Here is a 121,896-nt window from a genome sequence, read left to right as displayed (position 1 = left end):
AAAGGTCTGACGACCAAACTGAAAACACCATAAGTGATGCATGAGGTCAGGACGACCATGCCGAGGATGTGATGAGTGACTGAGGTCGTGATGACCCGACCTGAATGTTCTATCTATCCCTGACAATGGTGTTTTCGTTCAAGTGTGATTTTGTGAGTAGTATTGAAGTCAGCACTGATGAATAGCAGGACCACTACCAGTTATATGCACAACTTTCCAGGAAATAAGTGCATCAGAGATTTTTGGTTTTGCAAGTACAGCATTGATGTTGGGGTGAATGTAGGAGGTTTAGGGTAGAGGATGACCATCACCCACAAGGAGGAAGATGAAATATTGCAGAAGCAGTAGCAGCTTTCCTAAAAGAACACGCTGACTGAATGATGCTTTTGATGAGGACTTGTTAAATCAAGGTTTGTTCCCTGGGATGAGAAATAACAGAAAGAAGGAGCTGGTAGTTGGTCTAATTTTGCTTGAAACTTCTGGACAGATGAAAGTGAATCAGCTCCTGTGTTGTGGCATGTAACAGGCTGTGAAGATAAAATTGTGCGTTGGAAGACAGACAACGTGATGCCTGTGAGTTTTTTTGTTTGTTTGTTTTTTTGCATTTTAACACTCAATGCCAATATTTCTTAAAATTCTTGCTCTCTACAAGACCTGTGCATGATTGTGGTTACAGTAAATGAGGTAGTTAGACTTGTACTACATAAGACTTTCTTAGCATGTGTGGATTTAGCCAATATGAATTTTATTCCAAGGATTTTGGGCTGGGATGCATGTATTCAGTATTCCAGTTTCATTTGGCAGAAGCGCCTTGCTGTGCACATTTTTGGGTACTTGTCTATAGTGTCTCCCTGAGGGTGACAGCAAAGGGTGCAACAAGTCCTCCAGACTACATGATGAAATACATTGTTTTTTGCAAAAAATGGCCAGAATGAGTGCTTCAGTGTTTTCTGATGTGACTGGATGTGACATAATGTCAGCACAGCAAAGTTTGGCCCTTATTAGAAAGGCTGAGTTCAGACCTGGCATTATCATCCTTCTCAATCACAGGTACACAGCTCAGAGTACAGGTGCAAAGTGATGTGCTCAGAGCTGTGCACCTGTCTCCAGATCACATGTTAATGTCAGGTCTGAACAGAACCAGAATCACAGTCACACAAGTGTCAAAGTTGTACCTTTTTCACAGACGTTACACACACAGTGGAGCTCTAGTAACCAGTAAACTGACCTCAGGTGTAAAATTGGTAGAGTGCTCCTTTACTTAATTCATCTTTCTGTCTTCTGGGAACTGTCTTGTAATTGAATTAGTTGTATTTACCTCTCTCTGTGGTTTTGCTTTATTCCTGATACTCAATTTACCGTTTCATAAGCATTTTAAAACACTGCCGGTGTTTATGTCCTTATGAGAAACTCTCTCTCTGTTGATTTACTGAAAGCATAATCAGTATTCTGTGAAATGAAAGTTGAAGTGGTTAGACAGATATGTTTGATAAGAGTCCTGGCCTGAAATCGTCTACATGCCCATATTTATTCAATTTCCTTTTTTACAATTTCATGTACTCCTCCTGGCAGGTTGACCACGCCCACCTCAAACTTACTTCACGCTGTGATGATGCTTTAGCTGTGTGGTCAATTTCACAACAGATTGTCCAATCTGCCCAAAACTTGGTCAGAAAATGTTTAACACCTTGATGATGCTTCACTTTTAAAATTGTGCATTGTCATTGAATGGACTGTCTGTGGCGGTGCTGTGAATTTTGCAACAGGAAGTATTTTGATGTTTCACCATTAAACAGGAAGTTGTCATAACCGTAATATACTGTACATTGTCCAATCTGCACCAAACTTCACAAACTCCTGCTCTCATTACACACATATCCTCTTGAATTGGACTTCACAGCACACACACACACTGCAGGATTCAGCCTTGACTGTATTCAAACACACACAAACTCATACACATACTGCAGGTAAACAATATCTGACAAATGTAGTTTCATGAGTTTCCACCTGCTGTGCTGATTGCTCGTTTAGTTTTACTTTTCCCAGAAAGGCTTTTGAAAGTTTGGAACTTTGAGATGTTGCAGAAATAATTGGTGGTGTTTTAAACAACACTGCTCACATACACCAATCAGCCACCACACTGAAACCTGGCAACTTGCTTTAATGTGGCGGCTGATCGGTGGATGTACACTGAAATTGACTCTGGGTGCTAGAATCATTCCTGCTGTTCAATCTGGACTTTAAAAGTTTCCCTATTATTGTGCTTCAAATGAATGAGACAGGGGATGAAATCCACAGTCTTCATTCCTTTCAAAAGTACATGTTTATAGAGAGAGACAGTAGAATAAATGTATGTGAGAGGTCCAGAATGAATTCTGTTTTCCATGACCCCTCATATATCTCTGCAGGTAATGTATGACATATCTTAAAAAGCATTTAAAAGAGTTAAGTCTATAACACAGGTCACTCAATAATTTCCTTCACATCATTATTCATTAGAGAGTTTCCTCAGAGTTTTCTCTGTAAGTGAGAAGTAATAACTCCAGTGTCAAGAGCCTCTGATAAGAGAACAAACAACAGGGATGGAAAGCAGCTATGCATAGCTAATCAATCACTTCACACACACACACACACACACACACACACACACACCAGCACTGTGTGTATAGCATCACAACATGATAAAACAACAATTCAGACACCGAGCTGTAATAGTGTCGCAGCAGGATGTCAGTGGGTTTGACTGATTATTGGGAACAGAAAGTTTGACTTTCACACATTTTGATACTGAAGTTGGAAATCGTTTTTTTTTTTTTTTTATCAGATTTTACATCATTTCAGAAAAGAAGTAAAAATCGTGACTAAGAAGTAAAAATTGTGAATTTATAAAGACAGAGCCATTTACTGGAACACTAAACCTGTGCTTTGTGTATATGATAGAAATAGCTGGAGATTTGCAGTGTGGATTCCAGTTTCTCAGGCAGCCATATAACTGATGAAGCACTTTGTTGAATAATGGAACAGGCCCCTTAAAGATGTCAGGGATGAACTGTTTTATATCAATTGTCAAAAAGGTCCAAATTGGCTCATTGTGTCAAAACTCTGCACACAAGCCAAATGAGACACTTGGAGCTGGACTTCTCACTTTTGTGTCAAAATGAAACTCTGCAATCACAACCTGACAATACTTTTTCTAAACCATACACACATGCACCATCTAAATGACTCTTTCAAAGCAGCAGCAACACACTGATGAACTTAACACCAAACACTGCTGTCTTTACAACTGTGTGTGTTGTTAATTTTGTCATACAGGCTTCACACAACACAGAAAACAGATCATTTTTTTTATAACAGTAGATGTACAGCTGCTGCTGCTGCCTCAACGTCAGGACTCTGTAACAGAACATGTTTATACTGAACTACAAACATGGTGAAAGTAAGTCTACATTTTCACACATGGGCTGAGGTGGGTTGGGACAGATACTCCCATTAATCTGTTACTCTATAGTTCAGTGATACTGTCGATAGATAGATAGATAGATAGATAGATAGATAGATAGATAGATAGATAGATAGATAGATAGATAGATAGATACTTTATTTATCCCCTAGGGGAAATTCTTGTGTCCATTAGCGCATTGTTGATAATAATAATAATAATAATAATAATAACTAGAAAATTCCAGGGAAATTTTGAGTGCCACGGGGGCTACTGCCGGGATGAGTACATGATTTATTTCCAGTGTTCAAAAGTCACCCTGATCATATTCTGGTTTTGAGAAATGTCTTGATATAAAAGACTCTGATATAAAACAATGTCACATCCCTGCATCATGTATTATGTGGGAAATATCTCATATTCTGTGTTGTGTTTTTTTTAATAAAACAAGAGGCGACATGTCTTCAAACTGGCATTTAAAGGCTTGAAATCCTGAAAACTAATAATCATTTGGTAGGTTTGAGCAGAACTGAAGTGGTTTAAGAGATTTATGCAAAAAAAGCAGAAAAAAATATTGATATATGATGATTTTATAGCATTTTCTTTGTGTGTCCTTTTTTGGAAGCGAGGAACCCCAGAGGGTACAAAACATGTTACCAGTGTATAATAGACCTGTAACAGTAACTGACATTAGATTTTAAAAATATTCAAAAAAGACACTTTCTTGCAGAAATCCATACCTTCAGCTGTAACACAGCCAAAATGATCAGCAAATCAAAAAAGAAAAGTAAAGAAAATGTCCAAAAAAGGACAGAGGGACCCCTGAGGGTTAATAAATCCCATGAACCGCTATTTAAATTACCACTATTATGTTTTTTAAGAAATTTTATGCCATACTATACTGTGATGTTTTTTGACATTTTCACACCATACAGTATGATGATGTTTTTTTTTTTTTTAATTTCATGCCATAGTGGACTATGACATTTTTTGACAATTTTATGCCTTACTATACTATTAAGTTTTTTTGAAATTTTTGTGCAATACTATACTATGAGTTTTTTTTTACATTTTGACATCATACTATCCAATGAATTTTTTGGGCATTTTTATGATTCACTATATCATGACGTTTTATGCCTTACTATACTAAAACTTTTTTTTGACATTTTTATACCTTAGTATATTATGACGTTTTTTAGAATTTTTATGCCTTATTATAGTATGATGTTTTTTGAAATTTTATGCCATACTATACTATGAGGTTTTTTTTACATTTTCACACAATACAGTATGATGACATTTTTTGACATTTCTATGCCTTATTATACTATGACCTTTTTTGAAATTTTATGCCATACTATACTATGATTTTTTTTTACATTTTAACGCCATATTATACAATGAAGTTTTTTGGCATTTTAATGCCTTAATATACTATGACATTTTATTTCTTAATATACCATTCTTCTGATATTTTTTTGCCTTGCTATGCTATGGCGTTTTATACCTGACCATACTATGATGTTATTTGACATTTTTATATCTTAGTATGATATGACGTTTCTTTACATTTTCATGCCAGACTATATGATGAGGTTTTTTTTGGCATTTTTATGCATTACTATACTATGATGTGCTATGATATTTCAAGGAGTAGTATACTGATATTTCATATATCTTGCTATAAAATTACTTTGCAATGCAACAGCATCGTGGTGCGATGGTTAGGACTATTCCCTCACACTGAGAAGGTCAAGGGTTCAAACCCTGGTTTCAGACTTTATAATCCTGTGATGTTTTTGGATGGTTTCACGCTACAGTACGCAATTAAGTTTTTTGGCATTTTTATATGCCTTACTATACTTTGACGTTTTATGCCTTACAATACTATGACGTTTTATGATATTTCACGGAGTAGTATACTGATATTTTATATACCTTTCTATACAAGGCGTTCATAATGCAGCAGCATGGTGGTAGAATGGTTAGGACTATTCCCTCACACTGAGAAGGTCAAGGGTTCAAGCCCTGGTTTCAGACTTTATAATCCTGTGATGTTATTTGATAGTTTCACGCTACAGTACGCAATTAAGTTTTTTATGCCTTACAATACTATGACGTTTTATGATATTTCACGGAGTAGTATACTGATATTTTATATACCTTGCTATACAATGAGTTAGGGATCCAGCAGCATGGTGGTACGATGGTTAGGAATATAGCCTCACACTGAGAAGGGCAAGGGTTCAAACCCTGTTTTTAGGCTTTTATATACTGTGACATTTTTGCGCCATCCTATACTATGATGTTTTTTGATATTTATATGTCTTACTATACAATTATGTTTTCAAGACATTTTATGCCTAATGGACAATGATATATCATGGATTAGTATGCTAAAATATCCTTAATATCATGCTATACCATCAGCTTGTGATGCCGAGGTATTGTTGTACAATGGTCAGGACTGCTGCCTCACACTGGCAAGGTCATGGGTTCAATCCCTGGTTTGGGGCTTTACTGTCCTATGGTCCTTTTTGCCATTTTTATACCTTATGATACTATGATGTTTTTTGGCGTTTAATGCCTTACCATACTGTGACGTTTTTATGACCTTTCATGCCTTTATATACTATTATGTTTTTGTGACATTTTATGCCATACTATACAATGACATTTTTTGACATATTCAAGTCACGCTATATGATTACGTTTTTTGACATTTTTTTGCATTACTATACTTTGATTTTTTCATGACATTTTATGCCTAATGGACAATCTTTTGTGATATCTCATGGATTAGTATACTAATATATCCTTAATACCTTGCTATACTATGAGCTTGTGATGTAGAAGTATTGTGGTACTATGGTCAGGACTACTGCCTAACACTGACAAGGTCATGCGTTCAATCCCTGTTTTGGGGCTTTACTGTCCTATGATGCTTTTTGGCATTTTTATGCCTTACTATACTATGACGTTTTTTTACATTTTCACGCAATAGCACACAATGAAGTTTTTTGGCATTTTTATGCCTTACTATACTGTGACGTTTTGTGCCATTTTTATACTTTATTATACTATGATGTTTTTTTGAAATTTTATGCCATACAATACTATGACGTTTTTTGACATTTTTATGCTCTACTATAATATGACTTTTTTTGGCATTTTTTTTGCCTTACTATACTGTGACGTTTTGTGCCATTTTTATGCCTTATTATACTATGACGTTTTTTGACATTTTTATGCTCTACTATAATATGACTTTTTTTGTCATTTTTATTCCTTAGTATACTATGACATTTTTTGAAATTTTATGCCATACTATACTATGACGTTTTTGCCATTTTTATGCTCTACTAGAATATGACTTTTTTTGGCATTTTTATGCCTTACTATACTATAATATTTTATGCCTTACAATACTATGACGTTTTATGATATTTCACGGAGTAGTGTACTGATATTTTATATACCTTGCATTACAATGAGTTAGTGATCCAGCAGCATGGTGGTATGATGGTTAGGACTATAGCCTCACACTGAGAAGGGCAAGGGTTCAAACCCTGTTTTTAGGCTTTTATATACTGTGACATTTTTGCGCCATCCTAAACTATGATGTTTTTTGACATTTATATGTCTTACTATACAATTATGTTTTCATGACATTTTATGCCTAATGGACAATCTTTTGTGATATATCATGGATTAGTATGCTAACATATCCTTAATATCATGCTATACCATGAGCTTGTGATGCAGAGGTACAATGGTCAGGACTGCTGCCTCACACTGGCAAGGTCATGGGTTCAATCCCTGGTTTGGGGCTTTACTCTCCTATGATACTTTTTGATATATTTTTTGCCTTACTATACTATGATGTTTTTTGCCATTTTTATACCTTATGATACTGTGATGTTTTTTGGCGTTTAATGCCTTACCATACTGTGACGTTTTTATGACATTTTATGGCATACTATACTATGACGTTTTTTGACATTTTCACGCAATAGTACACAATGATGTTTTTTGGCATTTTTATGACTTAATATACTATGACATTTTTTAAAATTTTATGCCATACTATACTATGACGTTTTGTGCCTGACTATACTATGAAGTTTTTTTGTCATTTTTATGCCTTATTATACTATGACGTTTTTTGAAATTTTATGCCATACTGTACTATGACGTTTTTTGCCATTTTTATGCTCTACTAGAATATGTATTTTTTTGGCATTTGTTTGCCTTACTATACTGTGATGTTTTGTGCCTGACTGTACTATGACGTCTTTTGAAATTTTATGCCATACTATATACTATGACGTTTTTTGACATTTTTATGCTCTACTAGAATATGCTGCTCATCCCTGACCTTCCTGCCTCGTCTGTGCCCCGGTAAACACCTCAGCCTTCTGTCCCTGACCACGACTTCTGCGTGTGCACTTCCTTGTCCCCATCTGCCTGTCCCTGTGGCTTTTTGGCGCTCTCCAGCTCCGACGTCGCAACGTGGGTGCTTCCCTGCTCGTTTCCCGATCCTTCATCTGACTCCGATTACCCGCCTGCCTGCTCCTTCTTGGTCTGTCTGCCCCACTGACTGCTCACCTGGTTCTGATCCTCCTGCTCCCTCGACGACATCTCCAGCCTGTTCCCTAATGCTCGGCACCGCCAGCCCCAGCCTTCGTGTCCACAAACTTCCCCCTGTGTGTGAGCTCAGTCACCTCGCTCCACTCACCTAACCCACGGCTCTCCAGCCCTGGAGCCCTTCCTCTATCCCCAATACCCACCTGTGTGCAATATCTCTGCTGGTTCTTTAATAAAGGTCATTATCAATCGTAATTGTGGTGTGTGGTGCTGCAATTGGGTCCTACCAACAATTGTTACCAGTCTTTAAGACCGGGGGGTTGGATGGTCCAAAGGCACTTGAGAAATCAAAGAATGTAATCCTCATGTAACCACCTGGCTCATCCAAGTAAGAATGGTGCTTGTTGGAGCATTTAAAGTGATGTCTAAAAATTACAGCTAACAAAAAGACTGCAAGTCCTTGTCAGCAAGAAATGCTGTACTTGCCAAAGAAACTGGGCTAGTCCACTGCCCTGAACAGGAAACACCGGACCAGGCGCTAAGAACCAGTTCAAGCTGAGTTGGCCTGTGGAGGTAAAGCTGTTTCTTTAACCTAAATCCAACAGCTCATTTGTTGTTATGTATGTCTGACCAGCTGCACAGGAATTCCTGTAAGCCCATTATTCAATCTAACTCTCTTCCTATGCCTATTTTAAGTATGTATGTATATTAAGTATGGACCATACAACGTTAGACACAGATCAGAGAGAAGCAACACTCAGGTGGGCTGGTTGAAAGCAGTAGTCTGGGTTTTAGAAACACAAAGATCTAAAGTCAAACTTTCAATACAACCCATAAACCTTACTATGTTTGTAAGGGGTCACTGCTGAAGCCTTAAAAACACACTGTGACAATTTCTCAGAGACACTGATGAAATACTGAAGTCATGAGCCTCCCGTTGTAAGCGGTGCTGCCCACGAACGCTTAGTATATCTGATATTATGTGTATATATAAGTGGAGGTGAGCTGAGGATGTAAAACAACTGGTTCACAGTTTGTCCAGAAAAAAATCTGAAATAAATGATTGCAAATGTTTCCAAGCTTCTGACTCTTAAATACACAGTATAACTTCTGCCTCTAGGGGTCTCTCAATCAAAACAGTAACAAAAGATGGTGTTGTGTGACATCAGCGTATAGTGTATAATAGCATGGGGTCATGGGAGTTGTTGTCTTCACCACCATTACTGTAAGCTCCTCCCGGTTTGGATTCCTTCAGTGTCAGTGTTTCAGGAAATCAAACAGAAACGGTGATTGTAACCGTTAAAAACACTGAATAAAGAAGTTTACCTTTAAAAATCAGAGATTCACTGACGCTCTTCAGTGACACAGGACAGGACGTCTCCAGCAGCTGGGAGCTGAGCTGTCTAACATTTCCTCAGCTTGTTTCTCTGATAACTTCAGATCCAGACGTCCGACGACTAAAATCCTTCATCTGGTTCAAATATAGAGCTGAAAACCACCAAGGTGTAAAAAGTGTATGTGACTTAAAACTAGATAAAAGTCAATGTTGAGTTTCTGTCAGACAAACACACTGTGACACATGACCATAGAGGATATGATGTCAGTGATGTGAGAATTCATGGAAACATTTGGGATAATGTAAGAACACAACTATACAACATAAAGAATACAGGTCTACTTGTTTTTAGACATTTTCATGTGGAAAAGTTATTGATTAGAACCTTAAAGTAGGAGAATTAAAAAAAAAAAGACACTGGAAACTCCTCTGTCTACATCTGCTGCAATGAGTCACCAATCCTCATACATTTGCGCCTCCTAGTGGTTGAGAGATTAAACCCACCAGTATTCATTATTTTTCTACCCCACAGCATCATGTTTAGAGGAAAAATATAAACCACAAGTGAATTAAAAACCACTGTCACTAATTTGACGATGCAAATGCAGCATAAAAGAAACAACAGAACATTTCTGGCTCAGGGTGAACTGCAGTGACTGAACTGAATCATGCTACTGCTACAAGATGTGGTCATGTGCCCAGAATATCTCAAAATGTAGCTACCATGAAATATGAATGAGCACTTTAATGCTTCTCAGATAAAGGCCCAGTGTATTTTGTTCAGTATTACATTTCCTCTAACCCTACAGACTCACAGGGACCTCATTGTGGTTATAGACCTGATTCCCTAAGTTCAGGCCTTAACTAATGTCTCTTCTGATCTTCTTCTTCGTAGCAGCTTCGAGCATCCTTGTTCCATTAAGGAGATACAGAGACTTAAAGAGAAACATGTTTTGTTCAGCGCCATCCTTCAGCTCCACTCAGGCGTCCTCACCCTTACCAAATATGAGATCTTCTTCACTCCAGATAGAAAAAACCATGGGCTTTTAATTCCTTTTGATTCCCTTGAGAAACCTGTGGATGACATCACAAATGCCACATCTGTTTCTCCACGGATACAACACAACAGAAAAAGCACGTGTCAGTATGTGCAGTTTATTTCACATTTGAAAGGAAAATATTAGGAAACAATCATTTTGCAACAATATTGCTCATTAATGTTGAAGCATCTCTTCTTCACAGAGTCACTTTATATGAAGTACAGAGCAGTGACATCCTGACAGTTCAGCACAGTATTATGAGATCATAGAAATTCAAGCCTCCATCTGCATTCTCAGAGACAAAGTGGGACTAATGCAGTGCTGCAGTGTTTGGTAAAGTCATGAGTTGAGTAAACTGCCTCCTCACATCTGCCCTGTGGAAGAATCCACTCATTATTAGTCTGATCACAGCTTAATAACCCTGATTGGAGCCTGAGGAGTTCAGGACCTGAAGTAAAGTTCACTGAGGTGACTGCTAGTCCTTTTCAAATGATCCACATTATTTTATTCCCCAGACTCCATCTCATGTCCAGTTGAGTCCTGTTGGCTTCAGCGTCCGTCAGTCAATCAGCATCTGTGGATTGACAAGCCTGACTGTTTTCACTCAATCTGAAGCTGAGCTCTGTCAACGAAACAAAGCGGACATGTAGATGACTGATACACTGTCGGCAGCTTTTTGATGCTAACATCACACAACAGGTTTTGGAATGCGTTGCTTCAATTTGTGCTTCTCTCTTTTTTAGTGGTGAAGAGGCAGGTTTTATGTGTCGGAATAAAACATGTAAATCACCTCCTCGTGGTCGTCTGCCTCCTCCACTCAGACTAGTTTCAGGTTACATCCCTGTTTATCCACAGTCATAGAAAATATGAACCATTTGTGTGAAATTTTGTCATAGTTGCTGTGAAGTCTTGAGTAATGGCCAAAAAGTGTTTTATGAGGTCACACTGACCTTGACCTTTGACCTTTGACCACTAAAATCTACCCAGTTGAATTTTTGAGTTTATAGTGAATGTTTGTGCCAAATTTGAAGATGTTCTTTCTGTCGTTACTGGGATAGCATGTCTATGCGAGTGGGAGTGACGCACAAACTACGTATGAATGTGTGGACAAATTAATAGAGTGTAATGTTTTAAAATGCTGTAATCTCAAAGCACTGAAAGCTAAAACATATACACTGGCACATACTTCATGAAATACACGTAGTTGTATGGTGCCACAGAAATACACATTTTGGGACTCCAAACCAAATGTTTACACATGCACACACACACACACACACAGAGAGAGAGAGAGAGAGAGAGAGAGAGAGAGAGAGAGACATACTTGATTAATGTGGTTTTGATGATTCAAAAGACTGAATGAATGAATATATGGATAAATAGGTGCTGGGGTTCTGGCCCTGTCAGTAGGTTCATATGTCACAGTGTCACTTCTCCAAAGCATGTAAGTGTGAGCCAGGCACTCCTCGTGGGATGGTTTATTTACTAGTGGCCAAAGTCCTCTGGAGAAAATGTTTGGGGAGTCACAGAGACAGATGACCATGGAGGTGGGGTGCGGCAAGCCAGACAGGAGGCACTCACGGCAGGGCGTCTGCTGTGCGGACCATGGGACAGTGATCCAAGAGAGTCGACACACTGCTGCTGAGAACAAAAGGTAGAGATCATGGTTGAGTAACGATGTGAAACATAGGCGTCCAGTGGCTTTACATAGACCATAATGCATTGCAGCCACCTGCTGAGTAGCATGGCAGGGTTTGGTGTGCGCATATAACAAAGGAATGCTGCGAGTTTATGGTTAAAAAATGAGAAGAAAAGTAAACTTGATCATGTAAACACATTTCTTTCAGCATATCTGCTTTTTAGAGACAGTAGAGAATGACAGGAAATGACCCAGGCTGGAGTCAAGCCCAGGTCATTACGATGAGGACACAGCCTTGTAAGATACCACCACTAAAACACATATTCCTTTGTAGTTTGTGAACATATACAAGTCTCATTTCCCTCAGTGCTTTTGTCATCAATACTGTTACAGCGGCATGTGTTCCTTTTCCTGTCCTATCCGCCCTGTAGCTCTGCCCAGGCTGTTCCTCATTACTCCATGAGACGCCCCTGGCCTGGGAAGGAAGGGTTTAAAAGCTGTGGTGCCAGCATCAGACAGGACAGAGGCTTCCAGCATGGGGACAGCTGGTCTTGCTGCCTGTCAGCCTGGAGTTTTGTTTTGTGTCTTAATTTAGTGTCCTGGTTGTTTTTCATATTCATGTTAAATAAACCCTTTGTTATTTTAGAGGTGTCTTGTGAGTCTGATTTGGGTCACTGGTGGAGTGTTGTGTGACCCTTAGGATCAGCCAAGGGTTGGGCGTTACAATACACATCCATATGTTTCAGTCATTCATTCAACAAAAAAGTTGCCTCTGAACATAATCCAGCCAGCGATCATGTTTCAGTAGTATATGAATGTAACTCTGCTCAGGGCAGGCAGGGCATGAACCAACCAAACTCACAACGAATCCACTGTGACCCATCCCCACATCATGGTCTGATTTTGACATTCGATGGTACAGTGGTTAGCATTGTCGCCTCACAGCAGCAGTGTTCCTGGGTTTGAATCTGCCAGGCCAGTGGGGTCCTCTCTGAGTTTTCATGTTAGCCCCTTGCCTGCATCCAGTTTCCTCCAACAGTTCAAAGACATGCAGGTTCAACCAGTCCTCCAACCTGAACAACAACCTGCCATTTTTTTAAACCCTCTGATACAACCCCTAAGATTGTCTCCTGAAATAGCGCACCTTTGGCTGCAGGCGTACTGGACCTTGGTTGTCATGGTTACAATAATAAACACGCCAACTGTATAGAGAGCGGCGTACTTACCCTCGTCACCATGGTTACTACAATAATGGTCATGGCTTGGTTAGGGTTAAGCACTAGAACTACCTGGTTAGGTTTAGGTTCTAGAACTACCTGGTTAGGGTTAGGCACTAGAACTACCTGGTTAGGTCTAGGCACTAGAACTACCTGGTTAGGGTTAGGCACTAGAACTACCTGGTTAGGTCTAGGCACTAGAACTACCTGGTTAGGTCTAGGCACTAGAACTACCTGGTTAGGTCTAGGCACTAGAACTACCTGGTTAGGGTTAGGCACTAGAACTACCTGGTTAGGTCTAGGCACTAGAACTACCTGGTTAGGTTTAGGTTCTAGAACGTCTTGGTTAGGTTTAGGCACTAGAACTACCTGGTTAGGTTTAGGTTCTAGAACTACCTGGTTAGGTCTAGGCACTAAAACTACCTGGTTAGGTTTAGGCATTAGAACTACTTGACTACTTGGTTAGGTTCAAGATCATGATTTAGGTTAAAATAAGTACTTCCTCAACTTTAGATGATCTTTGTTGTCACGGTTACAATAACAACGTTGAATGTTCATGGTTAATAGAAACACCATAAACTGCTACTTCCACATGGGAATCGAACACTGCTCTCCTGTGTCATATTCATCTATCCACCACAACCTGACGTGGACTTTGTCTCTCTTTATATTACGTCACCACACTTTTCCCTTTGCTCTTGTAGTTATTACTTCGACCACTAGATGCCGCCTAGCAACAACACATAACTATGGGATATAATAACCTGCTGCACAGATGACCTATGGGCTCGTTTTTTACAGGAGGACAGTCTTTTCAGTCCTGTGAGAGAGCGACAACCTGTGCTGGGTGTAACCCGACTCTCGCCCATTGTCAGCTGGGATTGGCTCCAGCCCCCCACAACCCTCAAAGGATAAGAAGTATCCCATGTGGGGCTAAGATTTGACTCACTTATTCCCCACATTTGCCTAAACATTAGCCCACATGATGTCAGTAGACACTGAGGATGACTGCAAACAGAAAACAGGTAAAGGTCTGGAATTATATTTGGGCACAATGGTGTTTGCACTAATTGCTAGTGTCAGCATGGTAACATGCTCATGCTCACAGAGACAATACTAAGATGTTGATGGAAGCAGGTATAATGTTCACCATCTTAGTTTAGGTATTGGACAAATTGAAATTATCTGACCTGATGATGGCCCAAGATGAAAAGTCAGAGGATCCCCTAAGTGATTTGAGTTCATCATGAGTAGAACATGAATGTCTGTCATTAAGAATGATCCTCTGGGGACCATGAATGTCTGTTTACATTCAGATTTCATGGCAATCAATCCAATAGTTCAAATTTTTCAGTCTGGACCAAAGTGGTGGCTGACATGGTTCACTATAACCATACTGCTAGCATAATTAAAAACATCCAAGAACAATAGAGTACTCGCCAACCTGGCTACAGATGGCACATCAGTTACTAAGCCTAAGCTGTTGTCTAACATTCTCATAATATTCTTTAACATCATTCCTTTATCTTTTCATTAGAAAAGGAAGTGCTCCAGGATATCTGGGATTTAGACTTACATTTTAAAGGAGCACTCAACTGGTCCTTTGATTCACAGACAATATTTTGGGTCAAAGCATTCTATAATCTGAGAAAAACTAGAATCACCTCCTCAGGGTTGTCTGACTCCCCCACTCAGACTAATTTCAGGTTACATCCTTGTTTATCCAGAGTCCTAGAAAATATTATAAATATGGGAAATTTTGCCATAATTGCTCTGAGAAGGGTTGAGTAAGGGCTGAATATGAGAATGGGACGGGCATGTGAACAACTTGAAAACCGGCTCTGGCTGTCACCGACACAGAGGACATAAAAATCAGACAATTAGTGATATAAGTGGGGTGATTTAGGGAGGGCAGTTAAAAACCTGTCTCTAGAGTCTGCTGGTCGCTGTGTGTGTGTGTGTGTGTGTGTATGTATGTGTGTGTGTGTGTGTGTGTGTGTGTGTGTGTTTGTGTTTGTGTGTGCGTGCATGCGTGCGTGCATGTGTGTGTGTGTGTGTGTGTGTGTGTGTGTGTGTGTGTGGTGACTGTGATGTAGGTGTTACCTGCCAACAGAGCTGAGGAGACCCAAACCCTCAGCTGTGGGGGGGGTATGAGGAACGCCACTGTGGCAGAAGACTACTGACAATCTGCAAAAAACTGACACTGTTAGATGAACACAAAACACAGACACACAATGTAAACACTTCAGATGATGAAGGCTTGTCGAAAGGAAGAAAAGGAAGGGCTCAACACTTACCCACACATCAGTAAGACTAAGCTTAGTTTGGATTTAGTATTAAGAGTGAGATGAGACGTTGTGTTGAAGGGCTGTATGACCTAAATATACTGTAAAGTTGAACTTATGACTGTTAGGGGAATTATGAAAATGAATATTCCCCGTGTGGAAGAATGTAAGAGAGTGATCATCGATCACCCAATGACAAAATACGACACACAAAGTATTAATTCTTAGATATTTACAGTATAGGCTATATTAACATAACACTGTACAGTTAAAGCTTTAAAATACTTGGTATTTACACGTGCATATAAAGTGGTCAGAAAGCAAACAGGCATTGGACACATTCAGTGGTATGACATTTAACAGTCTGGATGTCTGGACAGGGCATTAGCTCAGAGGTGCTGCTTACAGGAAGCATGACCAGCACAGGTTTGAGTTTTGGAGTTTTAGCTAGACAGACATTTCTTAGAAATGAGTTCATTTGAATTTTAAATGCAGGGGCTGGAGCCACAGAGTCACTTTCTCTGACTAATCAAGCTCCATTAATGTCATCATGGGTGCATTTAACAATAAGAAGACCAAACATGGCAGCCGGTTAACTCCAATAAAGGCTCAACTAGATCTCATCCTCAAACTGTAACAGTTTAAAGTTGGTGTTTCTCAAACTGCAGTGGTAATGGTGATCCTGTTTCCACACTCCTGCCAGTAATGGTGAGGAATAATAGTAATGAGCTACAGTGTGTTATAGAGAGAAGAAGACCTGATATCACCTCAGGACTCAGTACTGCTCCACCAGCTTCTGTAACTCTCAGACTGAAGGTTTCTTTCCTCTGGTTTTCTGAAAAGGGAACGACTATAGTCATCATAACTGTTGGTTTCTCCTTTATCCATGATGTCATCTCTCAAACATTTACTCTGTTATCGCTGCTGTCTAAAAGACCTCCACATCATTCAGCCCTTCCTTTACTTCTGTTCTTACAGATTAGTCACATTAGCCAGTCAACTAGCCTCAGGTCAGTCTGCAAAGGTCTTGGGTTTGCAGGCAGTAGTGTTTGTTAAATCAGCAATGATTTTAAAAATGTATAATCTTTGTCTAGACACTGTTAGATACAATCTTCACTGCTGAGCAACATTACAGGATGTTATAGGACTTGGTTGTTAGTAATTTCTTATGTGGTTCTAAGGTTTTCTTACATCTTCACTATGAGGTACATTCTTACTTTGGCTCTCTGTACTGTTACAGTATCACTAAAAGCCTCCTGAAGAGAAGAACATTTTTTGAGTTAACTAATCTTTCTTTTTATTTTATATACAATACTCATGGTCACAAATCCACCTACAACTGTCTCAACTAAGAGGTATTTTCACTCCACTGATGCGTGTTTATGCGATTTGGCAATATATGACACGTTTTGAGCAATAACAGGTTTTTTCTTCCATCGAGAGACCAACTTTGACAGAGCACAGACACATAGGGAACCAGATGTGTTCACCGTACCTTGTGTAGCTGTTACAGTCTTAATATGCAAAGGTTTCTTGGTTATCTAGTTAGTATAGCTGCCTTTTAAGAATTCTAGTCTAGAACATATTTGACTGTCATGGTCACAAACTGAAGAGGAATTGTTATATATTTTTTTTGTCATAGTTTTTCACCTGCTCTCCAACTGGAAAAACTGACTGTTCTTTGGTTCTGTACGGAAGCCACACTCGCAAATATTTTTTCATCCCAGTATCTCAGTATCATAACGAAGCTCGTTATCCCAAGATAATGAGATATTATCAGGAGAAAACGTTTTATTTCTATCTCAAGATAACGAGATAATTATCCTGTTATCTTGAGATAGGAAACACATATTTTACCACGAATTTTCCCATTGGAAAGATTCCAATGATTTTGCAATTGAATCCTATGTTTTTGACCATAAGGATGCCAAATTTTCTATTCCTAATGTTACTTAAATTTTATTTTAAATAATCAAAATTCTTTTTATCCTGACAAGGTTTTTTTGGCCTGTCCCTCTGTATGATTGTTCTAATTCAGCAGGACTTTTAATTTGTAAAATGTAGGTAAACAGTTAAAATTTTCATGTTTTACAATGAACTAAATTTCACCATCTACATTGTTAAAATGTTTGATTTGACACCCAGATCATTCATATTGGAAAAAATGACATTTCCTTGCCAGAAATGTCAGCCATCTTGGAAACGGTGGCCATCTTGAATGGCTATGACTGTGTTTTATCAAAAGAGTAATACTCAAGGAGGATTTGTGCCAAGTTTACTATACTCTTATCCACATTTGAAAAACTTCTCCTGAAATATTCCATTATCTGCTGCACTATGAGGATTGTTGCTAAGGACAACTGTTACTCATGACTTGTGACTTGTATGAGGTTCAGTCGAAAATGTTTTCTCCTGATAATATCTCTTTATCTTGAGATAACAAAGAATCAATTTCTCCTGATAATATTTTGGAATAATAAGCTTTATTTTCTTGAGATAACGGGATAAAAAGGTATTTGCGATTATGGCCTTTCTCAGCTTGCGTAGTTCTGATCCCTCTCTGAGATAATTTCTCACCGAAGATCGATTCTGTGTCGCTTTATGAAATGTCTGTATGGCAAAACTCATTTCATTTGGCTGTAATGAAGTCAGCATTTTCAAGAACACCTGATGAGTGTGCGCATGATGACACCTAATACTGTCACCAGTACAGTATTCTAGGGAAAATACCTCAGTATAATGTTTCTCTCTAACCCTACGTCACATTTATTTAAAACCATGGAGAATGTTTAACTGTATCATTCAATCCAGAGATATTAGGACACCAATCAAACTGCAGCCAATCAACTTCAACACATGTCTGTTGCATGAACTCTTTTCCTTTAGGACCACAGAGATCACTCTAAAACAGCATATGAATGACACTGGTTTCCCAGTCATGGGGCAGAAAACAACATTTGACAGACTTCATGTTGTCTCTCACTGGTTAAATTTAAAAGTTTTGCAGAGGTTTGTAGGTCTGACAGGAGGGACGTGTGTGTCAGTGAGTGAGTGTGTAAAGTGTGCATCTGTTTAGACAGAGGGAGGGGGGTGTCACAGAGAGGAGATCACACTGGGTTCCTTCTTTTACCTCAGCCAACATACAGATTACATCCACACCAGATCCTAATGTTCCTTCGTTTTGAGTCCTCTTTTCTCAACTCTGCATCCAATAAACATAAATATGTTGGATGTCCAATCGAGCTGTGAATGAAGAAATATTATATAATAGATAAATATTAGTCTGTCTGAGTAATCCTGCAGCACAGCTGACAATCACACTAAGATATGAACCAAAAGAATGTGCACTTGACTGAAAATATCTCAAACTAGCATCAGGTAACTTCAGGTAGCCCCAAACCATTTCCACATGGCTGAGGGTGTGTAATTAGTGATCAATGAGGTACCTTGGTTTGACCCATTTTCTAAAACTGATCAACATTACTGCTGATAGTTGTCAAAATCTCACTGTGGTGTATTTTAATGTTTTTCCTTCTTCCCAGCTGGAATGCTGACATGAAATTCTGCATCATTATCTCCTGAGCATCTCATAACATATATTATGGGAAGGATTTTAAAAATACAAACTCCCCACAGGACACTCTTAGTGACCTATAAGGTGGGACATTATATTATAGGATGTTTTATGAATGTGAAGTCTCAAAAAAACATGATTTACTTCAACTGAGAAAGGATTCTTACAAATGCACTAATAGGGGGACGACCATTTTATTGAATAGAATAGCTGTAATATACTGTAGCTTCCAGCCACTGCACACTGCAGCACTCCAGCAGGTGAGCAGAAGGTTCAAGGAGGTTATTTTCTCAGCTATATACTGGGTAATAATGTATGAAGTGCAGGGCACACCAACATGATCTGCTGCTAATATTATAGTGTACTGTATTTGGCAGGTGGTTCTAGATCAGGGGCCAGTTTCACAAAGACAGACTCTATTCAGACTCTATTCAGATAGACTGAGTCTAAATTCATCCCTTGCACAAAGCAGTTTATTCTTGATTTTCTTAAGTCTAAGTCTGTCTTATTATTTTTTTTCAAAATAAACAAAATGGTCGCCCGAGGAACTGCATTTAACTGCTCAGCTCTGTTTTTAGCAGAAAAGGTTTGTCTTTTGGAAGAATTCAACAGTTACAAGAGTGTGTGAAGAGTGTAACAACAAAAAAAACATTTTGGAAAAAAAATGGCTGCTGTCTCTCGAAACTATTTCCCATCTCGTTTCTCTCTCCATAACAATGTTAGCAAACCACAAATTATACGCCATGTTTTTCTTTTTTTTTTTTCTTTCTTGGTCAGCGCAGGTGTCACTGATTGTTACCGTGGTAACATTGGTATTTGGCCTGAGTTAGCCTGTGAGTTAGGTGTCTAATGTTTTGGCTTAAAATGAGTGAGTCTTACTTGCATTAGACTAATCTATGAGCAAAATGAAGACTGGACCAACACTACAGGCCAGTGTGAAATATCTTTGTGAAAGCGGCCCCTGATCTAGCAAGTTAGTTTTCACACTGTAAAATAAGTGAAAACCAGTAGCTGAGAGGAAGGCAAAACAATCCAACATCAAAAATCAATCAGCACTCTGTAGAAAACGCCCATCAGTGAAGTATGTGATTCGTATTAAACTGTGTAAACAACTGAAACACCAGTTTGGTCCTCTAATGGAAGTAATGTACATTTCCTCCTGACAGTATGATTTGAATGACTCATGGAGGTCAGGCTTCAGAGAATGGATCAGCTCTGGTGCTGACTGCAGTGCAGTACAGATCAGGGAGGGATGTACTGTGAATGAACATTCAGTCGCACACTGAGTGTGTCGAAAACATTTTATGCTGATACATCTTTCAAAAGAAAATGTCAGTCGAGCAGGAGCTTCACTGCAATTTGCAACTTTAAAAATCAGATTACAGACACAGAGCTTTAATGGTTTAGGTAGAAAAAAAATGAAGGCAAGATATTGTCCAATCATGGCAAAGACAACTGCCTGTCAAATGTGATTTTGCCCCATGTTGCATATTGAAAAACTTGTGTGTTGTAGGCATGAAGGTGCATCCATTTACAGTATTAGACAGGGGTAAATATTCAGCAGTGATAGGTTGAAAGAAAGAAGAAGAGTGGTGTTTAAAGGTTCCAACAATGGAGGAGATAAAGAAGGAAAGTTGAAGAGGATGTGGGCTGCACCCAGCACCCAGCACCCAGACAAAAAAAGATCTACTGACAGTTACAAGTATTGTCTCACAGCTGAGTCATTATCCAACCCACAGAAAGTGATTCAAGATAAAAAACAAATACACAAAACGACAGCACTTTAGCCTGAGGCGCAGATGTGGAAATGAAAAATAAAGGAAGCACATTACAAGGTTTTGTGTCCAGACAAAAGACAATCAGCCAGAGCAGGTATTAGTTATTAGGCTACACTGTGTTGGTTCTGTATAACAGGTTCTGTAAGGCACACACAGACACAGGGAATACGGTATCATGTGTGCTGGACTGGTGGGACCTCAGATATGATGTTAGTCAACAGTTAAAGTACATCAATACATTTTAAGAAATAAGTTTCAGCTCAAAAGAGAAGATCAACATCAATGAATGAGTGAATCGAGTACAGAGGTAAGGATGTACTGGTGTCTAGGAGCTAACCACATGCTGGGGGGGGGGGGTTCTCATTATGGAGATGCTGCCTGGATATGGGGTCTGACGAAACAGGTTCAGACCTTCATTACGAGCAGCAGAGCAGGAACAGCTGTTCATGTCAAAAAGTTAAAGATGTCAGAAGTCTCTGACAGCTACAATATCCACCATTCATCAGGAAGACTTAAGGGAAGTGTGAACAAACTAGTGGAAAGATGGTTTCAACTGCTCAAAATCTGAAATGAACTTAAATTCAGTCAAAAGGACCTATTTCATTTATCTGGCTTCACTTTTAATAAGCTGCTACAAAAGTGCAAACCAATAAAAATTTGGCTAATTCAGGCTTTTTATATGGTGTCATCTTATGTATTGTGATCGTGACCAACTGCTACAGTTTTCTAGTTCTTTCCACACATCTGAGACTTATCTCTGTACTGGACACACTGTACATGAAACTGATATCAGTCTTCTCCTGTGACTATACGTAAGATGTAAAACCTCTTAAATCTGAAGACTGTTCTTTTAAAGGTCCCATATAGTCTAAAGGTAGATGTCCATGTGTTGTTTGATTATAGATCAGGTCCAGGTTCTGTATTAATACTGTGAAAGTATCAAAGCGCTCAGTCCACAGAGAAATGCTGTTTTCAGAAACTTAAAACTAGCCGTCAAGACTTCTGAAACTTTGTGATGTTGCAACGAAGCAGTCACCGCTCCGAGCCATGCCCCTAAGCCCCGCCTACCATCCACCCTCTTCTGATTGGCTCACCGACCTGTTGTTATTAGAGAGTTATTATCCAGAGAGAAGCCTGAGAGAGGAGATGTAAAACTACACTGAGATGGTTTTTGGTTCTTAAAAACCACTAATATATCTTCTTATGGATCAACACTTATACAAAAAACACAAATAAAAACAATGGAAGTGTGAAATATGGGACCTTTAAAATCGATTTAAACCTAACACTAACCTTAGGTGCCTTCTAACCTGGGAGGTCTGCTCTCCCAGCGAAAAAACAATATCGTGATGCTTGTAGTCATTCTGGTTTGGTTGTTAAGCGATTCCAGGTCGAATGAAGTTTTTCACATTCCCTGAGTTTGGTGCAGTGCCATGAACGAACCTTCACATAACCTGAATACATTCATTCTGTATTGCTGGACAAACCTCTGCAGATGACCTCAGAGGCACAAGAGGGTGCTACATCATTGGTGTGATAGTTCACTGAAGTCAGCCATGAAGGTGTGTCTAAAAAGTCTGTGATCACTTCCTCTTCCTGTAACTGTGTGGATATAAAGATACTAAGTCATGTGGTCATGTGGTTACACTCTCTTATTTCATCTTGTTTTATTAATTTGAATCACCCAAAACTATCGCTGAGATTCATTCCCTCCTTTACTTGTGGCATTTCCAAATAAAACATGAGGAGAAAGCGACTCAGACTACTGAGACACACCTCAACCTGTACAGTGACTAGACTATGGGCTTCAGCTGATCCTACAGTGGTCATATGCCATGTTTGAGTGCTCTCCACTCCACTTCCTCCTTCTCATAGTTTCTTCTCTTCCAGTCTGCACCTCTATCAGATACATTTTTCATATGGAAGGGGAAGGAAATCTGCAGAATCAGAGCATCCAAACGTGAACATGCATAGCTGAGTACATGGCTATAAGAACAAACCACTGGGTGGTGCTAGTGAGAGACAAAAATGCTAATTGCTAAAGGTTGAGTTGTGTTGATGGCAACAACCCGAGGCAGGAAATGAAGAATAGTCATTGAGATGCACAGGTTTGTGTTGGAAAGCAGTGCCCACCCTGACAATATATCCAGTGAATACCAGTGACGCGTTCGTCACTCCTTACCCACAGCTACTTCATCATACAAGGTGTGTGTGTGAGTCTCTGTGAGATTATTGTGTGAAATCAAAGTTGAAACCCTAAAGGAGTCAGTATGCTTCAAACTAATTTCTTGTGGGAAACTCAAACACCATCCCCTCACACTCTTAGAATACTGGAGTTTAGGAGGCTGTGTCCAATAAGTTTTGTACCTTTTTGAAAAAACTATCCAACAACCACACTGACTTGATCACACGATTGGCCAAGTGTGTGTAGGTGTAAAAACCTGCAGGCTTTTTTGTACCATTCACTACCATTAACCCCACCTTTGAATGTGGCCGCCCAAATGATACACACTGTTGACTCCAGACACGTTTGGAGGACACTTTGTACCTAGTTCATTTGAACCATACTGAACCCTTAAGTATCCGAGTACAATGCAGTATATGAGACTCACTACTATTAAAAACAGAGTGGATACTACACTGAATATAGAGGACAGTATTTAATGTATCATGGCCCTCATTCAAAGCTATGAAAGTGTCCGCCAAGTGTCCCATCAATGTCTGAATGTCTCTGTCTCTTTTAATCACTTCATGCATGTGTGGTCTCAACCTGAAGAACATAAACACTAAAAATTCCCAATAAAAAGTCTCTTTTTTTAAACGCCCTCCTGTGGACCAATCAGCAGTCTCAGAATAAAAGGAAGGCGCTTGTGCTCCTCATGTCAAATCCCTGAGCAAGTCACTGAACATTCAGAACCCATTGGCCAAGGCTTAGGCACAGGAAAACAGGGACTGGGAAACAGGAAACCACTCTGTCCTCCTCTCTGTGAGCCCCCAATCTCTCAGGTGAAGAAAAGAGAGGCATGATGGGAGTTGCAGTTTCAATAAGGAGCCTGGTGGAAAAGGCTGAAAAAGGCTTATAGCAAAGGATTTACAGTGGGGCGGGTCAGTGCCGGGGCCGGTAAGAACTGTAGTATCTGGGGTACAGGGGTGTGTAGTGGGAGGAGTGGCTGTAGGAGGTGGAGGTGCTAGAGGCGAGGTAGGAGCTAGAGGGCGTAAAAGCGGGAGAGGAGCTGTAATAAGCGGAGGAATAGCTGTGGGAGGAGGAAGGGGAGTAGGACGAGGAGTAAGGGGAGGACGAGGAAGGAGTGTAGAGGACAGAGGAGCGTGTCAGGCTAGAGAGGGGCCGAGTTCGAGGTGAGGGGCTCCACGTAGAGCGCCTGAGCCCCAGATTAGGGGAGCGGTATGGAGAAGAGGGGGCAGATCCTGGCAGGGTGGGCCTGATGGTGGTGGTGGTGGTGGTGGTGGTGGATGGTGGTGGAGTGGTGTGTGTGTCTGAAGTGTAGTGCCTGGACATCCCCAAGCTACGGGGCAGAGTCGGGGAGATATTGACATTGAAACTCTGGGAGTCAACCACAAACGTCCGCACCCCCAGGGTCCACTGGGAATGAGCCAGCCTCAGAGGGGTTGAGGGTGGGGTCCGCGCCGAGGGAGTGGAGGGGGCCTCCAGAGATGGGGGGCTCTCTGGCACTAGAGGGCCAGCCAGTGAAGTGGCCACTGGTGATGACGGACTGCAATGGGATATGTGTGAGGTAGGGGAGGTAAGAGCTGAAGCTAGGGCTGCAGTAGCGGCACTGACCATGGACGGGCTGAGCGGCACAACGGGATCATCAGGAACAATTGATGTAGGACTAGTAAGGCCAGAAACAGGGAGGCTGCCAGGGGCCAAAGCTGAAGTGGAGCCTTGGGCTGGCTTGGAGGCCGAAGCCGAGGACGGGGCACTTACTTTGGGGGTGCTAGTCTTCCCACGGATCAGCCTGCCCCCACGGGTGCGGTGGGTCTGCTCTTGATCAAAAGCCAAATCCTCCAGGCGCTGGGTAAGGGCCAGTTTCTGCTGGATGGCCATCCGGAGGAGGGAGTTCAGAGTCTTCTTCTCATCCTCAGCTGCTGCCAGCTGTCTCTGCATCTCATCCAGCTGGGTCACATACTCGTCACATCTGAGGAGAGCAAGAAACAAAATGAGAGAGGGATGAGGTCAAAGAAATGACTGTGCCCAAGAAACATACCTGAGAAGAGCATCTATCTTCTTATCTAACTCACAACATATAAGTGAATTCTTTAAGACTTGAACGTTTCTTGACTGATGGATTAGATCACTGAGATGTTAAAGAACTGATATGCTCTGTGTTTTCTTGAACGTAACCATAGAAGACGTGATATTTCAATATTAATGCTGCAGTCATTGACATTTTCACCACTTGGGGGCAGAGTAAGTCCAAAACATGATGACAAAAAGCCCAAACACATCATCGCTTTATGAAGTTATTATGGGATTAGAATTCATGGGGAGTCACTTTCTGGACAAAAACTGGAAACTGCTGTGTGGTCTCCTGACAGTATTTCTTGTATCTGGTCTCTGACCTGGTGGCGAACATCGCTCGCAGGGAGGAGAAAGTGGCGGCGTCCTCCTTCAGTGCCTTCAGCTCGTTCCTTAGCTTCATCATGGTGTCAGTCACCATGGACTTCTCTGCCTCATACTTGCTCTTAAGGTTGGCCAGAGCCACCTCTGCCGTCTGCGGGAAAACACACACACACACACGCACGTATCATGAATTGTTTTATGCATTGTCCAAATATGTTGCTATGAAAAACAAAGATCTCACTTCACTTGAATGTGCACCATGTATGCCACACCTAAATAACAACTCTTGAAATGAGTAGTGTTTGTATTGTATACAGGAAATGAGTATAGTTTGCACTGTGTGTAACTCGGAATCGAGTGTAGGTCGTCAGAGTTGTTGGTAGACATTTTCTCAGTGGATAATGTGAGCTCTAGCGTCTGCATTCAATCACTGATACACACATGCCTTAGAAAGAAATCATATAAAACAGGCAATATAAACTAATTGCAATGGGGGAAAGGTTCATGACAGTCAGGTGAGCACTTCAATCAACCTTATTGGTTGATGCACTTTGGGAGAGTGTAAGCCAGTAAACAGTCGGGCTATAAACTGCTGGGCTCATTCCCTAAAGGCGTCGTTAAACCCAGCACAGGTGGCTGTGTTTGGATTTTTCATTTTTAATAAAGCCATTGTCTTTTGAAATGTCTGGTTTAAATATCACAGGAAAAGAAGCAGAGTAGCAACTGATATCAAAGCATCCATCATATCCTTCATTCATCAAGACTTTATCAAGAGATCTTGGTCCCACGACCAAAACATGACAATAACATCAGCTGCAGGTAAAGACAGCCTATATTCATTTCCTCATGGGGCTGACATAATGGATGGATGGGTGGGTGGATGGATGGGTGGATGGGTGGATGGATGGATGGATGGATGGATGGATGGGTGGATGGACAGTATCATGGTTTGTCATGGCAGACACCTTTTGTTAGTTTGTTTGGACTTTTGTCACTTCCTGTTTTATTTTGTAGTTGGTTTCTCAATGTTTTTACTTCCTGTCTTGGTCCTGTTTCTCTGTGTGGTGATTGTCTGCCCCGCCCTAATGTGTTTCACCTGTGTTCACCCTTGCCTCCCTTGTATCTATATATTCTTTGTGCTCCCCTATGTATGTGTCGGTTCGTCTGTTCATCTCTGGATTGTCCTTGATCTGTTCATCTTTGGTTTTTCCATGATCCGTTCATGTCTGGTTTGTCCTCAGTCTGTTCATGTTGCCAGTTCATGTCTCCTCTTGTCATCCCATGTGGTTCCTCGTGTTTTGGCCTGCTGTTAAGTTCTGGTGTAACCCTCGTGCTTCAGTTTCCTGTTGTGGTTCTCCAGCGGTTCTTAAGTTAATAAACCTTTTGCACCTCATTCCCCTGTGCTGGCTGCATTTTGAGTCCAGCCTTACCCGCATCGTGACAGATCATGACAGACGGATGGATGAATGGATGGATGGACAGATGGATGGATGGATGGACGGATGGATGGATGGATGGACGGATGGATGGATGGATGGACGGATGGATAGATGGATGGACGGATGGATGGATGGATGGATGGACGGATGGATGGATGGACGGATGGATGGATGGATGGACAGATGTATATGTGGATGGACATATGGATGGATGGATGGATGGATTGGAAACTTGGAGCAGATTTATGGGGATAATATTGCATTCAACACATTGTGCATCGTTTCATACAGTACTCTGATTGGTTAGTTTGCAGTCCACAGTCATAATAGAGTCATGTTTATCAACCCTTTGTCTGACAGCCTAAAATCTGAACAAAAGAGTCTTTAATCGTGCACTTTGCTGAACTTATGTGAGTGTTCTAGCCTAATGTCTTTCCTGTACCTTCTTGGCTGTCATCATTTTTTTTTTTTTTTTTGCCCCATAGACCAAAAATGTTGTTAGACTTGTATCATTCTGCCCTCTGTACCTGTTTGTTAGCCTTGAGCACCAGTCTGAGGGTGGCTATCTGCTCTCTCTTGGTGCTGAGCAGAGACTTGAGCTTCAGGATCTCCTCCATGCAGCTCTCCTTGTCCTTGTCCAGCAGAGGGGCCAGTTCCCTGGCTGCAGCTCTCTGTCTGGACAGCTGCAGAGACCGGTCCACTGCCCGCTGGAGGTGCTTCACCTGGGGGAGGGGAGGGGGAGAGAGGTGGAGGGGAGACATTTTGAGGGTGAGTCTGGCTAAAAGGAGAGAGTTAATCTGTGGAAGAAAAGAACAGAGGAGAGATGAACAGGAAGGAAGGAAAGGAATGAAAATACTCAGCTGAAAAAAACAAATTACATGAAAATCAGACTTTAGTTAACAGAGATGTCAGAGCTTAGTGAAGAGAAAAGAGAGAGATGGTGGAAAATAAATGGGGGGAAAAGGACAAAAGGGTGAATCTGGAGGGAGGGGGGTTGAACTAGACAGAGACAGTTATCTGAAAATAATGATCCATTTGTGCTGAAGGTGAAAAGTGTAAGAAAAGAGAGGACTGACAGGAAAAACTGAATTCTACCTGGTCTCTGATGATGGCGTTGAGGTTATAGATATTCATGGGCTCCTTGCGCAGCTCACCGGCCGGCTCCATGGCAGGCGATGATGATGATGATGACGATGAAGAGGCACTGATACTGGGTGACCGGGTTGGAGGGGTGCAGGCCGTTGGGCCCTGCTCAGATGGCATCTGCAGGCCCTCTTTGTCTCCCTCCTTCTCCTCCCCTCCACCCTCCCTCGACAGGGGCTCTTTGGATGGAGACTCCGAGGGGCTCCGCGACTCCCCAGGACTTGAGGTTGTGGAAGCGACAGCGGCCAGCCGCCTGGCAAGGCGTGGTGTGAGGAGAACTTTGCTGTTGTCCGAGGACATGGCTTTGAGACTGGCACTGAGGCCCCTGAGCCCTCTGCCTTGTCTACAAGCAGAAACAGAATGAGAACAGCTTGTTAACACATACAACCTTTAATATGTTAGTGATTATCTGCTGCAGGTATCCACCAAGTCTGAGTTTGACATGTCTGTGTGACATGTGTTGTATGACGTGGTCATGTGTCATGGATGTCTCTACGTGAGACTGGAGGATTTACCATGTAGTTAGAAAGCTTCTCTACAGTGTTCCACATTCATCACCTCAATTTGTCCACAGTTTTATAATGAACTGAAGATTTATTCACACGTCTCATCATATCACATCAAATATTTCTAACATTGTGATTTGTTTATCTACTGTAGAGCTGTGTGAAACACCGGTCCATTATAATAGCAGTACACCAAGCTGCAGCACACCTGTTTTTTAAAGGGAATGGGAGATGCGCCCTGATTGGTTTATTGGATGTTACACCCAAAACACTCCTATGAATAATTTAAAGATTAAGTACAACCCATTGAAGCATGCACGTTGAGCAGCGTCTGTTTTTCCCGTCGTTGAAATAGCAAACGTGACACGCACTGAATGCACTTGGCTCACACGCTCCAGACCATTAGCTTTGGATCGTTAAAATAGAGCCCAAAGTCTTCCTTTCTACTAACTCTAACACCCTGTTGCCAGTGTGGTGAAGAGCCCTAACTTATGCCTCTCAAAGTGTGGTCCGCTAGCCAATAGCATCTTGCCAGTGGTAGCCTGTAAACATATTTTTGAATTAATAAAGCACTGTGCCTTTTATAATTTTCCTTCAGATTTCTCTGTAACTTGGAGATGAATAAACTCTTGTCTTATTCAGACTCCCAGTGATATTTGGCTGCAGACAAGGAGCCAGACTACAGGCACATTCAGAGCATTAAAAAACCAGCCTTCTGAGTAAGTTGACTGTGTTGGAGCTGCAATGGCACCAGAGAGAGCTCTGGCAAAAGTGCTGTCCAGCATCATCAGGAGAATCTGTTGAAGACACTCTTCGTGACCTCATGTTCATCCCTCAGAGTATCTTGAGGGGGTTCTGCAGAAATATGGGGTTCTAGGAGAGCTGTGTCCACATCAAGACTGTGAGAACAGTCAGTGCTTGAAAATACAACATGCATGAGTGAAGTAAACCTGGAGACATCCAGCAGCTCTTATTTGGCAGAAGTTCTGGATGGATAATCAATGATGATATTAAAAAATTAAATGAACAGTTTGGACTAAATCTAGATTTTATTGTGAAATGTGTCACATTGAGCCTCAGTCCCTGTCACTTTGAGAAATCTAATTCCCCTCTTTTACTGCTGTGTGCTTGTCATTGACGAAACAACAGTCGACCTGTAGTAGTCCAGCATGACGCGGTTGGGCGTCTCATTGTTGCACAGACAGACGTGATGGTAGAGCTGGGCGAGCTCCTCACTCAGCATCACCAGCTCGTCTTGAGCTGCAATCAGCGCCCCCTGGCTCTCATTGGCTGCGGACTGAGCTGCCTGCAAATCCAACTCCAGACTGGAAATCTGAGGGAGGAGGGACGAGAAGAAAACACTTCATCTATGTAACCGTCTCTTGATCTGTTCAGACGGACACAGTCGGTCTACAGTGGTTACCTTCTCGCGTCCCTCCCGGCAGCTCTTCTCCAACGAGGCGGCCTGCCTCTCCATCTTGTGGAGCTGACTGTTTCGTTTCGGCCTCTCCTCCGCCGCCGCCTCCTCACACTGAGCCAGCCTTTCACGGAGGACCTTCAGCTCCGCCTTTAGCTCCACCACCTCTGTCACGGCCACACGGTACTTGCACTGCATGATCTCCAGACCCGGCGTTTGGTATGAAAACACCTGACTTCTGGTCAGTGTCTCGCTCTTATCCTCCCCAGTCTCTCCCTCTCCCTCAGCCTCCTCCTCATCTCTGCCTAGCTCCATCAGGGCGTCGGGGTTGAACTGGGAGATGACACTGCTGTGGGCCCTTCGATGCAGGCGGCGGAGGGCGGTGACTTTCTGGGTAAGGCGGAGCCCCTTTTCATACTGCTCGGTCAGGGCCCCCTGGGTGTGCTGGAGCTGAGTCTGGGACTCCTGCAGGCTCGTCATCAGCGTTACTTTCTCACGCTCCACCTGAAGGAGGAAGCAGCCGGAGAAGAGAACGACATGTATTGATGTATTAATCCCAGATGTTTTGTATATTTTTTACAGGCTCAGACCATCTAACACATCAAATTTAGACTTTGACATTGATAATGACAATGGGCACAGCCAAAAAGAAAAAAATAATAATTTGATAACATGATCACTCAGAGAGAAAGTTAGAAGACACAGACTTTCTTTTTTTAAAGTAACTTTTTCAGGCATTAATACTTTGTTATTCATTTGCCTTTATTACAGTCCTAGTGAGAGAGAGAGAGATGGAGAGGATATGCCGTAAAGGGCCACAGGCTCGACTCGAACCTTGGCCACCGGGGCAAAGACCAAATGTCATGTGCTTCACGAGGTGAACCACCTGAAAGATAGTCTGTCTCGGGCCCCAGACAGACTATCTTTCTTATTTAGTCTCTCACACAGAGCACAGCCTCCGTCTGGATCCACAATAGTTTAGTCTTTATTTACTTCAACTCCAGAACGTAACAGACTTTTATTAGAGGCAGGTCTTTATGTCTAACTCCCTCTGTTTGATATGAAGAGTTGGTCATAGTCGTTAGTACGAAGCCACGTTACCGATGACTTCTCTCTCTCCCTCTCTCTCTCCTGCTCTCTCTGCTCTGTGTGTCTTATGTTTAGTTATTCCTCTGCCTCCTTTAGTAATAATGATACATGGAATTAAAGTCTTTTATTTGCTGTAATGGAGGAGAGGCTCAGTGTATTGGGAGTGTTCCTCCTCTTCCCTGCAGTTCCTGAGCAGGAAACCAGAGTGGCTCAGTAGACTGCGGCTTGGCACTCCACTGACCAGTGGTGGAAATATCATCCCTCAGTCAGTCAGTCAGTCAGTCAGTCAGTCAGTCAGTCAGTCAGTGAGGGACATTCCAGAATATAGGGCTGACCCTGCTGTTGTGTTCTGGCATCTGATAAGTCCTTAAAGCCATGGATGACTTATTCACACCTTCCCTTCTCAGGTCATATTTAATTGTCACACTGATGCACAAAGTGTGATATGTTTGACTGAGACTCACTATTCAACACAAAAACACATCTCTTACCATCTCCACATCCAGACCTGAACTAAAAACTTTTAACTTACACTGAACCACAAAGGCTGTCTCAAAAGAAGCTTTGAAACTACACATCTTCATTGTGTTAGCTCATACAGAACCACTTCACCAAATAACACCGAGGTAAACAGTTCAAGTTCTTCTGGTTGTGAAGAAACAATACTGCAGCATTACGCAGTGGGGATACTGTATGTCATTAATATAAAGCCAGCAGTGAAACCCACCATCTACTGGGGCCTGGTCGATAGTGTGGTGTATCAGTGAGATATAAATAAGCTCTTCCTGCAGCTCGGCCTATCACAGAGGCTGCAGAGAGCAGGGGAGGATGGGATTACACCTACAGGAACTGAAACAGAGACACACACACACACACACACACACACACGTGCTACACACACAATATACAGATTTGTGGTGATCTGAGCATGAACTGATTCACTAAGTTTGAGAAATGCTCAGAGCGTGTGAGAGAAAGCTGCTGGGAAAGAAAACAAGTGAGTGAGTTAGAGTGTGACAAGAGGAGACAGACAGACAGACAGGGCTTTACACAGTGGGGATACTGTATGTCAGCTTGGTTTCACATTAAATTATTCAAAAGCTTTGTTTTTTAAAGAGGAGTCAGCTGCTGGATTCTGAACCAGACAGACGCTGAAAATAAAGAATAGAGCTGTCGTCTGTTTTTCTGAGTGTCACATACAAACTGTGCCACAGATTTTATGTCACTGACTTATTAGGTGATTACATTACGTGTTCTGTAACACCACCATCAGTGTGTTATTACAAATTAATAAACCAAAAAGAGGCTGGAAGACTGATTCATGGCTTCCTTTCAAGACGACTTGATTACTGTGATTCTCTTTTTACTGAGAGACTTCAGCTGAGTCACAATTCTCCAAAAGCAGAGACCACATCAGTCCAGTTTAACTTCCTGTTACATTTAGAATTGATTTTAAGCTCCTCCTCCTTATATACAAAGGCCTTAATAGCGGATGACCACGTTACATTGTTGACTCCCTGATTAACTATAGACACTGAGATCATCTGCTGCTGCTTTATTGAAGGTTTTAACTTTAAATTAACTAACCCTAACCCTTTATAGAGAACACACTCACTGTCATTATGTGCTGCTTGAGCTTCTGGATCTCAGTCAGGTTCATCTCACTGTAGAGGTCCAGCGTCGTCGCTCCCTCAGATTTTCGACCTGGCCCCCGACACTCTCCATTGGCCCTGGGCACAGGCCCTGCAGCTGGCCCTGCTCCTGTCCCGCCCTGGAGGTGGCCGTTACATCTGGCAGATCAGGGCAGAGTAGACCTTTAAAGCCCAGAAATGAACTTCTACTTCCAACATAACAAGTAGAAGAAGTAGTTAGAGATTTATAACCAGCTATGTAAAGAAAGTTTGAGAGTGAAAGTCTTTTACAATCATTACGATTACAATACAATCGATGAGTTCTGTGGTCAATTGAGTCTTGTTGTAAAGTGGTATCCATTTTCCTTTACTATCAAAAAATCCCATGTTCCAACTCAAACTAACAGTGAAAACTAATAAAAACACATCAGTGAACCTCACTGTTACACCGGGTGACGTGTTGCTTGAAACAAAAAACAACACACCAAATTTGAATTAATGTGGTGGAGGTCGAGAAGCGGAGCACGACCAACAAGAAGAAAATGAGTGGGAGGGTAAATGAACCCACCCTCAACATCCTAGTGTGTGTGTAACATTTGCTAAAAAAAAACTACGCTGTCCAGCTGTTGTAGGAAATTACTGAGTCTCTTTTTGAATGAAAACCAATGGGCTTGGAGCTGAAAGCCAAGGACAGAGTTAACAAGTCAAAGTGTTGAGAAAAGAACACATTAAAGGTCACATCGTTGGTTTGGGAATGGAGAATATTGCCAACCTTGTTCTTTAAAGTTAGAGAAATACGTTGACCTTTCTAACTTTAAAGTGTTTCAGGAACCTGAACCTGACAATATGTGAATACACTGCCAGTGTGCATAATTCAGGAAATAGAAAACACGTCTGGTAAAGCAGATCAATAGGATATAGATGGATTTTGCTGGAGACAATGTTAATTATTTGCGACATCCACCTTGTCGGCTCCTCTGTGTTGGGGGAGAGCAGAGTTGTGGGGGTGGCGGTGCCGCTGGGCGGGGCAGAGGTGAATGTCAGGTGGGCGCTGCCGGTGTAAGCCACGTCACACATGCTGAGGTGGTGGACCAGCTCCCTGCGCAGGTGTTTCTTCTGCTCACGCTCGCTCTTCAGAGACTCCAGAGCTTCCTCCAGCTGGGCGTCTGAGATCTCCTTCAAACGCAGCGCGTCCTGCAGCTGGCTGTTGAGGAGCTCCGTCTCCTCCTCCAGGACCTTGATCTCGTGCTTCAGACCTTCATATTCCACCTGAACCACAGATGGAGGGATAGACACGTTCATGGGATGAAAATCAAGTTGTGCATCATTGATTTCATTACATCTGTTTTTTGTAAACCTTCTCTACATTTCATGTGAAATGAACTGACATCGTGGCTTTAAATATCTCTCTGACTTCTCCCTGTCCCTGAAAAGACAAAAGCAATATTATTATATTGCTTTTTATATCGCAGGAGCAAACATGTTATATTATGAGCATAAAAAAAATTTAAATTTAAAAATACTAAAAGACAAAACTGTCCAAAGAGGATTCTTTAAGTTTGGACATGTATTTCATTTCATTTCATATTTTATTTTGAAGTAGAGTTCCTTGTGTATCTTTGTCCTGTTTCCCTCCTTGTTGACTTCCTGCCCCGCCCTAATGTGTCACACCTGTGTTTTATCACCCTTACCTCCCATGTTTCCCCTGTGTCTCCTACAGCTTCCGTTTTGTGTTCCAGAGTTTTTACCTGGATTCTGGATTATTTCTGACTTTTGTTTTGCCTGTATTGTTAATTGGTTTTCTTTATCAAATCACCTTTATTCCACCTCTGTCAGGTTTTGTGTTAAGGACCCAAATGCAGAGACTGTTGACAAATGTATAATGTGTATTCTGAATATCTTCTGATTCTCTACAGCAGGTCCGAGTGTGTCTGAATGATTTGTACCTGATTCTGTTTCAGCGTTGACACCAGTTTCTGCAGAGAGATGTTCTCCTCCTCCAGCTCCGTGTAGTCCTGCAGCAGCCGCGACTCTCGAAACTTGTATTCCCTGATCTCCTCTCTCATCCGGCTGCGCTGCAGCTCCAGCATCTCGTTACTCTGCTGAGACAGAGCAGAGACAGAGCTGAAGCTGCATGATGTTAATGACACGTCACTTTCATCTATACTGCAGCAGCTGTCTTGGGTTAGCTGGCTTTTCGTAGAAAAGAGAGAGGAAGGACTCGTTACAGATCCTCACCATAGGAAACCTTCAGCTACAACTGGATACCATTCTACCACTTCCTGTTTGTTTCCATCAAATTATGAGTACGGGTATTGGGGCCACATTGAGGAAAAAAAAGATATCGTCGTAATATTTCGATAATTAAAAATGTAAAATTTCAAGAAAAAAAAACAACTTTAAGGAATATTACATCAACCAATCAAACAGGTCAAAGGAGAGTCAGTGTCAGCATGAACTGCTTCTGCTGTTTGTCTGTCTAACAATAGAATAGACCCAAAAAAAAAACTGAAATTACTTTTGGAACTTTATTATTGTAAAAATTACAACTTTATTCTTGTAAACTTTTGACTTTTTTCTTGAAATATGATTTTATTCTAAAAATTGCAACTTTATTCTCATAATATTATGACTTTATTCTCATAATTTTTCTGGTTAGTTTGTATTTATATATTTATTTATTTATTTATATATTTTGCTTTGCTTTACATTTTAAAATTGAAACCTTCTGTACATGAAGGTGTCCTGTTTTAAAAGAGCACCCAGCCACCTCCTGTAAAGACATGGTAATGACATCATAACCCTCGCTGGCGTAGTGTACCTCCCTGAGCTCCTGCAGCACGGTGCTCAGGTGCTCGTTGTCGGCCTGGGTGTTGGAGGCTGTGGCCCGGCTGTGTTTCAGTTCCGCCTGCAGCTCCAGGAGGCGGCCCATGTAGTAGGCCTCCTTTGTGGCAGACTCCTGCAGCAGCGTCTCCTCGTTGGTCTCCCCATCCTCTGCCACCTTGCGCTGGGTGGAGTAGGCGTGGCCAAACGCCTGGAACAGAGCAGGGGAGGACATGATTGGGTGAATGGTCTCTATGTAAAGTCCACAAGTTGCTGCAGATCCACGTTAAAGCGAAAATGCTCTATCCAATCCACAAACAGAACTATTTCCTGTGAGGTATGAACATTGAGATAATAGTCTATGAAACCAATGAACCCATGAGCAACAATTAGTATATTTCACCTTTTATGAATGATACAAAACTCACTCCATCTGAAATGTTTTCTGCTGATTCATCATTTATTTTACGTAGTAAAAAGTAAAGTAAGATTATCAAAGATTATGGAGAATCTGCTTCTGGATAAATGACTGAAATGATCAACAGCCGACACCAACAGGTTCAAACATGACTGACAGTGGAGGAGTTGGCTGTGATTGGTTTTTCTCCTGTGATCAACACAGTGTATGATCTATCACATTTTCAAAATAAAATAAAATTAATTCACTGACTAAAAGCTCTTTTTCAAATTAAGAGTAAATCATAAGTTTCTAAAATACTCAAGTCAAGTACAAAATATACTTCAGTGCACTTTGTTACTGTCCACCCCTGGTTTTAACTCATAACAGCTCTGGCTCTTTCTTCGACCTATCTCTATCAGCAATATACATGCAGTGACACTCATGTCTTCTCAGCTACTTATATGTGTAAAATGTAGAAGGGGTTTGTCCATGAAGACGCAGCTCTATAAGAGAGACAGGACACAAGGCAAAGAGATCAGAGAGGTCCAACATGTAAACAGCTGAGTCAGCTTCAGTGGCCTCATGATTACTGAGCTGCTCCACATGAGCTGCCCAGTCCTGCTCCACTGACCACTGAGGGAAGACATCGACTCTCAACTAAAACTCAATGACATGAACTCTAGGCTGAACTTATAAGGTGGACAAAGGTCTGTGGGAAACTACAGAGTCTCCTCTCTTCAACCCCTCACTCCTCTAAGTCCTGTCAATATGTGATTTTGATTAAAGACACGATGAATAGAGAATCGCTGTACACAGGCAGAATGTATAACTGTGCATTGTCCCACAGGGGCTGCAGTGTAAGTACAGTTTCACACAGGAGGCTGGGACTCTGCTCCGTCCCTCTGCTCACTGATGCGTGTGAGACTGCACACGTTAGGGTGTGTTTACTTTAAGTGATTAATGAGCCTCCACTGAAAACACGGCATTGTGGGACTTTTACTGTATGCCCACATTTAATTTGTACAGGTAGGTCTTCTTCCTGCGGGGTTGTAGGTCTGTTCACCTTTCCTTTTGTTAGGTGCAGGATCATCAGCCATCCCTTACACCCCCTGCAGCTAACCTTCTGCAGGAGATGCTCGGTCCCCACGCTTAGCTAGCTCCCCATAGCCCCAGGTCCCTGAGTAGACGCGTTGCTGAGTCTCCAACTTGCAGAATCTGTAAGCTGCAGGGTTGCAGATTTCCCCTTGGAGATGGAGCTGTCTGTCCAGGTCCACCTCCGTCCTCCACTCCAGCCCTGATGTCAGGAGCTTCGGTGCTTGTCTCCTGTTGGTATTGGTTGCAGGCCCCCCCCCCCCCCGCCTGAGAAAGTGGATGCTCTGTTGGCTCCCCGCTGGACTCTCTTTGTTTACACCACCACTTCAACCAGCTTCCTTAGAACTTGGTGATGTCACCATCTAAACCCACCTTGTGACAGAGTTGTTTTAGAGCCTGACCGGACGTGCTACAGAGAGGCATGGATGGTCACGCAGTGGTCACCGGTTTGCTCTCTCCCAGGCCATCGATGGAGGTATAGAGGGCAGGGAAAGGTGTTGTAGGTTCAGATGAGAAAACCTCAGTCAAGCCTGTGGCGGTGTTCAGAAGTCTGCTCAGCTGATCGCTCGATACGCGACACCCTCCCACATCCCATTCTCATCAACACGATATCTCAGTAACGCCTTGAAAACTTCTTCAAATTTGGCACAAAAATTCACTTGGATTCAAGGATGAACTCATTAGACTTTGGTGGTAAAAGGTCAAAGGTTAAGGTCATGGTGACCTCACAAAACATGATATTGGCCTTGTGAACACAATATCTCGAGAACTCTTCAAAGGAATCCCTTCACGTATGGCACATACGTATATATATATATATATGTGAGTCTAAGTGAATGTATGTGCCAAATGTTGTGTCACAGCGTTACTGAGATGCTGCGTCCACGAGAATGAGACAGATGAACAGACAACCTAAAAACCAGATCATGCTGGCATTGACTGTCACCGGCACAGAGGCATAAAAAAATTCAATGTAAAAGACAAATTTGAAAACTGCTAAGGTCGTGTAGAAATGGTGGAGGTGATGTCCAGTAGTGATATGTTAATGTGCTGCTTGCCTTTACTGTCACTCTAAGGCCAGTGTTCTAGTTACAGACACAGTGCTTCACTGCCAACTCTGACCTCATCCTGTCTGACTGAAAGAGACAAGGACAAGTCCAAAACAGACACAGAGATGAGACAGGGTCAGACAGACAGTGTGGACAGGAGGAGTCCACTGTGACAGGACAGAAATGAGCAATGACACTGATAACAGGGATTCGTCTTTTTCATTCATGTACATAAAAACACCCACAAAACTCACATCATTTCGTCATGCCCCAAAGTCTTTATCTCACTCTATTTCACCTCCCTCTTTCACTCGATCTATCCAAGTAATTTCTCTCCGTCCGACTCCCCTGTGTCTTCAGTCGGTTGCTCTGTCAGCATACTAATGCAGACAGACTGAATAGTTTCCCATAAAAGTGTCCCTGGCTCAGTGATGCTGTGGGAAGGTCTGAGACATCACAATGGGTTTATGGTGCAGTGACTGAGAGTCTGGGTCTTAAAACACAATATTCACCTTGTGGGAAAAGATATTTGTTCTTGCAAAGTGCTTGACAGTGTCTTAGAGACACGATATCATGCTGACCAACAGATTTGAGTTGTTTGTTCACTGTTCAACTTCTCCATGTGACACAGTAGCAGACTGGTGCATCATGCAGCCATTCATTTTAATTTAATCTGTCTAACTCCGGTCATCAGGCTGACCCAGAGTCAGACAAAGGCAGCGTTTAGTTAGTTTGTATTTCTAACCTCATCTTTCCAATTTTCTTGTTCACATTCTTGCCCTCTCACCATTTCCTCCCTTCTTTTATTGTTCACACTGTCACTGGTGCATGATGTTATCAGCCTGCAGACACCCAAGCATCACATTACTGATCCTTGCCCAGCTCAGCTGATACAATTCACATCCTGGATGTTTATCTAAGATTTCCATCCAGAGTGACTTTAGCAGACAGTTCATTACCAAACTGGGGTCATATTTATGAGTTATCTGAGCCACTGACACATCTATGAGGTTGTTTTGTTGGAGAGAATTTTATATATTCAACCAGATGCTGTATGATGATGTGTGTGATTCTTTCACAGGAATAAAAAGAGGGAGGATTTCATATGAACATATTGAAATAAAGTATGTGTTAGAATGCATCTGTTTCCCTTTTTCTCATGTGATGATAGCAAATGAAAAAAACAGTCAGAGACACAAGTGAACCACAAGCAAAAGGATTTGTTCACAAAACATCTCTTCAGTGTTATGACATTTCACTGTGACCCTCCCACCATGACATCTGGTCAGCTCGACAGGCAGCTGATTTAACTGTAAGCTGTGTTGATCCCAGTGTGTGTGTGTGTGTGTGTGACCGACCTCTGTTAGTTGAGTAAACAGAGCCTGGCTGCCAGTATTCTAAATCAAGGTCAATTTACTGCCAATTATACTGCAATAGATGCAGGACAGACACATTATTATTTAGAGCGTTTCCTTCCATGCAGGGATTCTGATTTAAGAAGCAGCAGACAGCAGGCGTCCTCTGACCTTGTGTCTTCCGAAGGCACTTCACAGTTTATACACCAGAACTTCCATCAGCTGCTTCTGATACAAGTTTACAAGTTACAGGTTTACATTATTTCAAACCACAGGGGGTTTATTTTACTTTAATATCACTGACAAATCACACATAGGTAATGACATCATTGTCCGAAGAGTCTAAATGAAGAAAAAGGACCAATAATGCATTTGCTTTAAGAGTTGTGTTTGTCCTTTAAAATAGACCTCCTGAAAACAGCTATAGCTAATACCTTTGCTTCCTTAAATTACATTAATGTAGGTTACTCATTTCTCACTGATGCAACTCATGTAATGTGAGGAATGTTCTCCTTTTGCCTGAAGGAGGTATAAAACAAATAGTAATTCTACATCAGTGTGTTTACATTTGTCAATGTCCTTATTCAAAAATGAATTTTTGCAGGCGATTTTTCTGTGTATAGTGACAACTAAAGCTAAAACTAAAAACTGGCAGGCTAATGCTAAGGTTAGCTAGTAGTACGCTAGCTAAAACCACCATGCCATTTACAAGGGAGTCTGTAATGCATGCTGAGAGCTTTGCCCAAATTCATTGACCTAATTATCAAATGCTAATTTGATATAGTCATGACCAGGGCCTATGGTCAATGATAGGAAGTTTTATGTTGTTGCCAGCAACAGGAAGAATTAAAGGGACATTCAAGAAACGGATTAACAAGTGATCTGTCCAGCATCAAACAAAAAAATCAGTTTCCCCTGCTTTCAATTTAATCGTAAATGTTTGATCATTATTATTAAAATAAAAAGTGCTCTGAGAATGTGGTAGCATTATTTGGCACAGGGTCAGATGTCAGAACATTTGTGAGATTTTCAAGTGGGCCATGAGTTGAAAAAGGTTGGGAACCACTGATCTAAGGCAATCAGTTTCCTAAATTCTTTTGAGTAAAAACAACTTTTCACTTAAGTCAGACTAACTTGTTTTACTGAAGTTGCTCAGGACTAACTTCTGTTGACTTCACACGTGTGAAAAGGTCTCAATATCAAATCAAATAAAAAAAAAAACCTGGAGATCCACGATGTAGATCTGCTGGTGAAAATTGAGGGTCCACCTTTCCACCTGTACCTCAGGGTCTATGGTGGTGTGGACTGTGTGCATGGACTGAACATGTCAACAAACATATATGAACTAGTACATCAGCTGTGTCCACATCTGTTATTGGACTGCATGAACAGACATTTGGTAGATCTGCTGTATTTTCTATGATCTGGAAAGTGACTTACCCCATACGGCACTGAAACAGGAACTATAGCTCTGACCTTGGTAAAAATGATAGAACACTTGGTGTGATGTATTCGGTCAGAAAGCTTTAATCATTAATTTAGAGTGGTTTCTTTCAGAACTAAATATGTACAGATATTCACAACAACTACTTGCTCACGAGCCGATGCATCAGAAACAAAAACACGTATATACTTCTTGGTTATTTGGGTGTTGTGTCATGAAAATAGTGCACACTGGAGACTAGAAATAGAAATAATGAAACTAAAGCCTGAGTTATCTGATTTCTCAGTGAGACCCCGAAGGAAATAAAAAGAATTATAGCCTTCATTTGTAGGAAAAGATCTCTCTCTCTCCGTCCTATCTCTTGCTCCACATTAGCTGTTATCTGTGTGAACAGCTCGAAGACACATGGATCAATATCCACATAAACCCTGCAGGCGTGGGAGAACAGTGTCCTCTTTAATCTGCTACTGAGACAAAGACAAAGACAGTAGCAGGGAGGGAAGGAAACACATGGAGAGAGGAAATCATATGAGATCCTAGCTACTGGGTTTCATTTCATGGAGGCTCGAGTCTATGTGGACTCAAGAAGCTGCTGCATGATGTTCACTTTACGACAATGTTTGCTTTAGATTTACATGATCTATTGCAGCAGAACTCTTTGTGCTCAGCTTCCACTGCTCGTGCAAACTGTCCAGTTATTTCAAATAAACCTCTGATACTGCTGGAAAACCTGAATACATCACTCTGCTGTGCATAACACCAAATACTTAGTTCACGACAATCATCAGGTTTAAAGCAATAATCTGTAACTTTTCCACGTTAAAATGTCTAAAAATGACTAAATGACATGTAGATGACAGCATTTTAAGCAGAACTCAGTCATGTGGCTGATCTTCCATCACATTTCTTCTGCACAGAATGTCATAAATTACATACATTATGTATGAAATGTGTTTGGCTCACTGGTTATTAAGTTTTAATGGATAATTCCAGTTTATTCCAAATTGGATCTTATTTTCATCATTTTATCTGACATCCTCATCTGGATTCATAAAATCTGACTGTCAACAATAAAGCTTACGTTAAGACACCTACATCACCAATACAAGCACACACAAGATAATGACAGCGGATCTGACTTCAGGAAACGACACTTCTGTAAAAATGCATGGAAATTGGTCAATTTGTCTTGAAACAAGACAGCTTGAGTGCCAGATGTTCCGTTTTAGGAATTTTAGGAATAGATCAGGAGGGTGCCATGGTGGATATCTATGCAAGGTGTAGAGGGGGTTAAAAATTAATGGGAGGGGCGTTGCGTAGCGCAGTGGGTTACGCAGGGACCCCATATATATAAGGCCCCCCAAAAAAAGCCAAAAAATAAGGTGGGCACCCTCCTTCATAGGTGTTTCGATGCCAGGCCCGCAACACCTCCAGAGGGCTCATGGGCAACATCTGGCATCCCAGGTGCGCCCCCCCTCTGCTTTAACTCCCTCTACTCACCCTGTTGCTGCAGCTTTTGTTTTAGGGTCCAAGTGATGTCTCTCCTCTTGATCCAGAGCCAACGACTAGCCTGTTCAGCTGCACTGGAGAGAGCTTTGATGGCTTGCCAAATTTTTGGTTTGTCCTTGAATTCCCATGTCATTAAGTAGCCTGGTGGTTGACTTGCCCACAAAACCTCTGCAGCCGACCTCCACTGGAGGTCCAGACCCTAACTTTCCAGCCATGTTGGTAAGCATCAGCTGCCAGCTTGGCGTACTTGAGGCTTTTCCATTCATAGGCCTCCTCCACGGCATCCTCCCAGGGCATAGTTGATGGATGTCTGCCTGGTCTCTAGGGTAGCTGAAAGACATTTCAGCACCTGGTTGTGGCGCCAGGTGTAACAGCCTCGCGTAAAGCTTGTCTTGGAGCCCACCAGAATGTGCTTTAGGCTGGCTGGAGATGGACAGAGCTGGCACATAGGGTTTTCTCCGTACCACCGGTTGAGGTTGATTGGAGATGGCAGGACGTCGTAGGTGGCTCAAATGACGAAGCTGGTTGGATGCACTTCCATGTCCCACAGCTCCTTCCAAGAGAACTTTCTCTTCTCAACCTCCTCCCATTGCGTGCATTGCCCTGCTTTGCTTGAGAGACCACTTTTGCACACTTCATTGCCCGCTCTTGTCGGCATTCCTCTTCAACCACCAGACTGCGATGGGGATGCTTTGTGCCAGGATGGCACTCTCTCCAAGGCCAAGACCTCCTCTCCCTTGCTGTACGTGACCAACAATGATCTGATGCTTGAGGGCTGACTTTGCCTGCTAAATAGCTACAACTTCCTTCCAGTTGCCAGGGTAGGAGCTGTTCTGGCAACATATGGATCATGGATTATGTCAGTGGCATTTCCAACCTTACTTTGGACCACTAGTACTCTGTAAGACTGGACACTGGTAATTCCAGACTACCTTTTTCATACAGTGCTGTGTTGGTAATGCACCTGGGAAAGACAAACCATATTTTGGCAAATTAACTGACCAGCCTTTCCAGTTTGTCAGGCATAAAGAGTGGGATCTCATAGATGGTCATGGGCAACATAAGTTGGGGGAGGAGACCGAACTGAAGGCACCAGAGCTTCAAACTGCCAGGTACCAAGGACTTGTCAATGGTCTCTAGGCCACTGATGGTCTCCTGCCTAATCCGGTCCAGTTGGTCTGTGTCCCTGAGGATTGCATCATATCATCATCCAAGACTTTTGATTAGTTTCTCTGCCACTGTTGGTATGGGTTCGGTGTAAAAACTTTACTTGGACAGCTTCCCTTTGATGACTGATATGCTCCTGGACTTGTTTGGCTTTATCTTGAATCGGGCAAGCTCAATGTTCTCTTGTAGCTTCTTCAGGAGTCGCCTAGTGCAGGCCTTGGTTGTGGTAAGTGTGGTCAAATCATCCACATATGCCCTGATAGGAGGGAGTCGCAGACCGGGTTTGAGCTGCTCTCCTCCTACCACCCAATGTGAGGCTCAGATGATGACCTCCATGGCCATGATGAATGCTAATGGGTAGATTGCGCATCCAGCCAAAGGCGTTGGCGAGATCCAAGTGAAGATCTCTTCCATACTTTTTGGCAGCTTGGATTTGGTGCCAGATCATGCTTACATGCTCCAAACACCCAGAGAAACCGATCATTGCCTTCTGCACAGAAGTGTCGATGTAGTTGTTCTTCAGTAGCCTGTCAGCCTATGAGCTAGGACACTGAATAAAACCTTTCCTTCAACATTCAGGAGGCTAATGTGGCGAAACTGGTTGATGTTAGCAGAGTCTTTTTCCTTTGGGATTAGAATGCCCCCTGCCCACCACCTTTATCAATCTCCACAGGAACCGTAGTACATCTGGTGCATTCTTGTAAAACCTGTACGGGACTCCGTTGGGCCCAGGGGAGGATGCGGCTCTTGCCCAACATACAGCTGCTACCACCTCACTCCACTTGGGAGGGCTGATGTCTAGTTAATGTTCAGGAGAAGGTAATGGTGGCATGCCAGGTGGGAGGGTGAACTGCTCACACCATCGGCTGTCCATGCGGACTTCTTCTAGGTGAGCTTCGAGATCTTCCCTTGATGTTGCAACTTTGCCGCTTTTCTCCTTTGAGAACAGACAAACCTGAAGGGGTCATTCAAGAAGTTCAATCTGGTCCCATCCTTCTTTCTGCACCTCTTTCTCAGGTTCTCTGCTCTCCTTAAGGATCAAAGTCAGTTCTTGATCTCTGGTTGTAGCATGTCATTCCCTCCTTCTCTTCTTCTGCTGCTTTTCTCCACTGTTACTTCAGCTGGATTCTATGATCAGCCGCTCTGTCTCCTGCTGTCTTCTGGATTTGGTTGGGATGGGAGGTGGTTTCTTCCTTTTTTCTGCAACTCCGAGGCACTCAGCTCCATAGTTGTAAATTAGTTCTCCCATTCTGTCCAGCTTCTTCACAGCAGTTCCCTTTAGTTGGCCCAGAAGGTCCAGAGGATTGCTGAGGTCTTTGTTGACCCACTCACTCTTTACACAGGATTTAGGCCACTTGATTAGTGGCTTTTGCCCCTGGGTCTTAGTCTCAATTGCAGGCTGTGGTAAGCTGGGCTCATTGGTCTCTGCTCTGTTTGACTCCACCTCTCTCTCTGGGACAGGGGTATTGCTGTACTGCCAACTGTAGTTTCCTCCTGCTGCTGAACTTCACTTGCCTGACTCGACTTGCTTCATAAGAAGTAGTGGTCAATGTGAGGTCCCTGTTCCACTACCTTCACACACCTTTTCCAGTATTCTCAGGCCTGAAGAGGATGTTACTTTAGACCAGCTGCAGCTGCAAATCTGGAGCTTGATTCCTGGATCTGGAGTTGTAGTTTCCGGTATGGTGCTGGCCATTATTCTTGTTGTCTGCTTTGTTCCAGGGTCGGTTGCCATGTTGTCTGTTGAAGAGTAATATTCCACCCCCACTCTCACTGACTCTGGGGGTATCTTCTTGGGGGTATCACCGGGTTCCTCCTGCCACAGGTATCTAGCCTATGGCAGGCCCGTTAGGGTCTTTCCCTCCTGTCAGCTGTCTTTCCAGGCTGTCACCCTAGTTGCCAGTTGCTCTCTTCACTGGGTGAATCCAGAAGGTCAGTTCCGTTTTAGGACTAGATGATACAATCCCCTGTGACCTGCATTTACCTAAGATGACTGGAGTGGGGACGATCATGCCAACTTCAGGAGGGTTTCCAGGAGGGTGGCATGGTGGATATTGCAGCGGGGTGTAGAGGGGGGGTTAAAGCTTCATTGGGGTCATCAGGTGGAAAACATTGTCTTAATATTGTACAGTCTTGCATATCAAATCCCAAATTACACATGAGCATTGTTTCATTTTTAAACATTGATATTCATATATGTGACCAAAAGTATTTAGACACCCTAACATTGTATCCACATGACAGCTGAACATCTCACTCTAAAATCCATTTCCATCTAGAAGTCGGACTTTTCACTTATTTGTGTTTTACAAATGAATTCGGTCAGTTCATTCAATCACAGGCCTGTAGCTGAGTAGCTGAGATGTACAGTAAGTGTGGGTTCATTTATGCTCCATCCACACTACTACACAGTTTTTAAGTCCCTAAAACTGAAACTTTCAGGAACTCTGCTGGACCAGTTTTATTTTGAAAACTCTCGGGTGGTGTTGTAGTCTGGACTTCAGAAACATGTGTGACATCATGGAGGCTACATCCATCTTTATATACAGCCTGAGATAGATAGATAGATAGATAGATAGATAGATAGATAGATAGATAGATAGATAGATAGATAGATAGATAGATAGATAGATAGATAGATAGATGGATAGCTAGATAGACTTTATTTATCCCGTAGGCCAAATTCCTGTGTCCATTAGCTCATTGTTGAGAATAATAATAGCAGATAATAATAAATAAACAATAATAATTAGATTAGTCCACTTCCTTTGCCTGAGGTGATGTATAGCCTGATGGCAGTGGGAACAAAGGATCTCCTGAACCTCTCTGTTCTGCAGTGCAGTGAGATGAGACATTTGCTGCTGTAGCTGCTTCTCTGTCCTGCCAGAATGTTGTGGAGAGGATGGTTGGTATTGTCAAAGAAGGCCTCCATCTTACATTGCATGCATCTTTCCACAACAGTCCAGACTCCTGCCACACACAGACCCAGCCTTTTTGATCAGCTTGTCCAGTCTCTTTGTGTTCATGTTGGACATGCTGCTCCCCCAGCAGACTGCAGCATAAAAGGAAACTGTCTACCACCGAGTGATAAAACATGTGCAGCATTTCACTGCAGACATCAAAGGACCTGAGCTTCCTGATGAAAAAGAGCCACCTCTGCCCATTCAGGTAGATTTGTTCAGGGACCAGTCCAGTTTACTGTCCAGGTGCACACCTAGGTATTTATAAGTGTGCACCACCTCAATGTCCTTCCGTCTAATGTTGACTGGCTGAAGGATGAGCCTAGACCCCTGAAAATTGATGACAATCTCCTTGGTCTTGGAGGTGTTCAGACCTTTCATGTGTGACATCATCTGATGGTGGCAGAGAAGTCATCAACCCGCCACCAAATCACTCGTGGTCTACAAAATCTAGCTCCTCATGTGTGTCATGCTTCTCCCCTGTTTTAAAAACCTAAACTCACAGACCAGAGTGCTGTGTTCAGGAATCCTCATGAAATCATCATGACCTCATACTTGAATGAATAATTCAGCACGTCCTCTCCTCTCTGTGTTTGTGTGTGCGTGCACATGCAGACACAGACATGCATCTTTCAGACATCCGGTCTGCTGTTAAGTGCTTCTGAGCTTGTGGCTGTCATATCCAGAACTACCAGAGAGCACGGGGGTAGAGACCATAGAGTGCAGGAGTTGGAGGACTTACATGACACAATCCAAACAAACTACAGCATCAAAACAGACCATCAAGTTGAATCTAACCTCTGTGACACGTTCAACAGTTTTTCATCACATCAAGATTTCATCTTGACTCATAATTAATTTCCAAAGACTTGTTTTTTCTGCCATCACTGTTTTTTCTTCCCTAACAGAGAAACAGATCCATAAACTCTGTACATCCTGAACCCTGGTTAGAGAGGGAGGTAGAGAATTGACTTGGAGTCAATGTCTGGTAACAACAAGTCATGGAGGGAGGTGTCACCTTTAGTTGTGTGACATCACTGAGGAATAACAGAGCGTCCTTGGGGGGGGGGGGGGGGGGGCTCTCCGTCCTGTTCTGTTTTTAGCCCCAACAGCTGCACTGAAGCACTCTCTGCATTTTCTATCACAGCTCCACTAACACATTCCCTCCCACTGCCACTCTGATGTGGAACCCCACTGACCTCTGTGACCATGAACTCTCATTTTAGCCATAGATTAAAAATACAGCCACAGTGGACACCATGAATGGAAGCCTATGGATGTGACAGACTGTATATGAAAATGGACGAGACTGTCCTGCAGTAAAAAAAAAAACTCTATAGGTTTTTTTGTGCAGCAGGTTATTATGACTAATAGTTATGTTTTGTCACTCTGTGACCTTTAGTGGTCATAATCATGATGACAGGAGCAAAGGGAAAAGTGCGGTGACGTTGTATGAAGAGAGACAAAATCCATGTCAGGAGGAGGTTGTGGTGGATGGATAAATATGACACAGGAGAGTGGTGTTCATGTGAAACCAGCAGTTTATATTGTAACCATGACAACAAAGACCGTCTAATGTTGAGGAAGTTATTCATTTAACCCAAATCACAATCTTTTCCTAACCCTAACCAAGCCATGATTGTTATTATAGTAACAACAGCAACAAAGGCAGGTACGCCGCTGTCGATACAGTCCATGTGTTTATTATTCTAACCATGACAACCGAGGTCCGGTAGACTTGCCACCTAAGAGGCGCTAGTTCACGAGACACTCCTATTGGTCATATCAGAGGGTTGATGGTTCAAGTTGGAGGAGTTGTTGAAATGGACGTCAACTCCAGGTCTGGAAAGTGAAGCCTGTTGGAAGTGCCTTTAACCTGTATTCTTTCTAATGGCCAGCAGGGGGGCGACTCCATTGGTTACAAAAAGTACAAAAAAGTCTATGAGAAAAAGACAATTAAAGCAGGCTATACTTTAGGGTGTGGCTACCTTGTGATTGATAAGTCGCTATCTCACACAGCCACCTGCCAATTAGTGTGAACCTATTTTTGGGTGAACTTTGACCTTTCGTTGTGTGTTTTCAGGTCACGAAAGTTAACATTTTGTTTGGCTAAAAATGTCCTGTTCAGCATTTGGTTGTTTAATTTTCCCTGTAAGTACATTTTGTTTAAAGCCTGTTTTTCACTTTAGTCAAAATCAGTATCCCATTTCGCGTTAGCTGGTAAATTAACATTTGTGTTGTAATGGTACCTGGCACCGCCGGGCTGGTAACCTGTGTTAACTATAGACTGTGGGGGTGTTAACTCATGCATTAATATAACGTGTTCAGTCAAAGTCTGATAAGAAGACTTTTGTTTTGTGTTTCTGGTACATGCGACCAAGTTTAAGTTCATTCAAAATGTAATTCTGGGGGCGTGAGATGGCGTTCGACATGTGAGGCTGTGAGGTCTTGGAGCTCTGCATGCAACTTTTAATAAAAGTTTAATAATAAAGTGTTCTTAAGAGTGCTTAATTCCGATAAATATACCAGAACTTTGTCTCAACGTTATATAATGTCAGTCAGTTTTGTTGGGCGGAAAAATATTACTTCTACACGGAGTTGTTCTTGTTTATAATGTGTTTAGCAGTAGCTGCGCGAAAGCTGCTAATTCAGCTGCTAATTCAGCTGCTAGCAAGAAAGTGGCTAGCTCTCCCACTGATGCGGTTGCAATGTCGTTTTCTCCGGACTCTGTCGATAAGATTATGACGGCGATTGAACTGTTAGGCACGAAAATGGATTCTCAGACGGCTGCCCTCCGACAAGAAATAGTCTCCATTCGTCAAGAGTTGCACACGACTGTCAGCTCTCTACAGTCCGCTAACGCACAGTGTGCTAAGCGCATCAATGACCTCGAACAAGCTACCACCGAGTGGACCTCAACAGTGATGACTCTTGAAACTATAGTGAAGCGTCTGCAATCAAAAGTGTGCAACTTGACAGAGAAGTGCTTGGACTTGGAGGGTCGCAGCCGTCGCCAGAATATCCATCTAATTGGAATAGAGGAGGGCGAAGAAGGGAAAAACCCACGACAGTTCTGCGCCGATGTGTTGAAGGAGATATTGGAGTTAGAGGACACTCCATTTCTGGACCGCGGTCATCGTTCACTGGCACCAAAACCCCATGAAGGAGAGAGGCCCAGACCCTTCATAATCCGCGCACATCACGGGGACGCATCCATCGCATCCTCCGCATTTCGAGCCAGAAGAAGAAGCTGTTTTACAAGGAGAAGCGTGTACACATCTTTCCAGAAGTGGCGAAGAAGCGCGCAGCTTTCATGGAGGTGAGGCAGCTCCTTAAAAACGCTAAGGATGTCAAGTTTGGACTTCGCTTTCCAGCTACATTCCGCATCACCTTCAGAGAGGAGGAGAAATCCTTCACTGACCCTGAACTGGTCGTATCCTACATAAAGGAGCACATTCTACCGCCGTGATGATCAGGTACTCATTAATGAACATTGAAGTGTTAAGATTGAATGAGAGCATTTTGTTGCCTGTCTTTGTTTTAAAAGATAATAGGATGAATGGATATGTTACTCTCTGTTCTATGATACATCCTACTATTTAAGTTTAGAATGTCTCTGGTTCACAGTTAGGCCAGACTTAATGTTATGTGTAACATCTCGATTGTTGTTAAAATCTTGGCCGCTGCCATAGTATGTGGTTTCCTTATGACACTTTCCCCTGACTATACAGAATAATGGGCTATAAATTGGCCTAGAGGCAGCAATAGTCTACTGATTTTGAACAGTAATCAACTCGCACAATCTATAGCTTATAGCACAATACTCCTTATTCTAAAGTAGATACTGCTATTTTCTGTTTGACTATATGCTGTACACAGTTGAAGTATTTTGCACTGTTAATTTTGTTTTCTAATGTTCAGTTGCTTATGGAGCTTTGGGTCTGTTTAGGTTTTGGTTAGTGAGGGACCTAAAGTGAGATTTGGCTCTTTGCTGGAAGGTGTATGTATTTTTTTTGTGTCTTTTGAAGATTTAGTTTTTGTTTCCGTTTGGTCCCATGGTTGTTTCGCCAGAGTCCTTATATGCTTCGAGATGGAACGCCATGCTTCAATATCATCTACATCGCCATGCATGGCTAGTTTAAATATGCCTCGCAGTGGGGGAAGGCAGTCAATTAAGTTTACTAATTGGAATGTGAAAGGTCAAAGCCATCCCATCAAGCGCTCCAAGGTACTGGCTCACCTTAAATTCTTAAAAACCGATATCGCGTTCCTTACCGAAACACATGTACAGGGGTCTGGGTGTATTGCTCTGAAGAGAGGTTGGGTGGGACAGGTATATCATTCAACTTTCCAGGGAAAGGCAAGAGGGGCTGGCATTTTAATCAGCAAGTCAGTACAATTTATTCCATCTGTAACCATATCGGATCCTAATGGTTGTTTTGTTTTGTTTGTAGTGGGCAAACTTTATGGTCTGCCTGTAACATTAGCCTGTGTCTACGCCCCTAACTGGGATGACTCTAAATTTATGAATAATTTTCTGTCAACTATTCCATACCTAGATACTCATCAGCTCATATTAGCAGGTGACTGTAATTGTGTAATTAATCCCCTTTTAGATAGATCTTCCACTCGCATCGTCACTAAATCCAAAACAGCAGAATGCATAGAAAGCTTTTTGCAGTCCTGTGCTTTGATTGACCCATGGAGATTTCTTAATCCCACAAAGAAAGAATATTCTTTTTTTTCACCTGTACATCACACCTATTCGCATATTGATTACTTCTTCATACAAAAAACATCATTGTCCTTTGTAAAGTCTTGTGATTATACTAGTATGATTGTATCTGACCACGCTCCTGTGATGCTGGTTTTAAACCTCCCCAACCATAAACCAAACAGGTTCAGATGGGGACTCAACTCTCTTCTTTTGGCAGATGAATGTTTTGTTGCCTCTATTAATACCCACACAGATATATTTTTACAAACTAATTCAAATAATGAAACTTCCCCATCCCTGCTTTGGGAGACCCTAAAGGCCTACTTGAGGGGGCAGATTATTTCCCTTAATGCATCTATCCATAAATTGCGAACGGCCAGACAAACAGAATTAATTGATCTCATCTCAGAAGTAGACAAGGCCTATGCAAATGCCCGAACCTCAGAATTGTATAAACACTGTGTTATGCATCAGGCTGAATTTGACATGCTTTCAACTGGTCAGGCTGAGCGAGCTATGCTGAAATCTAAACATAGGTTATATGAATACGGAGAGAAACCAAGCAAGGCTCTTGCCCACAGTCTTAGGCATATTACCACTACACAGGTAATAGATCAAATTGAATCTGAGTCAGGAGTGGTATCAGACCCAGAGGACATTAATAAACAGTTTTTTGAGTTTTATTCTAATTTATATACTTCTGAACCTCCCACTGATCTGAGGTCAATGGACAGTTTTTTTGATGGTCTGGATATTCCTACCCTGGAGGATATGTTTAGGGAATCCTTAGATAGCCCCATTTCTTTGCAGGAAATTAATCACGCCATTTCGTGTATGCAAAGTGGGAAATGTCCAGGCCCAGACGGCTTTCCTACTGAATTATATAAGAAGTTCTCTGGAAAATTAGGCCCCTTGTTTAAAGATGTGTTCAATGACAGCTTAAATTACCAGTGTCTCCCACAACCACTGCGCCAGGCATCTATTTCTCTTCTTCTTAAAAAAAGGCAAAGATCCTCGTAGCTGTTCTTCCTACCGCCCAATTATCCCTCTTAATGTTGATGTGAAGATACTGGCTAAGGTGCTAGCTCTCCGTCTAAAATCTGTCTTGCCTACCATTATCTCATCTGATCAAACTGGATTCATAAAAAACAGACATTTATTCTTCAATATCAGGCGTGTATTCAGTATACTTTACACATCATCTTCCTCTCAGTGTCCAGAGGCACTTCTGGCCTTGGACGCTGAGAAAGCGTTTGATCGTGTTGAATGAAATTATTTGTTTTATGTTCTTAAGGGGTTTGGGTTTGGGGATACCTTTATTTCCTGGGTGAAATTGTTATATACTTCCCCTTTGGCTTCTGTCAGAACCAGTGACACTTATTCACCATATTTTCCCCTCCAACGTGGGACCAGACAGGGCTGTCCCCTGTCCCCGTTGCTTTTTGCCGTGGTAATGGAGCCTTTAGCGGCTACTATGAGACAGTGTACGGATATCAAAGGGATCTTCAGAGACAACCAGGAACACAAAATCTCTTTATATGCAGACGATGTCCTCTTGTATGTATCAAACCCTCTCACATCTATTCCACATATTCTTAATATCCTTAAAGTTTTTGGTAGTTTTTTTCAGGGCACAAACTGAATCTTGGCAAGAGCAAACTCTTGCCCATCACTAAGGTTGCCTGTCAGCTCCCACTTAACTCTCTGCCTTTCAAAGTGACGAATAATAAGTTTAATTATCTTGGTGTTTGCATCACAAAGTTTCATTCCCAACTTTTTAAGGCCAACTTCACTCCGCTTGTTGAGAGTACCCAGCAGGATCTCACCCGCTGGTCTACACTGCCTTTATCTTTAGCCGGGCGAATCAGCATAATCAAAATTAATTTCCTTCCCAAGTTTCTATTTTTGTTTCAGTGCATTCCCTGTTTCCTTACAAAAACATTTTTTACTAAGCTTGATAGTCTTATTTCATCTTTTATTTGGAACAATAAGGCACCTAGGATCAGGAAAAAAGACCTAAAATAGATTGTGGGATGGCCTTACCAAATTTTCAAATTTATTATTGGGCTGCCAACATAAAAAGCCTATTGTATTGGCGATGGGACACATCCTCCAAAGACCTTCCAGGCTGGTCACTCTCAGCTCTTTTGTGCTCCTCTATTCCCCTACCTTCACCTCAGGCCTGTCAGAATCCACTAGTATGCCATTCCCTGAAAATCTGGTTCCAAAAACATTATGGGCTAGCCTCCATGTCAGTTTATTCCCCTGTCACAGCCAACCACTTGTTTCCGGCCTCTCTTCTAGATGATGCATTTAGTCTGTGGACGAAGAATGGGGTTCTTAATATTAAGATGCTATACAGAGATGGCCTTTTCATGTCTTTCGATCAGGTCAGAGAAAAATTCTCTTTACCTGCACATAATTATTTCAGATATTTACAAGTCAGACATATCATAAAGAATCATTTTTACTCGGTTTCCCTCAATACCACCAAAGTCACCACTTGATTCTATTCTTGAAACTCCACCTGAGGTGAAAGGTACAGTATCACGACTGTGGACTATAATATTTGAAATGGAGGATTCCTCATTGTCGATAATAAAGGATCACTGGGAAAAAGTTATGGGTACAAACATAACTGAAGAACAATGGTCCGACTTCAAAGAATTCAATCTTCCTCCATCTGTGCAAGGCATAGGCTCATTCAAATTAAGATTGTACATAGGCTCCATATGTCCAAGGTCAAACTGTCAAAAATCTTTCCTGATGTTAATCCCATTTGTGATAGGTGTAAACAAGCATCTGCCACTCTCTACCACATGTTTTGGTCATGTCCTAGCCTAACGGCATTCTGGTCTTCAATTTTTGAAGTTTATTCAGCAGTTTGTGGAGCTACCATTCACCCATGCCCCTTCATTGGACTCTTTGGAGTATCAATAAATGATATTTCCCTCAGAAAGCTGCAATTGAACTGTATAGCCTACTCCTCCCTTCTGGCACGTCGGCTTATTCTTTTAAATTGGAAAAGTGACTGCTCCCCTTCTTTTGGCAGATGGATCAGAGATGTTATGTTTTTTTTTTAAATTGAAAAAATGAGATATACACTGAATTGATCTGTGACCAAGTTTGATTTGACATGGCGTCCTTTTATTTCCCATGTAGAACAGCTAACTACGCATTCTGACTCTGAATAAGATGTTTTACATTTGTCTTTCTGGATAACCACTGTGGAGTTTTTTTTGTTGTTTGATTGTTTGTTTGTTTGTTTTGTTGTTGTTGTTTTTTTTTGGTTTTCTCTCTTTTTCTTCCATGTATTAGGTCCTGCTTTGAGGGTTTGTTTTCTGTGTAAATCAAAAAAAAAAAAAAAAGGTTCAATAAATATACATTGACAAAAAAAGAAATGTGATTCCTGTAATAGACGTATTAGATGTTTCTATGTATTAGACATAGAAACTCTTTAGTGTGTACTGAAGATTTGACATTAAAAGCAGTCAGGCTGTATTGATATGACAGGTCCTTGTATGATTAAAAAAAAATCTGTATAGTCCAGCTCATGTACATTAGCTTTATTCATAATTACAGTTATTGTAATTGAAAAATGGTTTTAATAAATAACCCTACCATGATAAAACAGTACTGAGAGCATTTGCCACATATTATGGTTATCTAGGAAATATCAGCTGCACTAAAACATTTGAAAATAATCCGGTTTCCATGTTGGTCTGATTAGGTAAAAACATACCAAGATACTTGAATCCATTTTACACTGCATCACCATTGTAGCTCACTTGAGCTGGCACTGAGCCTGATTACAGCCAGCACAGAGTGGAGATGAAGCCACAGTACAAATCAATGTGATGGACTCCTGTTGAGCTAATTAGCAGCGAGCTGTGGCTCTTTACAGCCCCATGGTGGAGCTGTCTGAGGTTTCCTCCTGCTGCAAAGCCTGCAATTATCACATTAAACCAGGAAGTCCATGTCACCTAATTAGCTAATGCACATGACAACAACTAAATGCATGAAGGCTGAGAGTGACAACATATGACCTCCATATTGCTTAACAAGAAAACTTATTTTTTTCTCTCTTCTTAAAACTCTTGCAAATAAAGTGAGACAACTGTCTGTTTGTGTACAATCTGATATTTTTCAATGGATCTTTTCTGGAAAAACAAGAACACAACCAATCACTCAATTGACTGTGAGGACACAGCTCTCCCAACTTCAAGTGTTCATTTCATGAGCGAAAACTATGATGTAAAATATTAATTGACCTTTCATCAACAAAGAATCTTTAAAATGAAAACTGATGAAATCTAACAATTTTCATCAATTAATTAAACAATAACACGAGAAATGGAAAAATGGACAAATTACCTCAATACTACTCCTACAAGCTGAGTGTCGCTCCTGATTGGTAAAACTACAACCACAAAAGCCACATTGAGGAAAAAAAGAATTTTGAGAATAAAGTCATAATATTACAAGAATAAAGTCGTAATATTACAAGAATAAAGTTGTAATATTAAAAGAATAAAGTCGCAACATTATAAGAATAAAGTCATAACATTAAAGATATAAAGTCATAACATTACAAGAATAAAGTCGTAATATTAAAGGAATAAAATTGTAACATTACAAGAAAAAAAAAAGTAAAATATTGAGATAAAAACATAATTTTATAAGGAATATTACATCAACCAATCAAACATGTGAAAGGACAGTCAATGTCAGCCTGAGCTGCTTCTGGCAGGTGCTGTTTGTCTGTCTAACAATAGAATAGACTCAGTTTCTTCACAATCTTTTCAATGTCCTGATGAGGATGATGATGATGATGATGATGATGATGATGAGCCAAAAGATCATTTGTGAAACCTCTGCTAAAGTACAACTTCATAGGATGCTCTACGTTCCTCATTTTAAAGCTTCTGATATTTCCTCTCTAAAACAAAATGCAACCATTTTATTCTATTATGTCTTTTTTTTTGTAATATTATGATTTTTTTTTTAAATATCATGATTGTATTCTCAAAGTTATGACTTTATTTTCTGAATGACATCTGACATTTTCCCCCCCTAATAGTCATATAGCTTCCTCTTGACCTGTTGCATAAATAAGCAGCATTTTACATTTCAGTAATGCTCTGTCTCTGCCAGTAATTTTAGTTGATGTTAGACATTCTTGGAGGGAAAGAAGTTAGGAATGAAATTTATGGATTAAATTCATCTACAATAACAGGCTGTGTATAAATAAGTTACCTAACTTTTATGTAACAACACCCACCAACGTAATAATAGCCCACAAACTAAACCACAAACGTAATACAAATCTGCAGCTTTTAATGTAATAATCCCACAAACGTAATAAATTTCCCACAAACATAATAGCAGTTGCCTACAACAAACGTAATACAAAATTTTCTGCAAATGTACTATTACATTTGCCGTATTAGCTATTACATTTGCAGAGATTTATTATGTTTGTGGGAAGCTGAAAATCTTCAGCTTTCAAAATTGTAATAACTTCCCACAAATGTAAAATGAAAATGATCTTTGTGGTCATTGTTGTTTGTTTATTTACACCTGCCAATAGGTTCAAGTCAGCTCATTATAAAATATCACGGGTTTGGGCAGAGCAAGTCAAAACGTGTCAAAGCAGCGCTCTGGGTAAGTTATAAATAATTTCCAGAAACATTGCGTGCAATATAGGCTGTGCATTAACAAGTCCAACCTTCTCTTCCACACACACAGCTTTATCATTCCTTGTTCCAGTTCACAGAATTGTTTTGATGCACGTAAATATCTTGTTTAAATAGATTTATTTTATTTTTTTGAATTAGCAAAATGCCTCTTGTAATGAGGATTTCCCTGCAGCAGGTTCATCTGAATTTCAGTAGCCTACCAGTTCAGCACCACGGACAGCGCACAGACAGGTCGATAGCCGAGACCCTGACAATTACGTATTACGTTTGTAGTAGGCAACTGCTATTACATTTGAGGGAAATTTATTATATATATGTGGGATTATTACATTAAAAGCTGCAGATTTGTATTACGTTTGTGGTTTATTACATTTGTGGGCTGTTATAACGTTGGCGGATGTTACACAAGCCTTTCTCATTGAGTGGTCCACAGATGACCCCTCATGGTCCACGAGTAATTTTGTTAAAACATTGCTTCGAATTTAGTGTTTCTCAAACTGTCTGAGTGACCACAAAGTCTACAAGAGAATAAGTGTTGTTTTCAATATTAAATCAACTAGTCTGTAAATTCAAACATTATAATTTGAATTGGCTGTTTTACACTTTTGTCGGACTTTACTGTAACCAAATGTTTTTTTATGACTCTGTCTACTCACATAGCTACAGCAGTTTATGTTTTAAGATTTATGTGAACATTGACCATGTTTCTTCTTGACTGGTAAGTAAACAGCTGATAATGCTAACATTAGCTATGCAGCAATAGTAAAACTTTATTTGTTTATTTTTTGGTCAAAAAATGTGATTAAATTTTATATCTATAAAAATTTGTGGAGTCTTATGTGTTGCTTTCATCCCCTTCATTCTCAGCATTCTTAGCTGCCAAAGTGGATTTTTATTCCTCCGCACCGGTGACAACCAGAGAAGAAGACACATTGTTTTCTGGCTGTTCGTCCATCCATCCAATTCTCATGGACTTGATATCTTGTCACCTTGACAGAACTTCTTCAAATTTGGCAAAAACATTCACTTGGACTGAAGCACAATCTGATTGGATTATGATGGTCAAAGGTCAAGGTCAATGTGACCTCACCAAACACTTTTAAGCCATTACTCAAGACTCACAGCAATTATGACAAAGTTTCTCACAAATGGTTCATATTTTATATGACTCTGGATGTAACCTGAAACTAGTCTGAGTGGCAGAGGCAGACAACCACGAGGAGGTAATTCTAGTTTATACTATTACTAGCAGTTGCTATCATTGTCAAATCCTATAATGATAAGTTACATTAATCCAAATTTTTACTTCAACAATGGATCCTGTGATAATGTGTAATGTGAGCCATGTGAACCCACAGAGAATGAGAGGATGTTGGACTTCACTAGTTACACCACTGCTGATGTGTACCTCCTTAAAAATATATGGGGCAATGGAAAAAAAGTGCGGGGACTGCAAGAGCTGTGACTGCCAGACTGAGCTACTTGTGTTTCCCTTGAATCTTCTGATGACAGTAGAGAGCAAAGACAACGTGATGGAAGTTTAGGAAAAAAAGGAGTAACATATCTAAACAAGCCATATACTGCAAACCCTCTAAAAAAATTTCACAGTGAATGACAGAATACAGACAGTAAATAATACTGTGAATCGTGCTTGCGTTGCTTGCATGTCCATGAAATAGTAATGTTTCTGACGACCACGCGCTTCAGTGTTGAAAGTATGCTACAGTGAATCATTTATAAAATAAACTCTTTATATAACTTTAGATCTGCACTCAGTGGCCCAGAGCCAGGCCCTAACAGGGAGAGCTGATGTGTTGATTAGTTTTGGTCACCTATTTTCACTTCAAATGCAAATCCCAGTTGCTGAAACAACTGCTTCTGAAACACAATTTTAACAACTTCAGTTGTTTAAATAAGCGTTTTAATTAGAGCAGCGCTGCACAGTATGTGTTAGATAGCACAATCTAATATGACTACTGCACGTCCCATTTCACAGTCAGAACTTTATTGTATAAGATATGGTTAGAGGAAACAAGGTTTATATGCAGTTGTCCACTGTACCGACATGCACTTTAGCTATGATGGCTCCAGAGATGGCAGCGATGGTTAATCTACACTGAAATGTATCAATCAATTGGTAATCAGTTATATTGTTATCTAGCACCATCCCAAGGTCAAAATTTTAATTTGTCCAATATTTTGTTTTATGTCAAAACCCCTGAAAAACTAATGGCATTCCCATGAGACTCAGCTATTCTTTGTGTTATGTTGGCTATGTTATGAGGCTAACACCTTAAAAGGCTCATGCTAAACAGTCCATGCAACCCCTCCTATCTGTAGCCTGTAGCCTATGTGTGATTTGCCCTGCAGCTAGAAGTGAATTCTGTGGGTTTTCTAAAATGCACTCTTCCATTTTCAGTTTTATTTCTTTATTTGACATTTTGAATTCATTTAAAAAGGACATTTTCTGTGCTGTTTTTAGACAGACATACTGGCTTTAATTGCCCCTTTAATTTCAGTACAACTGCAATTAAAACACTGGTTTAAAGGAATAAGGATTTGCTGTTTAGCAATTTTAACAGTTTCTACTGCATGTACTGTTAATCCATCAGACAAGCAGGAAAAAGACTTTTGTCCACTGTTGCCTGCATCACTCATAAAGAAAAATCAATAATGTAATATTGTGTAATATTGAAAGTTTTTAAAGAGGCTTCAGTTTGGCTCTCAGTGGGAGCGTGTCCTCTAAACAAGCTGCTGTGCAGATTATGTCTACCAAAACAAAGATGGTGGTGTGGACACATAGGAATGTTTGAGCTTTCCACAACTTTCCTTGTGTAATTTCATTTAGCATTTTGTCCAAGTCAATCTAAGTTCAGGATGATATGTCAGGTGGAAAAGCAGTATAATCTCCTTTACAACAGTGTTGGCTCACTACACCAAGGTGTCATTCAGCTCACAAGTCTTTTGTAGCTGAAGCTCAGTGGCATCTGTTTTTCAGAGAAACTAATAACAAGCTAATTTAGCTCTCTCACATCAGCGAAACCATTTTCCCCCAACAGCACGCCTCGTGACAGAGGGAATCAATAGTGGTTCAATGAGCTGAAATGAGACGTATTGAGTTAGCGGGGCTGGAATGGAGACCGGCAGAAGACAGTGTGTGTACTGATGGAGGCAGCCTGTGGGACAGAGTTTACAGGAATGGTGAAAATGATCAAGGGTGAAAGGGATCTTCTGAAAGCAAAATGTTTACTGTGTTTTCCTCAAAATGTCCCCTTGTATTAAACTGAGGTTGCCTCAGTCATGAGTTACATGATGAGGAATGTGAGGCAAAAACAGCATCCACAATGGTTTAACTTGCCAAACCAGTAACCAGAGTGAGGTAAACAATCAAATGATATTTTTAAAAGTAGACACGAGACACACATTAGAGGATGTTACTATTATGATCAGAACGTCGTGTTCTGGCTCCTTCAGTGTGTCATGGCAAGGACAGACATTCTTATCCCATCCCCTCCCCACAGGAGTGCCCCAAGGATTATTACTAGGACCCCTCCTCTTTGCAATACACCACCTCTTTGGCTCCAATTATGCACTCGCATGATGTCTTCTATCAATGCTATGCAGACAACACCCAACGATACCTGTCGTATTCACAAGACAACCCCACTGTCTATGAGTGGATCTTGGCCTGTTTCTCAGACATATCCGCATGGATGAAGGAACGCCTTCAACAAAACCTCTCTAAGACTGAACTCCTGGTAATCCTAGCCAATCAGTCTCTTCATCATGATATCAATACTAAATTCGCCTCTTCATCTCTCACACCAACTAAAGTCACAAGAAACCTGAGTGACATGTTTGATGACCAGCTCTCCTTCTCTGACCATGTTGAATCCGTTTCCTGGTCATGCTGCTTTGCTCTATACGACATCAGAAAAATCAGGCTCAAATCAGTTCTTGGTCCAGGCCATGGCTATCTATCATCCCAACTACTGCAATGTCCTTCTGACAGGCCTCCCTTTGTGAAACCCTTGCAGTTGGTTCAGAATGCGGCAGCCCATCTGGTCCTTTACTCATCAATCTACACTGTCTACCCATTGCCACCCGACTCTGATTCAGTCACTAATGCTGCCTTCAGAGAGACTTCTGGGTCAGCTCCATCTAATTGAGCTCAATAATTCAGCCTTGTGCTCCTTCTCAGCCACCTGTGTTCCTCCAAGGAATGTGGTCTGGTATCACCATCCCTGCACACAAGATAGTCTCAGTCCAGACTGTTCTGGTTCGTGGTTCCTCGATGGTGGAAGAAGTTACCAAAGTCTATCAGAGCAGGAACGTCCCTCTCTATCTTCAAGAATCTGTTGAAGACTCATCTCTTCAGAGATTACCTCCTCTTCCTAACACCTCTAATACCGTTACATGTCTACCTAGCTCTTACTATGGACTCTCACTACACTTCTTTACCTGATCTCCTTCACCTATTAAACAGATGTAGAACTTACTTACACCAAGGTCTGCTACTGCACTGACGCTTTACTGATGTTCCTCACTTGTAAGTCTCTTAAAAGTGTCTGATAAATTAGTAAATGTAAATGTAAATGTAACTTCATGGTGCTTCCCAGTTGGTTTAAATCAATAGACTGAATTTGAGTATCTGGTGAGGGGATATGAATAAATAAAATCCTCACCTCCCATAAAGATGAAAGAGACTGCTTCTAAAAAACACCTGACTAGTTTAAATGTTAGTTTTAATGGAAAATACGAGGGTTTTCATTAACTGGTTCATTAAGTGGTATGCAATGTTGATCAGTAACATTCAAGTGAGAGTGTTGGGGTTTGCTGCTTTCTGTTTTATGTCACCGTAAAGTGAATATCTTTGGTTTTTAGTTCCGCTGGTCAAACAAAACAAACAGGTTAAAGACCCCACCTCAAGCTCTTAGAGATTGAGATGGACAATTTTCCAATTTTTTATTGCTTGCATAATCAAGAAATAATCCACAGATTAATCAAAGTTTAATAAAATCATTACTGCAGCACTAAACAAGCCAACTTCTCAGACTGATTGTTTAAACTATTTAATTTGGCGGCAAAACTGAAAGAAAGTACACCTGAAAAATTGGTATTAACCATGTTCCCAGATCTCAGCTGTTAACTTAAGCGCAAAGTTATTATTAGTGATAGAAATAAAGGCCAAAACTATACAAATAAGACCCGGGTTATAATAAACCAGAATTATAAGATATCAATAACTGAACACCCAGCTGTTCCAGCTGAGCTCCAGCTCCCAACAGTGCAGCAGTAGCTACTCTGGTTGGTATTTACTCCCACAGACCGCTGCTGTCAACAGCATATCCATCGTTTAAAAACTGTTGACAGATCATGTGTATGAACTGGTACTGCTGCTTGCTTTCTCATAGCCACACACACACACACACACACACACACACACACATACACACACACACACACACACACACACACACACACACAGTGACCTTCAGGATGTAACTGCACAGTCAGCTTCAGAGTAAAACTCCGGTCTGTATTACAGCTAACAAACTAGTGAATTAGTGTTGACATACATGACTCTACATGTTGGGAAATGCTGCTTTCTGTTGATTGGTCGATCAGAAAAATGAGTTCATCATAAGTCATGCATTAGCTGTCTCATTAGCTGAGATTGATTATCAGACTCAGTGGAGGTAAATCACCCCCTGAGGCCAGAGGTGGAACAGAACACTATACAGAATTACATGAACACCACAATCAGATATTGTTCTAATTAGGCTAAATATATGTGAATGATCTCATGGCGTGGGTTTGGTTATGAACACAGCCTAACACAGCAGATGCAACATTCTGAAGTGTCTCTACTGCCAGAGTGCTCTGGCAAATACTGCTCTGAGTCATAAACTATAGCTCACAGCCTCAAATACTCTAGACACAATTAAGAGCTGATTGCATGCCCTAATGGTTCCTGCTATACTGATATCATACACATGGCAACATCCACAGTATGTGTTGTGATTTCATGTTCCTCTGGAGACATGACTTGTACTTAATGTTACATTAATCAATATTTTTATATAAACAAATGATGAAATTACTATGTGTAATGTAAAACATTTCCACAGAGAACTGTCACCAATTCCGCAGTTTCCTCTATATAAAGCTATTTAGCCCCTTTTAGCTCAAATGTTTTGGTGCTGTGGCTCACAAACTCCACACTCCAACAGATTGATGAGGTAGCAGGCAGCTGTTCCGTGAAAAGACTACACTACCTGGAAGCTACACTACCAAGGTCAGTAGCAAACAGCAGATGTAGAGATAGTAGTTAGAAACTAGCTGGTGAAGACAGTGGAGCAGCCAAAGACTTACAATTACTGGATGTCCAGAAACATGACGCCAAATGAATGGCAAGTCATAGCTAACCTGTTCACCATAACAACTTTATATGGTGATTTGTTAGTGTTATGTATGGAGATCATTTTGCTGTCCCAAAATGGCTAGAAAAATAAATTAAGAAAGTTGCAAAAGTTGACTGCGTGGCTAGTTGAACCAAAAATGGAGGCTGAGGGCAAAAATGAGCTACAGGCTGTACTATGCCCAGACTACACATGCCACTAAATTTTGCCTACAGCCCCAAAAACCAGCTAGTAGCCTTTATTCTGTGCTGAAATACAACCTGGCTCCAGGTTTGCTGTGTGTCAGTTACTTTGTGCAATGTGACGAAATATGCACCATGCAGGGACAACATCCACTTATTTAACATATGTCAATTCTTCAAGTCTGGTCTGTGTCTGATATTAACTTTCAGGCACCTGTCAAAGTTGTTGGAAGTTGTGGAAGCCAAGATAATGAATGATGTTTTCATTGGTATCGCACAATCAATGACATCAGTTACAATGACTGTCATCTTATTGAACTTAGTGGGATAACCTGCATGGTATTCTTATCTAAGTAGCCTATCCTACTCATTTTCAAGGGACACCTGAATATTATAAGCTATTTTGTACCAGGTATTTATGTATGGGAGACCAGGGATGGTTGTAACATGGGTCAGTTGTAACACTTACAATTTCTCAGCTGTTAGCTGCAAATTAAGCTGGTTCATGGCTACAAGAGTCTGGGTTACTTGTAACAACAATACACATAGGCGGACACACACACACACACACACACACATACACCAATTATGTTAAAAAAGACCTTTAAATGTTGAATAAAAGTTTTCAATGTCAAGTTTTTGTCATAATCGTTATGTCATGATGTTACATTTCACCCCAGTGTTACGGCTAACTTGGACTATGAGGTGAATTGTAGCATTTCACTCCTTGTGTGTGAGACTTAACCACATACATGCTCTGTTTGTGTTGCAGAGATAACACCTATACCATTTAATAGTTTGTATTAAACTTTAGTACTGGCTCAAAAGATACAGACAGAAATGTCAAACATGTTACAGCCAGCCCTGGTCTCCCCTACTTAAAAAACATTTTAAAAAAATAGGCCTACCAAAGAACACAATTACATCACAGCAGAGCAAAAACAAGTATTAAACATAAAGATAAGCATTATAAAACTTTTACTGAAGAGAATAGACTTCCAGAGAATTAGTATAAGTTAATTATATCATATATTCTACTTTTAAAACGTTATAGACTATACTGGCTCTACATGTCTCACTATTATGAGCTGGGCCTCTCTGTTCTTAGCTGTACAGGTGTAGGCTAAATACAGGTAGCCAGTGGGTTGAATTACAGCGCACAGAGCCGTGTGGTAAACAATATGAATCCATATACTTGTAGGCTATATAAACACATTATCTTCCCTTATTAGTGAGGTGATAGTGGTGCAAATGTAACAGAAGACTATATAGTAACAAATCGTTCATCCACGCCATCAGTAACGACATCAGGCCTTATTACTTCTTATGAGTCATAACAATGCTTTACTTTTTCGAGTAACGAGCCATACCCCTGCTGAGCCCACCTCCTGCAGCTGCTCCAGCTCCAGCCTCAGCGCCTCCTGCTCGGCCTCCAGGTCGGCGTACTGCTGCTTCAGGCTCTGGTTCTCCTCCAGAACCACCAGCCCGCACTCCGCCGCTCGAATCTTCTCGCGGTTGGCCTCCGCCAGCTCCCGGGTCAGGCGCTCCACCTCGCCCCGGTACTGCTCCACCGTGTCCCCGCATCCTGCTCCACCGGCAGCCATCGCCCCACTCCCTCCCTCTGCCCTCTGAGGCAGAGAGCCCCGCAGGAGGGAGAAACAACCGAGGAAGGCAACAAACCCCCACCGCCGCCGCCCCTCTGAGGAATCACACCGCTGTTTCAAAGCTCATGTAAAAAGGAACAATAAAGATCCGTAATTATCCACAAAGCGCTGTCATCGTCATCAGAGAGAGTAACCTCCTGCCATGTGATGCTCTGAATGATGCAGCTTCTCATCATCCGCTGCCCGCATCCTTCTCCCCTCCCTCTGCTCTGTTTTTCTGCTTATTCACCGGCATCAGGACGCCATCTCTGCCTGCAGCCGTGAAGCAAGGCACACTCCCCGCTCTCTGTCATCCTGCTGCAGGCTCACACTGTCTGGATCCTCAGAGAGTGGTAATACAGCTCTGCTCTGCCCCGCGTAATCAGACGCAGAGTATCAGGAGCTGGATGCGCCCTCTGGAGATCAGCTATAGACAAGTTTCTCCTCACTTATACGCACTATTTTCTTTTAAAGTTACTGGTCCCACCAACATCTGTCATTTTACATGTTTCAGAGTTTGAATTGATATATAATAGATTTGAAATGGCTTTTAATAGTCTGTAATTTAGAAGCATCTGAGCAGAAGGTGATATATTTAACCTATAGGGAAAGTTCTGATACAATAAATTTTACATGGGCACAAAATATGCTACATAAACATACTTTTTGTCTGATGATTGATTATAAGTTATAACCAAGGCTAGTGGTCCAATACTACTAGCTTATCCTTAATAATGAAATATTAATAGACCTGGAGCATTGGGGCTATAAGTACATGTAGGCTATATTCATTTTAGTAGCCTATATGTCACTTTGGTATCACAGTAATATAGTCTAGTAGGGTAAGTCGTTGGTCTAATTCCACAAATCAGAAAATCAGCCATTTTTTGTGACCATTCAAACGTTTGAACGCAATTAAAATGAGAATGATTGTTCTAACATTATTTGAGTATAATACTCTACAACCTATAGGGTAGGCCTTCTCACAAAACAAAGTTCATTTTAACAGTTTAATGCATTTTATTGGAGACCATCACAGCTATCCCAAGTTATAGGCTCAGTTGACACATCTGACTTCAAATGCAAATTCATACACATTCATATCAGTTTATCTAGTGTAAATAGTCTCAGAGTAATAGAGCAAAATGCAAAAGTACTACTACTTTATACTCACATTTTCCTGTAGGCTAAATATTCTTTATATTTACAAATTTTATAGTTTTGGCAATAGGTAAATACAAAAAATTGAGAGGACAAAGAAAACATTTATACACCATTTATTGATATATTAGTCATGGGACAATGGGATTAATGTGTGTGTTTAGTGTTTAGTCTGAAATAATCTTTACTGTACTTGATGATATCTTAATCTCCTATCACGTAGTAGGTTATATAATATAGAAGATTTTAAGAGAAATATTGGAAATCTCAAGCGTGAGATATATAAGATAATCATTCAGCTGCAATACAGGAGTAGAAGACAAATACATCTTAAGATAAACTCCTTATGATATCTTAAATCAAAGATGATTTATCAGTATCAAGTAGGCAATTATTGTCCTGTAGGGGGCGGAAATACACTCGAAATGCATTTATCCTCATGACGCACAGGAGAGTCATCGTTAAGCCTTCAAAATAAAAGCAAAATAAGTAATAAAATAATAATAAAATGAACCAATTTATTTTGCATATTATATAATTTTTACACACACAATAAACAGATTAAGTAAAAATAATGCAATTGAATGCAAGAAAATTCTTATTATGAAAAGAAGTAGAATTAATTAACATTTCGCTATGATACTTGAGATATTTTACAATCTCATGATAATATTACAATCGTGTCATAGTTATTCACGTGATTGTTTATTTTATAATGTCTTATTTATTTCTCAAATATTGAACACTGTTTCCCCAGTGAATCAGCAGTCAGGTTGAAGAGGTGACGCCTTTATTGTGAAACATTTCACACCGGAAGTATGACTCTTGTTGTGGGCAGCGGAACACCGGCTATATCATCTATGCGGTAATTACGCCGCGTTGCACGTTGCTAGTTAGTTGCAATGTTGTAGCTATTAGCACGAGAGCCATTCCTTTGCTGGGAGGGAAATCCACCATTTAGTTTCTCAACCCTATTTCATAACTTCTCAGCCGTCCACAGCCAATTCAGCAGAGCTAACGGAAATTACTGACCAAAAATACCTGCTAGCTTGTTGTCTGGTCTTTCTCTTAGCCTGCTAGCCTATCCAGCCAGCTTGCTAGCTAGCTAGCCGCTAGCATTCTACCGCCTCCTCCCTCAGAGCGAACCGTCTCCGGCCCGGCTGGAAGACCATGGCGATGAGACAGACTCCGCTCACCTGCTCCGGTCACACCCGGCCTGTGGTTGACCTGGCCTTCAGTGGAATCACTCCATATGGCTACTTCTTAATCAGCGCCTGCAAAGGTGAGACCTGTGGGCAGTATATAAGGAAAAAATAGGTTTATCAAGATATCGGAAAGGATTTTAACGTTTAACGTTGGACACTCTAAGTGGTTCCAAGACGATTCCTGTCTGTATTGTAAAAAAAAAACAAAAAAACAACCTAATTCCCATCATGTGTCTGCTGTCTCTGTAGTAATGGCCATAAATGCAGACTTCCTATGACCATTTTTATCAATACTGAGGTTCTAAAACTGGTGATTTAAACCCATTTCCTCTCCCTAAAACCTGGCTTTCTGAAAGCTGTTGTTACAATGCTAAATCAGACGTTATCTAAGTGAGGCGGCCTGTGGCTTGTCTGACAGACACCTGTGGACAGCAGTATCTACAGGTTACGTCGGTCTGCTGGTACACTGTCCTAAGATGTAAACCGTCACTGTCTCTGTGCAGATCTAGGCTTCTTTCTCTCATGGATGAAGGAACACCACCTACAACTAAACCTCTCTAAGACTGAACTCCTGGTCATCCCAGCCAATCAATGTCTTCATCACGATATCAATATTAAAATCACCTCTTCATGTCTTACCTCATTCAAGGTCACAAGAAACCTGGTGTCAAGTTTGATGACCAGCTCTCCTTCTATGACTATGTTGCATCTGTCTCCTGGTAGTGTCACTTTGTGGTTGCCTGATTGTGGAACAGGCTACCAAGGCCCTGTTCAGACCTGGTATTAACATCTGTCTGGCTGATTCAATCACAAATGGTCAGCTCTAAATTCAGCTGTGAATTTACCCAACACACATTGAGGACACATTTGAGATCGGATCACTCAGACCACATTCAGAGGTGGTCTGCACGTGTGAACACTAATGTGTCCTGGCCACATTGAAGGACTGCCTACTCAACTGACATCCTGTGTCACAGTCTGATTAGTGCCGCCATAGTTTTATAATGAATGGAAAATATTTTACTATTTCAAATGGATAAAACTTTATTTCACTGTAAGACCTGTGCACAATGCATTAATTCGCTCAACCCCTCAGTGCCCCTCTTGCACGCTAGCTTTCTCGCTCTCTCTCACTCTCTCTCACACACACACACAAACACACACACACACACACACACAATTACAAGTAACGGACCTGTCTGTCGATTGGCTTAAAACAACGACACATACCTGTTTATTTGCATATAAAATGGAGGAAATGCGATCCGATCGCAAGTGCTCAATCGAGCCGCATGTGGAGACTCATTTTAAAGCCAGGTGTGAACTGAGGTACTTAGAGCTGACCACTTGTGACGGACGCATGTTAATACGAGGTCTGAGCAGGGCCCAAAGTCTATCAGAGCAGAAGTGTCCCTCTCTATCTTCAACAAATCTGCTGCTGAATCTCTTTAGAGAGCACTTCCTCTCCTAACACCTTAACATGTCTAACTAGCTCTTACTGTGAACTTTTGGTGTATTTCCTTATTCAATCTCCATCAATTATTAAATAGATGTAGTACTTACACCAAGGTCTCCTACTGCATTGAGGCTTACTGATGTCCCTCACTTGTAAGTTGCTTTGGATAAAAGTGTCCCTAAATGAGTAAATGTAATGTAACACGTGTGTCCTCTTTGCTTTTCTTTGTCAGATGGCAAGCCCATGTTGCGCCAGGGAGACACAGGGGACTGGATTGGAACGTTTCTGGGTCACAAAGGTGCTGTCTGGGGAGCCACTCTGAACACAGACGCCACGAAAGCAGCCACTGCTGCCGCTGACTTCACGGCGTGAGTAGCAGCCGTCCTAAATGGGCTAACATACTCCTGCCTACATGTCTATGTTGAAAACAGCCTAAAATAGCTTATTTACCCTGAGTGCACCTCTTTACCCCAGACTGCTTCTTAAGACAGATTGTTATGAGATGTTACGTTATTACTGTAACAATAATTTCAGTCTATTGCATGATTCGGTCAATAATTTGATTTCCTAAACCCTCCATAAATAGATGATGTAAGGATATCTTAATACACCGTGTTCCTTGATTACATGAGCAAATTACACACGTCCAGTAAATGTTAACAAATTGCTAATTAATGATTGTTCAGTTAAATAAAAACATGAGCATTAAAAGAGGCAGTATATTTGTCCTGACTCCAGGGGCCTGCATGTGGGTTAACCTGCTATCCTTGGGCTTGGTTCAGGTTTGCTGGTATAACAAACCTGGTTCAAGTTTATCTGGACTGGCCATGGTAACCTGCATTGTAGGTGAACTTCAGAGCATTAAAATGCTGCCCCTCTAGGAGGAAATAGGGGAAAAAAGTCTACATTCCTTCAGGATCAGGAAAAGGTGCAGAGTTTAAAGTAAGGAAAAACAAACACATTTTTATAGGTCAGTAGAAGTAGTTTTTTGCTCTCTGGGTTTAAAACAGGACACAAACACTGTGTGGCCACAGCCAGATATAACTTAAAATCCATAGAATCCCACTGCTGGCGAAAGTCTTATATACATGAAAGAGCTGTACCATCACAATGAAGGACATGCTCTTTCATTACAATTCACATGTGAGTAGCAGCTCAAAAAGCCTTTTTGTTCTCACCATGGTGCTGGAGAGCAGCAGTGAGTAAGAAAATAGATACTAGAAAAATAATAAAGAAGAAGAGTGTTGTTAGTTCTGTCATTCTGTCAAAAGTTGCATCACTGATTTTTAAAATATGTTTTGCAATTGAATATTTATCTCCATGGTTTAATGTGCATCGTCAGCACCACGCCCCACTCGCTCAAGCAGATCAGTCCATCATAGTGAATCATTGGATTTTGCCATTGTTTGGATTCCTGTATTAGTTGGTCACTTTTGTGTATTTTCTGCAATGGATGGATAGATACCTTCTTATAATGTCTTTTGTTACATATCTGTTGTAATTGTCTTGTTCAAATCACTGAGAAAATCCTGGTCTCCAACACACTGTGGAGAGATGGATGTTATTAAATCAGTGTGGCTACATAAAGTATTGTCAGTTAAAACATGACTTCTGTGCTTTTCAGAAAGGTGTGGGATGCAGTGAGTGGAGACGAGGTCCTCACACTGGCACACAAACACATCGTGAAGACTGTCACCTTTACTCAGGTCAGTGCAGTTGAACTATTCAAATAACATGGTGGTAATAACATCCATGGTACATGGATTCAGGTTCCATGTTTTACCTTTTTTGTTCAAAGGTGTCGGAGCTCTTTATTGAGAGCTAGGTAGAAGTAGCCGGCACAAAGAAAACGATGATGAGGGGGGATGCATTTGAGTTATTTCGGGTTGTTTCAAATTTGTTTGATCTTTATTTTTTTCTTTTATTTTTTTTTCTTTATTTTTTTTTTAAGTGACAGCCTTGGCCTACAGTATGTAGGACATTATGGCATCATCCTGGCTTCTGTGACTCTGTAGACACATTCTTGTGAACATGGAAACTCAATGATAAGATGGTATAAACTTCATACTTACAGCACAGGTAGGCCATATGCAGACAGTTGGACTTTGCTGCATTAAGTTGCATCTTAATGAGGGAACATGGATTTTGAACATTAAAGATGTAGTTTTGTGCTTGTGAACGCAACATCTCAGAAATGCTTTGAGGGAATTTCTTCAAATTAGGTACAAACATTCACTTGGACTCAATGATGAACTGAGATAGATTTAGATTTTGGTGGTCAAAGGTCAATGGTCAAGGTCAGTGTGACCCATAACTCAAGACTTCACGCAGCAATTATGACAAAATTTCACACAAATGGTCAATATTGTATGTGACTGGATAAACAGGGATGTAACCTGAAACTAGTCTGAGTGGAGGAGGCAGGCAGCCACGAGGAGGTGATTCTAGTTGATATATTTCTGAAAATAACATTGTCTCTCAATCTACTTCTGCTTCTCTTGTTCAGGACAGCAACTGTCTGCTGACTGGAGGAAATGATAAGCTGCTGCGCATCTACGATCTCAGCAACCCTGAAGCAGGTAAGTGACTGTGTCAAAGAGGAAATTCACTCAATTAAAGATACATGTAGCAAAATTGATGTATTTGGTGCTTTCAACATCCCTTTTGGGTTTTTCTATTATTTCCTTTAAATTCTGTTGCAGTCCGCGTAGCACTCCCCGCTGCTGGAGACAGGTCTCATTTAAATGAGGTGGCATGTGAAAGACTGGCTCTTATGTACTTGACTATTGAATCTTTGTCCTTTAGCACCACAGGAGATCGCAGGTCACACCTCAGCCATAAAGAAAGCTTTGTGGTGTAATGACGACAAGCAGATTCTCTCTGCTGCTGACGATAAAACCATACGGTCAGTGAAGCGACTTCTTGTGGTTTACCTCATCTGTGACTGTTTGTGACAAACTTCAACTCATCATCCTGACTGCAACTCAGCTTTGTGCTGCAACAGTCATTTCAGCAAACACATAAGAGACCTTTTGGATGTTAAAGCGTGTCCGTCCGTGTGTGTGTCCATGTGTGTCCATCCAGGCTTTGGGACAGGAGCTCCATGGAGGAGGTGAAAATGCTGACGTTCGACACATCTGTGAGCAGCATGGAGTACATGGCTGATGGAGAGATTCTTGTGATTACATATGGAAAGACAATCGCTTTCTACAATGCTCTGAGGTACATGTCTCAACTAAGTACACATATACATAGTCATGTGACAAAAAGATCTGACCACACCTTTGCTGCATGGGTAGATTTATGTATATTTTATGAGACATGTAGCTTCTCCACAGTAACATAAACTAAGTGCAGCGTTAGAATGATCTTTTATTTTATATATTAGCATGGTAACAAAAGCTAATGTCATCCAACAGAAAATGTACAAATGATATTTTTGTGACCTCCCTAATCTTGCTGGTTATCTGATTTTGTTATTATTTGTTTACATATTGAAGCCTGGACCTGATCAAAACTGTGGAGGCTCCGGCTCCCATTAACTCGGCCTCTCTCCACCCAGAGAAGGACTTCTTTGTTGCCGGTGGAGAAGACTTCAAGCTCTACAAATTTGACTATAGCACTAAGGAAGAGCTGGGTGAGAGAAGCGTGTTCCTGATGGTTGTATAGAGTTTCCTCCAGTCATTTGGATAGTAGCAACAGCTCTGTAGTTTAGCTGAGGCAGGTTTTCTCCCCTATAAAGCACTGCAGGACGTCCTGTCATAGAGGATTTGCCTTTGTAAAGAGTTCTGGCTGCCTGCTGGCTTGCTTGGCTAAAGGGACTGATGGAGGCCTATCCTGAAATGTCAGAAATTACATACTTGTTGGATTTTTTTCTTTTTATTATGACTTCATTAGGCTGCTATTTGTCATGGAGCTGTGGGTGAACTTGCAAACTACAAATTGCTCTAGATCAGTGACTCCAGCTTTAGGAATGAACGGCTTGCTTTCATTGTGCAAGGTAGTTTGTTCATTTTTAAAGAAAAGATGTCCTTCTAAAAAAAACATTGATTCCTGGACGGATCTTTAACATAGAACAAGGTTTTCCAAATGACAAATGGTCTCGTGTCTCTGTAGCTAAGAGAGATTAAAAAGAATAAACAAACATTTTTAAGTCAGAGCTTTAATGACCCCTTCCAATATTGTTGCTGCTTCTCCCATCTGCAGAGTCCTATAAGGGTCACTTTGGTCCAGTGCACTGTGTTCGCTTCAGTCCAGATGGTGAGCTGTATGCCAGTGGCTCTGAAGACGGCACCCTCCGACTGTGGCAGACGGCGGTGGGGAAAACCTACGGCTTGTGGAAGTGTGTCCTTCCTGGTAATACCATTCATTTCTATGTTTCACTGCGTGTCACAGAATCTGTTTTTAAAATGGCTGGAAAATATTGATACTGTAAAGTATCACAGTAATCTAAGTAGAATCTGTATAGATTTACTGTAAGTACACATTTACATGGTGCAAGATTCTCTGTAACGTCTTTCCTTTTTTAATGAAAAGATAAATATTTAAAGATAAATGCAGAGTAAGTGATAGATGCTTGGCACTATGACATTCAACACAGATGGAAGTCTTTTGACCAAATGGAAACCACCAACAGTAAATACTGAAGTTAGTGTGAAACGGTCTAAATAAAGGTAAATATTGATCCCCTAATTGCCTTAAGAAACAGCCTACTTGTATGGAGATTGGTGATTGGAGATTGGCCCAGACTTCTTCTTCTCTGGGAACATGAAGTCAAATATAAATCAGGATCTCAGTATGTAATTGCACTTCTTGCACAAATCTCAGATGCTGGCGGCCCACATCTAACTTTGTAACAATATGGAGGCCAAATAATGCCTCAGAGCACTTTTTCTTTTAATGATAGCTATTCAACACTCTGAACTGAACTGAAAGCAGAGGACACTCAATTTTTCTTTTTTGTTTGATGGGGGAAGTTCACCTATCCATTCACCATCTGTCTCTTGACTCTGTTTCCGTTTAACTTTTCCTATTGCTAACCAGCTATCTGTTTTGATTCTCCAGTTTTTGCCATGGATGTAATTGCTTGGTGCACAATCGGAGATAGCGAGTGTGTTCCGGTGGCAAAGTGGTCCGCCCAGTGACAACATAAAAGTTCCTATCATTGGATTATCACAGTGATAGTCCTTAAAATCACAAAAAAAAACAATGACAGGAGTTTTTAAACAATTTTAATTATTTTTTTCACCAAACTGTACTGTTTTGCAAATTATTTGTCAGCCCACTTGCAGTGCCTTCACGGCCCACCAGTGGACCCTGGAGCACAAGTTTGGAACCACTGCTCTAGAGATTTAGTAATAGACTTCCATAACATTTAGGGACTTACCAGAGATGGATTTAGAAAAAATGGTCCAAATCAAAGTAGCAGAGGCCAAGATATTCTAATGTCTTTGGATCCTACAGTTCCCATAATGCAACTCAATACCTGCTTTTAATGAGACCCTGCCTGTTAAACAGCTGCACCTTTTAAAACTCCACACCACCAGTTTGTAAAGAAGGATTTCTGTCAGACATGTGTAGACTCCAAGCTGAGATAACCTTGAAGACATCACTGTGACATCATCAGGTTAGATGACATTGTACAATAGTTTTCACAGGCTGAGTGGAAGTCCCCATGACACAGTGGGGTCCAAAAGTAAAAGAGACCACGTTCACATTAATGCATCTGCATGCACCCTGGAGTGTAACAGGGACCTTTTGTTAGTTTCTTACATCAGTAGTTTTGTGTGTGTTGTAGCTTATCCAAGTATCCGTATGTTTTTTTTTCTTTTTTCTAATTCTTGTGTTCTTGTCTTGTGGTGTACTCAGAGGACCTGGGGCAGAGAACTCTGAGCAGCTGTACACCTCAACCCCTGAGATCAAAGCCTGAGGAGAGAGCAGTGCTGTCTGGAAACGGGATGAGAAGTGGAAGAAGGAAAGGAGACGAGCGGAGAGGTGTTCCAGTGTGTTCTATCAGGCCCCAGCAAGGAGCAGAGTCCAGAGCATCTCCATCCATCGGGAACTGATGTGGTTATTATGACTGGCCTGTCTGTCATAGACCAACCATGCCTCTCTCTCACAAAAACACACACACACAAACACACATATATTCATTTTACGCAGTCAAATGGACAGTATGGGTTGGAGAGTAAAGCAGTAGAGCTGTGAATGTCTCTTGCTCATCGCTGCCTGCCTTCTCTCTGATAAGCCCAGTTCTGTCTGTTTCAACTTATTTTAACTAAATCCCCAAAACCACATGACTCTAAGATCGGTCTTGGTTTGGAAATTAAAGTAATTAATTAATGGGCTGGACCAAGGCTTTTGTTTTCGGTTCATAGTTACAAGAATACTGGAGGTAGTTGCACAGTTTGTGCTGAAAAGTTGAGAAGCTTTCTTTTCTTCAGAAACCTTGCTTATTATTCGCTGCTGTTGTTCTGGTTGCGTATAAAGTTTTGTGTCCAAATAAAAGAAAATATTGTTTTGTGACAAAGTGGAAAGAGAAGAAATGTCATTGGTTTTTTTTTTCCATTTTGGGTTCTGTCTTCATTTGTGTCCAGTGATGAAATAAACAAATGCATTACTGTTTTAATTTGTAAGTAATGCATAAAGAGCAAACAGTTGTTTGTGGTGTTATTTCCTGTTTCCTATTGGCTTCGCCCTTTAAGGCTATTGCTAGTGGGTTTATCCTGTAAAGCCACGTATCAGCATCACTAGCTCCTTCAAATCTAGAGTTACAACTTTGGATTCTGCACAACTCAGTGCCTGTTTGTGCACTACAGAGTGCTATTCCTCTGTCTGCACAGCACCCGTCACACTGGCTGTGTGAAGCTATTTCAAAGGCATCCTCTGGGGCGGATCCCCTGGGGGGATTCCCTCCTCTTTGGCTTTCACAGAGGTATGACAGAGGAAGATAGTTGAGCTGCAGTTTCTTATTCTTCCTTCTGCTCTTTCATCCGTTTTTATCTGCGGGATGTGTCTCCAGTTCCTCTGTGACTCACTCAGTACTGAGTGTTTTGTCAGTGATTAATATTTATTTGTTTTCCAGCCTTCACCACATCAGAGATTTTTTTTATTCTACTATGCTGTGCCATTCAGGCACATGGGGTCTTGTGGTGCGTCATTACACATGATGCAATGGATGGTTTGTGCTTGGGATAGTAGGCTATATCCTGCTTCGTCTTTAACCCTCCAGTGATATCCTTTGTATGTATGTTCAAATATAGAAAACTGTAGACAGGTTCATTTTTTGTAATGTATTTACAGAGACTATTGTAAGAACCAAACAGCTTGTAAACATTGAAAACGAAAAGATGCCACCAAATAAACTGTTAAGTAAATTTTATTTGGGAGTAACTATGGTTACGAAAAAGGACCACAGTTTCTGTTTCTGCTGGAGGCAATTCATGCAGCAGCTTGCTGCTGTATTTATATACTGTATTTAAATCCTACATGTTGATGTACATAGACTTACAATCTAAGCGGTAACAAAGTAATACAAAACAATATTTAAAATGCACCATTATATACTGACTCGCGTTATCTATTGTTTTGGTGTTTGTATCTTCCTTTTTATTTATTGATCAAAGAAAATGTACAGTAATTCAGGTAATATAACAGCACGTAAAACCAGAACTTTAATGACATTAGCACAACAGGCGTATGTAAGATAAATGAAAATGAAAAAGATACATTCCTTCGTGCACTGAGGTATATGAATACACAAAAAATGTCTTATTCAGTCAGAGGTTACAGGGAAAAAGTTTCCATAATTTTCCAAAGGCTTTTTACTCTTATAACTTGAGTAGAGGATTCAGTTCTAGGAGAAAAGATGAAAGTTTAGGAGTTGTCTCCATATATCCAGTCTGATTCAGTGGCGTGCCATCAATTTGTGACGTGTTTTGTCATTTTCAATAGTTGCATTTTGTACCACCAATGAGGAAGCACTGTCTAACAACGCCTGGCCAATAGGAGCAAGTTTCTAAAGGCAGTCACTTCCGGCCGGGTCATCCCCATGAGTGGCAGCAGTCTGGTGCAGATTTCCCCCTAAACTGCCCTCACCACCAGGCACTTCTTTCGTTTCTCCACCCCTCAGCGTGGAGAGGGAAGTGAAAGCAGCGACAGCGACTAATATTATTTCTCTTTTTTCATTCTTCCTTTTTCCTCTGAAACTCACTTCTTACCTCCGCAGCTTATATTTTTGCTTTACGAATCAAATCCAGCAAGAGGCGCTCGTCAGCCACTCCGCTTCCATCCACCTCCCCCTCCGTTCAGTCCATTTTCCCTCTCGGTGTTAGCTAGCAAACTTACCCGGGCGACGCTAACTCTTGTCCCTCCATCTGCTCGCCGACATGCCGGAGTACCTAGACGACCCGTCTGTGCTCACCAAGGACAAGCTGAAGAGCGAGCTGCTGGCCCACAACGTGGAGCTGCCGAGCGGCAACCCGAACAAGGACGTGTACGTGCAGCTGTATCTGAAGAACCTGACCGCTCAGAACAAGAAACATGTCACCGCCACCACTCTGGACGCCTTCTCCAGCGACGAGGAGCTGCCGCCGCCCGTGGTCTCCAACAGAAGCCGCTCATCCGGCAGAGTGAGTTTAGTTATCCGTGTCTGAGTTAATGTTGATCCCATCTCATGTGCAGAAGCTGGCGCAGGAAGCAGGAGTGTGCTTCAAGTTTCTCTAACTTAACTCAAAAGAAGTGGATTTGTTTTCTTTGGGCTGCATAGATCTGTGATTTACTGTATTCATATCCCAACCAATCATTATCAACTGATCACTTTTAGATTAATCGATTACTCATAAGTAGGGCTGAGTCTAAGCCTCCAAAATACTGACAGATGTGAGCAAATGCTTCAAACTACTTAAAATGTTTGACCGTAATGAAATAAACCTCAACTGCTAAATGAATCAACTGTTCCTCTCAGTTTAAAATTACATCTGTTGATCAATGAACATCATTTGACTCCATCATCTACAGTTTTTTTTTGGGTGGAGGGTCAAGGTCTAGGTCCCATCCCAAAAAAGTTCAGTTGTTGCTTCTTGTACCACAGCTGGAGACAGAACTTTCCTGCTATAACATGCTGGAGGAAGTTGTAAGTAAAAACAAAACTATAGCAGCCTTACATTTCTGTACTGATAGAAACAGGTTTTTTTTTATCTGTACCTGTATCTGAAGAGGAGAGCGGGTGGAGTCTCTCTCCCTCAGCCAATTTAATCATTTGCTCTTTTACATGATAATTTAATCAGTTTTGGTTGGAGAGCATTTTGAGTGGACAGATGGAGACACTACTTTACCTGTTGCTGCATGAAGTGACACCCTGATGCAGAATCTGTTAAAGCACAGATAAAGAAGCTGATAGGTGTTTGTTGTTTTTGAATGAATGGATGAATGAATGAAGATGTTTCTGTTGATGAAGAGGGTGTCGGTTTCTCAGCATTCCTCAGTTGGTTTAATAACACTAACCCCCCCCCCCCCAATAACTACCTCACAACCTTTTAACAGTTCACAGATTCCCCTCTAAAACCTGCTGACTTTCTGAAGTTGCTGGTTTTACATAGTAGTTACATGCTAAGCTCTCTCATATAGTTTTAAGACCTTTTCACACAGGCTTTAAAAACACTAGCCCTGCCGAGAAAAGAATTAAGGTGCCAGCTAAGAACAGGTTTTGTTATTTTGTGTTTATTAGATCAAATTTTAAGACATTTACATTTTGCCATCACAGATTACCACAGCCTAACTTCATGTTACTTCATTTGTTTGACTAATTAAAAAGAAAAAAATCCTCACATTTTTACACTTGTAATGAGATTATGTTCATTACTTTTATTTTTTCATTTTTACTACTATTTATTTAATGGTTTAAATAACAATTCAAACAGTCATTATTTCAGAGAAGTGACTTTCACATTAAACTTTTAGTTTTTAGTTAGTCTTTCTCAAAATTTATCTTTCCTTTATTTCAGTGATTTATTTGTTAATTTCATGTGAACTTTATTTAATTCTAGTTTTTCTTTATTCTTTTATCATTAGTTTTAAGTTTTGTTGATGTGTAAGTTCCTTGTTGACTAGAGACACCTCACCTGTTGGGTTTGTGGAGACACCAGGTGTGCAGCAGGGAGGGGGGGGTCTCGACATGATGAAGTAAAGGGTGGTGAATGAGAGATGACGAACAATGTGGGAGTGTATGTGTTTGTATCATTCTTTCACTGCTGCCTGTAGTGAAGAAAAACATGTGTACAGAAGTTCTGCTGCATATTTTCTTCATTCGTGTCTTTTCTTCTCTGAACGTTACGGTTTAGGATTTATTCAGAGCTCCCTGAGTCAGGTAAAGGTCACCTGACTGTTTGTGCTGCGAGGTGTGGACTGTGACGACCATCAATCTTTCATGAGTTTTCAGATGATGAATAAACACAACGCTGAGAGGGGAGAGGAAGCTCTTTGTGTGTGTGTGTGTGTGTGTGTGTGTGTGTGTGTGTGTGTGTGTGTGTGTGTGTTTCATAAATGGAACTTTGAATCTAAAATCTGTAAAGTGTGTGATATGACAGCGATAGTGTGAAGGGTGTAGTAAGAGGAATGCTGGGAAGTGGTGCACTGACCCTTCTGCGTTTGAACAGGAGCTCCATGCAGCATTACTGTCTGTTTACAGTCACCCTGTTTACTGTTTGTTTGACCAGACGCACCACATATTTAAGAACCATCAGTACACCCATCATCAGTGTTAATTGATTAATGTTTTTGAGGACAGATGCAATCTGACATTAATCTGTGGAGAAATGTTCTACTTCTTCACAGATGATTCTTGTCAGCTGCTCTTTGATGCACAGGTTCTGTCCTGCCATTTTTAAATACTTCTTTGGCAAAGTTTAATCTTTTGTGAGTACTGATTTTCTTCTTGTATGCTGTCTATAGAAGTTGCCTTGATGTAATGTCCGGATCAGTCACTGAAACACCTGTTAGCACAGATAACCCCTGTGTCAAGTCAGAAGCACTTACCTGTCTGTTTTTTTTTTGAATGCAAGGTTGCTTTAATAGCAAATTGTGCGTAGCATCATTTTTCACTGTTGCATTGAGGTTACTCAGTTTTGTTGTATACTATTATTATTGTTAGGCAGTGTTTGGACATAACAGTTAACTGCATAAAGGGACACTTTATGATGATGGGATGAAGTTATTGAGGTTATCTTATTTTGGAGAAATAATAATTTCCTTTTCTTTGATTAATCGTTTAGTACGGTGGCCCAGAGAGCTCAAAGCACTCCATCTTAAGAAAACACATGCAAACAGACAAAACACAAACAAATTCAGAAAACATCTTCATCCATTTGACAACACGTGCTGCAAATACTCACAACACAACGGAAGTGTTTCCAGGCGACAAGTGATGAACCCGGCTCGGGCGCACTTGTTGTTCAATGCTTTTAAATCCAAAAGTCACAAAGCATTGTGTCCGCTGGAAACACCTCAGTTGTGCTGTGAGTATTTGCCGTTCATGTGTTAAGTTGATGCAGATGTTGTCTGACGTTGTTTGTGTTGTGTCTTTTTGCATGTGTTTTCTTAGGTCCAACCGCAATGCAACAACAGTGAAAAATGACGCCACGCACATTTGCTGACTAGACTGCCTCAGATTGGAGAAACTGGAACCAGCAAATATTTGACATGTGTTTTCGAAAAATGTCATAAATTATTTGGCTTTGACTTCTAGGGACTAAAAGTCAGGATATCTCAACATCTGCACTGATCTTGAACATGCTTTTAAAACAGCTGGCCCTCTCTGCCTGCTTCAGAAAATAATCAATGGTTAGTTGATTAATCTATTTGTCAATCGACAGGAAATGCCGGTAGTAACTCAACCCAAGCTGTTCAGACTCTATTATATATTATACTGTTTGGACACAGGTCAATTGTTGGTTACTAGGAGCCAATAAGTCATAGGAAGACAGGCAAGAGGAGGTTCATGCTCATTAGCTGAAAGCCTCGAGGTTTTTAAAGGTGTTATCAGTGTGAAACTCCCTCCTCCTGAAGCTTCAACAATGCCTCATAAGTCTGTAGCTGCTCCTCCCTGGAGGACAGTCACTGCAGTCAGAGTGGATTTACAGCAGGTACAATGAGTTCCTACAGTCACAGATTTATAGAAAGTATCAACCCACTCTGTCCATCTGTAAGCAGCACAGGGTTTCCCCAGGAAATGTTTTAGCAGGGGTGGTGAGTAAACTAGATCCTGATGCATCTGGTCTCAAGATCACTCTAGATGACAATCTGCACGTTTGCACGAAGCACCTTAAGTTTTCTACTTAAGTAATAGCACTTATGATTTAATTTGTCCATAGCTGAAAGTTTCCTTAGTTAAGGAACAAAGGTAAGGCATTTGCAGCAGTGAAAGAGATTTTACAACCATAAACTCAGTCACGTTGCAGATAAGACTTAAGTTGAGACCTTTTCCTTACTTTGGTCACTAACGGCTTAACTGACTTCAAATGATTCCTTACGTATAAGACTCAGATGAGGAGTAAACCTTAAATACTTAAGTGAACATTTTAAGGATGAAAGTAAGGGTGTTAAGTGTAACTGTTTTACTTTAAGGAAACCTTAACTTAACAGACTTTAATGAAAATCTTAACTTAAGGTGTTTTGTGCAACCGACCCCTGGTATTTACTGTGTGAAATAAAACCTCTGCACTTTTGCCTGAAGTCTGAGATTTTATTTCCAAAGAGTGTAATAATAAGTAATAATCCTGATTTATTCTATATGTTCAGGATTGTCCTCTTGAGTTCTGATTTGATACTTGTAGAAACTGACCGGTGAAATGGATGCATTTGTGACACTGATAGAGGAGTGTGTTTCTGTCTGAATTTAGGATTTGGCCTCTTCATTGAGGAAATACTCTGCTCAGGAAGAGGACTCGCCCAGACTGCCAACGTGTGTGTGTGTGTGTGTGTGTGTGTGTGTGTGTGTGTAGAGGCCGTGGAAAGACGCAGCTCGTGTGTAATTAGTTTGTCCTTGGCTGTCTAAGCTACTGTAGTGTTGTGTTGTTGAGGCTGTTTATCTTGTGAAACCTGGTGATTGTGAGTTGCAGGTGGAGGGGGGCACGCAGCACAAAAACCCATTCCTGACATTTTTGAAATAGCTGACGCTTTTCAAACTGAACCCTCAAGTGTATCTCATGCCTGAAGTTTCCCTCCTTTATCTAACACAGTCTGTGCTGAGAGGAGCGAGAGGAATTAGTTGTGAGGCGTAAAGAATGTGTGACACAAGTAACACAGAGTTGTGGCTAATCTTAGTAGAGTCAATTATGGCCAACCACACACGCTCCATTGTTTATCAGCCAGGCAGTGAGTTACATCATGCAGCCACAGGTCCTGGCATGTCTTGCCCTCCGACTACTCCATCCACGCTTTAGTGCAGAGTTGTAAAGGAAAGTCTGACGGTGTTTGTAGTGAGTTTACTCCACAGAGCTGCACACCGAGCCAAGCTGTGAGCTCAGAGTTCAGTTATGCCTTTAAAGGCCAGGGTGTGGTCTTCAGAGAATGGAGTACTGGCCGCTTCTCCCCTCCTTTTTCTTCTCCCAGCCTCTCTAGCTCAGGCTGCTGTGATTATGAAACAGTCTGGCTCAGGTCCAGACCAAACCCTGCTCAGGGCCCACTGAGAGCCAGACACAGCAAGGCAGCCTCTCACATTTAGTAAATGCTGCGAACCGTGGCAGCACCTCGCCGCTGAAACTGAGCACATCGTCTTTGCATTCCTCACATTTTCCTCTGCTTTGTTGCCAGATGAATGAATTCAGAGCGTCTCTTTAGACCCTGATGTCCACTTAAAGCCCACAGTCACTGTAGACGGTGCACTTCTGTGGTGTTTCTGCCTGAAGGTGCTGCTCCACCTCCGCTCACTCCTCTGCTCAGCTGGGCTCAGTCCGACAGCAGAGGGGCTGATAGCTGCAATCTGTAATATTTCTATATGAATGCCTTCCACAGACACACAGCCTGGCACCAGAGTTGTAAGCTGCTTTCAATGAAAGTAAATAAGTAATGACCTGCCTGCATGTCCCTGACACCCCAACATAGCAATCTACACACCAAAGAATTAAAGTGAAGAAGATGAAGTAAGATTAAACTTGAATCCAACTGGCTTCTTCATTATCTACCAAGCTGCTTTCAACACATCAGCATGCATCTAAACCTTCCTCCAGTTTCTTTTTTTGTTCTTTATTAGTGACTTTTCATAACAAAAACCAATGAGACGAAGGGCACATGTCATGGACAGACATTGAAATGACAACAAAAACAATAAACGAAAAAAATATGGTGTGTGTGTTTGTGTATGTGTGTACTTTTCAAGGTTTATGTGTGATGTAGTCATATGTATCTGTCTTTTGTGAGAGGGTGAAAAGGAAAGTATAGTGACAATAATGATGTAATATCAGTATAACCGTAGGGAGAATGTAATAGAAAAAAAACTTATGATATCTGCCAATGTAGTAAATAAAAAAAAAAAATGCTAATATGATAATATTAAAAATAGTGTAGAATAATATGACAATAGTGTGGTGGTGTTATGACAGAATACTATGTATTATTTATATAATATAATAATTCTAAACGTGATATTATAATAATATACATTAATATAATATACATTATTATATTACATAACAATTATAATTTACCAATGTGAAGTTTCGTAGTAATGAGTGTAGAGGTCAGTCTACTGTCTCTACCGTCTCCCTATAATTTCAAACCAACCTTGTATGTTGTTGTTGTATTCTGTGGATGTGTCATGAATACAGGGTCCAGACACTGGAATAAACTCACTCTTGAAAATTCTGTGTCGGGGGACAAATAAATCACAAATAAAATTAAGAGGCTTTGACCCACCATGCTTTGCCTCCTGCTCTCCCAGGATTCACTGCAGCCTCTGCGGGGGTCTCTGTGCATTAGTCTGGACTTCAGCAGGGGGATCGCAGCTCAGTCAGACTGAGACCAGGTTGAGATCAGGTGACTGAGTCGGCCGGCTGGGGATCCACCTCCTCACTGTGTTTGTTTCATTAGTTCATTGAACTTGATTCCAGAACTCCGCTGGTTTTATTTCTGTGAACCACAGCCTGGTCTTTGTGTTGATGAGGTTTACCTACTATCTACTGGTCTACCAGCTCAATTTCTGTTTTAGATTGTACACAACTGTTGATGTTGGCAAACTGACTGCACACGTGTAGAACACATCGGCATACATTAGGTTTGATATCCTGCCCCAGCAAACACCCAGTGTAGTACAGAGGCACGTGTCTGTGTCCACTTCCCTCCTGTAGTCCATGTACACCTTGGTATGGATAATATCAGGGACATCACCTGCTCCAGAACAGGCACTCGTGAACACCATTGAGTTCCTTTTTAGACTTTTCTGCAGCAAGGCTCTATCATTTGAAACTCAGATGTTTGGAAACACGGCAGCATGTGTAACTTGTAAACTGACATCACGTTCAGGGAAAGCATTTCCTGCACACTGACTTTGTTCACTCAGAGGCTGAGTGAGCCAGGGAGGAGACACAGGGCTTCTTCATCTCAGAGGCCGCTGGCTTCAAACACACTGTAATTTCCTGTAGGCTGGAGTATGAGGTGCGGCTGCAGCCCAGCACGTTGTTTACTCTCTGAGCATCAATCACCTGCAGCAGCTGTCTCTCTGGCTTCACTTCATTTTAGAAGATTGAAGGAAACTGTTTTTTCTGGTTCTGTTTGTGTACTTGAACACATCGCAGATGTGCCTCCACAGATCTGTGTAGAGATCATGAATGAAATGAAGCAGCCAACTTGCATCTTTTTATCAGGCAGCCTGGTAAACAGGTTTCTGTAACTGTTTGAAAGTTCACAGCTTTTCCTTGAGAGAGAATGAATGTGTCCAGCTGAAGGTTCACAGGAGGTGAACAGGTAGACACACACCTGAGGGTGTGAACTGAGCACCCATTGTGTTACTATCTTCTCCTCTTTTTTGCTTCCCCCTCTCAACGTTTGGGATCATCCCACTGCTTCCTCTAAGATGGAGTTTTAGCAGCAGGGGTCAAGCATGCCTGCACAAAAATGTGTTTTCTTTTTTTCGTGTATGCGCAAAATTCTTTTTGTGCAATCCCGCCCGCACCACAAGAGCTCTTCAGGCCTCAGTACATACAGTACATCAGTGCAGAGCAAATCTCTGTTCATCTTTGTAGAAATGGTTTTAATCTCTTGGTCTGTTTGTTATGGAGAGGGGGGACACATCTGTGGATCATTCAGCTGCTGGTAAAAACCTGCCGAGTGTCTGGTTCCTCTCCTCTCTCCTGTCCTTGTTTCCTCTCTCCTCTCCTCTCCTCTCCTCCCTCCTGCCTTCTTCTCTTTCTCCTCTCAGAGAAGACAAAATACTGAGATGGTCAGATTTCTCCGTCCTCTTCTGGATCAGAGGGGAAGTCCTCATTGTCAGTGTGTGTTTGTCTCGCATGTGAATAGAGTGCTGTCATGTCGTAGTAGTCGCTGCACAAACAGCCCATACCCACGAAACAAAACTGTGTCGTCTGACTTTGATGTGATTACTTGCTGATTACATTGCCTGAGGACCAAAATAAATCTATGGTAGTGCCTGACTCTGACCCTGCTGAGTACAGCTCATCACGCCCTGTCGTCATCCCACAGAAAGCCACCAGGAAAACAGACAAGGTTCCGCCAGAGGAGCTGGATGTGACCATGCTGACTGACGAGGGCCTGAGGGACGAGCTGCTCAAACACGGAGTGGACGCGGGGCCGATTGTGGGTGAGTGTTCACATTCACAGAAACAGCAGCAGGGTCATATGAGAGTAAACACTGAGGTGTCACCTGCACTTTGCATACACACACACACACACACACACACACACACACACACACACACACACACACAGAGGGATGTGGTGTGCTGGTTCTGCACTCTCCACACAGATGATGGAATTCACATGTGGCTTTCACATGTTAACTAACAGCACACCATGTTTGACCCACTCTGCAAGTGAAGACACTGGATCAATGTGTTGGTCAGTTAGTTTAACATAGCAGGACACACATACAGTATCTCTGCTGGTATTCAAAAAAACAACTCGGTCTCAAATAACAGTTATCACAAACAAATAAAAGGCAGCTCACTAATACATTTAGCACAGCACTAATTCATGCACCACTCTGCTCACCCACTTATTCACTACTTACAAAAGCTTCTACTTTGCAGTTTTTTCTCTCAGTGTTTAAGTTCTGTTGATTTAATGAAGCACCTGCAGACAAAAGCAGCAAAGTAGAACCACCTATCATTCTGTTCCATTATTAGCTATTTGTAGCTTTGCTATTACTACATAGCTAATGTTAGCATTAGCAGCTGTTTACTTAGAAGTCTAGAAGAAATAATGAGTTCAGCATCAAACTTCATTCCTTCACTCACCAACAGCTGTTTCCAGAGGTGGAAACAAGCACCAATGTTAACTCGTCTTTATCACGTCTTTTCTTCTACTGAAGTTAGCATGCTAACTAGCTAGCTCCAGACCAGCTCATCACGTTCCGATGCCAAGCCACAATAGCATCCAGTCTGTCCTGAAGACGTAGCACTGCTCAGAGGACGTATTCTAGCCTCTTGCCTCGTATTCGCAACAATGACCGTAGCTCTTGTCAAGCAACAAACACTACCACCTGCTCCCCACAAGACACCACAGAAAACTTACAAATAGCCCCTTTAAAAAGAGAACCGTTGCTGTCACACAGTCTCTACAGCAGCGGTACTAGGACATCTACAGCAGAGGCTTTTGGGTTGGTAAAGCTGCAGACATGATTGTATATGGCTGATCTTTCTATAATTATACTTAGCATACTTAGTCTTATACATTAGCACTAATATCACCTCATACCAAACTATCTGTAAATATGTAAACATGGACACTGCACAAAGTGATGTTGCTTAGGTTTACATTGCTGTGATCAGTCTGCTCAGTGACTGAATAACACTGGGCTGACAGTTGTTCTTCCACTTCTTTAGATTTGTGAGATTCTAGATATTTTCATATATATATATATATAAAAACCTGCCACACTGAGCTCCAGATGTCAGTTCCTGATGACACTGATACCCAAGAACAAAATATTATGCACTCTTATAGCCGTGTCTCTAATGTGCAGTTGTCAAAGAATTGGAGGGACAGCCCACGTAGACACAGTCATGTAGATGCGAGTGTGTGTTGGGCTGAGTGCAGAGCAGACGTGTGGATAAACAGACGTGTACACCGACAGCTGACCGCAGCTGTTGCTTCTGCTGCTCTGCCAGTTAAGAGGAGGTGTAACACAGAAAACATGAGAGTGATGAGATGGTACTAAAGCATAAATAACAGTAAATAAACAGACTGAAGGGAAATAAAGAAAGCAGAAGATTCTTCTTCTAACCCTCTGAGGCCCACATTCCGTTTTTTCATACCTTTTGTGTTTTTCCTTATAATGTTGTCATTTTTGAAAGTTTCACTAAGTGCTTAACAGGTCCAGAATCAGCACAACCTCAGCTAATAAAATGTGTCACTCAATGACTTATTTTCAGTATAATAGGAGTTAATAGCCCATACAACAAGAAAAGCCCATAAAGCGGTCTAAACATACAAAGAGGAAGCAGCAACGCACCAGGCAAACGGCTTTTCTAACTTTTCATGTTCATCAACTGAAGTCATTGACTCACACAGACAATCAGGGGCATGTTAGAAAATGCTGATTCTAGTTTAAAGTGAAGAAACAGCATGTCTGTAGCTCAACCGTTGAGGAGTTATGATGCTCTAAAGACAACGTGAAATTTTCTGGAGCGTATATGTGCCCATGAGCTTCAGAGGGTTGAGATGATGGATGTAAATGCTGAAAAGCCTCTAGATGAAGTTTGACTCGTTTGTACGCCACTAATCAGTCAGAGTATGAAGGTGCCACTCAGGATTTTCTAGCCTGCGGCTGTTCTGTGGTCACACATGTTGGCACAAAGAATTAACCACAGCACATCTGTAACAAATAGTTAGATAAATGACTTAATTACACACACACACACACACACACACACACACACACAATGACATCATCTTGTACTGATTTGATGTAATTTCTCCCTCTGCTCCTCCTCCCAGCGTCCACCCGTAAACTGTATGAGAAGAAGCTGCAGAAGCTGCTGGACAATGGTCCTGTGCAGCCGCCACAGCTGGTTCTCACAGAGATACAAGTCAACCACAACGGCAAATCTGAATCAGACCTGTACAGTGACAAGGAGGACGGTAAGATCAGTGTTATGTACACGGCTGTGGCAGATTAAAGGATTAGTGTTTGAATATAAAATGAGATCTGTGTGTGTGTGTGTGTGTGTGTGTGTGTGTGTGTGTGTGTGTGTGTGTGTGTGTGTGTGTGTGTGTGTGTGTGTGTGTGTGTGTGTGTGTGTGTGTGTGTGTGTGTGTGTGTGTGTGTGTGTGTTCCTGCCGGAGGGATATCTGATATTATGTGTTGTCCTACTGGAATAGTGAGTTTGCTTGTTGCTGCCTGCTAACAACATTTGCATTTACATTGACAACCACAAAGCAAACTCTGTTCTCAGTTCATTTCAGCCAACTGTGAAAACCAACTTGCAGAGACTGAAAACTGAATACTCTCATGTTGTGGCATGAAAGGTTTTACTTTTATATCATCTGAGTTATAAGAGTCAAATCATTACATCATGAGCTGTGTTGTGAAAAAAAATCAAACCTATAAGACTGACAATATAGAAATATGGAGATCTTGAAAGTTTTATTTCAGTTCAGTTCAATTTTATTTCAGTCCTTGAACGCCATATCTCAGTAACGCCTTGACAGAACTTCTTGTATATGTAATATGGCAAAAACATTCACTTGGACTCAACGACAAACTGATTAGATTTTGGTGGTCAAAGGTCAAGGTCAGTGTGACCTCAAAACACCAATACTCGAGACTTCACACAGCAGTTATGACAAAATTTCACACAAAGGGTTCATATTTTCTATGACTCTGGATAAATGTATTCTGGAACTCTATCACAAGGAGGTGATAATAGGTGAATTTACCAAGTGAACTACACATTCTTAATTCATTATCACAACTCTTCCACAGGTTTACCCTTCTAACAGATGTGTATCTTCTTTTTATATTGGTTCTAACCCTTGCTTTTTTTTTATTTTAGATATTTGCATTATGCAAACTTCAGAAATGTATAGGTGAATGATTTATCAAGCAAGTCTTCATGTTGATTTTCACTGAGCTGAAATGAACTGACGTGAGAGTAATGTCTTCCTGGAGGGGAAGAAGTTAACATAAGAACCGGCACTTTATTTTGAAAAACTATAATGACACTAATGCTAAATAATAATTTGTTTTTATAATTAAAACATGTTCAACACATCTATGTCGTCTGTAGAGATCCATAATTAATCGAAATCTCAATATGGCCAATATCCAAATCACAGGAGCTGCAGTTTTTTTGATAAAGGTAAAGTGTTTGTGTGTGTTTCGTTAGAAGTGACACCAGAATCAGAGCCTGTGGCAGATCCTGAACCGGCTCCGCTGGTGGAGAGACCGGTGAGGAGCCGAGGGAAGACGCCGGTCACCACCCGCACCCGCAGCAGCCAGCACCACACGGTAAGAAACAGCCTCTCCACCACTGACAGTGAAGCTCATCAGTCCACACGCCGTCACATGGCAACACGTCCTAGCTCTGCCTGTGGAACTGTGAATGGAGACCACGATAGAAATACTCCCGAGTTCTCCAGTCTATATGTGTTGGTGTAGTTACCTGAGCTGGAGAAATGTTTGATACAGATGTGAATGTGTGGCTGACAACAAACTGCAGTTGTGCTGCTTTCACTGATGTCTGTGGAAGCTGTAGTTTGAAGTTGAGAGAGTTATTCTAGTCCAAATATAAATCTGAGTGACAGAGGAACTGGGGATGTAACGGTTCACATATCTGTGCCGTGCTGTTCGGTACAGGATGTCCGGTTCAGTTCACGTTGTAATGCAAATATAATCTATCTTTAACCATGCTCATGTTCTACTACGTATTAGAAAACAAAGGGTTAGGCAGAAAACTAGACCACCGGACCAAGACTGTCTGAGCAGGAGGGTCTCTCTCTGCAGCTGAAGGGATGATGGCAGAGCAACAACAGGATTCTTTGACAATAGATTTGTAATTTTAGCTTGACTTCAAAAGCACAACTACAACAAAGTCTGCTATGTAATCAACATAATTATGCAAAAGTCATTTAGTAACCATAGTAACATAACATGCTGGTGCATCAGTGTGAGTGTGGAGGTTTCCACTAATAAATGAGAGAGTGCAGAACAGTTAAAACACTTGTGTGTGTGTGTGGGTATTTGCAGGTCCTCATTAAAAACTGAGTGAAGTGACACACAGTAACTATCCCCCACCCCACGAACACTCACTCTAATTGGCTGTTCTGGTCAGGGATGGGATTTGATAGCATTTTATGAAATCTGAATCCACTTATCAAATCTTTTAAAGTTAATTGTTGTGGCTTAATGAAGACGTCTGTCGGCTAGATAAACGTAATGTTTTTATTTCACTGTACAGTCATTGTCTTAGAGCTGCTCCTGTGAGGAGTTGCCACCGCGGTTCATCATCCGCATATTTGGTTTGGCATAACTGTTACACAAGATGCCCTTCCTGACCAACCAGCAGAGTAACAGTAATAAAAACCTGTTTCAACTAAATTCTTCTAATGACATTAATAACACAATTAGTCGCTTCAATTGTGATTTAGGGAGCAACTATCAGACAAACATGACTCTGACTCAAAAAACCTGAAACATGGACGTTCTGCTGTGCTGAAGGGCTGTAGTCACTGATCTGTGACTTTCATTAACCTCGTCCCTACTCACTCTTCCTTTTGCTGCGTAGAAGATAAAGTGAAAACAAACAGTGAAAGTGAGAGCAAGAGAGAGAGAGAGAATTTCAGTATCTCCAAGCACTCCCCCCCCCCCCCCCCCCCCCCCCCCCCCCCCCCCCCCCCCGAGGCTGAGCCGAGTGTGGAGCAGGTAAGCTGGGGTTTGATTCTGCAGTTTCCTCTGACACTGGGCACAGGAAGCGGTTTTTCATTGCACTGGAGAGCAGTCACACCCAGCTCAGTGTGAGCCTGGAGGTTCAGTGTATCAGTGCTGCTGCTCACTGCATGTCAGACTCAAAGCACATGATGTGGATTAGCTGCTGCCATGCACATGCTGGGTGCTTCACACACTGATTTTCTCCTGATCCCTGCAGCTCTGACGGCTGTTCTTTACCTCCATCTGTTCCTTTGCTTTTCTTCTCATGTGTGACATCCACACAGTTGTTAATGTAATTGGAAAATCTGGACAAAGGAGCCCTGAAAAATGTTCTTATACTATTACTATATCATTTAACTTTGTTTCTGTATTGTAAGAAGTACAGTGTGAATTGCCGCTGCAGAGAAATGGCAGTGTGAAGTCATGGGTGTAATCCAGCAGTGAGATGTTAGCGTCTCAGCAGCTCCTCCTGCTGTTCACATGGTGAACGCACACCTGTTGAACTGAGACATGAAGAGTGGTCAGCAACCAACCAGATCTGACGTGTGTGTGTGTGTGTGTGTGTGTGTGTGTGTGTGTGTGTGTGTGTGTGTGTGTGTGTGTGTGTGTGTGTGTGTGTGTGTGTGTGTGTGTGTGTGTGTGTGTGTGTGTGTGTGTGTGTGTGTGTGTGTGTGTGTCAGTGGGGGGTGTTGTTCATGAGGACAACTGCAGTTGGGAAGAGGTTTTGGTCTTGATGGACTGCAGCCTCCTGCCAGAGGGGAGTGTCTCTCTAAGAGTTTGTGTCCAGGGTGGGAGGGGTCGGCTACGTAGTAGTTTGCCATTTTGTAGTGCCGCCGGAACGTATAATGAGAATTACAGCACCCTAAATAGCGAACTCGTAGTATAATGCATCATGACAACCGATGGTCACTGATCAAGCAATATATACCATCATGCATTGCACTCACGCTGAAAGACAGAAAAACGGTGCAGAGAAAATGACCTGTCCGAAAGTGTTTTTTCCTTTTACCAATGAGCTCACTGTGTAGTCCTCTACATAGAACTCCCTGGATAGTGAGAGGGAGGAGGGAATGAGCGAGTGATTTTTGGCACAATCCTGGAGGGTCCCGGACTATGGACCGCAGATCGGTCGAAAATGTCTAAAGACGACAGAAAAGGCCGTGTCAACACGTCAATTTTGAACGTGTGAAAGGCGTTTAAATTCGGGTGCTACCACTTCATCAATTTCTGAGGGGAAGCAATTCCCATTCAACCTACTTATGAATTGAGTTTAGGAATATTGACATTATTAATAATAATATATAAATAATGTTGACATCATTAATGTCATTTTTATAGGCTACTACTTATTGAGAAAAATGTAACTTCAATATCATAATTGACATATTCATGTAATGTCTGTTTGTCTAAGTGCCACTAGATGGCAGTATTAACAAGCTCAAATTCACCGCTCATCATGTTGAATTGTCTAAGCTTGTCTTTCACGTTTCAGTGATTTAGTCAGGAGTATTCAATCACCTTCACATATGGGCCTGCTTTTTCTGGACTGAAAGTAATGCTGATAAAAATGGGCCGAAAGTCGCACACTGGTATTTTTATTGTCTGCTGATATGTGCACCATGTGTGTAGAGATGGATGAGGAGCATGAGGAAGCGCCTGTCCTGAGAGTGAAGCACAGACCTCGGGGGTTTATCCCATGGAAAGGTGAATACTGTGCTTCACAGACATGTATGTGCAGCTGTGCACACATGCAGCTCTTTCTCCTCAGCTGCTTCACACGTTCTTCTGTCGGCTACAGCAGCTGGAACGATCTTCACTCTGCTACTCTCATCTTCACTTCTTCCTCTGTCCTTGTTGTCTGCTTCACACTTCTTCTGTCTGACTTCTGTCTCTCTCTCTGTCTGTCTCCTGGTCTCTGTGTCCCAGCAGATAGTGCCTGAGGATCTCAGGCCTGTGTTGCCAGATCATGTCCAGTTAGAGTCTGACAAGAGGGTTCGCCACAAGTCAGGGAGTCCAGCTCGGGCTGAAGCCCGCTCCACCTGGTCCAGATGTGTTCAGGTAGCTTTAGTCTATGGCAGCTGTTTGTCCTGTCGCTGATCTCTGCATGGACTCACTGGCCTGTTGGTTCTGTGGTGTGTCTGTCTGAAGAGATCAGTGCTCCCCTTCAAAGATTCACTGTTTCTTGTCATCTGGTGTGAAAGTGCACTGAGGGTGGGCATGTGTCAGCAAAATATGTGTATTATCCACAAGGCCGGTGGTCTCTAAAGGGGCACATTCACTCACTTCTCTGTCACGATGAAGAACTAGCTCAGAACATCAAGAACCTTTGGGCTGGTTGGTGCTTCACCCCTCGGTGTCATTTATTGAGAGTTCTCAGGTTGGTCTGGTTTACTGATGTCGCTGCCTCAGAGTCCAGCAGGAGAAACTCTGCCCCATCATGTGGGCCCCAAACTGAAGTTCGGTCCAGCAGTGAAGACGGCTGCAGAGGTCTGCAGAGCTGCTGGGAGCTCGCACTGGAAGGTGCCCCCACCTACTCATTTTCTTGAATTCAGGAAGACTTTTGAATTTGGGTGTAGCCTCACAGAGGGAGGGAAAAAGTAAAATACTTGAACAGTCATGACCTGTTTGAATATTTCACCCTGTGGTCCAGCAGAAGGTGCCCTTCAAATGTCACCATCAACTTGACCTGCCTCTAAAGTGAGCTAATAAACATGTGACTAATGAAGTAGGACACTATAGAGTGGAGCCATGTTGTTTGGATCATCACAACATGGAAAAATATGTCACAGTACAATCTCAAGACCCATATCACACCAATTTGAACTAATTAATTAATAGTTAAAATTAGTTCTAACTAGGGCTGCACAGTTAACTCACGTATAAACAAAATCAAATTTTTTTTTTGCATATCACACAGCTTTAGTTCTAACTTAATGGTGACAGCCATACTGGACGACCTCCACTGTATTTATTGAGTATTGATTCAGCACAGCTATGAACCAGTGACCAGTTCATAGTAGCTTAGACATTGACAGCACTGTGTCTGCCTCTATGGTTGATTGTACAAATAGACTTTGAGAATGTCTCTCCTCAGACATTCATAGTTTCTCACTGTCCAATCGCTGTGTAAAGTGATGTAATTGTTTCAGAGTTTCGCAGATTGTCAGATACTGTCCTTTTGTTAGATGCTCTCAGAAGCAGTTTATTGAAATCATACCGTGGCGTAATCAGCTCTGACTAGCGGATACAGTCTGTGGCTGCAGCTTATCTGTTGTGCCCTCCCTCCTTCTTTTTAAAACCTGTAGATCCACAGGGAAGAACTGGGGCTGGCTCGTCCCAAACACAGTAAGGATTCATCTGACAAGCCCATCGCTCTGCTCAATACCGCTCTGCTAGAGGTTAGCCTCCTGTCTGTCTGTCCTCTGTCTGAGCCACAATGTATTCCAGCGCACCGGCTACACTGTGTATGAACAGCTTCAGCTACATACAGCTTCTTTTTTACGTCTCACATGTAGCTTTGTTTTTGTCCAACTCTTCACTGTCTTCATAGTTTTTAACTCCAAAATGCAGCAGCCACACATCTGCCTTTAGATTTGCCGGTGACTTCACTGGCACTAAGTTACATTAGTTTCATAAAGGACAAGAACTGATGTTACAGCTTATCCAGAACATCCAGAGCTTATCCAGAAAAAAATGCTTCAGGACTATGTTGCTTACCAAACTTATGTTGGGTTGGTTTGTGAGGGGGAAAAAACAGCTGCAGAGACAGTGATTAAGCTGAGGTTGAACGTGATGGCATGTCTGCCCTCAGGTCATGATATGGTAAATGTTAAAGTGCTGTAGATGCGTTATAATAATACAAGCTCATAAACATAAACACGTAAAGAGCAATTTAAATAAAATTTTCTAAATCCTAAAATGAAAACGTGTTGATGTGTTATAGTTACAGCATCCTGTTAACTAATGATTGAATTAATTGAATGATCCCAGCTACTTTTTGAAGTTTGGGAAAGACGGTGCGTTCTCAGGTCGAGACTCTGCATCAGAGGATGACCTCGGTGTAGACATCAGAAGAGAGAAAATCTGCATCCCTGCTAAAAAAATAAGCTTCAGGTCGCAGCTACAGAAGCCGTCACATCACCAACGTAGACATCTGCACTGGTTAAAACTTAACCATCATCTTTTCCATCATGTGACACAAGTGACTGAAGTGGACCAAGTGTAAGATTTCAGTCTGGATTCTGACTCATTTTCTTAATCTTCAGGAACCTGAACCACAGAGGTCTGCCAGGCTTTCATCCCCTCTGGTTCACCTCACCAGAGTCGAGCCACTCACCTTTAGACCCACGTGTAACATCTCACCCATTAAGCGTCAGGAGTCCCGCTGGACTGTGTCAGACCAGGTCTCTGCAGCAGGGGTACAGCTCCACTCAAACATCTGTGGCTGCTTTCAGTTCTGTCCTCTTTCTTCTCTCACCTCACTTCTCAGTGACACGTGTGTGTGAAAGCTGAATTGTTTCAGTGAAACATGAAGAGCATCTTGTACTTTATAGTTGTACTGATGAATGGGTCAGTTGTGTGTTTGTGTGCGTGCGTGCAGCTGTTGAGGGTTTGTGCAGGGACAGTTGTGTGACAGCTGAACTGTTGGCTGGTTAAACATCATTGACACACAACCACACACACTTTTTAAGAGCAGGAGGAGGAGTTTGTCCCTCCGGATGTCCAACTGGTTAAACAGCGGCAGCAGAAAATCACCAGCTTCCTGTCCACGTGCAGCCCTGTGAGGACACACAGCTACACACCCACACTGTCAGAGGGTGTGTTGGTGAGACAGGTAGACTGTTACGCTCTGTGTCACACTCACAGCGTGGTTCAGTAGTAAACATGGTGGTCACATGGTGAGAGATGTGTAATAGGGGGTCCGCACCTCACAAATACATGAAGAAGCTTGATACGTTCACTGATGAGATTCATTCATGAATCAGCTGTTTGCTCTTTCACTCTGCTCATCACTGTTGTTTTTGTGTGTAGGTGGAGAAGATCACAGCCAGTGACCAAAACCTGAAAGTGGATGAGAGTGATGTTCTGAAGGAGCTGTTCCCCAACGACATCAACAGTCCAACAGGAATCACGTGAGTAACTGATGACGCTGCTCTTCTCTGGTTCTCATGCTAAACAGACCAACCACAGGATCCATGATATTACACCAGAGCTCTTCAATTCTTTTTACTCTGAGCTACTTCGACAAAATAAAAGTCTTAGATTACTGGTTACATTTATTCACATATTGTATCAAAACACTCAAACTGATCTGTAAACCAAATCAGACGAATAAGATCATATCAACATCCAAAACCATCTGAAACTCACATTGGACAAAAACCTGAGTCATGATTCAGTCAGACCTGAACACACAGACATGAAAACACCACTGTAAATAATTCAATTCAATTTTACTTTATATGTGTAGCAAAAATCATAACAATCATTATCTCAAGGCACTTTACAGGACGTGACGTCCATGAATCTCATTAGAAGCTCAACAGTCAGTGGTCCAGTCATAGTTGTCAGTTCATCAATAGTACATCACAAACAGGAAGTTAAAATTGATCATTCACTACACTTCCTTTTTTAGAAATGTAACATGGACAAAAAGAAAAGAAACAACGGGGCTCAAGTTGAAGCCCACTGTTTAACTCATACATTAGTTAAAGCTAAATTACTGCCATAAAGAACTAAAACCATCCGCTGCCTGTGGACTGTGAAGAAAACAATTCTTGTGATCTGTATTTATTCAGGGCAATTTGGTAACCATGGTAACGTGTGAAAGTCAGCAGGTCGGCGTGATGATTTTTTTTAATGATCAGTCAGAAAGTCAACAGCACGTCAACAGAAGTGTGTTGTCTATTTTCCCTCATTTACAACTTGAGTGAAACATGGTGACCACACAGTAACTTTCCCCCTTATAATAACCTACTTATAACATACAAGACACCTGTTTCTACACGTCTGTCATTATTGATGACGGTGATGTCCAGTTACAGCAGCTCTCATAATTATTTATCTGTGATGTCAGAAGGTCAAGGTTCAGCGTGTCCAGTCACAGGAATCTGATCCTCTGTGGGTTCTTGTTAACAAAAACTGTCCAGTCAGTGAGTTTCACATCAGTCCATATGACTTCTGTTTACAGCTCTGTTTGTTTGTATAAAACAGACCAGAACTAAAGCACGATGATGGATCTATGTTTTTTATGTGGTCCAGACCACCCGAACCAAACAAGACAAACCTGTAAGATTCATTGTGTTTTCAGAAACAATAAGAGTTGACCTGACCGTCAGAAAACACTGACTCTAAAATCCTCGTCTCTTGCAGCGCCACCTGTCGGCGACCCATCCGAGGAGCGGCCGGTCGCCCGCTGAAGTCCAGTGACCTGTGGAACAGTGAGAACTGCCTCTTCTCCCCGAAAACCACCAAGACCAGCAGCTCCTCATCCTCCTACACAGAGAGCTGCACTGTCAACAGAGTCACCAGCCTGCCCCCCTCCACCCCCTCCACCAGCTTCACCTCCTCTACCTCCACCTCCTCTTTCTCCAACTCCTCCTCCAGGCTTTTGTCTGCAGCTCCCCCTGCAGGCCCGACCAAAGCGGAGCGCCGCGGCATGTCTCTGTGGATTAAGCTGTTCCTGCTCGCCATCGTGGCAGCGTTCCTGTTCTTGGTTTACCAGGCCATGGAGACCAACACCATCAACCCATTTGTAGGCTCAGACACAGATGTGGCCAGTAGCAGTGCAGCATAGAGAGCACAGGACGTGTCTGAAGGGAGAGAGAAGCTTGCTTATATTATTTCATTTTTTATAAGTGTGCATTGTAGCCATGTTGTTCACGGGTGCTGTGAAATGACCTCTGACATCAACGCCCGTTTGTTTGTTTCTTTTTCCTTCCTTTCTCAATCTGTTTTTACCGAATCCTGAGAGAGATTTGACAAAGCCATTTCAGTAACGCTTCGAGGATCTCCATGACACGTTGTGAAAGGACAGTACTGCATCAGCTGTTGTTGTTTTGGTCCACCAATTACCTCGCCGTCTGTGAGGTTACTACGAAGCCAGCCACTAATCAACTCTGAGAAACACAAACAGTAGATTTCATAGAAATAGGTGGACCTACTTTTTATTGCCATGGTGTGTGTGTGTGTTTGTGTGTGTGAGAGAGTATGTGAGTGAGTGTGTTTGTACTGAATGTGTGTGGTTCAGATGTATTTTTTTCACACTCTGCCTTAGTTTCTGTCTCTGTTGGTCATTAACAGCGTTGAAGATGGAGTTTGAACCTGTAATTTTGTTTTGTACTCGACCATCTTTGTTAATGAGACAGGGAGGCTCGTTATTATAATCCAAACGCTTCTTCTTAAACCCTACGCCAATATTTTCTTAATGTTCTCTTATAATGAATTTGAATGTCCCAGTGTATTCTACTTAATTATGTATTCACTGTCACAAATATTGAATATCCACTCAATAAACTACTATGTTGTTACAATGCCTGAAAGAGCATGTTATTCATCCACTATTAGTAACACTGTCTTTTTTTCTCAGCACTTTATTAGCTTTTGTTCATTTTACATTTACAGAGTAAACGGATCATTCAAACATTAAGACACAAACCTGTGTGAGGCTTCACTTCAGCTACATGCTCACAGTTAATGCTAATATGCTGATGTTTAGAGGGTATAATGTTTACCATGTTAACTGTCTTAGTTAAGCATGCTAACATTGGCTAATTAGCAGTAAACTCAAAGATAATTGAGGGTGATGGGAGGTATTATGTCATAAGCCTACGGAGGCAGAGAAAGGCAAGACTTGCAAATATTTTTTTATCCCGTAATCTTAAACTAACAAAGCTCTTTATCCCAAGATAATGAGATAACAAAAATCGTTTCCTCCTGATAATATCTCATTATCTCGGGATAACGCGCTTTGTTATCTTAAAATAATGGGATTAAAAAAATGTTTGGCTTCTGTACGAACTTAAGTATTTGTCACATAATTGACCTGATGATGGCGCTAGAGGAAAACTTAGAGGCTCACCAAAGTAACTAGAAACTGTATTTCATGGCAGTCCCTCCACTAGTTGTAAAGACAGTTCAGTCTGGACTGAGGCCACTGACTGACCCGCAGACCAACATCCCACTCATACATCCATAGAAACGGCTGTCATCAATTCCAGTTTACACTGGAATTATTTCTTTAGAACGGTTCAGACTGAGGCCTGTGGATCATCCAGAGTAACAGAGGTTTTGAGTTTTCATCACTGTAGGCAACACAAATGTGATTCTTTTCAGCTTAGTCATAATGGGAGGAGACAGACATGTCGGAGCCCGAAATCTCTAAACCTGGACACATAAAACCAAATCTAGAGCCACACCAGATATTTTATTATTACTATTATTATTTCTATGAATGGGCCCTTTAACTTATAACTCAGTTTGTCTATAAAGCTAAAGACAAATGCACATCAGGTAAGAGCCCAGACTAATTATAAGTTTTAAAAACCTGTTCAGTTTTACAGTGAAAAACAGCAAACCCTCACCTGAGATGTTTAGTATTTTTACTTGATAATTGATAACCAAATTTATCAGTCATTAATTTTCCCTCAAGTAAACGATGAATTAATCCACAAATCCTTTCCACATTACTCGATGCTAATGACTGACATTTCACTTCAGAAAATCTTTCTCTGTAGTTGTATCACGATAATCACTCTAAGTTAAGGCGAGAAATGTTAAACCTTCCCCTCACATATGTAGATTTACCACCTGTTTACAGCTGTTACCTGCTTTTCCAGATTCATAGTCAAAACCGAACATGTATTTCTAGTAATAACAGAGAAACAAATCCTGAAGGCGGTGACAGACAAGGACACAGACCAAAGTATGACAGGAAATTTGGCTTTGGTTGTTCTTGTAAATCTTATAAACTACCTCACATATATATATAATATTGTTATGTCAAGATAAGAGTTTGCTCATAAGCTTCATACTTGCACGTGCAAAGAGTCAGAACAAAACACGTTTGTGTCTGCTCCTCCGTCACAGTCAGACAATCATATCTTAACAGTTCTTGTCTGGCAATGCTTTCTTGACATATTCAGCTCCATTACCACACTGCAGTAATATGACAGGGTACAGTAACAAAGTACATTTACTTGATTTCTGTACTTCAGTATATTTTACAGTAGCTGTTCTTTACTTGAATATTCTTTTTGGAAACTTCTGACTTTTACTCCACTACTACACTTAAAAGACAAATATTGTACTTTTGACTCCACTACATTTCTATGAAGTACTCTTACTTTGAAGCAGTCAGTGAATTAATTTTATTTTATTTTTAAAAATGTGACAGACCATACACTGTGTTAATCACAGGAGAAAAACCAATCACAGCCAACTCCTCCACTGTCAGTCAAGTTTGAACCTGTCAGTGTCCTTACGATGGTGACGTCAGATAAAGATGAGGCAGAAGATTCTTCACCAGAGACCTGATCTGATCTGAAGTCTGTGAAGGTTTAGAAATAAAGAAAGATTCATTTAGTTTACCACGACCTTACTTCATCACTGACTAAAAGAAAGAAATAGGAAAAAACAAAGGCTCCTTTTGTTTATTCAGTTGTGTTTCTATGACCATGTCTTCAGTCTTTGTATCATATTCTACAAGCTTTTTATTCTACAGGTTCTACAGTCAGTCAGAAATCAAGAACTCCAGTAGGCTACTTAACTCAAGTCAAAATCTGACTGAACAACTTTCACTGGTATTCAATCAATATTTGACCAGAAGGGTTTATACTGTGACTCAAGTAATGAATTTGTGTACTTTGGCCACCTCTGAATAGAACAGATAGAAATAAAACATAAAGTCTGAGGAAAATGATAAAATTAGAAGAAGTGAAACTTTTACTTTTTATGTTTCTTTCCTTGTTTCCGCACAAACAGCTGAAAGACAGAGGGAGCACCTCTTCACTCATGCCTTATGTGCAACCGAGGGCACCCACTCACAGGTAATTCAACCAGGTGAGCAGTGACGTCACAAAAGTGATCATGTTAAAGGGGGGCTTCGCTCTCAGCCGCATTAGGTTGAGACAGGAATAGAAACAGCTGCCAATAGGTTGTCTAATCCACTTAATAACCCTCCCATGGTTTGTCATAGGGAGTGATTCTTTGTCATACAGTCATCTCTCCTCTATGTTTCTGACTGTCACACAGATATTTATTCAACGTCTTCAATAAATCTCTTCTGTTCGAGGAATTTTCCCTCAAGTTCCTACAAGCACCGCCTTCATGTAGGATATCGCAGAGCAGCTTTGTGATTGGACCAGAGGGGGTTGACTGACAGCTCCACGGAATTTCTTTAGTGGACAGAGAGACACAAGGACCCGCCCATAGTTCTCAGTGACGTCACGAAAGGACAAATCGATTTACCGCGAGGTCATTCGGCCTCTCCGAGCAGCCGGTTACAGCTAAGCGGAGGCGCCATCTTAAGACACAGAGACAGTGAGTGCTATTATTCATTTAAATTAGAACATATGAACTGCCACAAGCGACTCTATAGTTAGGAACGTATTGTATATATAGCCGCAACATCTGTCAGCTTTTTTGTTGACGGGACTTTTATATTTTCTGTTTAGAAGAGACCTTCCACCTTGAAGCGGTCAAGCTAGTTTAGCACGTCAATTAGCATAGCATTTTAGCACCAGCTAGAAAAGAACGAGAAATGCTATATGAATTTGTTGGCAGGTGCGTTGGCATCTTAAACTGGCGTTTACAAATGACTAACGACTGTAAAGTAACTTGTATTGACGTTAAGTGATTATTCGTATAGCCTAGTATTATGTCATTCAGTAAGCTTAGCATTTCCTGTTCACGGTCATTCAGACGCGAAACTAACAAGCTAACAAGCACGTGACATGATACCCCTCAGTTCAGGTGTTGGCGTGTGTGGGAGTGGATTGTGTTACCAGTCAGCAACGCACCCCGAGCTAGCACACAGCTAACCATTTGCTCACTGCACTGCAGCTCCGCCGGCAGGCAGGACACCACCATGTACCCAACCTCTTTGACGCAGCTGGCACGGGCCAACCCGTTCAGCGCCCCCCTGTTCAGCCTCCAGAAAGTGGAAGAACCCCAGCAGAGCCTTCATGGACAGAGGACCCGCAGACTGGCAGCAGCAGCGACCGCAGAAGGTAACCCCGGCAAGGAGTCCACAGGCTGGCTAGTGTTAGCTGCGTTAGCTTAGCCGATCGGATTCGCCAGGTTGTGACCAACGTCACTGCGTAATTCGGTATAGATGTACTTATTAAGCACAGTGGACATTGTGCGCCCTGTAGCTAATCATCAAACCCGTTTACTCGTTATGAACATTGAGGAATATGATTGTTGCGACAGTTAGCTGCTAGGCCCCCGCTGCACACAAGCCGCCTGTGGAGGACAAGGAAGGACAAAGAAGTACCTTTGCACTGCAGTAAACCGTATTGACGTGTCGCACTTTATTTCAGATACTTGATTTAAAATGAATGAAATTGTTTTATTGCCGAACCAGTAATTAATTACATTATTGTAAACTGGCCCACAAATGCATGTGACCCCTGACTATGAGCTGCACAGGACTGACCAAGAACAAACTGTCCTAGCTTGAAGGGTTTATGACTTAAAGATGATACCCCAAATTACTTTGAGATCCTAACACAGCAATGCTGCTGAGTGTCTAGTGTCAAAAAATGTCAAAGCCCGCCCTTTTAAGCAAGTCTTGAACTTCTTCACCTACATTTATTAGGACAATCTATGCCCAACCATTTGTTGCCATGTAAACATATTTTTGACTAGTTACACTAAGAGTTTGAGTTAAAATTCAATTTATGAATGTTTGCCCCAACAGTTATGAGATTGTGTTATCTTCACAGTAGTGGTACATTTCATTTGTGTTTGTTACTTGGGAGTGGATCAAGTTCAGTAAGACTATGGTTATTACTGGCTTACATGGCTTTGTTTTCAGACTAAACAGTTGCTGGTGTTCATGTTAAACCACTGCCTGTTGCGACCAGAGTGGTAAAATAAGTTGTTTCCAATGCACTTGACTCCCTGTTAAAGCTTCTGGCTTGTCAGACATCCAGGTGGATCGAAGGTATTTGAATTCTTCAAACTCTTAGCCAGTTGGACATCCAAACACTCAAAGAAACCTTCCTCTTTTGTAAGATCAGAGATGCACAGTTCTTAAGTCTCGCCTGTGTTTCTTCAGAGGGTGACAGTTGTGAGTTCGGCTCTCAGAAGTATTTCGTCCTGTGTGGCTTTGGTGGGATTCTGAGCTGTGGCACCACACACACAGCTGTCGTTCCCCTTGATCTGGTCAAATGCAGAATGCAGGTCTGTCTCCGTGGCTCAGTGCCATTTTTTAACATCACACCTCGCCTATCCATAACTGTTGTGGCCTTCTTTTTTTTTTTTTTTTTTTTTTTTTTTTTTTAATGCACCAATTTGCATGGGAGAAATGGCATCAGTCCTGCTGTGAAGTCATTTTTCTTCATTGTGTAGTGATTCCCATGATTCTAATGTTTTGGAGTGATCATAACATGGCTGCATGATTCTGCACCAGTGTTCCTACGTGTGATGATTTCTGCCCACCTTGCCAACCCACTACCTCCCGTCTGCACTCAGTGCACAGTAGAGGACTCTCATGTAGGTGAAGGTCAGGAGAGCCAGACCTGAGGGAGAATATGTCCTGAATGTTGACGCTGCTATTTGACACCATCAGGGCTGATATCAGACAGCCATTGATTGTTCATTAACACAGACTGTTTAACCTTGTCCTGTCAGGTAAGAATGTCTAGTAGAAAGTCAAAAGTACACTTGATAATAAACAGGATTTATTGTGATAAATCTGAAACTTTCTCATGGGAAAGTGGCTTTTGGACTCCTATTATATGGTTTGAGTGAAAAATTGTAAAAGAAAATAAGCCTTTATTGTTTATCATTTTATCTCCATAAGTTTATTCCCAAGAATAATTTAATCACAAATATGTAGGACCAGACTGATGTATTGCATTTTTAGCCAGTTAACTACAAATCTTGTACACAAAAACCTTTTAAGCTTGAATTGTACCATGTTTTTAGAGTGATTTCTACCTTTCATGCAGCCATTGGTGTATATTTAAATAATACAGATTCACTATCTGTAGCAAGTTTCAAGTTCTTAAGTTAAATTGCATAGATAACTAAAATGAATGGAGACCAGTGGCTGCATATAAGATGGAAAGCAAATCTAAAAACCTGTGGTATGCTTTGGAAAATGATGAGCAGTGATTTTGTAGTGATTGGCCAATCTTGTGAAACAACCCTTTGGTCCATGAAAGTTTATGTTGAAATCACATGTGTACAATGATTTTTCATCAACCGCTGGTTTGTAATCATAATAAATGGTGGCACGTTCGTGGCAGAGCTGTGTATAAGGGAAGAGTCAAGTCACTGAACTGTAGTTTCCGTCCTGCAGTGATGACTCCTCCATTATGATGCTCTGGTTTGGTGATGATTTTTGTCCTGTGTTGCATGTGACCCTGCACGTTGCATGTGTGTTGTGTGTCACCTCCCTTCTACCACAGAGGGTGTCAGCTGCGAGTTTGGCTCCTCAAAGTACTATGCCCTGTGTGGGTTTGGGGGTATCCTGAGCTGCGGCCTCACACACACAGCAGTGGTGCCCCTCGACCTTGTCAAGTGCCGTCTGCAGGTTTGTATGGAAGCTCGCAGCAGCAGCTCCTCCTCCATCCTCTCAGACCCCAAGTGTGCCAGAAATATTATGAATATGTTTTTAAAAGAAAAAAACGTTCCAAGTGTTGAATAAGAAACAGTTTTTTGAGGATGTCATACACTGAACAAGTAGGGATGGGTACAAGAACCTGGTATTAAACAGGTCCCAGGGCTAAATTTTAAAGATGATAGTATTGATCATCTCTGACATTATCAGTTCTGCTCTCAGTACTGGAGAAATTAAAAAAAAATATTTATTGTTGCTTATCTCACCAACTCCCTTTCTTAAAATTTTAGTCTATGGTGCATTTTCAGTTTTCTTAATGCTGAAGAGAGGCCTCTCTCTGACCCTTTGTGTGAAGGTCAGGGGCAGCTCTCTAATAAGCTGGAACACTGAGCAGCTGACACACACAAAAACGCGGACCCTGCTGTTGGTGACAATAGAGAGAATGAAAGTCCTAACATACAGATGGAGAAATATACAGTTTTCGACTAACTAGCTTGTATTTCATTCATAATTGGTCCAGGTGTGTTTTTTTTATGCTGCAGCCTAACGCCCATACAGTTTATTGAATTATACCAACAGGGGTTGATGTTCCTTGGTGTTCTAAATTCAATCTGAAATGGACAGGGCATCATCTGAACTGTTAAGACATTCAGTTTCAGGTTACTCACAGCAGGGGGTTGGGCAATGTGTGGCATAGTAAAAATACTGTCACAGAAAAGCCTGTAGTATATCACTATTACATTTGTTTTACATTTCCATCATTACAAGGTCACACTAATAGTGATTTGTTAAAAACAATGCTGTTGAAATTTGTTACTCAAGAATGTTAATTGACTACAAGTGTCAAAATATAGCAATGTTAATTCTGTTCTTAATTCGTTCCTTTTTTTATTATAAAATAACAAATTACCAATAAGAACCGTTAAAGTACTGGATCAATAAGCAGTACTGTTAAAGCACCGGATTGATAAGCAGTAGTATTGTTAAAATCTTACTGATACCCATCCCTCTATGTGTCACACAGACGCAACTCAAGTTTTAGATTAGTCAGAAATCTGAGCACATTACTTTGTTCAGTAAAATTACTTAAGTGCAGCAGCAGAACTTTATTTTGTTTAGCTGACCAATTATGTTGGATATTTGATTGTCCATATACAGTTTGAAACTTACCTTAGACTACCAAATACAAACATTGTTAGTATTAGAAAATACATTTCTCTGAACAAAAGCAATTTGTTTGAAGCACTTGGACAAATAATAAAAACACAAGACTGACAAGTCAGCTATTGGCACATACACAAATATCTCCTAAAACATCAGTTCATAGAGCTGCTGATCATTTATTAACATGCATACTTACTGCAGTGTTTCTGTCTCAGGTGAACCCAGATAAATACAAGAGCATTGGCAACGGTTTCTCAGTCACAGTGAGGGAAGATGGTGTCAGAGGCCTGGCAAAGGGCTGGGCTCCCACCTTCATTGGATACTCCATGCAGGGGCTCTGCAAGTTTGGCTTCTATGAAGTGTTCAAGATCTTCTACAGTGACATGCTGGGCGAGGTGAGTCCACACACAGCTCTGCTCTTACAGATGAAGACCTGTCTGTTCTTATCTGCGTGTCACCCTTTTTGATGATGAGGATTCACGTTAAACACATGGAACTAAGTTGTCTCAACAGTATTGCATATGTGTAGTGGTCCCTCATGAAGCCTGGAGCACATTTGAGGCTACATCCACATCTCTATGTTTTCATTTTAAAAGTATTTTCAAGCAAAAACGATTTCCATCCAGTAAGACAGTAGTTGTGTTAAAATACAGAATTTAACTGAACGACAGCTGCTAGCAAAGACAACAAGATCAGTAACACTGTAATTCATTATCATGTTGTATTCACCACTTGTAGTCAAGACTGATGGGAGCTAATCAGGAGAGGCCGTGGGTGTCTACGTAATTGTTTCCAAAGGTCGGTTTCTGTTCATCCAGACTACAACACAACCCCAGGGTTTTCAAAATAAAACTCAACCCCAGAGATTTCAAAATAAAACGGTCCAGCAGAGTTTCTGAAAGTCTCCATTTTAGAGGCTGAAAACTCTAGTCGTGTGGATGGCAGGATGAAATGTAGGAAAAGAGATGAGTATTCAAAACTAAAATGTAGTAGTGTTGCTGTAGCCTTAGGACATGATTTGTCATTAACCAGCTAAACTGTTGACTCAGGATTCAGTCTTGTCTAGGTTGCTGTATGTTTTTGTCATCAACACTAATACTTAGTCCCAGTCTATGCTCTCACTGATATATTCTCCAAGTAATAATTTGTTGCTCTGCTTGTACGATTAAAGTAGCTTTTCTCTGACTGAAAAGAATCCTCACATTTTTATTGCTTTACTGTCATAAGCTACAATAAAACAGCTACTAATGGCAAGGGGAAATGACTTAAATGGCTCAAGACTGCAACAAAAAATAACTGAACCATGCTAATTTACCCATTTGCCCTTATTTGCAACCATTACTTAGTATACATGCTTGCATTAATGAGTTGTCTAGTTTACATATGCTTTACATGCAGAAAAAGGGAAATACATGAATTTAAGAAGAAAGAAGATTAAGCTTAAAAAAAACTATGGATCTTATCTTATGGATTTTATCTGATTAAGAGTGTTACACTGGATTAAGTTGAATTGTCTCATTATTTTACAGGTGAGATGCCTGCTGACATGTTTTGAGTATGGCGCAGCAACCAGTGCAAACCACAGTGTCTTAAATGATCATTGCATCAGCTTAACTCATTTTTTTTTGGTCTGCTGCTGAGTGACATACCTGAGCTGATGATGTCTCCTTCACGTACTCTGTCTGACCCTTTGTTGTGTGGTTTCACCCAACAGGAGAACACCTACCTGTGGAGGACATCGCTGTACCTAGCCGCCTCAGCCAGCGCAGAGTTCTTTGCTGACATCGCTCTGGCTCCCATGGAGGCTGTCAAAGTTCGTATCCAGACCCAGCCGGGCTACGCCAACACCCTCAGAGAGTGTGTTCCCAAGATGTTCGCTGAGGAGGGGCTCTGGGCGTAAGTGTGACAGATCCTTAATATTCAGTTCCATCATCACAGTCAGGATTTGTTTAAATAGAAAATGAATTTCTGATGATGACACGCTCCTTAGATCCACCTCTGGAGGGCACTGTCCTCGAGCAGTGCTCCTCAGCAGCTTTCTGGCTGTACAGTTGGAGGTGCTTGAGTCATTGGCGTGTGAGAACAGTCCACCTGTCCCCCAGCCCACCTGCAGCACTGGCAACCCTGTCCTCTACAGACAGGGAGCTCCCAGTGTTGCGAGCCTGGGGGACGGACACACTTCACTGTTACTTACTTACAGCATGTAATGTCATGTTGGACTTGGCTGAAGAAGGAATGAGTTGATGTTTATCCTAATAAGATCTTAAGCATGTTTTTATTTGGTGAGAAAACTGTATGTGGCTTTAACTAGATGCCTCGTTGTGAGCTCACCTCTTCTACTGTAACTCCAGTTTCTATAAGGGTGTGGTGCCTCTGTGGATGAGGCAGATCCCCTACACCATGATGAAGTTTTCCTGCTTCGAGCGCACCGTGGAGCTGCTCTACAAGTTTGTTGTTCCCAAGCCCCGCAGCGAGTGCAGCAAATCCGAGCAGCTGGTCGTCACCTTCGTAGCAGGTTACATCGGTGAGTAACGCAACATGTGAACTGTTTGCCACGTTGGACCTGTAGTTCAACAGTAATCCAGTTTTCTTTTGTTGAACTTTGTTGAAAAGTTTTTATTAGTGGGTTTACCCTTGTTTAAAAATCCACTTATACCTGATCATTTTTGTGTGAGAAAGTATTTGTGGCTGTAACAGCAGGATAGCTACTGCTGCTCTCAGGACTAGCTGCCCTGTCATCAGCAGCAGAGCTGCTGGCAACAGTCACCTGAAAAACACTGACATTTTGTCCTGACTTAAAGACATTTGGGGTCGACGTCTGTATATCTTTGGTTTATTAAATCACTTGTTATGATAAATGAAATATAAGCTTTGCAACCAGTTAACCTGTCTTCCCTACATCTGTGGGGGAGGGGCAAAACAGAGGGAAACATACTACTGTAAACGCAGTAAAGATTCTCACTGAAATGATCTTGTGTAAATAACATCAATAAAATATTTATTTTATTTAATAAAAAATCTCCTTGGTCCTGTTGTGGAGCTGGGCTGAAGGTTTTTAGCAGGGGAAACACTAGAGCAGTAACAATGAATAATGAAATCATGAAGCATGTTGTGAAATTTTTCAGCAATTAGTAAGAATATTTCATAATGTTGCTACATATTGGCAGTAATGTGTCAGTTCTGTCTCCAGTAATGATGCTTCACTCCTTTGAGCTGTTGTGCAGATTCCACTGCTCTGATGTTTCTTCTTCTCTCTGTGCAGCTGGTGTCTTCTGTGCCATCGTGTCCCACCCTGCTGACTCTGTGGTGTCTGTGCTGAACAAGGAGAGGGGCAGCACTGCTGTCGGGGTCCTAAAGAAGCTTGGACCTAAAGGTCTGTATCTATTTCAACAGCCGCATAGTTCACTGAGGATTTCATCAACACGCTCCTTAGATCCACCTCTGGAGGGCACTGTCCTCGAGCAGTGCTCCTCAGCAGCTTTCTGGCTGTACAGTTGGAGGTGCTTGAGTCATTGGCGTGTGAGAACAGTCCACCTGTCCCCCAGCCCACCTGCAGCACTGGCAACCCTGTCCTCTACAGACAGGGAGCTCCCAGTGTTGCGAGCCTGGGGGACGGACATGTAGCCAGAGTCATCCAGCACAGTTGTAAAACTAAACTTTATTTGTATTGGTTTTTCAAGTTCATTCTGTACAGTTTATACGGAAGCTCATCTCCTCTTAAAATGTAGGCAATTTTGTAAATCAGTGAACAGAGCTTCTTACTTAAATTTACAAGTGGATCTGCGTCACTGAAGCATCTAAATAAATCAAAATACAAGATGCACAACAGATGTTCCTCATGTGGTGTTATGCTGATCTTTAAGTCTTTAAATAATACTGAATTAAGTTTCTTTAAAGGTTTTAAAGTCTGAAATTTCATATACAACTGCCTTATATTATTTATTGTCTCATAATGGGTAAGTGTTGATTTAAATTAACTAAGTTAATTTAGATTCATTTTTTGTTTGGTTAGTCCATCCATTTATGTCAGTTGTCTTTGGAGGCTTGACTGGCTTATTGACTTTCACTCTTAATTATCATAAGTCTTTAAAGTCAGACTGGTAAAGGCTGCAGAAACCCTGCTGTTTTTCCCTGTTAATTGATTCATACACTCACTGTGTTTGTTGACTATTCTATTTTCCACATGTAAATAAGGTCAGAATATTAGAAAGGAATCCAGTCACCACTGCCTACAGCTTTTAATTACTCTGTGAGATCCAAGTGAACACACTAATACATTGATGTAAATGTAGGTGGTTCAGACCAGGTCTGCCTTTCAACATTGGATTAGACTACAGCCTCCACAATGATGATTGGTGTAAATTATGTAGTTTCCATATGAGAGTCAGTTGAGACAGAAGTGAAGAAGCAGCTCTTCTCTTAAGTATGAACAGTGTTTACTGTGCAGTGTCTAAATCTGATTGTGTGTGTGTCCTGTTCAGGTGTGTGGAAGGGTCTGGTGGCCCGTATCATCATGATCGGTACTCTGACTGCCCTGCAGTGGTTCATCTATGACTCCGTCAAGGTGTACTTCCGCCTGCCCCGCCCCCCTCCCCCCGAGATGCCAGAGTCCCTGAAAAAGAAGCTTGGCCTCGTAGAGTAAACACACTGCCCTCCCATTCCTCCCACTGAGCCGCAGTCTCTGGCAAAAACATCTGACCCCCCCAACTTCCACAGCGCACACGGCAGTTTTCTATATTTATGTCCTCGGCTCCTCCTGCTCTGCACAGAGCTCAGAGCTGCTACTACTCATGTATATTTAAAACAGAAAAAGTGCAAGGAGACAAGATGGAGCTGTCGCTCTTGTCTTAGCAAGAGTCCGACAGAAATATTCCTCTGTAGAAACACGTGTCTGGTTTTATCAGTTCCTGTCATTAGAAAATGTGGATATTCTAATAAAAGAATTAATTTCCCTCTAACAGCTGCCTGTTTTTATTTTAAAAACTTATCATTTTTAATTTGCCTTTCATCAGTTCAACAGATTACCAGAGGATTGACTGAACTATGTGCACTATCTGCACACATGGTTTCCAGCAGACCTTCTGTCTGGGCTGGTCAGTGGACCCCACACTTGATCACCATATAATATCATTGGGTTGGTTATTGAATTTTGAACCAGGTTTAAAGTGGAATGTCATTTAATGGTGTACAAAGCTTTTCTTATTCACAGCTGTGGCAAAATGTCCAGTATTTTATATTTTAAGACTAAACAGCTGCATGTCCCTGGAGCTTCTCAGAGCATTGGATCTTGTTTTGAAAGGTCAATACTTTGGTACAGTCTGTCCATGTTGCCCTCTGGAGAGGGACAGGAGAACCAGGTCATCACCAAATACCAGACACTCGACCTCTGTAACTTCTTCCGGTTTAACTCTGGGATCTCGGTCCTATGACGGTTGTTCCCATGTTACTGTGGTAAATCACCATGGTAACTGACGCTGAACTCCTAACCTGCTTCATATCAAATGAAAACCTGTCAACAGCCAAACTACTGACCAATCAGATCTCATCTTTCCTACAGGATCCTGACGGACAAAACAGTTTACAATAAAGATCAGCAGATATTTGTATAGACCAGTGGATGGTTTTTAAACAGCTTCTAACAAACGAGTATATCAATCTAAATAACTGCATAACTATTAGAGCTTCATTTGAACTGAACACAGATCCACACGCTGTTCAATATTTCCATCATTATAAATGAACATTTCAGTAAATTTTTTCATAAAAAAAAAAGTTGTCAATAAAATTAAGAACAATGCGGAAAAGCTCTAAGATAAAAATTTGTTTTAAGAGTTTTAAAAGAGGTCAGTGATTCTACTCGTTCCAGAGTGTCAGGCTCTGACTGAAACCTCTGTCACCTCTGGGAACAATAACAGACCTCTGCTGGAGGAACTGAGTCTACGAGCTGGTTCATATGCTTCTCAGACGTCAGATATAAAGCACGGCTAGAGGCTTTAAACGTCGACAGTAGGATCTTAAGATCAGTTCTAAAAACATACTGGGAGCCAGTGTCAGGAGGCAAAACCAGTGTGATGTGGTCACTTCTCCTGGATCCTGTTCAAAGCCTAGACCGGAGTTCTGCTCAGTCTGGAGCTCACTGATAGATTTGTAGTTGAGGCTGTTGCAACAATCATGTAAGATGGTCTTTGTGTCTTTAAAAGATAAAACATTTCTCAAATGGTCAAAACAAGACTGCACAAGTTAAATAAAGGATTTGTAGTTAGCTGTTAAAACTCAGTGGCATGGCTCTTGAAGTTGGAGTATGGACAACAATATTTGACAGGTGTCAGGCCACTGGGCCAAAGCAAGTGGAGCATGTTCTCACAGGTCGTTGTCCACTAGAGGGCGCCCTGACTCCGTCGTGTGTTTGGTGAAACAGGTGCAGGGGGCAAAGCATCTCCTGATTCTGGAAAAGTTCAGCATTCAATATGTGGTACCACTTTACATTCTACCACCATTATAAAGGATTTATGAATGGTTTATAGCTAGTTTATCAATTAGCTTGTTAACACTTTATAAATCATTTATAAGCTGTTATAACGCATTCGAGAAAAAGGGCAAGTGACCTGTTGCTTGCCAAATAGTGAGCCCACATGTATCTGTACTGTTCAGCCTCATGTCTCATTAGTTACTGAGCTTTCTTTGTTTTCTCCATCATCAGCGTTTGTACCTGCTGCTTCATCACGTTTGTTCAGTTACTATCAATGAACAGCCGTCAGCATCTTAATGCTCAAATTATGGCAGATCACATGATCATATCACATGACCAGATTCATCCTCGGAGGCCTCGGCAGTGTTGTTGACCTTGACATGCTCTCAGCAGCCGTCCTCATTCAGCTTTTTTTTTCTTTCAGCTTCATCTGGAAAACCTCCATTTTTAATACATTCTTTCTGCCTGTCTTATTTGGACCAAAGTCTGTCAGTGCAGTGAGAATGTTCTTCATTTGTTGGAGGAACCTTGTAGTAATATGTGTGTATCTTCAAAGAATAAAACAGGTTCTACTTATTTAAGATGAGCTGCTGCGTCTCAGGTACTACAGCCACTGTTTTTGATTTGCATGCATCCACTGTACCATGCAGCTTGTGTTTTGTTATACCACCAATTCCTGATGATGGTGGAGGGGGAGGAGGGTGTGTGTGTGTGTGTGTGTGTGTGTGTGTGTGTGTGTGTGTCACGTGGAAAGAGGAAGGTGAGCTCCCTCACACATGCTGCTGCCGTCATTCGAATCCATTTGTTTGCTCATGAAATTGACGGATTTCATAGTGCTGCCTCTGTTGGGAAAAAGAACGCATCTCTGCACTAACAGGCTAAGGTTGCAAGGGGTCATGGGAAATGGAGTCCATTTATGTGTTCCGTGTTTGTGAGATCACGATGTCGCTGGCGTCTCATTGAATAAAACATCAGCACTGTGAGAGGTAAAAAGGTTTCCCAGAGCTGCATTTGCACATGTCCTCTTTTTGGGTTTCATCACAGCAGTAATTTCCACATTAATGATAACCTGTGAATACATGGAGTCCACTGATTGGCTGCATATGCGTGATCTGCAGCCCTGACAGCGGGTCTGCTCCCTCTGGTTGCTGACTTCCACACAACTTGAACAGGATCTGTTTTAATGCTCCATCTCCAGCACATCTGACCGCTGATGGAAACAGCTGAGGGCTCCATCAGGGACGTTTAGACTTGAGCTTTTATCATCAGGTCCGATACAAACTATGTTTCCATCACACTGTGCCAAGTCCAGACAGACAGAGTGACACATTATACACCAACAACCCCGTGAACCTGCAGCTTTAATGCTTTTTCAACAGGCTGAGTGATTTATTTCTAACACAATATGCTCTGTTTGCAGGGTGTTATGGACGTGATTAACTTTGACTCATTCTCAGCTACGTTTTCCTGTGTGTTGGCTCAGACAATATACTTAGTTATACTGTTATTAAGGGACTGTTCTAAAATGATTAGAGGGAGAATAGAGTAGAATAGTGAGGCCGAGCAGTGGGTGGTTATAGTATTTTTATTTCTCTGCGCCGCCGACAGTCAGAGCTGGAAGCCATATTGTTTACAGGTTTTCCACCCGTCCCATTCACATAGACACGATATCTCAGTAAACTCCTTGATGGAACTTCTTCAAATTTGGCGCAGACATTCAATTGGACTCAAGGATGAACTGATTAGATTTTGGTGGTAAAAGGTCAAAGGTCAAGGTCAGTGAGACCTCACAAAGCAAACAAATGTAATGTTTTTGCTCCAGCGCTGGATTCAAGATAATAAAATGAAGATGAATCAGATGATGTTGTAGTTTTGAATCGACATGATGTGTGACTTGCAGAACCAGATGTGTTGCACATGTTTCCTGTCGACAGCTGTTCCAAAGAGCAAAGTGTTAAATGTTGAAACACGTCTGTGATGAACACCAGCCAAAGAAAAGAATGAATACATAAGGAAGTAGTTAAATAACTATATAATATGAACAAATATTCAAAAAAACGTGCACACATACATACATGCACATATGCATAAACTTTTACACACACGCACACGCGCACACACACACACACACACACACACACACACACACACACACACACACACATTACTTTCCTCTTCTCCTGTGTTTTATTTGCAGTGTTGATCCATAAGAAGATATATAAGAACCAAAAACCATCTCAGTGATGACAGGTCAGTGAGCCAATCAGAATAGAGGAGGCTCTGAGCCTCTAGTCTGATCCTGCAGCTCCAGAGTCAGAGACACCATCAGAATGAGGACAGAGAGAGAGAGAGAGAGAGAGAGAGAGAGAGAGAGAGAGAGGACCTTTGCCCTTGTCAGTTCAATTGCTAGCAATACTGAAACTACTTTTTCCCAACTCTTCACACAGTCTGCATTACAAACATGCATCTCAGCTAAACAGCTCATCTCACCTCCAAAACTCTTTCTCACCAACAAATCACATCATACATGTCTCAAAAACAATATTAATAAACCACCAACACTGGCAACAAGTCTCACTCAGGAAGCAAACACTGTCACTCTTTGCACACTGAACTACAAAATACTAACAACAGAGATGCTAATGCTAAAGTGTGCTGCAAAAATATAGCGTTTTGCAGATGGTGGACTCTGACTGAGAAAGGAGTTCATGAAGTTCGGTAACTGTGGTCACTGAATGCAATTTGTGTGGAAACAATGAAAAGTGATTCACAGTTTTGCTCCACATAGACTTCTGTTTCGCTGACTGTGTGAAAAGTTTTGACAATGTGACTTCAGTTTTGACCAATGCTTGTTAGCAATTGAAAAAATCTGTAACACATAAGGTGTGTTCAGACAACACTGAGTGGACTAATTCATTTGAAGCAGGTCAAAGCCTCAACTCCTCCTTATCTTTGGAACGCTGCCTGTCTGATAAGCAGTAATCTCGAACATCAGCTAGTCTGCATCCAGAAAACATGAAATAGATATGTGTTGTATCATTTTAGAAAAAAACAAAAGGACTCAAATCAAAGGAAAACGCCGATCTCATCTGGTACCAGGCTGCCCTGGGCCAGAGTTTTCTGCTGTGCCCCTATGAAAATTGAAAGTAAACAGAGTCGGAACTTGTGAAACAGGTTAAAATGTTTAAAGTTAAAGTAAATAGACTTCAGGGTTTTCAAAGCCAGGCTGTTTATTCCTCTGCGCTGGGGGGCAGTCAGAGCCAGAGCCATATTGTTTTCAGGCTGTCGGTCCGTCTGTCACATTTTCATGGACATGATATCTCAGAAACACCATGACAAATTTCAAATTTGGCACAAACGTTCACTTGAACTCAAGTTGAACTGATTAGATTTTGGTGGCCAAAGGTCAAAGGTCAAAGGTCAAGGTCACGATGACCTCATAAAACACTTTTTTAGTTATAACTCAAGACTTCACAGCAATTATGACAAAATTTCACACAAATGGTTGATATTTTCTGTGACTGGATAAACAGAGATGTAACCTGAAACCAGTCTGAGTGGAGGAGGTAGAAAACCACGAGGAGGTGATTCTAGTTTGTTTTTGAACATCATGCTCAGATCTGTGAAGGTACTGTAATTATAATATCTGATAAGTAATTGATAAGTAGTGGACCTGGGTATTTTGGGGCCCCTTGGGGTCCGGGCCTTTTGAGCAGTTTCCAGCTTCTCTGGGTTGCTAATGGAGCCTTGTCAAAGGACCAGAGCAGAGCCTGTTTCCATATTTACATGTAAATGTTCTGTAGTTTACACTTGAAATAATTGCGATCAAAAATAGATGAATTCCTGAATGAATTTCTTTCACTTTAATCTGACACAACCTGAAAAGTTTCTGCAGAGTCTCTGACACCTCAGTGAGAGCGGAGCTCCGCCTCTTGCTGCCTGGCTCTTACAGTGAAGAGAGAGAGTCAACACAGGGAGAGGAACTGGGACGGAGGTGCCGGCTTCGACGCATGTGCAAACACAGTCATCCGTGCATTCATGCATCCAGCTATTGTCCTCCCAGCCTTGTGCTGAGTTTTGGAGGTCAATCTGAAATAGCAGCTGTTGTTCCTGGTCACATGAACGAGAGGGGGGGGCGGCCTGGCCCTGCTCTCAGTACTTTGCAGTGGGAGGCGTACATTCCACAGCAGGCCTGGGCAGTCTCTATGAGCAGGGGGGGGGGGCTTACTGGAAAAGTCAGCCGGACAACAGTCTGAGCGGGGGAGGGCCACGTTTGTACCACATACATGTTACACACAACCAACTGGGCTTAAGGAGTCTCACAGTTGCAGGGCTTCACTGTGGTTTCATTATGCAACAAGTTGAGAAAGTGACACCCTGACCTTTGACCCCCAGTGAGAGCAAGGAAACTGAAAAAAAACTAGATGAAATGTCAGGTTTCTGTTACACGACTACAGACTTCTATTTCACAACTACACCACTGGGCTAGTTTCAACATGTGGGGTGATCGGATTTAATTTTTGAGGTTAATAATACAAGCAGTTTGATATTCTTTATTGCAATAAACCTTTAGTTGTGTCTGAACTGAGGCAAAGGAGGTTGAAATTAGTTTTCATGAAATTTAAAACAAGCTGAGAAGTGAACTGAAGGGATCATAAATAAATAGAACTGCAATTACAATTAAATGATTCTTTTTCTCTTTCTAACTCCCTTTCATATCATAACTGTCTCCACCAGTTTTATGATAAACAATCTCAACACATCTTAACAAATAAACACCTCTCACCCCTCCTTTTTTCTTCCCCTCTTATATCAACTCCCCAATGTTCCCCAATTCCTTCTCAGACTATCGCCTCTACTCTCACTGGCTCAAGTCGCAGTGATTGGCTAGGTAGCATCACCTGACCACTGCCGTAAAAGTTCAGAAAAGCACCAGTTAAAATATATAATAATTCTCTTTAATTTATAGGTGTGGGTCCAGATAGGACGGCGTCTGGGTGTGGACCTGGATCACAGTCCACCTATGAGTGGCCTTGGTTCTAGATGTTCACTCCAATAAAACTATTAAAATCTATTAAAGCTACAATCATTGTTTATTGGCCACTAGGCTTCCAATCAACTTTGTTTCTTACTTTTAGACTAGTTGACGAGTCTAAATTTACATTTCCACTTAATTGGTAGGGAAATTAGTTGTTAGGAACATCTCTACTAATCGCACATCCAACTGGCAGGGAGTAACATTATGGGTTAGTGTCCAATATTTTCTCTCTACCAACCATCTACTACAAATATCTGACTATTTAGTCGCTGTGTTATGATCACCAGCTGGTGTCTAATTGTATCTGTGTGCTGTTTGGTGCTGAGCGGGTTTTACACAGTGGGTTTATCAGCGGCCTGATGATTGGTGAGACCAGTTAGACTGAGCCATGAAGTCAACAACATACAGTTATCTAAATGAAGCCAGACAAGTATAGAGCCCCTAAAGTCCTGAAAGGTGATCATATTTTATCTTGTGCGGACAAGTTGTCGTCATAAGATAATTGACCATAAACTCATATGTGACTTTTACAACTTCAGATGCAACAATTACAGGGTCCAGGGAAGAAGCATGGGGATAGATGGATGTTTATGAAGTGCCGAGAAACTGACCTTAAAGCCAAAAAACGATAGAGTCACTAAAGCTGAGCTGGATCCTGAGGGCTCAGCACACAGACAGTGATGGAGACTTCACAGGAGACAGTGCCACGTTACGTTAAAACCTTTTGGTGTGTGCATTAACCTGCTTCTCCAGGAAAATAATTTGGCTGAATGCTGAGAAAACCAGCAGTGACCAGAGAGTTAAGCAAAATTATATTACATGGCCATAAGAGCAAATTTGGCAAAAACTGAAAAAATGCAATGCTGAGGTCAATGACTTCTCAGGGTCACCAGAGGTCAGATGCAAATTGCCTCCACATCTGAAATAAAACCTTGGAGTATGTGGATTATATACTGAGACTTTCATGCTTTGGTCATAAAATGCACAGTTGTTTTGTCCATCTTCCTCACTAATTTGCTTCATTATTTAATTAAAGAAAACTGATGAGCCATCTTTTAAAGAAAAACAACTTGAATGTGTGGTTCTAACAGTTCATTTCACTTGTTCAGATGATTTTGAAAATCATTGGGAGAGATGTTTCTTTGATTGACAGGTGTTTCAGCCAATCAGCAATCTGGGGCCAGGTGGCACTGCAACAATAGAAACACTATACACATTGCAAGAGTGGGATCAGCGAGGAGTTATGGGGCCCCAGCACAGCTGTTGCTGTCCTTCTTGCCCTGCTAATGCTTCTCAGGCTGCACTAACTGACATAGATGGAGCTGACTAGTAAATTCAAAACTCAAAAGCTTTCAAAATGAATGTCCCGTCAGAAATGTATGGCTGATGTGACACATTCCGTATCCAGAATCCAGTGGACAGCAACAGGTAACAGGTGGACTAATACCTAACACTTGTTAACCCGCATGAACTTGAAATAACATTTTGTGTCGGACTTGTAAAGTTTGCACCACAGTCGCTGCTAAGGTTTAACTTCACACCTGAGCTCCAGTTACATAAGGCCATAAGGTTACATAATAATTACATAAGGTTATCTAATGGCGGAACCCAGTTGGCCCCTCAGCCTGTTAACTTTATCCCTGTAAAAAACACAATGCATTCTTCTGTCCACCTGCTGATTTATGATTGACAGCTCCTGCGGTCTAAGAGCTGAGTGCATCCTGAAGTCCAGCTCAGGACGCTGACTTTGCATAGTGTCAGTAAAGTGTAAACGCAGGCCCTCACCATTTCTCTTCCATATTTACAGTAACAACTTACTGTATTATATATACAATAATCTTATGTAATTATTATGTAATTATTGGTGAATTTGTTTTGTTACACCATTAAAACAGAAATGTGACTCTTACAAAAGAAGGAAAGCACAGCATCAGCAAAAAAAACGTCCCTCTCCTCAGCAACCTTTTCCAGCTCTTCCTGCAGGAACCCCCGAGATGTTCCCAGGCCAGATGAGTTATATAATCTCTCCAGTGTGTTCTGGGTCTAACCCAGGGATTTGCCTGGAAGACATCCAACGGAAGGTACCCAGGCAGAATCCTAACCAGATGCCCAAACCACCTCAACTGGCTGCTTTCAAGGGCAGTGGCTCTACTTCTTACTCTATTTCTAAGGCTGAGCCCAGACAGTCTTTCAGCTAAACTAGACACATCGCACACTGACTCAAACTTTGTGCTTAACACACAGACATGAGAGTGATATTCACTCTCAGAAAGAAAGCAAAAGCTAGTAAGGGGACCTTGAGTAAATAAAGAACAAGGACAAGATGAACTGTGAAGCTTTTACACTGTTTTGGAAAAAAGTTATTTTAGACTTGACTCCTCTTTTTTCTATGACTGGACAAACACCATCATGCACCTGACTAAGAATGAATGATGGAGTTTGTGAGAGTGTCTGCTGATGACCAAGCTCAATGAAGGAATGTTTACTATCTACAATAAAAGAAACACAAGCTGGTTGTGATGTGCAGCTTTGCAAAGGTGCTGCACAGAGAGAGGCAGCTGATCCTTCCCATCAAAGTTACTCATCTTTATTGATCTTAATAATGATGTAGTTTTTACAGCACTTATCAAAATCAGATGCTTTACAAAGGGCAGACACAATGCAACCAAATAATTCAACAGAAGCATCACAATTTCATATTTTTACTGGTTGTTTTTGTTTATACAGGAACAGACATCATGATTGGTTTGGAAGTTCCCACAGAAAAATAAGGAAACAAACAGTATATCAGTAACTGATTCTGGAGTGACCTTATATCAAGGGAAAAGGCCTGATTGGATAAAGGTTATGGTCACAATGAGAATGAAATACTGTATATTAACTGGTTTGGGAATAACATGAGGTACAATTAAATCAAAAGTTATGGGGAAATATAACAGTCCCAATTATATATATAAAAAAAGAATAGGCATACAGAAACATGTTTTAGTTTACATATTGATAGATAGATAGATAGATAGATAGATAGATAGATAGATAGATAGATAGATAGATAGATAGATAGATAGATAGATAGATAGATAGATAGATAGATAGATAGATAGATAGATAGATGTGTGTGACCTGAAAGTTCTCTGTGTTGCTTCCCTTTAATGACATTTTTCTCTCTCTGCTCCTGTCTTTCAATGACAGACAGAATGTGCTTGTGCTCTACACCTGTGCAAAAGGACAGTAATGTCCCTACAATTGACCTGGGCTTGAAAATATCGGCAGCCATATTGGTTGCAGCCACAACCTACTGTGTCTTATTCTGTTTTTTTCACCCCAAGAAGCCCTGTTCCTTCTTTGAACCAGCCCAGCAGCTTTGGGGATGAATCAGCCTGTTAACTCATCACTAAGACAAACATGAGGACTGTTTATACAGAGCACTGTAGAAATATGTGAAACCACTGAGGATGTTTGCATGTCACAGATGCAGAAACAGAGCAGGGAACACTGACAGACTGAGAGAAAGAGAGAGTTGGCTGCAGGGGGGCTGTGTGTTATGTAACAGCATGTTAGCCCCGCCTTCTCCCACCGGCCAATCTAATCCCTTCCTCACTCTCCTCACTCCTCACATGCTATGACTTCTCTAGCCCTCAAACACACACACACACACACACACACACACACACACACACACACACACACACACACACACACATTGGCCCTCAAAGCAGCTGAGTGGGTGCCTTTAAGGGAACAGCATCCTCTCATCCCATTGGATGAAGAGAAAGGCACGACTGCAGCATCCTATTGGGTACCAGCCTGTATCACCACTGCCATCATCATCATCATCATCATCATCATCATCATCATCATCATCGTCATGTGTGACATGTGTGCAGCATCAGTAGGGCGGGGGTGCAGGGAATAACATGTTCATATGTATGGCCCACCATCATTTCTATAGTTGCAGCATATAGTGAGTTCAGTGCAAAAAACGAACAAATTTCTGAAAATTAAACATGTTAATATTTTGTTCTGCAACACATAAAATCAAAGGACGTCTTGTCTCCTGCTGAGGATCATTTGTGAATAAATAAAGGTGAAATTCTTTAACCTTAATGAAGAGTGAAGCAGGGAGGGAGGAAGGAAGAGAAGTGGCACAGCAGGGTCAAATATCGTGTCTCTGTTCACAGACTTCCTCTTTTTCTCTGTGACGCAGTGACTGTTGGACCCATAAAACACTGGGGACGAACCTTGTCTGATCACTAAACAACGAAGCACAGTGGTGACTGAACCTGCTTCATTATGATAGAGCAAAGTAAACATCCTAGAAAACCTTCGCAGGAAGAGATGA

The 121,896-nt window shown here is 41.5% G+C and overlaps 4 protein-coding genes and 2 non-coding genes across 18 annotated transcripts; 5 read left to right on the top strand and 1 right to left on the bottom strand.

The window, feature by feature from the left end:
* Positions 1–10,510: 10,510 nt before the first annotated feature.
* On the bottom strand, positions 10,511–65,951 carry LOC130163808 (protein bicaudal D homolog 1-like). 7 transcript variants are annotated; one of them, XM_056368209.1, is made up of 13 exons: positions 64,916–65,942; positions 35,533–35,745; positions 34,658–34,810; positions 33,676–33,980; positions 32,696–32,870; positions 29,998–30,495; positions 29,729–29,907; positions 28,021–28,411; positions 27,453–27,647; positions 25,486–25,637; positions 24,851–25,061; positions 15,371–15,454; positions 11,916–12,052 (listed from the first exon to the last, which is right to left on the bottom strand). In XM_056368209.1, exons 1-12 carry the CDS (start codon positions 65,132–65,134, stop codon positions 15,401–15,403), a joined length of 2,745 nt encoding a protein of 914 aa, XP_056224184.1. In that variant the 5' UTR covers positions 65,135–65,942; the 3' UTR covers positions 11,916–12,052; positions 15,371–15,400. The 7 variants fall into 7 exon arrangements, with proteins under 7 accessions (XP_056224182.1, XP_056224183.1, XP_056224184.1 ...); XM_056368207.1 differs by lacking the exon at positions 15,371–15,454 and having other exon boundaries at positions 10,511–12,052; positions 34,658–34,813; positions 64,901–65,945; XM_056368208.1 differs by lacking the exon at positions 15,371–15,454 and having other exon boundaries at positions 10,511–12,049; positions 34,658–34,813; positions 64,901–65,945.
* A 1,212-nt stretch (positions 65,952–67,163) lies between these two features.
* On the top strand, positions 67,164–75,651 carry strap (serine/threonine kinase receptor associated protein). The gene is made up of 9 exons (XM_056368216.1): positions 67,164–67,616; positions 69,228–69,363; positions 70,620–70,701; positions 71,502–71,574; positions 71,801–71,900; positions 72,080–72,217; positions 72,496–72,632; positions 73,202–73,351; positions 74,864–75,651. Exons 1-9 carry the CDS (start codon positions 67,505–67,507, stop codon positions 75,058–75,060), a joined length of 1,125 nt encoding a protein of 374 aa, XP_056224191.1. The 5' UTR covers positions 67,164–67,504; the 3' UTR covers positions 75,061–75,651.
* Positions 75,652–76,680: 1,029 nt separating this feature from the next.
* Positions 76,681–98,628, top strand: tmpoa (thymopoietin a). 6 transcript variants are annotated; one of them, XM_056368210.1, is made up of 9 exons: positions 76,681–77,625; positions 85,688–85,805; positions 88,163–88,306; positions 89,554–89,675; positions 94,400–94,492; positions 95,360–95,512; positions 95,791–95,928; positions 96,126–96,226; positions 97,467–98,628. In XM_056368210.1, exons 1-9 carry the CDS (start codon positions 77,383–77,385, stop codon positions 97,888–97,890), a joined length of 1,536 nt encoding a protein of 511 aa, XP_056224185.1. In that variant the 5' UTR covers positions 76,681–77,382; the 3' UTR covers positions 97,891–98,628. The 6 variants fall into 6 exon arrangements, with proteins under 6 accessions (XP_056224185.1, XP_056224186.1, XP_056224188.1 ...); XM_056368211.1 differs by lacking the exon at positions 94,400–94,492 and having other exon boundaries at positions 76,688–77,625; XM_056368213.1 differs by lacking the exon at positions 95,791–95,928 and having other exon boundaries at positions 76,882–77,625; positions 95,360–95,497.
* A 2,862-nt stretch (positions 98,629–101,490) lies between these two features.
* On the top strand, positions 101,491–111,005 carry slc25a3a (solute carrier family 25 member 3a). Of its 2 annotated transcripts, none has more exons than XM_056367738.1 (8): positions 101,491–101,633; positions 102,156–102,322; positions 104,732–104,856; positions 106,263–106,442; positions 107,762–107,943; positions 108,399–108,571; positions 109,310–109,420; positions 110,529–111,005. In XM_056367738.1, the coding sequence occupies exons 2-8, from the start codon at positions 102,181–102,183 to the stop codon at positions 110,687–110,689; spliced, it is 1,074 nt and encodes a 357-aa protein (XP_056223713.1). In that variant the 5' UTR covers positions 101,491–101,633; positions 102,156–102,180; the 3' UTR covers positions 110,690–111,005. The 2 variants fall into 2 exon arrangements, with proteins under 2 accessions (XP_056223713.1, XP_056223712.1); XM_056367737.1 differs by lacking the exon at positions 104,732–104,856 and adding an exon at positions 103,375–103,499.
* Positions 108,024–108,225, top strand: LOC130163877 (small nucleolar RNA SNORA53). Its single transcript, XR_008826537.1, has one exon. It is a non-coding gene; the product is annotated as a small nucleolar RNA SNORA53 (small nucleolar RNA).
* Positions 109,467–109,668, top strand: LOC130163876 (small nucleolar RNA SNORA53). Its single transcript, XR_008826536.1, has one exon. It is a non-coding gene; the product is annotated as a small nucleolar RNA SNORA53 (small nucleolar RNA).
* Positions 111,006–121,896: the final 10,891 nt, after the last annotated feature.

The sequence above is a fragment of the Seriola aureovittata genome, chromosome 22, assembly GCF_021018895.1.
Source record: "Seriola aureovittata isolate HTS-2021-v1 ecotype China chromosome 22, ASM2101889v1, whole genome shotgun sequence".
Lineage (NCBI taxonomy): Eukaryota > Metazoa > Chordata > Actinopteri > Carangiformes > Carangidae > Seriola > Seriola aureovittata.
The sequence above is the reverse complement of the archived record's forward strand: the minus strand, read 5'-3'. Positions and strand labels throughout refer to the sequence as shown.

Coding starts and splice junctions, on each gene's coding strand:
- tmpoa (XM_056368210.1), top strand. CDS start 77,383: ATGCCGGAGTACCTAGACGACCCGTCTGTGCTCACCAAGGACAAGCTG. Junction 89,676..94,399: donor GCAGCAGCCAGCACCACACG/GTAAGAAACAGC, acceptor TAAAACCTGTAG/ATCCACAGGGAAGAACTGGG. Junction 94,493..95,359: donor TCAATACCGCTCTGCTAGAG/GTTAGCCTCCTG, acceptor CTTAATCTTCAG/GAACCTGAACCACAGAGGTC.
- slc25a3a (XM_056367738.1), top strand. CDS start 102,181: ATGTACCCAACCTCTTTGACGCAGCTGGCACGGGCCAACCCGTTCAGC. Junction 107,944..108,398: donor GCTGAGGAGGGGCTCTGGGC/GTAAGTGTGACA, acceptor CTGTAACTCCAG/TTTCTATAAGGGTGTGGTGC. Junction 109,421..110,528: donor AAAGAAGCTTGGACCTAAAG/GTCTGTATCTAT, acceptor TGTCCTGTTCAG/GTGTGTGGAAGGGTCTGGTG.
- LOC130163808 (XM_056368202.1), bottom strand. CDS start 65,134: ATGGCTGCCGGTGGAGCAGGATGCGGGGACACGGTGGAGCAGTACCGG. Junction 28,412..29,728: donor GTCATGCTGGACTACTACAG/GTCGACTGTTGT, acceptor TTCTGCTTGTAG/ACAAGGCAGAGGGCTCAGGG. Junction 25,638..27,452: donor TGCTCAAGGCTAACAAACAG/GTACAGAGGGCA, acceptor GTTTTCCCGCAG/ACGGCAGAGGTGGCTCTGGC.
- strap (XM_056368216.1), top strand. CDS start 67,505: ATGGCGATGAGACAGACTCCGCTCACCTGCTCCGGTCACACCCGGCCT. Junction 67,617..69,227: donor CTTAATCAGCGCCTGCAAAG/GTGAGACCTGTG, acceptor TTTCTTTGTCAG/ATGGCAAGCCCATGTTGCGC. Junction 73,352..74,863: donor GTGGAAGTGTGTCCTTCCTG/GTAATACCATTC, acceptor TGGTGTACTCAG/AGGACCTGGGGCAGAGAACT.